Source organism: Gambusia affinis, linkage group LG24, assembly GCF_019740435.1.
Source record: "Gambusia affinis linkage group LG24, SWU_Gaff_1.0, whole genome shotgun sequence".
NCBI lineage: Eukaryota > Metazoa > Chordata > Actinopteri > Cyprinodontiformes > Poeciliidae > Gambusia > Gambusia affinis.
The window spans coordinates 9629313-9773491 of NC_057891.1; the positions used below are offsets into that span (position 1 = coordinate 9629313).

The window sequence follows — 144179 nt, forward strand, 5'->3', positions numbered from 1 at the left end:
CAAATCTATCTGAATAATCATCAGTATAAGTGCATAAAAAGTGACTTGGCGGTTGATTTGATCTATTATCGTCTACGTTGACCAAACCAGATGAATGGAGTAGATCCAGCTGATAGATTCAAACTCTCCCACAAGCCAAATGTTCACTTTAAAAAATGTCATTTTTTTACCCCAACAACTAATTAGGAAACCTATCTCCTCCTTACATGGCTGAGGTAGAAAGCCTACTTCATTCTGGGAGATCTCTCTACATCCCAGAGCAAAAACTAAAGTGCTACAGACCTCAGTAGCTGTGTTTCCATTAACCATAGGATTTCACAATTTGAAATTACAAAAATAAATGTCCTTAATGGAAATGCCAATTTTGAAAAAAAAAGAAAGTGTTTTTCAATGTAGGTTTTGTGGTAAGATGGGGTTGTTTTTCTATGATATCAACATATTTTGTAAAACTACAATGGAGACACTGTTTTCACGTCACAAAAGTCACAAGATTAACTGCCAGAAACAACAAACAAGACAACAGGAAGTAGTAGGAGTTTGATGGTTGGTCTTGTGAAAGCTCCACCAGAACACTCACAGCATCGCAAAGTTTATAAAAAGTTGAGTCATTTGAACATGTTGAATTTTGAGCTCTTGTGTAAAATGGCTGATTACAATTTCCCCAAAACACAGCAAACATAATGCTCCAACGTACAACGCACTTGTTGCTCCAATGTCTGAAAAAAATGCTGACTCCTCCGTTGATAGCTGATAGCTATATGAATATATCTCATGAAACTGTGTACATCCGTCTCTGCCATGATTTTTCATAACTTATTCACATGTGATTTTAATTTCTTGTTTAAAGGAAACATCGCAATTTAAAAGTTCAGATTTTTTTTCTACATTAGTGCAATATAGACAAATATTTCCACACATTTTTAATGGAAATGCAGGTAGTGACTTTGTCATGGATAAGTAAATTTGTCATTTATTGGTCATGTAATGAAAAATAATAAGAATTTGCCCCACCTATTGCCTAGTTTAGATGTAACAGCTGTAATACACACATTTATTGTCAGAAATTGTATTACGGTAACCAAAACAAGTTTAACACAGGAGACTGTAAGCAGGAGCAAGTCGGTAGGGACGGAAGAGTTTGTGAAAGATATGTTGTTGAAATAAATACTGTTGTTTGATTTTATTCATCTCAACCTTTCACTGGCCTGTATTAAAGTAGTTTTTCTCTATCACTACAGAACACTGTTAATATATTCCATCTGTTTGGGTTGCTTAAATCAGTCTGAAATGCATGAGGCTCTGTGAGAGTTTTTTTGTGTGTTTACTTGAATTTTCTGCCCAGCAATTTCTTCAGGAGTATTTTCACACCCATTCACTGTCAAGCTTATTATGGAGTCTCATACAATGGTAGTGCCAGCATTACTTTTTGAAAAGCTATTGTTTTAAACTTTGATATCATAGCTGTTGTTTTGTTTTCTTACAATCAGATAAAAACAGTGTTTTGAGTGGAGTGCCTCTCAAAACACTGCACTGTTTCATTTCAATAAAAGAAAACTCAATAAATAATTAAGCAATTACAGATATTTTCTGTGTCTGCTGAGTGGAGCACCTTACTGTTGTCAGGGAAACAAAAAAGTGGGAGTATGAAAACAAAAAGCTGTGGATACTTGCAGGTGCAGGCAAAGACAGAGACAGTTATGGACTCTTGACACTCTAACACCTCTAGACACAAGCTCTTCTGAAATAACATTAGCTGTTGGGGAGATTATATTAGCCACCTGTTGCTGTCTGGCATTTTGACAGTGCCTCCTAATAAAACGTCCTCTAATATAAAAACCGTAGTTGTGCTTCCTGCCTAATGAAAGAGAATAATAGAAATAGAAAATGAATTTTATTTGTTTACGGTAATTTCTTTTTGTATTTGATTAAAATTTCTATGTTGGTGTAGTTGGTGTTAAAGGCAATGTTAAGCAATAGGCTTCTGCATAACACTGATGTATGGCAACAACTCAGTGATTCTTAAAAAGTTGGACAAAATTTGTTTAAATTTTCCTCAAACAATTTTTAAATTATTCCTCAAGCTTATGTATACAAATATGACAAATAATGTTTCAGAAATGTAAAGATGGAAAAAATACATTTTTAACGGACCTGACCCAGAACTTTGTTATCACCATCTGACAAAAATAAATATAAACCCTCTCGACATTAAAAGTGACTGTTGTCGAGAGATTACCTGCGCGGAAGATAACATGGGAAGTTATTTCCAATCTTTTCCTAGAATCCCAGTTGTGTTCGTATTATTCCTGAAAAGGAAAAACAAGGCCCACTCTGCCGTCGTCCCGCTAGAACTAATTTTCTAATTCGACGTTTAAAAGCTTGGCTCCCTCAAGACTCCACTGTGGCAGCCAGCTGTTACCCTCTCATGGTGATGGTGTCAATGCTAGGTAAGCTGGAACGCTGATTGATTGGCAGACTGCTTGATTGTAATTTATGGGTTAGCCTGCTGTTTTTCAGGTCCAGAGTCTGCATTGGCTGATGCCTCATTTGTAAAAATTACAGCCGGTGTCAGGTAAAATTATGTTGCATTTCAGCTGAGCAACTGTTGCCAGCTTATATCATTTATGGCTGACCACACTCCACTGCTTCGTACGCTGCAGTGGTCCAACAGCGTGCCTGTTTGCATCCAACCGATTTTAAGATCTGCTTGATGAACTTCAATAGGATGTTGAAGTTCATCAATGCAGTTCAGTAATGCAGTTCATTGACAAAAGACCTAGTGAAGCAAAAAGGTAAAACTTTGGGAAGGTAGTCAAAGATTTTAGTGTCATATCATTTCCTACATTTTCAAATATTTACTGTAAAGGGTTGTATTATGGAAAATTGACATTTGTGAACTTCGCGTAATGTTCTAATTTTATTTCATCAAAATTCACCTGAAGTGTTGCATCCATTTTTTTATGCATGTTTGAGAAATCTTCCACTCTCTCATGGCTGCCTTCCCCACTCTGAGTTTTTAAAGAGACAATTTCAAGCTCTTAAATTACTCAGTCAAATTTATTTTAAGTCATATTTAATATATATATATATATAGATAGAATTAAAATAATAACCTATATAAATACTAATCATTATATTTGAGGACTATTAGAATCTATGTCTGTTTTGTGAGAGATGTCTGCAGGAAACTGAGAAGCAGTCTGCTGAGGAGTGAAGAGGAGGGTACCATGAACAAGACGTTTCAGCGGTGATGGCCTAGAGAAACTGCAAACTTTTATCTTTTGAAATATGCTTTTGAAGATTGTATGAATGAGTTGTGTTCATGTGAGTGTGCAGCTGTGTTTTGTTGCTCCTCCTTCAGGGCTGCCCACTGTCTGTAACTAGGGTGTTCCCAATTCTAATAAATCAGGATAAGACTCAGTTGAAGCTTCAGAGCATATAGGCCGAAATCTGTAACTGGGTTTCAACTGTGTTCTCCCTGCAGGTAAAACTTAAGTTCTGACTCTTGTCTCTTCTTTGTGTCTGTGTTCAGGTAATTTAAACCTAACAAATATTTTTATAACAACTGAACATAGCATAGTTACTTGATCATATTGTCATGGCATGGCTGCAAATGGCCTGGAAAATACATAATAGGCTACTGACTCTTTAAATTTCAATCCAAATTCCGCAAAAATTAAAAAAAGGGTTAAAAATTAATAATCATGCAGAAGCTACCAAAGACTACTTAAAAATGTTTATATTTAGTCATGTTGTCCACAATGTGTCTATCCAATGAACATGACAGACTGTTCTGCCTGTCAGTTAAGGGGTTAAATAATTGCTCACAGTATGTTTACAGACTCTAAAGAATATTTGTTTCAAATAAAATATGTCTAAAAGTTTTGGAGACAAATTACATCTCAAGTCAAAGAGTTAGGCCAAGTGTTGGCTGAATCTTTCAGGTCCAATCCTGATGTTTCTGGACTCTGAGTGGGTCAAATCCACAATTAGTTTTACTGAAGTTTTTACACAATTGTGCTGCTTCAAGACAGCTGGGAAATGCAGACAAATCCCATTTCAAAGGGAGAGAAAAATGTCACACAAGTTCTTTGCAACAGCTTCATATTTTAAGTGATGCTCTTCAACAACCACAGTGCCTTCAGATCGTGAATCATTTATTCACCATTGGACAATTTCTGGACTTACTCTGAACTATTCATCAAAAATGGTGTGGATTGTTTTGGTTTGTTTGAAGTAGGCCATGTTGCTGTTTTGCTCAGGTCTAAGAAGAATCTGAGGACATGAAAAAGTTCATAATGTGAACAATTACGGTAGTTAATACGCATTTTTTTCTTTCTCTTGCTGAAAGAGACTGGGTTGATAATTAGCTTTTCACAGCAAATGATAAAATAAAACAGATTTTTTTCTGGACAGGTTGGTAGTGGCTTCACATTTCTTGCTTCTTTTACCATTCCAGACTGCTGGTCTGCTATCACTATCTCCTAATTTAGGTATAATCTAACATGCAAACAGTACATTGCTTAGCCATACTCCTCTTGAATTTTCACATAGAAATGGACACTTCTTACCTGCTCTGTTTGCCTGCACCTTTGAGAAATATTTCTACTGATGATCAGGAACCCACACCTTCATGATTACAGGATCATCCATAGCAGCAGTGGATGCAACAGCTGATCACCAGATCAGCCTGACAGCTGTTGCTCAAAAACACAATTGATAAAAATCACAGGAACAGGGACAAAGGCTTTTTATATGTTTTTTAATCTCTAGAGTATTTTTACTGTATTAATTATTTTACTGTAGGTGTCCACTCTGAATTAATGTCTTAATAACCACAGGGATATTAAAACATATAATGCAGAAAGTAAGAGGTTTATCCCAAAGAACTTACCAAGAAGCTGCATCAGAGACCATGGATACCAAGATGCCTCTATTCTTTTGGAGACCGTAACCAGGAATCATAATCTTCAGCTTCATATTTCATTCATGCAGTATTTAGTGTGGGAGCATGGTGCACAGCAGCTGTAAAAATGCACACAAATTTCTTGATTTGGTTTGTTGGGGTTTGCCCATGGGGGCTTGTCAGGTAGTTAATGGAGTGCCGGTTTGAACCCCTGCTCCGTAAATCACTTCACCGTTGTGTCTTTTGGCAGGACAGTTCACCTGCTTTGCATTCTGGTGGTGGTCTGAGGACCTGGTGGTGACAAGTCTACTGCTGCACCTGAATTACTGTCACCTGTATCCTATTGTTTTTCTTCCTACTTAAGTTCCATTTTCCCTGTAGCAGTTGCTATTTTGTTTCAACTGATGTGAATATCTCAGCATATTGATAATCTAGTGGTCTGCCTTGTTTGGTCCTCCTTTGCTTATCTGATTCCTGGTTTGACCCTGGCCTGTCTCGGATTGCTTCTACTGTTTTTGGACAGTAGATTTTGGACCCCATCCAGCTTTGCATTGACTTCACTAGTAGAGAATATTTCTCATAATTAATTGTGTAAAACTGTTTTCTGAGTCTGAGTTGTGTGTTTGGATTGAAAGTCTGACTATCCTGTCAGGTGACACAGACTGAACGAAGCTTACCACTCTCAGAATGTACATATGTGGATCGGTGGATGAATGACTCTTTGTAGTGTTAAGCACTTTGAAGTCCTCAGTCCCTTTACCATATGTTCCAGCCATATTCTATTTGGACTTCTTTCACACTGACTTTGACATAGAGTAGAGGTAGGCATCATTACAATTTTGAATTTGAATTTGCATTTGGGGGAAGAGTCAGACTTGGAGTGATCTCAATGAAGAGGCAAGAAGAAGCAAACTTTGATTAGATAATGGAGACCAATGACAAGGCTAGTCTTCTGAAGCCAGGTCTGAAGGGTAGAGCTTTGGTTTTATATTTTGAAGGAACTGGACATAGCAGGGTAGTGGTTTACCCAAATTTTTATTGTCTTAAGGAGGACTAGGACAGCACCTCTGGAGGAGGAGATCCGGGTGGTCGGCCCAGATTTTATCAAACAGAAAAGGAGTCTGTTCCAACCTTAACAGGGTCACATTGCTCTGTTGCCCTGGCTAAAGCTTACCCTAGGGCATTGCAATAAAAGCTCTGACCTACTGCCAAGCCCCAGACTCAGGAGGAGCAGTAGGGCTTTCATCGTGGCTAGGGAAAAGTCAAGCTTATCTTTTAATTTGCAGAATTGCTGAGTGGTCATGGGAATACACTTATCCTGTCCACCTGGATTTTATGGATCTAGAGAAGGCTTACAGCCATGTCTTCTGAGGATTGTTTTTTTCTGCAAAACACATTACCTTTGAGCCTTTTAACATGTATCTCTCCATGCTGGGCCAAGGCATAAACAGTTTCTCTGCACAAAATTAAACTTGTTTTCCAAAGGGGATTGAACTGACCAGGACTGCCACTTTTCACCAATCCTGTCTTTGGGGTACATGATCTCAATACCAGAGAAGAAAGTAATAGTTTGAGCCCCCAAAGTCTCATCTTAATGATTTCCAGATAGTATAAATCTGTTGGTGTTTGTTGACTTTTAGTGAGCACTTAAATGAACATTCCTACACATATAGTCAGTCATAGTCAATGGTTAACATGATGATCATAATCATAATTACATCAACTTATTTTCTACCTAATAACAAATAAAATACATGTAAGGTTTCACCTTTACTCTAAAGAATGCCAACACCTGGCTGAGGCAATATACCTTAACTTCCAATTCTTTACCTCATCTTAACACTGTGAAAGCTGCTGCTCAGAAAATACCATTTGTATTGATTTTAGCTGCTGGTCCTTTTACAGTTTACATCTCATGGTATTGTTGTCACTGTGTTCAGGCATCTTCATGTTTCTCTGCCCCTTTATGTCGCCCCTGTGGGCATTGTTGAATACAGAGCTGAGAAGATTCATCCTGTAAACAGAGCATCAAGGTCACAGTCAGCTGAGGGAAATGTGTCCCAATAAAGCTGCTACAGCTCAAACTAAGGTAGTAATGCAGACCGCATGAGAATGTTTTCTTATGACATTAGAAAACTGTAAAGCTATCCCTGCAACAAAGGAAATCATAAATTTCAAATTACATAATTACTGAGAACTGAGAAAGGTAAAAACAATAAAATCACATATAGGCACATCTTAAACAATTTTATCTTTGTCCCTCATTTCAGAAGGTGGGACTCATATACCATGTAGATTCATTATACATGGAGTGAAATATGTCATGCCTTTTAATTTGATGATTTTGGCTTACAGTGTCTTAGAAAATTACAATATTAGATAAGATAAATAAAACAACTAGATATTTTTAACATAAATGTCAGGATATTTATTTCTATGTTACTTACTTCACTCTTGACAATACTCCATGATAAGGGCAATTTGTTGGCTAGTCACAGAACCAACCATGGCCACTGAACCAGCCTTTGGTAGCTTTGGCTTTGGCAGTTTGGGTCAGCACTAAGTCCTGGTGGTAAATGAAATCAGTCTCTATAAGGGTTGTCAGCAGAAGAAAATACTCTAAAGCTTCCTGTAGCTAGTGGTGTTGACGGTGAACTTCCAAACAGATGACAGACTTTAAGCAAAATGAACTCTGTAGTTCTCCACTCTTCCCTCAGACTGTGGCACACTGCTTTCCACATGAAATGCAAACCTTACATTCATCTGAAAGGGAGTCTTTAAAGCACCAAGCAATGAATACTTCTTTTCCTCCTTAGTAAAGGGTAAGATGTTCTCTGATTCCATATTAGCTTGACTTAATGCAACTTTTGTAGAATTTGAACTTTTTGGAAGCTATAAAGCTTTGAAGATGTAACTTTACACGGTAATATAATTTGCTCTGAAATGATTTGTGTTTTGGAGTCAAGGAGAAAATGTTCTTCTCACCATCTTGTGCTTTAAGTAAAGTCAATACTAACATTGCTGCTGCCTGTTTACCATCTGTGGTACTACTCTAATCTCTCCTTGGAGCTGAAAAATCCATATGCATTTGCATTTTAGTCATTTCCTGCTGCCATTTCATTTTGACAGCCAAGACAGTGATTAAGATATTTATGCTGATGCTCTGCAGCAATTAGTACATGACCTGTTCTGTTAAATATTTTAGGAAGTGGTAGGAGGATGATAGCCACACCATCTTCTTTATTACATGAACAAACATATTCACTTGTGTAGCACTTCTTATTTAAAGACAACAGCAGAACTGAAAAATTGTTTCTTCAACATTAGTGACAAATTGACAAAGTTTTGCACACATTTGTAATGGAACCACAGCTATTGACTGTAAAACACAAATATATGTACAAAGATAATAGCTAACAGGTTGATGTTACTGCAGACAGTGAAATTAAACCATCTGTTGGTCACAAGCTCCTCTAATCTTTTGCTTTTTCCACTTCTCTTCAATTCTCTTCTTCCGTTTAGACAAAAAGCTGGGAAGCAAGAATAAAAGTCTTCCAAAAGAATAAATCACTATCAAAGCTACTCCAACATATTGCTGCCTTGTGTGGTGTAATTCTAGAGGTAACACAGCATGAAGACCAAGGCAAAGCTGAAATTTAATCAGTAGATTTTTTAAAAAGTGTCTTTGATTGAAATGAAAGTTTAATTTCCTGTTTGGTTTTACTGGCAGAACATTACTTCTCATTTAGGCCCAGCAGTGAAACAGTAGCGATTATAATACGCACCGTGACAAACCCTTACATCTATTTCCTATAATAGCCTGTGTGGAGAAAGAGAGAAAGGGAGAGTTTCTCTCTGATGGAAACCATAGCATGTAGGACACAGAGGTCAGAGTCAGATGATATTTTGCCCTGCTGTACTGTCGCCAGATGAAACAGCAAGGATGATTTATGGAGGCTGCTGTACGGCAGGCAGAGCAGAGAACAATGTTTTCACTGGCCCCAGCAGACATGGGCAAAATTGGGTTACTTGCAAAATGTAAAGACTCTGTCTAAGACTAACAAATTTAATCATGGTCATCCTCCCCTGCATGTTGTTTTTCATCTGGTTGGATTACAGAGGTTTCTCCTCTCTCATTGTATCTCTTTGGAAACACGTCGTCCTGGTTAAATCGCTGCAGCACAGCACTGGGGTATCTGTAGGAAGTTGGAAAAACTGATTACATATTAGAGCAAACACCACACTAGGTTTTAACAATCCTTTTCAGATTTGAAGAAAATATTTCTTTGCACATACTATTGCAGGAATGCAAACATTATGACTGACATGTCAGTCATTATGTTAAGGTTTGAGTTTTGTGGATAATCCAACTTGGCAGTTCTGCAAAAGAGAAAACTTCAGTCTTCAGTGATGTCACTGAAGACTGAAGCTGCTATAACCTCTGTTAGGATGTTTCTGACTGATTACAGGAGCAGCCAAAAGAAAGAAAGAGGAATGTTAAGAGCATCTTATTTCTTCTCAAATTCAGATTTGAAACCATATAACTTGGATCAAATGTTTAGGTTTTTCCTCCACAAGATTCTTGCAATAGTTTGAGGGAACCTTTTCCTCCTGACAGAACTGGGTCAGGTTTGTATGTCTACTTGCACACGCACACCTTTTCAGGTCTGACCACAAATTTTCTTTAGGACTGAGATCAAGATTGTATGACGTCATTCCAAAGCATGACTTTGTTTTCTGTTTACTACTAATCTTCGTTTAGAAAACCAACACTTCCCCATATCTACAAATTTTCCCTCAATGTTCTTTCCTTGCAATTTCTGGAGCAGCTCTTCAGTTCATGTTGATACAGCTGTATTCCACTGACCATGTAATTGCATAATTTGACATTCTGAAAATAAATTTGCCTCATGGAGACAATCCAATTAAGGAAAACCTTGTCTTTTGATAAAAAGGGATTTCCTCCCATTCAGCCACAAGAGTATTAAAAGAGCTACAACATGATATTGGTAGATAAAGCCACACTGCAAACCTGATAACCATTGCTGCCATTTCATTACTTTAGCTGAGCCAATTTATGTCTTGCTGAAGGTTGGAAGGTTTGGCTGGATGTAAGTACACTCGGTGGGGTCCCAGAAATTCAACCACACACATGAGTTAGAGAAGGAAAAAACAGGTTTAATTAAATTTTCAGATTCTGGTTGCTGCTCAGGATGTGGTCGTCCAACACAGCACTGAGAAAGGACGGGAGAAGACTGGTGATGCACTGATAAAGGAGGGGTAACTTAGAAATGTTCAGCTTAAACGACTTGTAGTGCAATGGACAGGTGGAGCAGGTAGAACAGGCTGCTGTGGAACCAATGAAACTCTCCACGAGGAGATCCAAGAGGCAACACCCAGGGACTAAGACGATAATCAGGCAGAGGTCATACACAGGAAGGCAGAGAGAGCAAACTTAACGTGAGGGACAGGCAATACTCAGTGGTCGTGAGGCAAAGCTTGGGTCAGAGTCCAGAAATCCAGAATAGTTGGGATCCATGAAGGGCTTGGCAGGGGGGTCAAGCCATGGACAGAAAAGGCTCAAAGAAACACTGAAGGTTTGAAAGGAAATGCTGGATCTCTACTGGCTCATGGCTGTCAATAATCTGGCAAGGAGCCAGAGCCTGAGAGGTGTATATGTAGAGCAGGGACCAGGTGATTGCCTGGTAAGCAATCAGGCGTAGCAGGTGAACTGAATGAGTGGTTAAGTACAGCATGGAAAAGGCAGAACATGAATCAAGACAGCTGGAAACCACAGCTGGAATACATTTGCTTCAATGGATTCTGATCAATTAGTATCCTGACCAAATGTAACTACCCTACCTAACTCCTCTGGATGTGGGTGGGTCTACTTTAAGTGATGACTGAAGCTCATTCCAGGATCTTGTCCTTCCATCAGTGATACATGGCTTTATTTTGATGCCGTTTTTTTTCAACTATGGCAAATTCCATTTTCAGTTTTTGTTCAGTAAATAGTGCTGCTGTTGTCATTTTCCAGTTGCCTGGCAGATTGATATTTAAGCAGTATATTTAATATGAAAAGCCATAAAAATGGCTTACTGGTTTTTATTTTTGCTAAGGCACAGTTTTCCAGCCCAGGATAAATATGGATAAATAAACAATTTCATTGTTTTCTTTTTAATCAGTTACAGAATTGTTAAACGTCTATGCCTGTCACTGGAAGCCCAACACACATTCATACACTTTGGATTCATTCATGGCAAAGCAATAATTTTGAGAAAATGTGTGGAGGCAGATGCAATGATGGGGAATTTAGAATTTGAGCTAGAATAAATCCTTTGCTGCCAACACCTCTTAACTCCTCATTTACATGGACAAGAAGTCATAAAAAAAGGCCAAAAATCCTTAGGTCACTGCAGGCCTGCAGCTGATAAGGAAAAACTATCAAGGAAGTTACACTGAAGACAATATTTTCCAGATGAAAATAGGTTGAGGGGGATTTCTACAGGTCATTATTACCTCCTCACTACTTACCTGCTCATATATTGACTGTGGAGATTTCATATTCATCTGTTCAGGGTTCAGCTACCCAGGGAAGGAAATGCAATCAACTGACTTTGCTGCTGAGGTTTCTGCTTGCATTTTAATTTGTGTTTCAGCTCCTCTGTGGCGCTTCCCTCTGCAACGCTGTCACTGTGGGCCTTTGTGCTGCATTTGAGATGCAAAGAAACAAGCAAACACTTCTATTTTAAACCAAAGTCCACGCACAACCTTTATCTCTGCCCCCTCCAATTTGGCATGTTACCTTGTCATCGTGGCGATCGATATGCCTGGGTAATGGCTGCCTGGAGAGCAGCACCTCCTGAATGACAGTTCTGGGAGCTGGGCTGAGTGATGGAGCATTGTTGCCAGCTTAATTAACTTCCAGTTGAGTCTTCAGCGAATGCATTCAGCACCCCACCAACATCTTCCTCACTGCATCATTCCTCTTTCCATCCCCACCTCTACCCTGTCACCCTGAGCATAAACAACATGCCAATTAAAAAGGATGCTTGCATTTTCAAGCTGTTGTTGTTTACACACAAGTTTCGTAATACATATTCATTCTGTTGTTATAAGAATTTGTGCAGGATAATGTATTATAGACCAAACAATGTTTGTCCGCTGAAAGAAAGTTTCCCTTGTGTCCTAAAGAGATTTTTTACACACACACACACACACTGTTTATACAGAAGCCCAGCGATGCCAGAAGAGACTGTATAGAGACATCCATTGCGCTTCAGTAGCTGCAAATTACCATTAAAGATTTCAATTTTCCCCCTGTCACTTCAGTTTTAAGTCAAAAGCTAATTTGCTTGCCTCGTGCAAAGGAGATCAATAGATTGATTCGAGAGAATGAAGGTAAGGTCGGGGTATTGTTGAAGAGAGGGTTTTCAGGACCGTTTCATGGAATAAAAGATAAACCATGGAAAAGATACTCTTCACAGTTCAGCTGTTTAAAGTGGATTAGAGAGCACAGAGCCCAAAAGATGGACTGAGCTCATAGAGTGGTTTGTTAGTCATACTGACCATTTATCCAGTGGTACTCATTATAACTCTTTACATCATTCAGATTAATTTTTTTTGTAGATGTTTATATAGAAATATAAGATATTTACACACATTTTAAGATAGTGTGCATCACTAATGACCATCCTGTGGTCCACAGTTTTGCTTTTTACATTATCAGTCAGTATGAGTGGAAGTGATTCACATGTTCCATCCTCCTCATGTTTCACACAGGAAGATCAACAATGGTGCACTTCCTCCAACATTCATTAGGAAATCATTGTTGGCTTCTCAGTACATAAACTTTCAATGCTTCAGTTTAATGGATCATAAAACAATGTTTGTATAAACCATTAGGACATGGTGAAAAGTGAAGTTATAACAAGGTGAAAGTCTGTTATGATTGACACATTTTGAATTAACCAGTAGCTTTAGCCTAAGACCAACCATACGCCGTGTCAGCAAATAAAGTCCAAATTAAAAACTCATTAAATGGATGAAAATTATTTTAAGCATGGATAGTCATTCAGCAACAGTAATTTTAGACCTATTGATATTATTCTGTTCACAGTTTTTAGCCTGAATTTAATGTCAATTTAATTAGCATTTTATTCAGGAATGATTGAATAGGAACAATGTTAAATTTTCTTGTTTGTTTTGCTTTTTTACAATTCAAAATTTCAGGAAAACAGATAAAAAAACTATATATATATATAGTTTTTTTATTATTATTTTAAGACAAGTCTCAAATGAGTCATCAAAGGTATAAATATACCAGTCATCTTTTTGGGATATTAAAAGTATACTGATTTTTTAACTTTGGAGATGCTGCTAGTAATATAAACCAAGCTCGTTGGTGAGCTAACATTACGTTTTGTGGGATGCTTTTCCACCTGACTTAAAAGTTTGAAGACTCATCTGAGGAGATTCACAAAAATTACAAAATCCTTTTATTTTCCTCTGATTTTATCACCATCCTCACAACAATTCATTTTTGATTTCCGACTCGGGTGGCTAGTGGTTGTGGTAGCAGAGGAACTGATCTTAATCAAATTTTTTTGATCTGATAATATCTCTGCAGTTTTAAAGGCAGGCTTTACCTGTTACACACCAAAAACAAAAGTCATTTGGTTTTTCCAGGTTCTCTAAACATAAGTCAACCATAAGTCCCTTTATGGATATCATCCATCCTTTGCTTTCTGCTTGTCCAAGATCACAACTTGATGTGCATCAGTGAGGCAAATGCAGGTATTCCACTCCTCCTGCTATTTCTGACTGATCCTCAGGAATTCCAGGGGCCAATAGGATGATAAAGTTCCTTGGAATGTTCCCAGAAAACCCAAACAATGCAGATGAGAAACAGTTTGACCTCAACCTCTCACCCACTCCATATTTTAGCCATTATCCATGTATTATCCAAAGGTGAGAGTTGGAACCTAAAAATACCAGCAAACTGGGAGGGGTACATTTTAAGTAAAACTGCTACCTCCACAACCTAAATGGAAGACAATGGACGATAGAGTTAGGTTCAATTGTAAGTCTTTTTGTGCAGAGGCTTTAATTAAAGATATTTCTCTTTCTTACAATTAAGCACTTTTATACTCTGTTGCAGGTCATGTACGCAGCAGTCAAAGGGGAATCCATCTTGCCAAGATCCACATGATGTGTGGGAGAGGCAAATTGGCACAGTTTGCAGTTATCCCTCTGAGTAGTGAGACCTTTTTTCACAGTAGTAGATAGAGAAGTCAAACCATAAATACAAGTAAAGACATTTTGCTCTCATGTGATCAGAGCTCCTTCCTACTCATTTTTCATTTCCTTTAAAAGACTTGAACCAAACTGAACTCCTTAAAGATTCTTTTCCACACTAATGTTGTTTTGAGAAAGAAAACCACCCAGTCAGTCCCAATAAGCAATCCATTCCTTTCTTTCTTTAGTTTATTTATTTAATTTTTTTAGAAAATACTGTGATATTTTATTAAAAATGTTGCAGAAAAACTTTATACAGGGGTCCAGCCAGAAATAGGTCTATTATCACTTAAGGCAAAACTGCAAAGAAATGAGACAAACTGAGGATTTTAATACTACAATAAAAACCCTTGTTAGCTTGACTGGATTGGGGACCAACTGACAAGAATATACCTTTTTATACAATTTATAAATGCAGCGTAAAATTTTGTGGATGTAATTCTTTTTCTCCTGATATAGGATGCAAAATGGAAAGGGCATTAATGGGTACTTATTTTGTTTTCATAGTAATTAATATTAATATTTACACTCATTCACTTGCTTGTGTAAACCAAAATATCACAAGTCTGGCACAATATTTTACATATTGCTAGCATATGACAATTGGAAATATCTAACATAGATGTCTTTACAAACATATCCAACTAATATTATTACAAAAATGCACTGCCATTTTTTATTCCTAAAGAATACATTGCTGGTCACATTGTAAGCTCAGGCAGAGCTGAGATTGCAAGACAAAAATAAGCAGGAAAAAAAATCCACAAAGTAAAGCAATAGAAGCAGAACAGGATGAGATCCAGTCAAACTGAAAATACTGAGTTAATCTCCTTTCCGGAACTCGAGTGTCTTAAAAAGTGAACATCAACCAACACACAAGACAGTACTGCATATGATGAACCGAAGAAATCTTCTCTGATGGGATTGTGTTCGCATTTTGGTAATTCTGACAAAACTAATGAAACACAAGCTGTAGCCAGAAAAAAAAAGATTATTTTTTGGGATATATTTACACACACAAAATTGAAAGCACAAGCCAAAAAAAAAAAAAAAAAAAGAACCATCCCAGCAAAAAAATAAAACCAAAAACAAATCAAATATAGAAATAGCTCTTTGTATTTTTTAAAATCTTCTTAAAAACATCTTATATGTGCACGCATAATTATATTCCCTTTTAGTTTTCTCCTTTTTTGAATTTATTTATTTATTTTTTTGCAAAGTTTTTATAAATACATATCAGGCTGGGGTGTAGAGTTGTGTGCCCAGGTCAGGTGTCCAATGCAGAAATTATTCTGAAAAGATGAAGCTTCTTTGTTGCTGTCTTGTTGTCTTGTGTATTTCTGGCTCAAAAACCTCCATAAAGGCTTTTTTGCCCCTTCTAAGGATATTAACAGTCAGTCCTGGTTGCTTTCTTTTAAGTAAAATCTTCTATGAAGCTTTGCTTCAAGAAGAGTTACTAATGTAACATTCATTCTGAATTTCTTGAGAAGTTTATGAGCAATGCACCCTTTTAATACTTTTCAAGAAGGCGTGATAACAAAATATCATCTGCTTAGACTCGGAGTCTGTGCTTTTCACAGTCAATTTCACATATTTGCTTTGTGTTGGAAACTGGATTGGTCCCAGCCCAGTTCAGCTATACTCGTGTTGTTGAGTGGCCGTGGGGCAAATTGGTACTGTTCTGGCTCCCACCAAACGTGTTGAAGTTGTGCAGAGGCTGCATGCCAGCCAGCGAGTTGGGGATCATTGTGATAGTGCTGGGCGTCATCAGCGGGATGTCGTCAGGCGACCGGCGTAGCGTGAGGGTGTAGTCAGGGGGACAGGTGAGCCGCAGTGTGTCATGGCTCTGCAGGGACTCACACTCGTGGTGATGTTCATGCTCAAGCTGCTGCTGCTTCATCTGTAAAGACATCAGCTCTTCGCTCTGCATGTGTGCCACATCGTTGGCTGTAGTAGAAGCGTTCGCTGGGGCGGAGTTGCGCTGCGGGGTTGGAACTCGGCGGTTGGACTCGTGTCGCCGCTTGTCTTTCTTGTAGTAGAGCGCCGCAAAGGCGAGGATGTTCAGAAAAAGCAGCGACGCCCCTACAGCGATGGTGACACTGAGCTCAGTGGAGTAGTCTCTCTTGGTCTCAATCATGACGGTTGATTCCTCAGTTAGGTCTCCGCTCTTGCGCTGGTCTGTGGTTTGCTTGGTGTTGGCAGAAGGGACTCCTGGGTGTCGTGTGGTGGACGGCCAGTTGTTTTTCCCTGGAAAGCGTTTGGTGTAAGGGTACGGGGTGGTGTCCTGCGGCGGTATCTTGGTGGTGGTGGACACGTACTGGAAAAACTCATTTATATTGTGAAGATGTGGAACAAGTTCCAGCCAGAACGCAACCTTCGTAGCCCGATAGTGATCCCGAACTCTTGGCTTTAGGCCAATGTGAAGGTAGAGCTGGTCTTTGGGGTTGTACTTAGTCCAGGCTACTTCTTCAAACCGGTTAGGCTTTGTGTGGATGAATTTTGTGTCTTGTGGAACTGGCTGATTCGGATCTCTGAAAGAGAGAAAAACAAAAACAATATTCTTAGTAAAGGTTTTAATTCAAAACCCATTCAGTAAAGTCTTTTCCTATCAATCACATGGCAACAAAGAGTTGCTCTGTTGCAGTTTTTCATGTATTCACAACACAATTCGTTGTGTTTTGACAAGGTAATGGATTATTATGTAGGGATTGAATTTTTAAAGGTTTCTTACATCACCCTTAACAAACCAACCGCAGTGTGAAACAAGGTTGCATCAGCCTCATGCTGTGAGAATGCTCAGCAGAGACTAAGAAGCTGGTAGAAGGTGGATGGAGTTAAATCCAGGACTATCTGGGAAGAAAAGCTGTTTGCAGAATTCTTGAGACTCGGGGGAAGGTTCACCTTCCAACATGACAATCACCCTAAAAATACGGCCAGAGCTACAATTAAAACGTTTATATCAGTGATATCGACTATCAATACTCAATGACCGGTATTCTCAATGTCTTAGATCTTTTCCTGGATGGTGTGAATACTTTTGTTAAGTATCAGTGTTTAAACCAAAGCAAGTATCTGTTGTTTCACTAAGGACTAATGTATGTCATGTACAGCTGAGTTATTGCCACATCGCTTCAAAAAAAAAGCATTTCCAAGTGACTCCAGGTTTAAATGAAAGTTCTGTTAAGTTATACAACACTTGAAACATTTTTTTCTTAGATTGTGTTCAGTGAATGGCAGGTGTTGTTGACAATATTCATGTTGTAAGAATGTTGCATACATAACAAGAAAGATTTTATGAGTTGGTTGTCATATTTAGTTATATTTACCTTTACATACTTCTGTGATATGTGCTTTCCCTGCATCCATTTTCTGTGCATGAATCAAATGATTGATGGCGGCTGGAACTAATGTAAAGCAGCCACTGGGTAAGACTGAGGAATGGAATCTTGTCATTCCCTCTTACTGATCCCAACTTATAAGTGGGCTCTGCTGGTTTATTTTCAGCACATTTTATTACAAAAATCATAGGACTTTTTTAGTTCTTTTCTTCTTAGTATGAGGTTTTCTTCCTATATGTTATGATGTATGATGTATATATGATAAAACTGCTGTTTTATCATGGATTTTTGAATCCATGATAAATCTAATCCTTAGATTGCCCTCTCACTGCTCTAGTGATGCAAAAAGCAAAAGGTATTTATTTGTAAGCTAATTTAAGGGATATAGACATATTTCTTCACTAAGCAATAATACCACAGTCTCCTGTGTTCTCTCAGCTTTGCTGTGTATGAGGTCGATGCCAGCAGTCATTTGGCAAAACATGGGGAACCCAAAGGACAGGTGGCCTGTTCATTGTCCTTTAGATAATCTTGGATCACATAAAAAGACATAAATAAAATGAAAGAAAAATAAAAGTTATAACAAAAAACATCATGAGTGATTGAAGAAAAATCTTCACACGATGCCAGAAATCCACTGCTTAAAGGAAGGACTCATAGATCCCACTGGCAGCAGAGTTGCTAATTCTTTCACCTCTCTGATCAATCAGGTAATAACTTTTTTTTTTTTTTTTTTTGCTAAATGCAGACTCCGCTGTTAAATAAAATATATTTTAAATATTTTATTAGAATCAGACTACTTTTATTTGTATTGTACCAAAATCTGTTTTTGAAAGAGATTCAGATATTTTTAGGTGCATTGCTGTCTGTCGATGTTGATTCTGCTCAGATTGGACATTGGCCTCTTTTATCTGAAAGTCAGAAATCACTTATTCATGCAGATCTACATCCATTACCTATCTGTGAGTATATTCACTTGTGAATAGGTAAATATGCAATAGAAAAGTTCCACTTTCCTATTGTATCAAATGCTTACTTTATGCAATAAAATACAAATTAATTATTTAAAATCATACGGTATATTTGTTGTTGTTTTTTGTTTTTTTTATCTTGATAGGGCAATGTGATTCTGTAATGTTTTTAGGTGATGTCTCTTAGGGTTGATGTGCACCAACAATGAAAATTCTCGACCTCCATTATTTGTAAGAAAACATTAAAATAAATAAATCCACAGTGTGTAAAATACTTATGTTCCCTGACTGTGTTTTCTGAAAGGGGCCAAACAGCAGGTGTGGTTGAAATCATGTAGTGATGACAATCTGTGTGACGAGCTGGTTGGTAGATTAAAGCCAAAAAACAAAACAAATCACCCGGACTGCATTTGGATAGAGGTCATACTAATCCTTTCTTGCCAATAACACACACTGATTGGGTCATGGGAAGATACTGGAACTTTTGCTTTTCTCCCTTGCAATCATACGGTATATTACATCATGTTGTATATAATTCACCAAAAAAATCACAAAAAAATAAATAAATTTTAAATGCTAACTTTTTAGCATTTTCAAATATTATAATATCTGAAAATGCTAAAAAGTTAGTGGGGCATAAATAATTTTCAAAAAAAAAAATTACTTGCCTGTGTCCTTTTCTACTTGTTTTTATTTGTGCCATTCAAAAAAAAAAAGGTTATCAAAAAAAAGAAAAAAGTGCCTCCCTCATTACTTCTGGCAGTCACAACTTCCTCATTGGAACCAGGAACAAAGCTGCTCAGCTCAAGCATCCCTGAAAGCTTCCCATGTTTCAGATGGATTCTGTTTTGGCAAACATTGGTCCATTTTTCTGAACACACTGAGCCAGAAGCAGAGTATTTTCTAGGATAATAAACTGGACCAGAACACTACTGTGCTCCTCGCTCAGTCAGAGGAATTTTGCCCAGGAATCCATCCTAAATCTCCTGCAGAGTCATCACTGCTGAACTCTGCAGCCCATTAGGATGTTGGTGTCAGTTTATTGAGGGTCCTAACAAGGAACTGTAGAAAAGTGGGTCCAAGTAATTGAGGCCCTTTGGGAGACAAAGCTGAGCAAAGACTTCTGAAACTAAGTACTTACAAATTTTAGATGGTCTACTGATTTTTTTACACTAAAGGAGTGAAAGTCAATTTATATCTGCAAACACTAGAGCAGATTTCCAGTCAGTAGTTACAATCATACAGCCCACTGGAGCCTCTTTATAAGACTCTTCACTATTTCATAAGAGTTTGTTTGCTTTGTGTTGAAGGCCATGAACATTCCTACTTCTAAAAATCATTGACAAACTTATTATTTTTCTATTTCAAAATTTTCTTCTTCACAGGATTTAAAAGGCAGCCATTTTACCAGAGTCAAGAAAAATCTAATTTGATTGTTGACCATGACTGAAGAAGTAGCACTATTCTCTACCTCCTACATGTTAATAATTAAGTTAACTGTAGAAAAAGGGAAGCTTCAGTCAGATTTAACATCAAATAAAATAAATATAATTTTCTTATAACTTAAGTATGCAGTTATTTGGTTTCAACAATGCCACTGGTAGATGATAAAAGCGGCACCTCTGCCTGATTAAACTGCCTCCTTAGGAAGGGTCAAAGACAGTCATCCAGTAAGGTTTGCCCTCCAGCTGGTAGCTGCATATGGAGCCACACAAAAACGATTGCTGGCATGTGGTAAGAGGTCCCTCAAGGCCTGTCATTGCTGTACAAACATATGTTAGAACAGACATCACCCCTCCCACTGAATGCATTAGAGATAGATAAAACAGAACACTTTAAACCTTCCTCGCCTATAGAACCGCCAATCGCTCATTTATTTACATCCAGATTTTTGTAATGATTGAGATCTCTTTTCTCTCTAATTTTACCAAACACTCCCTTCATTTCTGCTGGCAAGTAAATTAAAAGTTAAATAAACATCACCAGTGTGATGCAACAGATGCTTTAATGGACTTGGAGAAGCTGGAATGAGTTCAGTGTTGCCTCCCTCTGATAGCTTTTAGATGTCTAGGAACAATATTTGCATTGTTACACTGCAAGGAGACATTTTCCCAATCAATAAAATGTAACTGAAAATGTAAATGAGACTGAAATGTATTTGAACTCATCTGACCGGGATGCCTCCTGGGGTCCTCCAAAAAATGGGAACATGGTCTATACTTACTTTCTTAGGAGGAATGTTCTACTCCAAGAGTTTACGATAGCTTCCCAACAAGTTGTTTCCAAGTTTGGTGGAGTCCATGTAAACCTTTGGAGGGTAGTGTTCAAGAAGTTCTCTTCTACCAAATGTCAGAGTTTTTTATCTGACCAGTGCACTTTCTCCAAAGCCTCCTTTAAGTCATGTAGTTGTTCAAAAGAAAACTGAAGACATGGCTGTGTGTGCAGTTTCAAGAGGTCTGCCTGTTATGGGTCTATCTAATTAATGTCCCATTTGGATTCAGATACTTAAAAAGCTCATCTGTAGTTGTATGCTGGTCCCTCACCTTTTTATCATCAGCATCGCCTCACAAGGTGGACTCCAGAAAGATGGTGATTAATGGTGATTTTATCACTTATGTTTCTTCCATTTAATAGCTCTTTGGTTTTACCTTTTCAGCTTCAAATGAAAATCAATTGCAGTTAAAGATTTCTGGGTTCAAATCTTTCCTAAAGACGTCTGGATGGAGTCTTTAGGTTCTGCTGGTGTATGTGTTGGTTCTCTCTGGGTAAAGTGTCTTCTTCACACAGTTCAAAACACTCATGGGTAAGTAGACAGTCAAAATGCGCATGTATGCTCAATTGCATGTCTTGTTGGGTTCTGTGTTGCCCCGGAGATGAATTGGTGACCTGTCAGTAGGTCTCCCAACCATCACTAGAGCCAGTGTATGTGTGCCACTGCAAGGAAAAAGTGGGTATAAAAAATGAATAAATTGTATGTTTCACACACACAACATGATGGCTCCAACGTTTCTGATTGATTGAAGTGTTGGTGCCATATGGAGACTAAGATAAAGTGCCAGAATCCAAGTTAAAACATAAGGGGATTAAGTGTCACCTTCACTCAATGGGATACAAATCAAGTGACGATTTACAGTAGAAAAAAGGTCTTTACCTACACTGTAAAAAATCTAAAACATTTTATTTTGCTTCATTTGGTATTAATCAGACAATTTTCTACAAATTACAAAATGTACTTTTATCTGAAGAAAGTACATTTTCTTCAGATATGTACTTTCTTCATTTTTTTACTCTGCTAAGACAATGTATCTTAGCAGAGTAAGATACATTTTCAATTTTAAACTCGGAAATGTTTTTCTAATTTCTTAGTATTTGGTCAAACTTTTAAACTAACTTGGGTCAAATGATTTGGTTTGGTGTAATTTTCACCAATTCCTCTGAACAGAACCGTAGTCACTGGGTTCAGATTTAGACCAACAATCCTCTTAAACAGGATGATTGGTGGATATTACTATGCTGTTCATAAAATAGTTTGAACAAAGGAAGGAGGAAACTTCAGATATCATAAAAGTCCACATTTCTCTTTCACATATTTGGACAGATCTCCTTTTGATTTTGTACAAGAAGCCAAAGTGTTTTACATGCTGCCTTAACTTATATCTACAGTTTCAGCTGTTTATGTGATTCAGAGTTTTTTTTAACTGACCCATCAGGAAGAGTAAATTTGCATATTGTGTTTCATCATTCTGGCTTCCAGCTAAAACAAATTGTCAGACCTGACAAACATGAACAGATTAGTTTAATTTATTGCCAGATAGAGTGTTAATCTGACAAGACAAGATATCTGATTTCACTTTGTATACTATGGGCTTTTTATGGAATTTTTGTAAGTTATTTTTTTCTATTAAAAACAAGCAATCAAGAAAAATGGAAACTGTATTTTTTTCCCCAAAGTGAACACACTTACATATCGTCACCTTCCTACGTCATTTTTTGCCAAAAAATGATTGAGGTGTTATTTTAGGAAGGTGACGATATGCAACAGAAGATCAAATATTTATCACGTCCAGTTCTTCTATATTTCTAATTACGTCTACCATCTTCTATCAAATCAGAACTGACAAATTTTTGTAGCGAAAAGCAATCTGGCGTGATCACAACTGGAGACTTTGCAGCGAGGTGGGGAGACTTGCTGAGAAACAGCAACTCTCCAAGTGATAAATTTGCTTTCAGTAAACGCCGTCTTGGAAGTGCATAAAAAAAGCAGCAAGAGAAAAGAGCCTGCCCAAAATGTGTGTGAGGAGACCAATCCCCCCGCTGATCAGGCATCAATTGAATTGGAGCCAAACAGCAAGCGGTGAAATGCTGCAGACTATCATGCTGATCAAGACTTTATTTATTCGCCTTAAAGTGAATTTTCAGTGTGACTGGGCCGCAAACAACCTGATGCCTAATCTCAAGGTGTGTGTGAAGCAAAGAAACGTGATCCAAATATAAATAGCAAGCAAATCCAGCACTGCAGCAGCACCAGGGCAGGATTTAATGTGTTTTATTAACCCCCACTTGATCTCTGTGACTCACCGACTAATCATTAAACAGCTAATCATAGCAACAATGTTTGTTGATACCCTGTCCCCGAATCCAGGTTTGGAGCATTAATTTTAAATGTTATTTTAGAAAACATTTAGCTGGTAATCTGATTCATCAAGAGGTGTCTAGAGCTTTATATGTATATCTTTGGTTATGAGAGTGCAATGTGAAATGGTGATTATCTTGTACTAAGAAAGACTTCAGAATATCTTATGTGCATAGAGTGTGTTGAAAAAGTCAGACACAGAAAACTTTGAGTGCATGTAACCTTGTACAAGTTGCACAAGAACCTTTGTGAACCAGTAAAGAAAAATTAAAATCAGCTTTTACAAGGATTTAAATCTAACTCCAAACCATGCTTGAGAAAAAAAATTGTTCACTTAATGATTCAATAGCTTGTAAAGCTATATTTAGCAACTTATAGTAATTGCTTTCTGTATCGCTCTATCATATTACATTCCTTGCATAGATAGATCAAGAGAGATATAGTTCCTCACAGCCGACTCTTGGCACATTGCATGTTAATATTTACATCCAAAGATTTTGCCCATGCGTACGACGCTGGAGGGCAAAAAGACTATTATTTTACTTGCTATCCATTTTTCTGCCACGGAAGAAAAGTTCAGTTAACAAAATGAAACCTGGAGATGTAGGTATTATTAATTTAGTTCACTGCAAATGGAAAAATCCAGCAAAAAAAATCCAGAAGAACAGTTCAAAAACACCGGTATTCTTTTTCTTACTCTCTATGTCAGCTGTGCTTCACACTGAGCCATTGCCATAGTGACTGACTGACAACAGCTCCAGTAGTGTATCAGGATTTAACACCAAACACCAAGCAAACATTTCTGACACAAATAACACAACATTCAGTCGTTACAGATTTAGGTGTTAAGATTGTCAAAGTAAAACTAGCATAGCTCACCTACTATGCTACACTTTACTTTACTATGCTATTCTTTACTTTTAATAAAAACGTTTTCCTGATCTGGTGATACTCTTGGACCTTATTATTGTTGTGGTAGTGTTGACCATTAATAGCAAAGTGTCCCTTTTTCTTTCATATATCAAGCATACATTTAAGATTTACCGTGTTATGTTGACAACTTGACAGCTAAAACCAATGGTAGTCATCGTTGAGAAGTAGTTTGTTGCCCTCCAGCAGGGAGATGGGGGCAGGATCTGTCATGCGTCATGTCAAGTTGCAATTTGTCTATAATATTGTAGCACACAGAGGAGTTCTTGGTCTACTCATCGACTCTAATCAAATCCAGATCTTGTGGATTCAAATCTAGGTCAAATCATCCTGAGGACTTCACCACTGTGCCGGCCGGTTGGTGTGAACTTATGGGGCCAAACATCTCTACTTTGGTTTCATCTGTTCACAAGTTCCAGAAGATTTGTCTTTTTTCAAGATGCAGCTTTGTAAACCTATGTCATACTGCCATGTTTTTTCTAGCAAGAAGACACTTTCCTCTTTAAGCTGTTTTTCAAAAACCTTGCTTGTTCAGTCTTTTTCTAATCATCTTGTCATTGTGTTTAGCATTTTAAATTAGACCTGTAGAGGTTAGGATGAAGCCTTTACACCTAAAGGCTTTTGTAGTTACTCAGAGAGCATTTTGACCAATAGCCAGATGGTCAATAGCTACTGACAGTAAATTATTGTAATTCTTCATTTTCACACTTTCACACTCATGCACTCATGCATTTTTATAAATATTAACTGAACAAAGTATGTATTTATTCATTTTCATCTATTTGTTTGTATTTTGCATTTATATTTAAATGAGCCTATGTAAAAAAAATATTTATTTGATGAATATTTATTTATTCATCATGGTAAGCAACTTCTTTTAGTTGCTGACCATGTCACTGAATGAAGGAAGAATTGAAAAATGTCCTTGAACATGCTTGACAAAAATCTGCAGATGAAATCCAAGTGGATATTTTAGCAAGACATTTATACAACACACTTTGTGTTGGAAGAAAGTATAGCCTTTACAATAAAATGCTGCTCTGAATCAATTTAAATACTTGTGAAAACCTGAAGTGGCCTCCAGAACCAGTTCGTGTGAAAAAATGACTCAAAATCTGCTGTAGTTTCTTGATACAGAAGACATTTCTATGCTTTCATTACCAAAACCGTATTTTCTAATAAATATTAAATAAGTTCAAGACAACTTTTTCAATAATTATTTCATATGTCAATGGAGCAAATATATATGAGAACAACAAGGTGAATATTATGTCTCCAGGTGTCCTTTACAAATAACTAATATGAATTGAAGTGAAAATAAGCCTTTTTAATAGCCATCTATAGTAAATCACAGTGAGAAAAGACAGGGTTAAGAAAGAAAATATTTTAGAAAAACTTGAACCTTACCCTGTTTTAGCAAAATTAGTCCAGTAGGTCATGACGACTGCACTCAGCATCACGTCGTTCTTTGAGAAATTGCAGTTAAAAAGATCTGTTGGGCCGATCATAGGGATCCCAAACACATATGGTACCTCGTCACCGTGGGCCGAATCGGCCCAGCTGGGCTTCATGTCACTTTGACAGTGGTGGTAAAACGCATAAAAGTAGGTGGGGGAGCCATACTGGGCGTGAAGGTCAGCTGTGGCCACAGCTGGTGCCACCCACTGGTGGTCGGTGAAGAGCGCCACAAGGGTCTTGCGACGAGTTTCTGGATTTTCCTTGTCTGCCCAGTCGGTGTACATGAATTTGATGGTTTCCCGCAGAGTGTCCTTTCCCTCTGGGTATCCATAGAGATGATCCACAAAGTCTGACACTGCAAAGTCAAAGTCATTGGCAGACACGCCATCCTCACTGTCCACAATGCCGTCAACAAATTTGAACCCCTCACCCTGGTTGACGCCCAGCATAATGTCATAGTTCAGGAACTCCCCTTGTTCCATGAGAATCTGTGGGTCGTCTGGGATTACGTCGCCGTCAATGACAGGTCCAAAAGCAATGTGATACTTCGCAGGAGTGACATACTGCTCAATCAGCTCCTTGTAGTTTTTCTTTTGCAGGCATTCCACCAAGTCGATGGTGTCCAGCATGTTGCAGCCCACCTTCTCAGCGAGGGATCGGGTGTACTTTGCAGGCTGGTAATTGACGGCCCAGCTGGACAGTGCTGTTCCACTCTGTATGATGGCTTTCTGGAACAGATCTGAGATACACACTGATATTAGTAAAACACTTCAAAGAACGCCACTTCTCTTTTATTGGCTACGCACATTATCCAAAAAGATGAGAATGTGTAAAAATTAAACATTAAGAATAATTAGAAATTTTGATTTAACTGGTATTCACAGTGTGGTGATAAAGTGTTTTCCCCCTTCTACATTCTGTTTTGGCTTCTGTCTCATTAACCTGTCCATGTGTGAGAAAGTAATTGACCCCTACGTGGGAGGACCAACCTAGTTCACAATAACTTCCATCTATATATAACTGGTAATGACTCTCTAACATCACGGTCGAGGACCTTTAGAAAATGTTATATATACTTTTTCTCATTCAGGACGTTCCTGAACCATCGCTTTGGTTTTGTGAGTCCAAAGTACACCTGAACGTCCTGGTGTGCTTTGGATCATTGTTCTCCTGAACAACTCAAGTGTCCTGGAGTTCAAAATCACAAAGTGATGCCAGGACTTTCTTCTGCAGGATTTTCAGCTAGGGAGCAGAATTTATGACTCCATCAATTATAACATCAATTCAAGTCCTGAAGCAGCAAAGCAGCCCTACATCATCACTGTCACTACCCTGACTATAGGTATGATTATCTTTCTCTGAAATGCTGTTGGTTTCACAGAGCAGGAGGCACACTATGATTTCCCTAATTGTCTTGTGGATCATCAAGATGTTATTTAATAAATTTGCATGGACCTTTGCAAAGATGGACATTTGCATTATTTTTGCTCAGCAGTGGTTCTGCCCTTGTTTCTCTTTCTTATTTTTCAGTAATTAATTCTGACTCTAATTGCATCAGGATCTAGATGGTTATAAATGTTTTTTGGGGATTTTCTGTGATAAATAAGGGCTACCTTTGAGTTGGATGAAAGTGCTTGTCATTTCTAGAACATTCATTCAACACATGAAGCCGACTTACCCCAACAGAAGTTAGCTAAGAGAAGCAGGTTGACATCTACCAGCCTCAAGAAAACACAGGGAGATGTAAGGATCTTGATCTGTCCCCAAAATGTTTGGGAAAGTGGCTAATGTCTTTCCTTCCATCTGTTCTTTGGTTATTTTTACATGGACAATATTTATTGCCTACATTTGAAAACCTCAAAACAACAAAATGAGGGTTTTGAAGTGCCTTTGTCAAAGTGTAGGGTTAGGATTAGCTGACATCAAAAAGTCTGTTTGTGTTAAACCATTAACAGTCATTCAAGTCTTTAAATACTTGTGTGCATATGACAACGGGTTTCTCAGGCCGTACTTTTCTTAGCACAGCTTTTCCAGCGTCCAATCAACAAATAGGCCACAATACATTTTCCCCCCAATTTTTGTTTTAGACAGTTCTATTTATGCTCATGCAAACGCAGAGTAGTGACTCAACCAGGCCGATGTGGAAAGTATGTTTTGAGCTCAGAGCCAACATTTCCCAGAAGGCCTGTTTAGCTCCGTGCGAGCTTTTACTGCCGCCGCTCTCAAGCTGATGGCGAGCTTCAGCTCAACCTCGACTTAGATATTCACTTTGAAACAGCGCTCAGAGTGGTGGTGAGGTTTTATGAGCCTGGCATGTTGATCCACAAGGCTGATGATGCTGCTTTTTTCATGGCAGATTTACAGCACGGCAAATGCAACAAGCTGCATTACATTTCTCAGTGATGTATTGTACAGAAAATAAAGGATTCTTGGCAAGGCATGGGGCGTTTGTTTATGACCACAGCCCTGAGTGCTGCCCCTTCAGAAACATCCAGACTTTTATCTAAATGTAAAGTAAGCCATTCCTGCTACAGCAATTACACAACACAGAAAAATGAAACAGATCTGCACACTGCAACAAAAACATATATTGTTTTCTTTGATCTTCTTTAACAAGCTCTTGCTCTTTTGGATTACCTCTTAAATTAAGCAAATGCACTTGTTATTTCAATTTTTAAACTTGTACAAAAGGGAGTTTTTTCCCCCCAAAGACTGTGTTGTCAACATTTAGGTGGAGATATTTAAGTAAAACATGGTTTTAAAGTCAAAACAGAAGAAATATTTATGAATAAAACATGAATATACAGCTGAAACAATATACTTAAACCTACTGTACCAAAAATTTAAAGGTTTTTCTCATAATGTCTGACACTGAATGAAACTAAACTTCATGTTTTTACCAACATCATTTGCATTTGCTTATATCAAAAATAATGAGGTTATTATAAGACATTGTTCTTCTTATTCTCCCATTTTTCACGTTACACAGTTTTCATGTATAGTGTCCTATCTCGGTATACTGCTGACCTACTGATACATGTGCAGTTGAAACAAAAAATGTACATACACCAAAAAAAAACCAAGTTAACTTTTTTTTCTTAACACCCCTCATTAAATCAGACCAAACTTCTCCTGTTTAGGTCAGTTAGAATTACAAAAAAATATATGATTAATGCAATAATAATAAGAGGAAGAATATGTCAGATTAATCAACTTGCAGATTTTTCTCTAGAAACTAATTCCATATTATAAACTAAAAATCCACCGTTTTATAGATTTTTTTTCTAAATAGTGTATTTCTAGATTCAAAAGAAAATCGTTTGCAAAGTGGCCAATCCAGGAGAGCTATTAATTTTCTTTCCCTTATTGGCTTTACCCTCAAGAGCATATACAATGAAAATGGTAGATATTAGGTTCTGCTGCAGTGCTAAGGCTCTTTCCATTATGCTTATAAAGACAATATCCAGTATATTGGTATCTGAATTGTTAAAATAATTAGTTTCAAGTGTTTTTAGAGAGGTTCTCAAGCAATGTAAATATCTGGTTTCAATTTTACCTCTTGCCACCTACTGGAAAGCAAGAACAACTTTTTCACAGTGCAGAAAATTAATTCCCAACAAATCTCAAAACATGGTGGACCAAATGTTACCTTTACTTTCCACTTTTATTATTATTATTATTATTATTATTATTATTATTATTATTATTATTATTATTATTATTATTATTATTATTATTATTATTATTATTATTATTATTATATATTTTAAATGTAGAAGGTTTTTGTATCCCAAGGCAATATTTTTGATAGTTATATCAATTGTGTGAGTTGACAGTTTGTGTCATTTACTCTTATAGGAAAGTAGACATAAAAAATAACTTCAAAAATTAAATAATCTTTTGGCTTTATATTGTTTAGATGAAGAGATGATGAAAAGTGTTGTTAGGTTAGTTTATGCAAGAACATGTTAAAAGCTCTTTAAAGCTGTTTTGCATCCACAAAGGTGCCCTCTGGCATTATGATAATATTATCATCATGTTAATACAATATAATTATCCTATTGACTAAGTAGCTGCCACAAATGCTTGGTTGTTTATTGTGGCTGTCTTTGTTCATGTGATGAAGCTGTTTTCTTTCCAGGGTTATCCAAATGTTGCAATTTTCTAAAGTCTGCAGCATAAAATCATTTGAAAAGTCTCAGGCTTTGATGCCCTGAGGCAGCAGCTGTGGCAAATAGAAGTCCACACTGCCAAGCAAAACTTTTCTGCTTTTCATGGATGTTTCTGCTCAACAACTTTAAATAAGTTGTAAGAGCAGAAGTAAATGCAGATTCAAAAGTCAGCTCTGGTTTTAGAAGTAAATGTTGCTGTGCTTTGAGATGGAAATTCAACTTCTGTTCATGACTCAGTGGAGGAGCTCATACCTTCTGAGTAATGCGAAAGGCAGAGCAGGCTGACGCACGACGCTCCAGCCCCTGAGCCGAAAATGGTCACTCTTTTCGGGTCTCCTTTGAAGGCATGGATGTTTTCTTTGATCCACCTGAGTGCCTGAATCTGATCCAGAAGACCGTAGTTCCCCTTGGCTGCCTGGTCACCTGTGCTAAGAAAACCTGCAGCAATAAAAATGGGGAAAAACACATAGCTTTTATTTTTTTCAGCACTCATAAGTGTTTGTGGTGTCTGCAACAATGACTTGCTATTTGTGTTCATTCATGAGAAAAAGGTATTCATGACCTCTAATCTAATAATACGAAACTTATTTAAACTTTTGCCGTTACTGTCTTTTAGCAGACGCTAATAATTAAATGGATGTGAGGAGTTGGAGCTCAGCAGTGTGTTCTCACAATGCATTGAAGGAAAGACAGTAATCACCTCAGAGAACCATTTTGTCTGCCCATTGATCTGTGAAGGCTTACAAAGTAATTTCCAAAGAACTTGAAGTCATTCTTAGTACACCGAGAAACATTCTTCACATGCAGAATATTTCTTACTTTTCAACTGCCTGTAGTCATCATTAAACACCTTTAAGTGAAAACCTTGACACTTTCTGCTTTTCAGCCCCAGTTTAATCGTATTTAGATGGAAGTCAAAGGCGTTTTCTACTCAGGGTTTCGGTAAAGATGTACAATACTAGAGTTCACTGCAGTACAGTTAAAAAAAATTCTGAACAAGCATAATTTGTCTGAAATGGGTTATAAACAGGACAGCAGGTTGCTTTGGTTTCACAGTTATTTATAATATCACTAGACAGAACATTGTTCTGTAGATCTCACAGAGATCTACCGGCTTTGGAGTCTGGGATTAGATTGTAGACACAAACACAACAGACAATCTAAAGTAAAACTAAAGAGTTTGATTCTAACTTCAACAAAAAACATGAAAAAGCATACTTTAATTAAAAATAAATATTAACTTCTTTATATAAATTTTATAAACATTGACAAGTTTTTCAAAAAAAAAATTATGAAATAAAGTAGGTCTGGATAAAAAAACAACAGTTTTTTTCAATTTATCCAATCTTTTCCAGACTGATAGTTGTCAGTGAATTTGTTTCTCTTCTTTAGACAGAGCGAGACATCAAGAAATCCTGTAGCGTAGCTACATCAGGTTGCTCCTCTCTTTGTTTGTCTTGGTTGCATCCTTTGTTAAGGGGACTTTCACAAAACAGGTAAATGTGACCCAAATACACTTATTTTGCTCAAATGCAACTTATTTCTGTCTTTTTCATGGCAGTCTGAATGACCCAATATTAATCTTTTCAACCCCCAAAAATCCAAATGGTGCTACTTCGACATGTGTGACTAAATGGGAAAGCATTTATGTTGCATTTTATGTTATTTATGCGAGATGTGTCACAATTTTGCACCAGCAGAAGTTAGACAAACAATGGCTGAAAGTTATAAATCATAAAAATTCTAATGCTAAGAGAGAATTCCGTTATTAGCTGTGTTTCCATTACAAACATGCACAAAACTTTGTCAATATTCCATTAAAGTTGAAAACAAAATTTTGCAATTGTGGCGTTTCCATTAAATAAGAAATAAAAGTATTAAAAATCTCACTTGAATACATTTGTTTGTGTGATAGGTCGCTAAAAACACATGCCACACCGTGATCCTCCAACTACTTCCTGTCGTCTTCTTCGTGGTTTGCACCAGTTGTAGCATCTGCATGTTGATCATGTGACTATTTTGATGTGAAAAAAGTGTTTCTATAGCAGTTTAGCAAAATACACCAATTTAGATATGTCCAAAAATTGTATTTCATTCTAGCAGTAAAATATTTTTGAAATAGGTGTGTTTGCATTAAGCAAATTTATTTTCAAAATTCCAAATTAATGTAATTACACAGTCAGTGGAAATGCAGCTGAAACATCATAACTCCACCACTCTGACTCCGACTACACATCCAAACAGATTCTCTACAGGTTTGGAGTCAATATAGCACAAAAGTTCATTACTATTAATTGAGCTTTCTTTTTAATAGCTGTTGATAGAAAAATATCAACAAGCAGATAATTTCACTTACAACAATAGAAAAATGTCTTATTATAAATGAAATAATCTGCCAGTAGAACATGTATTGATTCAACATTATTAAGAAATTAGTGACTTAAAACAAACTCCTACATCTTGTTAAAAGTGTGCTAAGATATTTGTAAATTGGTTTTGTCTTAATTCAAGTGTGCTAAGATATTTACATTAGCAAATAAACCAAAACTACCTGGTGAGATTTTGTGTTTTTGCAGTGTGGGAGCTACTGGTGGTCAGAGGGTTCGGTGGCTCACTTTGGTCAGTCTACTCCAGGAAAGCAGAGTGTTGAATGGACGAATGTCTGAATGTAGTGTAAAACATTTTGGAATCCTCTGGACTTGAGAAAGTGCTATTCAAGTACAGGCCAGCTATAATCTGCATGGGGTGAAATATAAAATATACTCCACTCTGTGTAAACCTCAAAACCACCTTTGTGTATCTATAATGAACTGGAATACAATGAAAGGTGGTAGTACACATGCTGCTCTGCTGTTCAAAGTATCCACAGCCAAGTAGTGAAGTATGCAAATTAGATTGTACCCATTGCAGCAGAAAAGGTTGCCCAAAAGGCATCCCATCCAGACTGACCGGCCAGACAGCAGCCTCTGACTTCCAAAAACTTGTTGACAAATTAGCAAATACCACTAAACCCATTAAGTGGCTTTCTAAATTGTGCCACTGGGGTTCCTGGCTGCAGCATCCTGCCAAGCCTGGCAGCAGCCACGGTTGCTGTGAGCTAACCAAGACTGAGGAAGTATAAATGACAAATGGAATGAAAACCACTTGGTAAGAGTGAAGGGGTGAGGGAGGATATGTAGCCTGTGGCTCTTTGATACACCACAGATCCAGTTTGTCATGGTGAGATGGAGGGAATGATGGGAATAGGAGGGTGAGGATGGGGGCGGGATTGAAGGCCAACAGCAGCCTAGACCCTGCAGGAAGGGGAGAGCAGCCCTGATGCTGCTCTTCCCTTCAGCCCCTTTTCAGCCCCCAGATTCTCATTTCTCTGCTCTCTTTTCCTCTTCCCTCACATCCCTCACCTCAAAGCAGCCAAAAAGAGAAGCATGCTAACAGGCACTCCTCAGGAGGTGTGAAGATTAGTCAAAGATTCATTTCAAAGCACCCGGTTTCCAAAATAGACTTCCATAACTGTCTGCTGCCTGAGACTTTACAAGAAAAAATGTTTCAAATAAGTAACAGGAATCAAATAAACAACACAGACTCTACAGACATGTTCACACATGAATAGCATGGTCATTCTGAACTGTTCTTTTTTTGGTGTTAAATGTACCCTTTCACCTAAATGTCGTAATGAGTGGTTTTAGAAATTATAGAATGCATTTTAAACTTTTACTAGTTAAATTCACAGACAATTAGTTGAAAAATAATTTAAGAAATTGTGTTTTTGTCATCCTGCAGATGCTAAATTTAGTAGAGATGATTCATTTGAATTTTGCACATATGACAGGTTCACATTTTGGTATTTAATATGTAGATTATATGAATAAGAGATAATTTACTAGATGACATCAAAGTTGTTGCAAAATGATTCTTGATAGGAAGAAGTCTGAGGCTAATTTGCGACAGCAGACAATGACTGAATTTCATGTGATGAGTGTAGATTAAACCAGATGGTTTAATATAACATAATCTTTCTGTTCGCTGAATAATTTCACATTTTCACATTTTGAAAATAAATTTGCATAATGGAAACTCGATTTTTGAGAAAAGGTTCTTAGAAGTTCCTTCAACATTTCTTCAAAATTTGCAAAAACCTTTGAAATCTATGTTTATAAACAATTTCTTCCTTTTTCTAAAGCTGTGATTTTTAGTAAATTTCTCAGCTTGATCTGCCACATAAATACTCTGACCTTTGGTATTGGAATGTGACCAAATGTAATAAAGTTCATACTTTTTCCAAATGTTGTACATAGTGATTTTTTTCTATGCTATTTTTATGAGAAAAATACCCTTTGAGCATCTTTAACAAATGACAAACATAAAGGATCATTTACTCTCCAGTAGTTAGAAGCTCTAAGGAAATAGTGAAATAGTTGAATAGGAAACTCAGTAAATCTGAGTTCATTCAAATATCCAAACAACTAAAATCAACTCCCAGATCTTCATTTGTTTTGCTGGTCAGTTCATCATTCTATAAACTATTGGCTGATTGCAATGTGTGCAGCTGAGATTTACCAAATTAAAGTATTTAAAATGTGAAGAAAATGAAACATTCCATGGAGGTCAACTGCCTGTGGCTGTAGTTGACATTTCAGTCCTGCTGTTTTTATCAGAGCACCACCACGGCAATTAAACCAGCTGTCAATACTCACATGGATGAAAACACTAATGGCACACATTTAAAAATACCACTCAGGGTGAATCACATAAAGAAATCACTGTACAGCCTTTTAACCTGACCACTGACAGGCAATTTTCATTTTCAGTTTCACCTGACAGGGACACTTAGTGAGTTCTTGGATAATGTCGTGTAATAAAATGTGTCTCAAGATGGACTGATTTTTGCAAAAAAAAAAAAAAAGAAAAAAAGAAAGAAAGAAAAGAAGGTATTGCTTATCAGAAAGCAAAAATACAGAGCTTGTCATCATAGACTTTAGAAATTCCATCCACCTGACATCAATGATTTAATTAAAGATTCTTTGAGTTTTGCTTCTCATTAGCACCACTCTGTTATATAATGTCAACTTTTACCAAAAGCCACTGGAGCCCCGTCATGTTGAGCTTTACTGCTGTTTTGGAAATGGATTAATATTATGTACCAGCTTTCCTTTATTTTTTTTAATTGAATGACTTTACTCATTCCTGACTTTGCATTACAAACTTACAATGTGTTGGATTTAAACATCCAACATTCAGCCTTTGGTGAAAAATGTATCTCTTCCCTCTCCAATAAAAATAAGTATGCAAAGTGTATGTTTCAAAAATAGTACACACTGAAATAGATAAAAATCGAACTGCAGTGGTAAATGCCTGTTTCCAAGAAATAAAATTTTAAAAATGTAAATGAAACAAAGATTTGGCCGTATAGTTTAAAAAGACTTAGGGGGAAACCATGAAATTTCATGCTAAATGTATTAATAAAATCCAAAATGTCACACAGACTGTGGCATGTTTTGTTGGGTGGATGTGCTATAAAAATAAACTTGAATTAACTTGACCTGTATTTTATTCAGCAAAACGTCCCGCAGAGACAATAAGCTGCTACTACTAAATGTTTGCACTCATAGCTAATTACATAATACAATACTGGAGTCTAATTTATGTTTAAGTGTGTTGATAGTAAAACTCTAGAAGTGAAGGAGGGTGTGTTTTCTTTTCATCATGGCAGTAAGGAAGGTTTCAGCAGTCTGTCAATGACAACCCAACTGAGCAGCACCATTCTGCTCTGGCCTAAAGCATTAAAACCCTCCCAGCTCTATCTGTAGAAATGCTGCTTTCACAGGCCACAGCTTAATGTAGGTCAGTCTGATAAAGTGCACAGAGCTCTGAGGTTTAAAAAGTGCCAGGCTGGGCAGCCAATGGAAGGCCTTACTGATTGATTTCAGGCTCTAAATGTAGCAGAGGAAAAACATGTCTGGGTTGTCAAACTTTTCACATTCATTGGAAATTACAGACAATTCCGTAAAAAATTATACAATTGTTGAACCAAGTAGTGAGATGGGGGGGTAATTTCACAGTTAGAACCAGACAAAATCTGCTTCTCTCTGACTGACATTAAATCAGGCTAAACTTTTTCAGCTTCAGGTCAGTTAAGAAAATTACTTCTCTTTCCTAAATGTCAGAAGTTTGCATCCACTAAAATTATTATGAATTGAAACAAATTGGGAATACAGAGATTATGATGTCACGACTATAACAACTGAGCTAGGAAAGAAATACTGGAAGCATTTCACATCTTCATCTTAAGCACACAGAGTCAAGAACGCTCAGAAAAAAGAAGCAACTGCTACAAAAAATGAGACGGCAGTTGAAGTGCTGGGACATAATGAGCATCATTAAATATGAAGGAAAAAAAGGAAATATGTGAAAACTTTTGAATTTGAAAAATGTAACAAAATTCTCACCATTCTGATATTTAACACATTAATCCTCATCACAAACATAAACATAAAAGGTTTTCTTTTCAGACTGAGAGAAAGAGGATTATATTTTTCCTTTTAATATTCAGTTCAGTTCATTTGGGGTCTTTTTTTTCTGCTAGTTGGTTTGTTTTACCAGAAATGTTTTTTCTGCTTCCCGTCAAAAAGATGGATTTAGAGGGGAAAATATTCAGGAGACAGAATGGACCTGCTCTGTATTCTGCGGCAGCTGTGAGATATGGCCTGTTTCCAAAGAGCAAACAATCAAGTTTCAAATTATTCAAACCCTAAATTTAGACTCCTTATGCTCTTCAGTGCAATCAGAACTTTATTCGTCTGCTTTCTGTCCCGTATGAAATGATTGTTCTGTAGTTGTTGTTCATCGACTCCAGCTCTGATGGAAACACACCTGATAACTGTAAATGAATCATCTGAACTACTTGCTGTGAGGCAGGGAAAGCTGACTTTTAACTAACAGAAATGTCTTTGCTGAAAGCAACATGTCCCATCAAGGCTTTGACAGTACCAACTCATGCTGCATGGGTAAAGATTTGGATCTTTGTGGTCTGAATTACAGCTGCTTTACTCTCAATCCCATTGTGTGAACAAGAAAGTCAAGATTCCCAGGAACAGTTTACTGACTGCAAATTGGGGAACAATTTGCAGTCAGTAAAAAAAAAAAAAATCAGTATGCTGTTCCTTCATAATCAGCCCAGTATCTTTAGTATGACCACAAACCGGATAGCTCCAGCTCAAACCTGCATAGAACATTTTGTCTACATTTCAGTTGAATCTGACCAGTGAGAACATTTTCATACTTATAACCAAGTAGCTCAAATGTGTTAAAATTTGACATTAGGTCTAAATTCATTTTGCAGTCTGGTTTAATCTTGCATAAACTAACCCAGACATGTTATTGAACCAATAGGTAAATGTAGCAGCTGAACTAACTATGCTAACTAATCATGAACGTAGTGAAACATAATTGTTTTATTCTATCAAATTGAAGGGCATATATAAAATAACTAACAATTTAGTTGTTTTTAATGAATTTTATTAGGTTTACAACAAATACATAGAGTCTGAATCAGTGCTTTTCCTATTAAGAAATGACAAATTGAATGATGTAATCAATACAAAAATCCAGACTAAATTGTGAAAATTAGCATGATTAGCCAGCTGGTGCTAGTTCACAGATATACCAAAGATCATATTTAAAGGAAAATGTTGTAGTGTTTCAAAATTATACCTGATTCAGATAAATTTTATAAATTTGCCTCTTAAGTACTGAAATTTATTGAATGTGCCATATATAGGTAAAAAGAAAAGTAATTTTTCCAGAATCTGTCAGCTAGGAATTAGGTCCTAAAAGACAACACCTGGATAGCATGATGCTAACTCCACAGCTTTAGCATGAACACTACTTCCAATGTTTGACCAACCCAGTGTTGGGTTGGTCAAACCCAACACTGATACCACAACATTGGTTTTGTAGAGTGCCTTTAAAAAAGTATGTTCTTCACCTACAGCTAGAAAAAACACCCTGACAACTATAATGAGGTTTAATAGCAGTGAGTCACATGAATGTACAAACCAAACCCCAGGGCGTTGATATCTAAAGATGAGAACAGAAATGTTCTTGTCGGGGTAAACATGAACAAAGCCGCTTCACAGGTGGTCTTTTAGAGAAGCTGAACCGACTTAATCCTCACAGAGCATCTGAGCTTAAATTGAAAACGCATCTCATCAAATTCTGAAAAGACCAGGGGAGTCTTATCAAAATGTCATGGCATGTTTTTTTGGGCTCAGTTTAATGTTTAAAAAGTAGCAGCAGCAGCAGAAAGCAGAGTGGCATTAGTGACACGTATGAAGAAATGAAATGGCACTGCAGCTCTCTGAACAAACTGTGACCCCGGCTGAATGCCAAGAGTCTGAGCTCGGAGCACACAACATTCAGAGGGCAGAAATCTGTGAGTCACTGCAAGTTGTTGATTTGATTAAAAGACTCACACTGGAAATGGCAAAATATTTTTTAATATATAAAATATTATCAGAGCACCACCACGGCAATTAAACCAGCTGTCAATACTCACATGGATGAAAACACTAATGGCACACATTTAAAAATACCACTCAGGGTGAATCACATAAAGAAATCACTGTACAGCCTTTTAACCTGACCACTGACAGGCAATTTTCATTTTCAGTTTCACCTGACAGGGACACTTAGTGAGTTCTTGGATAATGTCGTGTAATAAAATGTGTCTCAAGATGGACTGATTTTTGAAAAAAAAAAAAAAAAGAAAAAAAGAAAGAAAGAAAAGAAGGTATTGCTTATCAGAAAGCAAAAATACAGAGCTTGTCATCATAGACTTTAGAAATTCCATCCACCTGACATCAATGATTTAATTAAAGATTCTTTGAGTTTTGCTTCTCATTAGCACCACTCTGTTATATAATGTCAACTTTTACCAAAAGCCACTGGAGCCCCGTCATGTTGAGCTTTACTGCTGTTTTGGAAATGGATTAATATTATGTACCAGCTTTCCTTTATTTTTTTTAATTGAATGACTTTACTCATTCCTGACTTTGCATTACAAACTTACAATGTGTTGGATTTAAACATCCAACATTCAGCCTTTGGTGAAAAATGTATCTCTTCCCTCTCCAATAAAAATAAGTATGCAAAGTGTATGTTTCAAAAATAGTACACACTGAAATAGATAAAAATCGAACTGCAGTGGTAAATGCCTGTTTCCAAGAAATAAAATTTTAAAAATGTAAATGAAACAAAGATTTGGCCGTATAGTTTAAAAAGACTTAGGGGGAAACCATGAAATTTCATGCTAAATGTATTAATAAAATCCAAAATGTCACACAGACTGTGGCATGTTTTGTTGGGTGGATGTGCTATAAAAATAAACTTGAATTAACTTGACCTGTATTTTATTCAGCAAAACGTCCCGCAGAGACAATAAGCTGCTACTACTAAATGTTTGCACTCATAGCTAATTACATAATACAATACTGGAGTCTAATTTATGTTTAAGTGTGTTGATAGTAAAACTCTAGAAGTGAAGGAGGGTGTGTTTTCTTTTCATCATGGCAGTAAGGAAGGTTTCAGCAGTCTGTCAATGACAACCCAACTGAGCAGCACCATTCTGCTCTGGCCTAAAGCATTAAAACCCTCCCAGCTCTATCTGTAGAAATGCTGCTTTCACAGGCCACAGCTTAATGTAGGTCAGTCTGATAAAGTGCACAGAGCTCTGAGGTTTAAAAAGTGCCAGGCTGGGCAGCCAATGGAAGGCCTTACTGATTGATTTCAGGCTCTAAATGTAGCAGAGGAAAAACATGTCTGGGTTGTCAAACTTTTCACATTCATTGGAAATTACAGACAATTCCGTAAAAAATTATACAATTGTTGAACCAAGTAGTGAGATGGGGGGGTAATTTCACAGTTAGAACCAGACAAAATCTGCTTCTCTCTGACTGACATTAAATCAGGCTAAACTTTTTCAGCTTCAGGTCAGTTAAGAAAATTACTTCTCTTTCCTAAATGTCAGAAGTTTGCATCCACTAAAATTATTATGAATTGAAACAAATTGGGAATACAGAGATTATGATGTCACGACTATAACAACTGAGCTAGGAAAGAAATACTGGAAGCATTTCACATCTTCATCTTAAGCACACAGAGTCAAGAACGCTCAGAAAAAAGAAGCAACTGCTACAAAAATGAGACGGCAGTTGAAGTGCTGGGACATAATGAGCATCATTAAATATGAAGGAAAAAAAGGAAATATGTGAAAACTTTTGAATTTGAAAAATGTAACAAAATTCTCACCATTCTGATATTTAACACATTAATCCTCATCACAAACATAAACATAAAAGGTTTTCTTTTCAGACTGAGAGAAAGAGGATTATATTTTCCTTTAATATTCAAGTTCAGTTCATTTGGGGTCTTTTTTTCTGCTAGTTGGTTTGTTTTACCAGAAATGTTTTTTCTGCTTCCCGTCAAAAAGATGGATTTAGAGGGGAAAATATTCAGGAGACAGAATGGACCTGCTCTGTATTCTGCGGCAGCTGTGAGATATGGCCTGTTTCCAAAGAGCAAACAATCAAGTTTCAAATTATTCAAACCCTAAATTTAGACTCCTTATGCTCTTCAGTGCAATCAGAACTTTATTCGTCTGCTTTCTGTCCCGTATGAAATGATTGTTCTGTAGTTGTTGTTCATCGACTCCAGCTCTGATGGAAACACACCTGATAACTGTAAATGAATCATCTGAACTACTTGCTGTGAGGCAGGGAAAGCTGACTTTTAACTAACAGAAATGTCTTTGCTGAAAGCAACATGTCCCATCAAGGCTTTGACAGTACCAACTCATGCTGCATGGGTAAAGATTTGGATCTTTGTGGTCTGAATTACAGCTGCTTTACTCTCAATCCCATTGTGTGAACAAGAAAGTCAAGATTCCCAGGAACAGTTTACTGACTGCAAATTGGGGAACAATTTGCAGTCAGTAAAAAAAAAAAAAATCAGTATGCTGTTCCTTCATAATCAGCCCAGTATCAATAGTTTGACCACAAACCGGATAGCTCCAGCTCAAACCTGCAGAGCACATTATGTCTACAATTCAGTTGAATCTGACCAGTGAGAACATTTTCATATACTTATAACCAAGTAGCTCAAATGTGTTAAAATTTGACATTAGGTCTAAATTCATTTTGCAGTCTGGTTTAATCTTGCATAAACTAACCCAGACATGTTATTGAACCAATAGGTAAATGTAGCAGCTGAACTAACTATGCTAACTAATCATGAACGTAGTGAAACATAATTGTTTTATTCTATCAAATTGAAGGGCATATATAAAATAACTAACAATTTAGTTGTTTTTAATGAATTTTATTAGGTTTACAACAAATACATAGAGTCTGAATCAGTGCTTTTCCTATTAAGAAATGACAAATTGAATGATGTAATCAATACAAAAATCCAGACTAAATTGTGAAAATTAGCATGATTAGCCAGCTGGTGCTAGTTCACAGATATACCAAAGATCATATTTAAAGGAAAATGTTGTAGTGTTTCAAAATTATACCTGATTCAGATAAATTTTATAAATTTGCCTCTTAAGTACTGAAATTTATTGAATGTGCCATATATAGGTAAAAAGAAAAGTAATTTTTCCAGAATCTGTCAGCTAGGAATTAGGTCCTAAAAGACAACACCTGGATAGCATGATGCTAACTCCACAGCTTTAGCATGAACACTACTTCCAATGTTTGACCAACCCAGTGTTGGGTTGGTCAAACCCAACACTGATACCACAACATTGGTTTTGTAGAGTGCCTTTAAAAAAGTATGTTCTTCACCTACAGCTAGAAAAAACACCCTGACAACTATAATGAGGTTTAATAGCAGTGAGTCACATGAATGTACAAACCAAACCCCAGGGCGTTGATATCTAAAGATGAGAACAGAAATGTTCTTGTCGGGGTAAACATGAACAAAGCCGCTTCACAGGTGGTCTTTTAGAGAAGCTGAACCGACTTAATCCTCACAGAGCATCTGAGCTTAAATTGAAAACGCATCTCATCAAATTCTGAAAAGACCAGGGGAGTCTTATCAAAATGTCATGGCATGTTTTTTTGGGCTCAGTTTAATGTTTAAAAAGTAGCAGCAGCAGCAGAAAGCAGAGTGGCATTAGTGACACGTATGAAGAAATGAAATGGCACTGCAGCTCTCTGAACAAACTGTGACCCCGGCTGAATGCCAAGAGTCTGAGCTCGGAGCACACAACATTCAGAGGGCAGAAATCTGTGAGTCACTGCAAGTTGTTGATTTGATTAAAAGACTCACACTGGAAATGGCAAAATATTCTGTAAAGGTTTAACCATGTGAAGACATACAGACAGGCTGGTCAAATAGGTCGGGTGAGAACCCGCTATCACCCACGCTTGTAGATGACTGTGATTTATTGTGTGAAAAGAGAAGAGATAGAAGAGATTTAGAAAAAGTTGTGGAATGTCTTGCAGAGAAAGTAATGGCATGGTGAAAGAATTCATATGTGAATCAGGGGAAAACAAGGAAACCGCAGAAATAAGAGGTTTTGAAAATGGATTGGATTGAGTTCCTTCAACAAAAACAGCTAATGCCAAAGAGAGTGGAAGGAAAAAGCAGAGATAAGGTGGAGTGGAAGGAGATGAGTATCAACGATGATGTGTGATAATAGATAATAGAACCAGGTGTTATGTACGATTTGGAGACGGTGGCGCCAACTAACAGGTCATCTGAGATGTTTAGACAGTGATTAGTGGGGACCAAAATGGACAGGATCAGAAATGAGTATTTAAGCTAATACTGAAGATTGTAAACACAAAGTAAGGCTGTGTTTATACAAGACTGCTGCCTGGAAACTGACAGTATTCTCAGATGTTGATTAGGGAAGAAGTTCCACGTTTAGACGGCGCCATGACAGCTTGGGTCAGCTGTAGTTGTCATGCTATGCCACTAGGTGGCGACAGGATTTTAACATGTGGTCAAACATATCCTTAGTGCAGGGGTCTCAAACTCCAGGCCTCGAGGGCCGCTGTCCTGCAGTTTTTAGATGTGCCACAGGTACAAAACACTGGAATGAAATGGCTTAATTACCTCCACCTTGTGTAGATCAGTTCTCCAGAACCTTAATTATTCTATTCAGGTGGTGCAGCAGAGGCACATCTAAAAGTTGCACGACTGCGGTCCTTGAGGACTGGAGTTTGAGACCCCTCTTTTAAACAGTAATGTGTCCCCTTCTCCCATGAACCAAATGCTCATCTAACACATATACACCTTATCAGAAACTGTTTGAAACTTAATTAAAATTCTATTCAAATTCCATTAAAAAAATGGGCAAAAATGTGTCTTTAAAAACTTTTCTTTTTAAAAACACAATTTCGTAATTATGGTGTTTCCATTAAGTAAAAACAAATTTGCACAATTATATGATCAAAGGAAACAAAATTATTGTTCATCCTCAAAACCCCCATTTAACAGGTTAGCAACCTATTAGTCGGGTTACAGCTAACTATTGGATGGCTTATAACTAATCAGCTAAATGTACAAAGGTTATTGAAATAAGATGAAATATCTTAAACGTGTATATGACAGACCTGTCCAGGGTGTACCCCGCCTCTCGCCCGGGACGCAGCTGGAGATAGCCACCAGCAACCCTCCCGACCCCATTTAGGGAAGAAGGGTGTAAAGAAAATGGATGGATGGATGGATGGGTGTATATGACAAAAAAAAAAAAAAAAACAAAAAAAAAAACAAGGTCAAATCCTTTTCTACAGCACACTATTTGTTTACATATTGTGACCTGCAGTGTGCAAACAAACCCTGGGTTATCAAATGGACTGATGCTAGAAGCATGTCGTGCTCAGCTGTGTCCATGTTCAGAGCTACTGGGCAGGTCAAAGTGGCAGCAGTGAAATTAGGTGAGAAGAGCTCCATCAAAGTTTCCAACTGGGCTGCGTAATTAGAAGGGTGTGTGAAAGCCCACATGGGGCTAGCTGAATGTTGATGATGGAGCGGCAGCTCAGCAGTGAAACAAACACACCATCACTGTCAGAGCACATCAGCCACTGCATCACTGGGCCAAATCATGAGGTTGATCTCAGTCGACAGCTGGGTGAGTCAAACTTTGAACAGCTTTATGATGCCTGCAACATATATTTTTTTTACTAAAGCTGCCAATCAAGGTTAGAGTTAGATTACAACACAGAATGTAATCTACCTCACTTCCCATTAAGAAACAAAAAGAGTTTTTGTGTGTGTGTGGGGGGGTTACACCACAGATATCATGATCTTCACTTGTGGAAGTCATTTGAATCCATGGAAACCACAGACAAAATGTGCCTTTTAAAAATGCTAAACAACATGTGAAACATTAATGTTCTGTGCTTTGATGTGATATATTTAATAAAGCAGTCTACCTTTAGCAGCTACTGTGACATTTCATTCTACTAATAATGTAATTATTCAAGGTGCCTTGCAAAAGGTGCTGTATTTTTTATTTTTTGGCACAAACTGTTCTTTTAAGATTTCCCTTGCATAAAAAACACAATTATGGTGTTTCAAAATTTCTCTCTTTTTGAAAACTGCAACCAAAAACATTCCTCCTAAATTAAAATTTTCATGCGGATGCAAGATTAAATGTTAAAAAAGGTTTCACTGACAGACCCGCCCACCAGGTCATGTCTGTATGCCTGTATAAATTGCCCATTGGCAAATTGGCAAAATTGGCAACATTCTTACTATATTTAGCAACATTTCATACAAAACAATCATCCATCCATCCATTTTCTGTACATCCTTGTCCCTTGGAGGGGTTGAGAGGGTTGCTGTTGCCTATCTCCAGCTAACGTTCCGGGCGAGTGGCGGGATACACCCTGGACAGGTCACCAGTCTGTCGCAGACAAAACAATCAATAATGGCCAAAATTGGAATTGGCCCTAATCTGCAATTGGCCAGTAAAATGTTATCGATGCACAAAAAGAATAATTGTCCACTTCATTAATCTATTCCCTCTTCAGCAAAATCTAAGTTTGCTTCTTTGAATTTGAGACCTGAGAGCAAAAAGGAAAATAAGATATCTCTTTTTGTATGCCAAAGCTGCAATTAAAAAAGTGTAAATTCTCGAGGCATTGTGGCACCATGCTCACTTGTTTCTAATGTATTTAATCCCTTACGTAATCAGGAGGTTGAGTCTTCAGTAAGATCAAGAAGGATTCCAGAACTTGGCTCAGTTTCTGTAACATAACACGATTACAGGGAATGTGAGCCTATGTGGCGTAATGTTGTATCACTGATGCTCTTTGAGGGAAATCATCAGAGGGAAATCAGACAAGACAGAACAAAAGTCAACAAATACATGTCATTAATTCCATAAAGGAAACAACTTAGACATGTTTTTGTTCTGCAAAATGCTTCATGGAAACATGCAGAGTCCTGAGCACAACTAAAACCAGGGAGCATTAGAGTCAGACTGGTCTTATATCCATGTCAGATCCTTTGGGATACATTTAATACACCGCAGGTTTTAACTAGGAAAAAGAAGCTGCTGCAACATGCAAGGTTCTGCACAATATGGAAATAATGCAAGTGAAAATGCAAACGCCCCAATACATTTTTCCAAGGAAAACTTTTGTACGATTCCATATTTGAGCAATTTTTCTAGTTTTTTGGGATTTTTCTGTCTATTTTCAAAACATAAACACCAAAATTTCCTGAATTTTACACAGATAAAATGATGGATGGATAGACAGACAGGTAGCTAAATGAATGCAGTGATGTGCACATATACACACTTGGTGGTGATATGGGGCCTAGGTGAAAATTCAAGCTGGGAGACAACACACAGTTGATTCATATCATCTACTCACCACGCCCCCGCCGCAGCCAATCAGGACCGGTGCACCACTCCAGCCAATCGTCGTTCACGGATCCCTTCAAAAGGACAAGCTACCTTGGATCTACCTGTTCATCAGCTGCGCTTCAACCTGCCTCCTCCCCATCTCCACCTTCATCCCGACAGACACCTTTCTGGCTCCCTCTGCATTCCTTCATCTCAAGGCTTTGCTCCACCACCAGTATCGGACCCGGGGGAAGACTACCCTGAGCTTCGCCGGAACCGATCACCTGCCCTTGCTGATCCTCAGCTCACAGGTTTTTTGCTGCGTTCGAGCGCCAAAGACTTTGTACCATTAAATCTTCTCTCTGTATTGTTGAATTAAGCTATCAAATAGTCACTGGTGAAATATCTTCAATTAAAACATGTTTAATTGAAGATATTTTTACTTTTTATGTAGCACTTCTGATCATTTCTATCGCAGTAACTATGAGTGACGTAAATGATATTGGTAAATATATATTTTTTTCTATGCTTAGACTAGATTGAAATGTACATTTAACTTCATTCTAACGTTGAGCTTCGACATCTGGAACAAATCAATAATAAATAAAACACAATCCTAGATATCAAAACTATCTGCAGTCGAAGGTGAATCTCATGGCAGCTGCATACAAACCCTTCAACCTCAAGCACTTCATCAACCATAGTTTTGCAAATACTGAAAGCCATGGTTGCCATTATATATTTTTGAACAGAACAAAAAGCAGCAGCTTATATTCTCTAACCTAAGGAATATGAGGACGCTAAATTTGAAATTCCTATTAAAGTTATTTAGTCTATAAAGTCAATACAAAATAGATTTTTTTTTCTTTCTTTCGAGACATAAAACAATCGTGAAACATGAAAGTTAAAACAGTCATTTTACTCATCTGTACATGTGAAACTATTAGCATTGTCTGAGCGCCTTGGGTCTCCACTGACTCTACAGGAGGATTTTGAGGGCAGTGACGCATTTTACAAAGTAAAGATGCAATTAAACCAATGACTGCAAAGCAGCTGACATGCAACCATTGTGGAGTCTTAAGGGTCTGGGGCCCCAGGGCCATCTTCTGAAAGATGCACTGTAAATAACAACCTAATAACCTAACACAAAATGACTCAGATGGGAGTTCAAAGGGTCACAGAATCAGCAGTCAGCAGTGAGAAGAGTTGATGAGCGTAGCAGACAGTAGAGGAACAACAGAGTCAGCCAATCAGCCAATAACCCTGATTCAATATGCTCCCACTAACTCAGGTCATAACAGAAATAATATTAGCTACCATAACTATGCAGAGGACACCCAGCTCTACATTACGATGTCACCAGGTGACTCAGAACCCATCCAATCACTGAACAGATAAATGCGTGGATGTGCCAAAATTTTCTCCAGCTGAACAGAAACAAAACTGAAGTTATTATTTTTGGACCTAAAAAGGAACGATCTACAGTCAGTGCACAGATTCAGTTATTACAACTAAAAACCAGCGATCAGGCCCGAAACCTGGGAGTAGTGATAACCTCTGACCAGAACTTCCACAGCCACATAAAGACAGTTGCTAAGTCGGCCTTCTATCACTTGAAGAACATTTCCAGGATTAAAGGACTAATGTTTCAGCCAGATCTACCGAAACTCATCCATGCGTTTATCTTCAGTCATATTGATTATTGCAACAGCGTCTTCACAGGTCTGTCCAACAAATCAATCAAACAGCTGCTGCTCGCGTTCTCACTAAAACCAGGAAGATAGAGCACATAACACCAGTCCCTACACTGGCTACCTGTAATTCAAAGAATAGACTTTAAAATACTGTTGCTAGTTTAAAAATCACTGAATGGTTTAGCACCACAATACATTAAAGATCTGTTGTATCAACCTTCCAGACCTCTCAGGTTCTGGTTCTGGGGATGCAGAGCAGAACCAGAACCAGAACCAAAATAGGAGAAGCAGCATTCAGCATCTATGCACCACAAATCTGGAACAAACTTCCAGAAAACTGTAAAACAGCTGAAACACTGACTTCTTTTAAATCTCGACTAAAAACCCAGCTGTTTAGGATTGTATTTGAAATGTAATCAATTACAAATGTAATGATGGAACTTGACTTAATGTTGTGTTTTGATTGTTGATTCTGTGTTGCAATTGTGTTTTTGTGTCTGATATGATGTAAAGCAGTGGTCCCCAACCATTGGGCCGCGGACCGGTACCGGTCCGTGGACCAATTGGTACCGGGCCGCGCAAGAAATAATTAAATATGTCCGTTCTATGTATTGAGTCTGGAGGAGCTTTTATTTTGAAAATCCCAAACCGGATGCTGTCTGTTATGTCTTGCATGCCAACATGCAGCAGAATGAGCAAGAAATATCGGTGCAACTCCCCTCCCCACCTCCCGACGTAAGAAAGAACAGCATCGGTCTCGATCCTTATAACGCGCGCAACCTCCCCCCACCCACCCTCCGGTCCGCAGAAAATTTTAGAAGGGTTGACCGGTCTGGTATACTAAAAAGGTTGGGGACCACTAATGTAAAGCACTTTGAAATGCCTTGCTGCTAAAATGTGCTATACAAATAAAAATTGATTGATTGATAGATATTAATTATTATTTCTAACTTCTTATCATCAGCAGAGATGACCACATTGAAAATAACATGGAGGGCAAGGACAGCATCAATTAGAGTGGGCAAAAAATGCTAAACATTCAGCCAGACTGCAATGAAGTGGTTTAGATCAGGGGTGTCCAAAGTGTGACCTGCGGGCCATTTGTGGCCCTTTTACTGAGTATTTGCAGCTCCCAACAGCAGTTCAAAAATGATGCCAGTTTGTCCCATCCAGCACAGGGACATAATGCAGATAGGAAGACTTTTTTTGTAATAATGCTAAAGTTACTAATGACATGATTTCCTTACAATGCAATATGCTACGTACAACACAAACTGCTGTTCTTTTTATAACCAAGTTCTTATTATAATTAGAATCAAGTTTATCCAGAGACTTTTACTGAAAAACCAACTTTGCTGCACACAAGTCAGCTTCTATTCGAGAAAAAAAAAGTGATTGTGGTTCCAGACAAAGTGTTTTAACCTGTACAGGAAGTAGTTGTGACCACATCCTGTTGAATAGTGAGGCTTTGTGCTCTCTACTCTCCAGTGTTTCATGCTGTTTGGTAAAAGCACCTCAGTAGGCTGTGCTGGAACAGCAGGGGTTGCATAAGAAAATACACACTCTAGTTTTTCATCATATTCCAGCAACAGAATGTGACACATGGCAGTGCCTGAGCATTTGTCCCTTCATTAATCTCAGCATAGTTTTCTCACTCTAAGTCAGGGCTACTTTCTTATTTCCTCCTCCTCTCCTGAACTTCCATCTGTGACGGCGGGCTCTTGGCAGGGACGCTCCAGCTCTGACACCCACATCATCAAAGCCTCGTCTTCCTGAAGCAGCCAAGTGAAGGAAAAACACATCCATAAGCTGTGTGAGACTGACAGGACTGATGGAGGATCTCTGCGCTCATGCTCAAACGCTAGCAAAGATGAAAAACAAAAACAAGTGTTCAGGTTAAGTTCTTCCTCTCTGTGCCTTCGCCTGGCACCTCACCATCTCATTTCCCTGCTGTTGGACGGCTGAGCTAAGTGACGACGGCGGTTTCCTCTTAGCATACCAAATTCAGTTAAAAGCCATCGTAGAGCTGCATTTGACAGGGCATATGGAGAGATATGCTTCTAAAATTGATATGAAAGATTTTGAGTTAAATTAATTGGACCTCCACTTTTTAGTACAAATATGTAAATAAGAATTCACATTTTATGTGAATGTGTAAAAGAATTTTTGTGTTTTGGCCTTAAATGCAGAAAGAAACAATTGCTGTGTTTCCATTACAAATGTGCGCAAAACTTTGTCGATATTCCGTTAATGGTGTTTGCAATAAATAACAAACTCAATTGAAATCATCACTTGAATAGGGTTGTCCATGCAATAAGTTATTAAAAAGCCTGCCTAGCCATCTTCCTCTAAATTTTTTCATCAAAAAAATGTATTTATTAAAAATTTGATGTGTTACCATTAAGCAAATTTATACTCAAATTGTCAAATTGAACAGAACAGTATAGGAAATCCCCACAACACCATTTGTCAATAAATGTTTGAATGCAAAAAGAATATGCATGTGTCTAGAAATTTCAAAATTTGCAAAGCCGTCATGATCTGGGTTTTCCTAAAATGTTTAAAGGAATAATAATGTTAGTATGCGATCTTTTAAAAAAATAAAACTGTCTTTCTTTCTATTTTCACATTTATCAAATAGAAATCATGTGGAACAAAAACATTGTCTTTTTATACAGTCAATGAAAATATCTCCTTTTTACTGTACCTGTTTTGAACTCTGTTTTTTTATTAAGGTTCAAGAACAAAATGTACCATAGGAAAAAGGAAAAACAGAGTGGAAATGAACACAGAAAAGAGAAGGAGATTAGTCTTTTTCCAGGTTCATCAATTGAGAAGTGGAAAGATGCATTAATTAAGTAAAGTACAACAACATGTATCTGTAAAAAAACACAAAGTCAAGAAATCCAAGGACAAAAACTATAAAACTTTTACTGCAGAAGACAGATGCCTCTATTCTTAACATCCACAGAAATATTGAGGCTGACACTGAAGAAAACACAATACATTTTAAAGCTTGTCAAAGCTTTATGTCAAGCCTGTTCCAAGCATTTGTTTGTCCATGATTGTAAGAAATCAGCTGAGTTTGAAAAATTATGGATGAAACAGTTAACAGTGTAGATGCTGTGGTCTGATGTAACAATATGAATGTTTTTATCATTAGTTTCTAAATAAATCATCAATGAAATCGAGGCTTTGTTAAAAAGTGCAGAACATAGAGGCAAAGTAATTAATATGAATTTTGCTACATATTTACATTAAAGGCATTCATCCAGGAAGTCAGACTGGCATCTTCTAAAACAAAAAACAACATAAAAAGAATATCTGACTGTTCAAAAGGACAAAGGTTTATTAAAGAGACACCTATATAATATCACCATCAGTATTGGGCCCCAGTATTTATCCCAATCAATACCAAAGTATGGAGCATCAGAAACCAGTAGACTGCTGCAAAGTCACTAGCTGTGTTTCCACTACAAATGTGTGCAAAACTTTGTAGAAGATCCTCTAATGTCATATTGATTATTGCAACAGTGTCTTCACAGTAAATTTGGTATCTTAATTAAATAAGAAATGCAATCAATTTCACAGGAATAACTTTATTTGCATGATGCAGCAGCATCATCATCCATCCTATCGTTTTCTTGGTGGTTTGCACCAGTAGTAACATCCGGTTATTGATCATGTGACTCGTCTGATATAAAAGAGGTGTTTCCATGGCAGTTTGAGAAATAAATCAACTTCAATACAAACAAAAAAAAATTGATCTATGGTAATCCTAGTAACAAACGTTTTTCTTGAAAAACACCTTTTATTTTTAATTGTTGTGTTTCCAAGTTTAATCACTTGGAAACACAAGTGATTAAACTTATCTATGAAATGCCAAATTGCATATTTACTGTATATGTTCTATAGAAACGACATCCTGTCTCCTAAGTTTCCTTAGGTAGAAAAGCTTTTGTGCACAGAAATGCGTGCTGTTCTTATTAATTGGCTGAATCCGCTGGATTGAATTATCTGTATATTTCTGTATAGAAATGTAATGTTTCTGCATTAAAGTGCTTTGATATGACACCTGCTGTTTATCATTGATGTGACACTAAAATGTTAGTATGGGAAACAATAGGTAAGTGATTCTTAAACTGCTCCATTTACAATGAATGTAAATATTACTGACATCAAGCTTATCTTCACTTGTGGAAATGTGAGATTTGTTTTTGAAACTTATCATTTGGGGGAAACGGGAAAGGAGAAAATAAAATCAGCAGGAATCCGAGGTTGCGGATATGGCAGTGAGGCGTAACAAACTCTCCCGTTCTGACCGCAGCGGTGCTCAGCCCCTCCCCGGAGCTTCCAGCCCAGGACACCGTACACATTTCAGGGGTGTATAATGTGTGACAGAGCTGTCACAGGTATCAAGCCTGTCTGTGGCAAATCCATAGCGTGTGGCAAGGTGTGTGGGGGGGACGGGCAGGACAAAGATGAGGGACTGGAAAGGAGACTGACAGATTGTCCAGGCGGAGGACAGCTGGGAGATGGCGATATGTGTTTTTTCATACATACCTTTCAACACCACCAAGTAATGGTGAATTTGAGGAGTGAAAGTAAACACAGAGTACATGGAAATCTGCAGTGCAACATGTGGAATAACACACAAATACTACATCCCGAAACACACATCACCGCTTGGGCTCAATCTGGGTCACAAGGCATTAAATCCCCTTGTTCATCAGCTGCTCTTACACACACACCCACCAACACACACTGAAAACTACAACCATCACCTCACCACACACCATCTGTCCTCCAGAATCCTGGCTATTAAATCCACCAGGGTCTAACCGGACTAACCCCCACAGAGCTGCCAGACGCACGTGAACCAGCCGGCTGAAAACGCTACAGCTCCTGCTAACATAATGTGTCCAAAACAGACTTCAGACACAGACATTTCCTGTTACATTCATATTCAGAGCCCATTCAGAACTTCATTTCCACTCATCATAGGATGGAATGCAATGGTTATTCTGGATCTCTTTCCATGTTGAAATAAGCAAATGGGATGCAACTGCAATCATTATGAAAAAACAAGATTAAAGACAAGTTTGAATTTACAGGGAATTTTTTTTTTTCTTCTTACAAATTTCTTCAGTTTTAACTTTTCTCTCACACTTTAATGTTTCAAATCATCAAACAAGTCGTGTTATCACAGTAGTATTACTAGAGTGAATAAAAACAGAAGTTTTCAATGACAGCTTCATTCTCACTGTAATTAATGGAAGGTTATTAGTAACCTTCCATTAATTAGTAAGGTTAGTAAAAGTATTTTTCAAAGGGTTAACTGCTGTAATATAAGTTTGACATACTGAAATATAAGTTTTATTAAGTCATAATCAACTAAACTAATTCCATAGTTTTGTTGATTAATAAGTTAAATTTTACTGTAGACATTTAGGATTCAGTGTCAAACAAAGTCAGTGAGACAAGAATAGGAAAACAACAAATAAAAACCTAAACCTCCTTTTTCAACTGGAGAAAATCAGTTATATCTTATATCTTCAAACTGTCCTGCAGGACTGAAGCACAGTTAAGGTTAAAAACTCTAAAGAAACTTGATTGTTATCAGCATCTTAGTGGAAGGAGATACAAGATTCACGCCGCCTTGATGTTTGATTTTATACATCAATCATTGACAACAAATTTACACCTTTTAGAAGAGAAGAATTACAAAAAAATCCTTTAATGTCAAAACAACAATGGATTTCTATTAAATATCCATTTATTTATCTATTATCTTCTGTCTCCTGTGGGGGAAATTCCAAGCCAGCAGAGCCTCTCAGCTCCTTCAGACTAGCCAGCAATTAGCAAACACCTGGTAGAACTGTAGTATTCCAATTTTAAGAGAAAATCTAGTTTGGGTTTATGTTAAGCCATAATTATCAAAATTGCCAGGCACTAATTCGTCAATAGACCATCTTGAGTGCATGAATGTCAAATATTTGTTTTTTATTACTAAAAGAAATACATTTTTGATATTCTAATTTATTGAGATAAGATTGTAAATGTCAACCTTCCAGAGTTCATTAGCATACAAAACAACTTTAGCATGAAAGGCAGTTGTTGCATTTTTACTCTCGCTTTGAAAATAAAAATGATTAAGGGAAAGGGCAAATCAGACCTCTACAAAAATAAATTAATAAAATCTAAAATAGAAGACCAGGAAACAGTTTGTTCAACAGTGTGCTTCATGGATCCATGTAAATGGAGCCCCAGAGCTGTTTTACTGTCTCCTGAACAGATCTGGGGCCACAAAGTTAATAGCAGGCATGAAGTGTTCCAGATCCAAAGGCTTTATGGGAACCTAAGATGGACAAATTCCAAGTAGTAAACAATCAACACTAACATCAGACTCTTGGGGCATCAATGAGATGATGACACTCAAATTCCATCTGATGTCACACAAGGAGACAAAATGTTTGAGAAGTTGCTTCAAAATACATGGTGTGTCTGAATTTTAGGCAAATTGCTATAATGTTGGTAATCCTACCTGATTGAAAACAGGAAAAAATTTCTGTCCTTCTCTTTTCATAGAATGTGAAGAAATATCAGGTTTTACCTGGAAGTGGAGATAAGTGTCACAAGTGCTTCTCCATAGAAGTGAAGGTACTTTTGCAAAGTGTAGAGAAGAACATGTGATGGAGATGCAAGACTTTACCTTGCATGTGAGAGGAAGCTCATACTGATGCACATTCGTTAAGATTCACACAAGGTAATTAGGAGAGAAGCAGAAGGCGCCGCCTCCACACTTGTGTCTCCAGAACATCAAAGCAGCCTTGGCCCACTTGGTGGTCGGCCATCTCATTCTTCTCTTTCTGTGCCCTCAAGTTGTTAAGCGACATTACTCTTTAATCAGCTCGGCATCTGGGGAGTATTCTGCCCCACAGATATCATGCAAATCAGCACAGCTCTTCTTTGTTGGTGGCTGTGTGCATGCCACCAACAGACCATTGTTACAAAAAGTTGGATTTCTGAAGGCCTGAATAAAAGCAGCTTGAAATTTCCTGCAATCTCACAGGAAGAAAAAAAAAAAGAACCTCTTAACTGTGCGTGACTTTCAGTAAATGCCTGGATGTTTTCCTATGTTTGTTTTTCTTTTTTTTCTTGACTCATGAGGTGTCTGGGGACGTTCATTCGGGCCGCTGAACATGTTCGGTTCTGGTTGGAGTCTCTCTGAAACTCTTGGAGGCTGGTGTCGGCTTTTGGTAAAGATTCCATTAAATAACTGTAACCTACACTGCTAATGTGTATAAACTTGAAATCTGCAGACATCAGCTTATGCAGAGGATCAGAGAGTACACTGCTGGTGCAAAGATAAAATCAGAAATTTCTCTTTTAAGGTGAAAGTTGGTGTCAGCTTCAGAGCGGTCACTTGTTACGCAGGAGTTGATTGGAAAGGAAAACCTTGCCATGCCCTTTATTATTTTCCTGTTTATTTAAATGCCCCTTTAATTTTCATGGAAATTGTTCCATCTGTATCATTCAAAAACAGAAATATTCTCCTTTAAAGTTCAGTTTTAAAGTTTTTGTTAATGCAATCATCTATTTTCCTCTATATGTGATTAACAAATAATTTTCTGCATTTTAACCCTTCTGTGTAACTATTATAGTCTTCCTCTCTCTCTTTTCTTGCCAACTTAAGGTGATATTTTCCACCACATCCATGTCTCAGCTTGAATGTTGTCAACAATTGTTTAAAAGTTTTGCTTTTTTGTTTAAATTGTTTCTAATGTTCCATACATGTAAATTGGTGGATGGACAAACACCAGAAAATCAATTAAGCTCTTCAAAAGAAAAGTAAGAAACTTTGCAATTTTCAGAACAAGAAAATGGCAAATTTACTGGAACAAAAAGTTTTTGTTTACAGCTCATCATGTTTCAGCATTAAGATTCATTATTAAAGAAAAATCTTATTATTACTGATTAAAAACCAGGATGAAAGGTTCAGTACTAATTCTGCCACAGCTGAAAGTCCTGAAAAACAAACCAAAAAAAATGCCTGAGTTACATTTTAGTGTCAACAGCCTCAGTTTAATTTACTGTGAAAAAAGAACAATGAAGCCTTTGCCCATTAACTTGAAGGGATCCTTTTTCCCATTCCTGACTGACTTTTGACCTGCAGAAATGGCCAGTGTCCCAACAGGTCTAGCAGACTGTTGGAACTGAAAGCTCGGTTAGATAGCAGTGATTGTTTTTCTCCCACAACTTGGCTGCAGAATAAAAGCTTTCTCTGTCTGCTACAGCAGCTAAAAATCCCCGGCCCACGTTCGAATGCAACACAACATTTAACTGTGCACAAAAAGAAAATAAATAAAAAAATTTTAAAAATGCAGTCAGATCTCAGCAGGCTGTCTGGTGGAGAGAAAACTGGAGACAGATCACTCAAGATACCAGTCAGTGTTTTCAAAATCTGACAAAATCAAATCTCAATCAGCTGTTTGAATTTTTAAGCACCAATTTGAAAACTGCAGAACACAGAAATGAGATTTTAATTCAATTCATGCCAACTTGTTGAATTTGACTAACATTTACATTTTAATGCCCTCTCTCTTTTTATAATTCTTTCTTCCTCTTTCTTTGCTCAAATAAACTGTAATATGAATGAAGACATTAAAATATGTCTTCATTCAGACATATTTTTTATTCAATTAGCAAATTTCATCTGAAGTCATTCATTCAAAGTCAGAAAAAAGATGTCTTCTCCAAACAGTGTGTTTATTCTCTTAAAACTAACAATTTTACCTGAGAAGCATAATTGTTGTTTCTTGTCTCAGTTTTCCATTACTAAAAACATTTATCTTCATTTCATAAGATGCCAGCAACAGCTCCAGTAGGAAAAGCGTTATAAAACCAGAAAATAGGCCAACAAAGCCGCACTTTGTAAATAACAATATTTTAAAGTATTTCTTCCGCCGGTTGCTGATAATAATCCCCCCGCAGCTGCCTAGCAGAGGAAAATACATCTTTATTCATGCAGCTCTCATTTCCATAGCTCTTCCATCCTAATGCAGAACAGAACAGCTTGCAGATAAGAAAAGTAATATTGTCTGACAGCAGCTTTTGCCATTTTGCAGGAATAAAGATGTGCTGTCTTTGATGTACTGTCTGCAGGAACTGAATAAAGGTGTATCAAGCTTTTGTGCACATAACTTCCTCTTCAGCCTTGACAAAGAGCAACGTGATTAAACATAGCTCAGTGGCTGCTGTAGAGTCACACCTTTGAGTCACAAGGCTCTGTGACGTCTAAGCTGTCTGGATGAATGTTGTTTCAAACAGAATAATAGAGCAGAGAACTGCTTCTCCTGTTCTTCATTAACCACATATAAAGTCTTATAAAATTGTTCATTCAAAGGGAATTTCATTTTATGTCTAACAAACAGAAAGTTTCGAACTGTTGAACTTGTTCACATTTTGTCAACCAGTGGCAGCATCATGTTGATTATGTGACTTGTTTGATGCAAAAAAAAGTGTTTCTATCACAGTTCTGAGAAATCAACCAAAAAATCCTAAATGTTTAATCAAGTACTAAAGTTTTTTGGAATTGTTATGTTTCCTGTTTAGCAAATTTATTTTCAAAATGTGCGGGAATTTATTTCATGGTCAATGGAAACGTAGCTACAACATCCCTGTTTTACAATTACATTGGCTGAGTTTTTGTAATATAAATAGAAAATAATAAAGACCCATCCATTAAATTAGAACTTTATTGAAAAGCTTGTTTATTTTAGGAACTTCATCGCTCGGTTAAACACATTATATAACTTCACTATACATATGAAAGTTTGAACGCCTTTATTTCTGTTAATTATGATTTTCTGGGGCATGCTGTGGTGGTGCAGGGGTTAGCACACCCCACGTTTGGAGGCCCTAGTCCTCAATGTGGCGTTGTGGGTTCGACTCCCGGTCCTGACGACCTTTGCCGCATGTTTTCTGTCTGTATACTGTTGCAAAAATACAAGCCACTAGCGCCGGAGAAATTATTATTATTTTTTTAAATTACGATTTTCCACTTACTACTAATGAAAATATGACATTTAAAATGAAATGTGAAAATAATGAAGAGTATTTTTAGTATGTGCTTAAAAGTTTTTATTTTCACAAGGTTCTTTTCATCTGACAAAAGCATCTAATGTTCTAATTTAGAGTGAAGGCCTGAGCGCAGTGATTTTGGTTCAGTTTGAGTGTCCACCCTTATGCAGCAGTTACTACAGCTTTTTATCTCCAGGTTATTTTGGAGCTGGATGAGAATGAGTGCAGTTTTCTAAAGCTCTGAACTGGACTACAAACTGCAGGTTACTCATGCACCTCAGGGAGACATTAGAGGTAAATTGATTCTGCAGGATGACTCTAACTGCTCAATCAATGAAGCCACCAGAATAAAATAATCACCCGGCTGACACATGACTGTCAAATTAGAGAGTAATGTGAGTTCAATAGCTATCACTATCTTTCAAAGATGTTTTTTTATGCTTTTATGACTTTTTATGATCCTTCAAACCAAATGAACTTTCATCTCTCCAAACAAGAAAAAAAAAAAAGAAAAGAAAAAACTTCATTTGAACCATCCAGCTATTTAATGATATTCTATTTGCAGTGGCGTTCACTCTGGGAAAAGCAAATCACACTCATCTAACACATTCATGTATGAGGCTGGAAGGGGCAGAGGCTAGCGGAGAGGCTGCTGGTACTGCAGCGATGGGGAGCCAGCCAAAGAGGCTGGAATCCACACAGCATCAAGTTCTTTAACCAACCCCCAAAAAATACATCAATCATTCAATCAATCAAATTTTATTTGTATAGCACATTTCAGCAGCAAGGCATTTCAAAGTGTTTTCATCAAATCAAACACAAAAACACAATGCAACATAAAATCAATAATCAAAACACAACATTAAGTCAAGTTCCATCATTAAATTTGCAATTGATTACGTTTCAAATAAAATCTTAAACAGGTGGGTTTTTAGTCGAGTCTGAATCCATAAAAGGTTTACCGCTTACACTCCTACTGTGTTATATGAAACGAAATACCTGTTAGTATTTTTACTCCCACTCATGCTCAAAATCACGCAGATTAAAATGATGTAAACAGCCTTTCAACGGGCTTCTGTACACCTCTTCCATGGAATTTCGAGCAGGGACTCCATCGTCCCTCACGGATTTTTGGTCAATTGCAACAGAATCAACAATCAAAACATGACATTAAGTCAAGTTCCATCATTAAATTTGTAATTGATTATGTTTCAAATACAACTCTAAACAAGTGGGTTTTTAATTGAGATTTAAAGGAAGTCAGTGTTTTAGCTGTTTTGCAGTTTTTTGGAAGTTTGTTCCAGATTTGTGGTGCATAGATGCTGCTTCTCCTTGTTTGGTTCTGGTTCTGGGGATGAAGAGCAGAACCAGAACCAGAACCTGAGAGGTCTGGAAGGTTGATACAATAACAGTAGATCTTTAATGTATTGTGGTGCTAAACCATTCAGTGATTTATAAACTAACAACAGTATTTTAAAGTCTATACTTTGAGCTACAGGGAGCCAGTGGAGGGACATTAAAACTAATGCTATGTGCTCTATCTTCCTGGTTTTAGTGAGAACGCGAGCAGCAGCATTCTGGATCAGCTGCAGCTGTTTGACTGATTTGTTGGACAGACCTGTGAAGACACTGTTACAATAATCAATACGACTGAAGATAAACGCATGGATGAGTTTTGGTAGATATGGCTGAGACATTTTTAGCAACTGTCTTTATGTGGCTCTGGAGGTTCAGGTCAAAGTCCATCACTACTTGTGATGGACTTCGGGCCTGATCGCTGGTTTTTAGTTACAATAACTGAAGCTGTGCACTGACTCTAGATCTATAACTCTAGATCGTTCCTCTTTAGGTCCAAAAATAATAACTTCAGTTTTGTTTCTGTTCAGTTGGAGAAAGTGTTGGCACATCCACACATTTATCTGTTCTAAGTATTTCTTCAGTCATTGAACACTTTGACTAGGCCAGTTTCTGTGCTGTGGTGAGACCGGAAACCAGACTGGAAGGAGTCAAAGCAGTTGGTTATTGTTAGGAAGCTATTTAACTGTTTACACTCAGCTTCTTCAATAACTTTGCTGATCAATGGGAGGTCAGAGGTCGGCCTGTAATTCTGCAGTAGTGATTTGTCTAGATTGTTCTTTTTTATCAGTGGTTTGATTGCTGCTGTTTTCAAAGCCTGGGGGAAAACGCCTGATGAAAGTGATGAGTTTACAATTTGGATCAGATCAGTAGCAACAACAGGCACAATTTTCTTAAAGAAATGTGAGGGTAGGACATCCAGACAGCAGGAACTGGAGCTGAGTTGACTTATAATTTCCTGTAGGGTTTTATAATTAAGTAGTTGAAAATGGGTCATTTTCCCTGTATTTTTTTTGTTTGGGCACGGCGTTGGTACTGACTTTATAGTGGATGTGCAGATTAATCCTCTGATTTTTTAATTTTTTTTCTGAAAAGAAGATGGAAAACTGGTTGCAGGCGGCAGGAGGCTCAGGCTGGAGTGCAAAAAATCTGTTTTTCAGTGGGATTCCCACAGAGTCAGAATGTTTTGAGGTTTGGGCTGGTCATTTCTCCTTTGGAGCGGAGTCGGTGGAGCTGTTTTGGTTGCAGCTGCTTGTTTGTTTTTCTTTGGTGGAGCAGGTGTTGAAGTTGAGGGTGGGTTTCAGCTCAAACGGATCAGCGTGGGTTTCACGCTGATCCGTCCATGTGAGGGGTTCTCCTTGTCAGTCGCCTCATTGGATCTGCAGTGTGAGACTTTTGCTTTGGCTTGGCACCCAGAGTGTACGATGGCTCCAGAAAATATTCACAGCTGATCACTTTTATGACTTTGGAATACATTTTTCCCTTAAAGTTCTGCAATTGCAAAATGACAAAAAGTTGATATTTATGCAAACGTTTGAGGAACCAGAGCGTTCCAGAGCAACCAGAGCACCCTGGGACCAGAGCGTTCCAGGGTGGGCTGCATAGTGCTGGGTGTACGACCTCTCCGTTGATTTGCGAAAGAGTTGTCTCATTTCCACAGGTAGCCTTGATCTCAAAGTTCACTTCCAGAAATTTAATCTTCATTTCTATAGACTGAAGTCATTGTATACTGCTAATGTCCCTGGGGTCAGCTGGAGGCATTTTGCCCTGGTTCAAAGGCAAAGTTATCAGTAAGAACAAGAGAGAGCAGGATAAACTGTCCCTCCTTCAGCTGCCACAGAGTATGTATTTAAATCAAACACAGCAACTTAAACAGGAGCATTTTTAACTTTAGGCATTGCAGCAAGCGTTTAGAGTTCTGCTCTGTGAATGGTGCCAGTTTGGACTGACAGAGGCATCCATCTCCTCTCAGGAAATCTGGGCTCGCTTCTAGCCTCTCAAATCCCCGCAGTACATCTGTTGCATTTTTCAGCTAGCAGCCTGTGTGGAGCAGACTACCATTTCCTCAGCTAACAATGACTTTGTTGCAAACCGGCCTTGCTTACTCCGCCTTCTAGCCGTTTCAGACAACAGAGTTGGGAGAAAATGCACAACTTCAACATGAATATCAATACAGGCTGGGTTCCATATTGAATCACAACAGCGGTGAGCAGGAGGCTGTGATGCAGTTGACCTTTAAAAGCCATGTTTGATTCTAAACATGCACACTTGATACATATATTACACTTCCCTATAGCCTAAGGTAAGACACTGCCAGCACTGCAGTCTGTTTACATCCCTACAGAAGGAGAACAGAAAGTTGAATCTTTGCACAACATTTCACTTTTATAACAATTTGTTATATTATTTCAACATCCATCCATCCATCCATCCATCCATCTTCTTCCGCTTATCCAGGGTCGGGTCGCGGGGGTAGCAGCTTTAGCCACGTCCCCAGCCACGTCTTCCAGCTTTTCCGGGGGAATCCCAAGGCGTTCCCAGGCCAGCCGAGAGACATCGTCCCTCCAGCGTGTCCTGGGTCTTCCCCGGGGCCTCCTCCCGGTGGGACGTCCCCGGAACACCTCACCAGGGAGGCATCCAGGAGGCATCCTGACCAGATGCCCGAGCCACCTCAACTGGCCCCTCTCAACGTGAAGGAGTAGCAGCTCTACTCTGAGTCCCTGCCGGATGACTGAGCTTCTCACCCTATCTCTAAGAGAGAGCCCAGCCACCCTCTGGAGAAAACCCATTTTGGCCGCTTGTATCCGACATTCAACATAATTCTACAAATTATAACTCACAAGGACAAAATAAAAATAGCAATAAGAAGCATTAAAATGAATTGTCAGGGTCATATTTTTTCTAAATATGTTATATATATATATATATATATATATATATATATATATATATATATATATATATCTTCTTGACGATGCTGCTCCATTAAAGAGGCAGTATTCTGAGTTTTCCAGGCACTTAATACCATTTAATAGAGCATTTATATATAGCAAGTAAATATGTCACAACCTCACCAACTTCTTTGTTTAGTTAGTTGAAATAATAAAAAACAAATAAAGAATAAAAACAACCCTTTCAGCATGTTTGATGCTGCTGCTTTTTCATCTTAAAACAATCTTTAATATTTCATTGCATAGTTTCTGCTCAGATATGAATTGTCAGCTGTGAGAGCTTGTACTGCAGAGTTTACCAAAGCATGACTCAAATCAAGCTGTAGAAACATCTGAAAGGCGTTCAGAGGAAATCAGATGGACCTGTAAGTGATTCTGTTTCCTCAAACGTTTGCAGAAATATCAACTTTTTGTCATTTTGCAATTGCAGAACTGTAAGGGAAAAATGTTTTCCAAAGCCATAAAAGTGATCAGCTGTGAATATTTTCTGGAGCCATCGTACATTGATGACAGATTTTTTTGACTTCTCTGTCTTCCAGAGTGTTCACTTTATGTCACAATAGCAAACAAGACGTCCTCATCTGTTGGTGATGGTGATATCCATCAGCATCACCAAAATCCCAATTTCATCTTGGACAAATTTTTACTTTTGAAACAATTGTAATATTACTGAGTTACAGAAATATATGGAAAGAAGATTTATAGCTCCAGTAAACTTTAAAATTGGTCCAGGCTTTTAGAATAATTACTATAAGCCTCTTTTTCACAGGATTATCCAAATAATCGGCAGGACAGCGTCAACTCATGAAGAATGAAGCAGGCAGCATCTTTACACCAACATAGATGTCGGAACATTCCCCATTTCTGACGTATTCTCATTGTCTTCATGTTTAATATAGAGCATATCTCAGGTGACAAGTTTTACTTCTTAGAATTTATTTTTGTCATTTGGACTGAGACAATTAAAGTACAGTGGACTGTAGGTATTTGTGTGAATTAGAAACATCTGTAAACACTTGAAATCCCTAAAAATAGATAAAAATACATAAAACTGTATAATAATAATATTTTAACAGTTCACACACATATTACAAGTTAAGATACATAATACATGGAGTAAAAACTGTTTTTGCACTACCACAAAAGCTAATGTCTACAGCCTCCTTTAGCTACCGGGGTTCAGCCAATCAGTGGGAAGGAAAATGCATGCAGCTCCTTGATTGGCTGCTTTGCAAATGTCAGCCAATGGGCTCTTTGCACCTCAGCTTCCGCGTTTGGGAAAAGCGGCTCAATTGTTTCCGATCTATTGAAAATGGCACTTTACCCTGGGTATTTGCAGGGCTTGTCCAAGGTAACAATTAATGATGTACATCGATCCGAAGCCCCAACAAGTAAGCTGGATAAAGGTTTTAAGATGCACACCTCATTATACGTTCACAGGTATGAAGGTAAGTTTTACTTTCTTTAAACTAAGGTCTCCGTGTTATTTCGCTTTATTAGTTTTGCATGCTTCTTGTGAAGCAGGACGGTGTTTACAGCAATGTGTTCAGGGGGATCAGTTGCTCGGCTGTCTGGCTCTGGTCTCCTCTCTGGTTCCCATACACTCGCTCTTTCAGGCTGAATACAGAAGTTGTTCATGGAAATAAAACAGGACGGCTCCTTTGCCTTCCTCTTTAGGCTGAAGAAGCTGATCCGGAGTGAAGTGAAGGCTGTAAACTTTGCTGTGCAGCATTAGCTTTAACTGGTAGCAACAAATATTTACAAGCCACCATCTTCTTAATTCAGGATCGCTGGAAATCCATGAAAACATAAAAGCCCATTATATTAGGAAGTCAACAAAGTGCATAGTATTGTTTTATTTGCGTCCTAAATACAACTTTATCTTTTCTAGCTGTCATAGTAACTCAAAGCGAAAAAAAAGAGCCTCATTTGCGCATGTGGTTGTGACGTCAGCGCGGCCCATAGTGTGTCAAGCTGCACTGCATGGCAGTATTGTTTGTTTTTCAAATTTTTCAGATTTATGTAATATAAGAAAACTGAGAATACTAACGTATTAAAATATGACTGTAAAATCTCCATTCATGGAACTGAAAAAAAAGCTTTATCAAAGCAGTTCTGATGATTAGTCTTTTTGGAGCTTGTTTAACCTTTTTTGCAGCTGCATGAAACCGACTGAATAATAAATGACTTCTGATTATTAACTGGTCTGTTTGCTGGCAACTCTGCACTTATTTTTATTGCTGTTGATAATTGGTTTGGGTCATTACTGAAATGAGTTGGTTGTGCTGGTATTTGCAGACATAAGTGTTTCTGAAATAAGAAAATAAGCTCCGTTGTGCAGAGTGATGAATTGTGTCTTGATTAATTGATTCACCTTCTTTACTGTTTGGTCTGTTGGTAGTTTCGCTTCTTCTTTACTCACAGGTACACACACTGCCAACCCATCACAGTTCTGACAAACTATCTCTTTTGAATTCATAAGGAGTGATTGATTTCTGGTCCTACTGAGCAAAGGTGAACTGTGTGTTTGAAGAACGCTGAAATATATTTTTAAGAATACTTTCCCAGCTATCGAACAGGTGTGTATCTGGACTGGGCTTTGGGTTTGTATTATAGCCAGAAGCAATTCAAAGAATAGAGTTATAGTAATGGTGTGGCATGCTGTGGTGGCCTTTGGCTGTGAACTCTCCAACCATTTCTTACCTGACAGCAAGTTAGAACTGACTTCACTTTTATTACAACACAGTGCAGGAAGACAATGAAATGACTGAATAAAACAGATTTCTACAAAAACAGATGTTTTGTTGTTGCTTTTTTTCACACTTAAACACTTTTGTTCATCTAACAAAGTCTAATATTATTCAGAAATAATCTGAGTACATACAAGAGGAAAGTTTTTCTTTAAAAAAAAACAAAAAACAATTTCCCCGTGAAGTTAACTGTTTTTTTTTTTTGTTTTTTTTTCCAACCTTGAAAGTAAAAATAACAGTTAACTATTTAACTATAAAAAAATCTTTTCTATTACTGTGAAAACCAACTATGCTTTGGAGAAATCTTTTAACTGAGTCATTTGACAACATCAATCACTTGATGTCATTCTACACTATTTATGTCAGATCAATGTCTGGACTTTGACTAGGTCAGAGACTGGAATTGATGTTTTGCTTCAGATTACTTTCTGCTTCATAACACTGGTACGCTAGCTCTAAAGGTCATGAACTCAATTCTCTTTCAGGAGTTTCTGCAACACAGCAGCTGAGACCATCACACTCCCACCACCATGTCTGACTGTTTGACTTCTTAACTCTGAGTATTATGTAACAGGGTCCAGTTTTGTCTCATCAGTCAACAAATGTTTTCCCAAAAGGGAATCTTCCAAATCTTATTGGCAATCATGACACTGGCCTCTGTGTTCTTTCTTGGTGAAAAGGGATTTTGGCTTTGCTCCATGTTTTCTTTATTTGTAAATAATAGTTCTCATTGTGCTTAAGGCAGTTCTAGTGACTTAGAAATGTCTTTTTTACTCTTTCCAATCAGTAGATTTTGACTTCTTAATGTCTTGGTATTATGTGTTGCTTTATGAGATTGTTTAGCCTATTGCATGTTGTCAGATGGGTTCTATTTATGTGGTTTATAGACTCCACAGATCTGGCCATTGACTTAAAATGAATAGCTGGGCCAGCCTAAGCTATCAGCTAATTATTGCTACATATATATCTAAATATTCCTGCAAGCTAGTGAGAGAAGCATGATAAGGAGGAACACCAAAACAAAATTGTCCAGTTTAAAGGGCTACTGTCCCAAATGCTTCAGAAGTTGATGGACATTTCAGAATTTAAAGAAAGTCATATGGAAATATAAAAAAAACATCCATTATTCAGGCATTTAGGAAGTGTCTGACTTCAGCAGATTATTGAAAATATTTTTTCTAGCTCTGAGTCAATCCAGCGAGAGAATCAGCTGTGCTTCGCAGCAGTTAACAAAGTTACAATTAACATTTCACAGTCTTCATGGGGGCTGGAACAACACCGTTCCATAATTATATGATGTGTCAACTAGATATTAAGGTAATTAGCTTTTTGCCTTTTCAGCGTTAAAGCATATCAAATGTGTACAAGGACTGGAATATATTTGACTTTCTTTATGATTTGCCTGTAAAAGTTAAAATTTTTTCTAGGGCTGTCAACATTAACATGTGATCAATCTAAAAAAAAAAAATCAATGAGTTAATATTACAAAATGCAGAATAATCACATCACCTATTTTGACCTAAAAGCGTTGTGTGGCTCACAGCAGCACAGTCCTGTACTGTGGTCAGCAATGCAGAGTTGCAAACACAAGTGAAAAGATGAGACTGCTGCACTCAGCGACAAATTTCACTTTAAAAGGAACAAGTGATGGATTTTTGGATACAATCAATATAGCATGTATTTACTGAAATTGTGAAATTCAGTAAATACAACCAGTTTATAATTGAACATCTAGTGTTGAACATTTTGTGTTTAATATGTGATGATCTTCATCTTATGTTCAGTGTGGGGTAGGAAGGATAGGACGATCTTTGTGTTATGTAGAAGATGTTTAACATAAGAATATCCCATAAGTTCAACACCTTCTGTTGAGCAGAATATGTTCTTCATCTTGTGTTGAGGATGCTCAGTATAAGAACATCTTCACGAGATGAACATCATCTCATGAAGATGTTCTTCATCTTACGTTTAACATCTTATGTTGAGCAGATGTCCTTGTGTTGAACATCTCATATAATTATGAAACAACATCAGAGCTGACGTTAAATTGTTCACAAAATCAAGCTACGTTTTGTTTTGTTTTGTTACGAGAGGATTTCTATAATTCACTTCCTAAAAAAAATTAATGGAATGAACTGCTGACAAAAACGTTTTTAATTATTGGCGTTTTTTCAGTAAAATTAACTCAGAAGTAATAACTTCACATTTATATAATTACAATAATAAACTTTTACTGTGTAAAAAAACTGTTACAACACAAAAATACATCATAAAAAATATTAAATTGAGTTGAATTGATAAATTATAATAGTTTGTTTCATCATGCAAAATAGATTTTGGATTTAAAAGGCAATTAATCTGCTTTATTTTAGGGCTTTTGTTAGGGCGGGTCATTTTTGACACACAGGACAAGAGGAGTAAACAGAATGTTAGGATCTCACAAGGGTTGAAGTTTGCATTTTTATAAAACAAGCTTCCAAAGGTAAGCATGGTGATTAATTGTGATTAATCACAGTGCTAGAGTCTGATTAATCTGATTCCATTTTTTAATCGATTGACGGTACTAATGTTTTCTGACATGATTGATGTTAATGTTTTGTACTGCTATTAAATCCATATTTTATTAAATCTTCTGACAAAATCCACCTTGTGTCTGAGTCCTCCCTATCGGCAAGGACTGAAGGAGGCCGTCACCAATCGGATATTCCTTCCCTGCAGAGGGTCATGTATGGCAGTGTTTGAAGATAAAGATAGAGAAATGCTGTGTGACTCCGGCCAGTGGTCAGTTATTCAGTCCAACTGTGAGTCAGACCATGAGACAATGTCTTCTGACGTGACACCGAAAGGCAGAGGGCTGCAGCTGCAGCTCACATTGTGCCGCCAGAAAGATTGAGAAGGAGAAAAAAAAGACCCAGTGGAACACGCATTTTGTCTTGGCCAGAAACATGACGAGGGCACAGGGAGGAGGGCGCACACAGTCATCTGTCGCTTTGGCAAAACAGTCATTTGCATGACAAATGTTGCTCTGTGTGTGTTTTAGTCAATGTGTCCTGCTGTGTCAGTGCTAATCAGCAGTGCCTTTTCTTCCTTTTCAAATCTGCCTTTTTCCTCTGCCTTTTATAGAGATGTTTTGATAAATTCAGGGTTTTTTTTTCTTGACATGAAAATAAAAAAAAACGTTTAAAAATGTTTCCTATGTCTCTAAATGGGCTCACAAGAAAGAACATCCTTGCTGCCTATCTGTGAGTTTTATGCAATTTAGTTTGATGTTGTCAAAGTCTTGAATTAGGACAAAAGTATGTCATTCTTTAGTAGGTGGAAAACAACAAGGTTCCATTCACACAAGTTGTGGATTTCTAGAAATGTTCATACAAAAATGAAACACCAAGAATGGCCCAATGATGTTTTTACACCCCGAGACTTTAAGAGGCGCTAAGCATCAAGTATGGGACACGAAGCCTCCACACAAGGCTAACAGTAGGCTACAGGGGAAGAAGAATGGCGAAAGTCCGAGTGGACTCTTCTGTCTGGAGTGTGAACAAAGTTGAGCTTATCTGTTTCATATTGAACTATAAAAATAATAAACTATTTATTGGCAAATTTTGTGCAGTTGCATCATATTTAACCTTGTTATGTATGCTCTTTGTTTTCAGTGAGACAATCACTGTCCAGGGACAACAGATGAAAAACTGCTTTTTGGTTAATTCTGGCGCATTTACAGAAATATGCCAGAATTGTCCCTGTTCTCTCTTCTGTTCTCAGCTCCCACACACAGAGCTGTCGGTCACTTGCTCAGCCTCTCCCTCCCGTTTCAAACTCTTCTAATTAACAAGAAGTTAAAGACCTAAATATGAATGAGATGTTTGCTACTGTCATGGAAAAATTACTATAAGGTCACATTTGCTGGTCATGTCATATGAAATGCTTATGAACTATCACCAAAAGAACTATTTGGGTTTCATGTAGAAGATTAGAAGTTGTTTTTCCACTACTGCGTCAGAACCAGACTATCTCTCCCTTTGTTTAATTCTTTATCGTTGGTATAAAACTCATGTGTTGTCTCTGCCTGGCAGAGCTTAGCGAGCTTTTCATCCAGACCTGCTTCATTACTGATTGTCCTACAAGCTCTCTGTATTGTGCACAATATATGAATAAACCTGACTGAGTGATTTCACCTGAACAGTGCTTGGAAATAGAATTTTTTCCACGACACTACCTTTGACAAAAAAGCTCAAGTCTATGAAAGCAGAGTAGCAGTTTTGCTAATGAGGCAGCTTATCAAGATTCAGCCAAAGTAAGAAAATAACGAACTGCACTCTGATCTTTATTGTTAATGTGTTTATTCTTATTGAGCAGTGAATGTAAATAAAAGGTGTTACATATTTTTTGTTTTAAGTATTTACTTACTGGAGGGTTTTATGTTTGTGCTGCAGAGCCACAGCTAACAGTTGGCTCCTCATTTCCGTGGCTCTCAAGGAGTCTGTGGTTCAGCAATGTTGTTGCTCTTCCTTCAAGTTGGACTGAACCATTGTTCTAACAATAGTAGGGGGACCTAAAAATGAATTCTTATCTTTTTCTGAGATAAATGGCAGATTTGGTTCATTCTTTTGCCTATTCATATTGATATTATTTAAATGCAAACTTTGCTTTGGGGGGGACAATTCTAGACTTTTCCAAGATTGGGGGGGTTTCCGGGACCCCCGAACCCCCTGGCATTTACGCCTATGTGTGTGATCACACGAAACTCCAGAAACAGACCATATGTTTCACACACAGACGCTCTACTAGTGCAGTTTAGAAAGAGAGTGAGATCAGTGTTTGCCCAGCTTTGCATGAAGCCTGCAAGCTTCTTACTGTTCTAGGAAAAATAAACAAAAACAAATAAGCACAAACTTTATGTCTGATTTAGAAAGTTGTCTAATAAAAAAATTTTATAAAAAATAAATCAATCTGTAAAAGTAAAAAAGCAAGTGAACCAAAATAACACTGGTTACCTCCTGAAGACCATCTCTCTATGATCAAATCCAAACTTTTAACACAGAGCTGCTACTTCAGTGCAATATAACCGGAGGGCAACCATGCAAGACCCGACTGTCTCTTCCTTAATATTGCCAGTCACAACAGCTTAGATGCTATTGTTTTTACCTTGTGAATCTGTCTTCCTGTGTTTGTCTGATACAGGAAAATGGTTCCCCAGACTACATCAGAAGCAGGTTTAGCTTTTAAAACACCCTCAGCTGATGTTGACACGTCTCTCTTCACAACACATTTTGTAAACATGAGAATGCCGAAGACCCTCTGCGTCACTGTGGGGTAAAAAGGAAGTAAAAAACTTGGATTGCACATGTTCTGTTTTTGGTCTCAGAAAATGTTTACCAAATATTAGAGATCAACTAGAATCATGAAGGCCAGGAACACAACAGACAAGAAGACATGGAGCAGCTTAAAGCAGAGTTAGGGTGTTTCAGGTCAGGGTGAGTCCGGTGGACTTGGTTAGATTGGGAACCAAACCTGAAACATTTGCTCCATTTTCAGCTGGTGCAGTTTTCTTCCACACTGCACTGTTAAACAAACCAAACCCTTTGAAAAATCTGTTCCCAGGTTATGGGGGAGAATCCGTTAACAAGTAATTATTACATTACTCTTTATCTTATTGAAATATGACAAGAAGAAATACATTGTAAGGACGCATCAACTTAAGAACTGAATGCACTATCATCTAAAATCCCACTAAATTCTATTGAACTATGTGGCTAGAACATGATACTATGTGAATAAGTTTTCTAAGTATGAAGGCATTTGCAAGCCCCCTCGCCTTTGCTTGTACTGCAGTATCACAGTTGCATCATTGGTTCCACCACAGATTCTGTATGTGATATAAAGGAAAAGGGTGGAAGTGATAGAGCCACTGACAGCCATCTGGCTCTATGTGTGAGGCCAAAGTAGAGAAGGCCAAAGAGTGTCCCATGATTTCCTGCAGTCCTCTTCTCCCTCCCAGCGCTGACACAGTTACAAGCTGATTGTCCTGCAGAACTCACTTGCCCTTAACGTGTGATGCCTGTTTTGGTCCGGCGACATGCTGTTCACACATTTAGCGTGCCAGGCCTTGTTGAAAACTACAATCACCCCAGCAGCAGCTGGAGATGTCCATTTGAATCATCTGGATCATAGCAACAGCCACACATTTTTATTGGGTCAGAAAACTGCTGTGTTTGCTGATGTTCATAAGAACTTATGCTGAGGAGCCGTCCAGCTCATTTTGTTTATGCTGGATCCACCAGTTCAGTTGAGGAATCAGACTGCTAACAGAATGACTTTGGACACATCCAGAGCACTGACTGTCAACTTTTATCTTGACTCAAGCTACTTCTGTCAAAGGCAGATTGCAAGATTCCAGCTCTTCAAGTCCTTATTTCCTACTTACTTGAAGAAATAACTTGTATTTGACAACATGTTTAACCACAGTAAGGCTTCAAAGCTCAAAAAACCTCAAAAGAGACACACTAGCTGTGTTTCCATTACAGATGTGTGCAAAAGTTTGTCTATATTCTGCTACTGTTGAAAAAACACAGTTTTGTGTTGTTTCCATTAAATAAGAAATTGAATTAAAATAACATGCACACTTGTTTACACAATAAGTCATTAAAAGTCATGGCAGCGATTCATGTAAACAGTCACATGAGACATATTCTTAATTCAGCCAATGACGTGACTTTTATGAACACTGAGAGCTCTGAAAACAAAAACACACCATCATCCTCTAACTACTTCCTGTTTTCTTTGTCGACATTTTCACCAGAAGTAACATCTGGCTGTTGATTTTTTGTAATGTGAAAAACATGTTTCCAACGCAGTTTTGCAAACTAAATCTATTTCAATATGACTGACAAACCACCTCATTCTTGCTCAAAAACATTTTTTTTTAAAAAACAAGTTTCTTCAAACTTGATTTGTTCCCATTAAGCAATATTTTTATTTTTTTTTTGCAATTTCAAATTGCGCATTTCTGTGGTAAATGGAGACACAGCTACTGTGAGTAGATAGGTTCTCTGGTTTTTCTCCTTAGGTGAAGGTTTGAATTTGAGAGGGCCACTTCACTTTTTTCATTGCATTGTAGAAACTACAGCAGGTTAGCGGCCAATATATCTGCCCATCTCTCAAGGTTGCAGGGAGCCATTTACCTTTTTCATGTCACGTCTCCGGTTTTGGGAAATCATCTCTACCTCCAGTGACTTAGTCTTTGGCTGCCAAAGCTTAAAGATTCCAACAGAACCATATGGTATCATCTGCAAAGCCTGTCATCCTCCTTTTCATAACTAAACTTTGACATTCTGTTCATAAAATCACAAACGTGAACTGAGACAAGGGACTGCTCAGACTGATTTGTTTTAGACCAGTTTGGTTAAAAATTTTCCTAATTGGCTTCTGCTTCATCAACCAGAAAAAAGAAGTGAATTATCTACTTCAGGTAAGATATTAAACCTTAAACAAGACCTCTAACATGTAGTGACATGCTTGACTAGTACAGAAGGACACTGGGACCAATCTGAGCCAACACCCCTCATCACTTTGTCTTTTCCTCCGAAGTATTGTGCTGGATGTCTTTGTGAACCACTCTGCCACACCAACGGAAAAACAGAGTGAGGAGACCAAATGGGTTTCATAATGGAATTGAGGTCCAAGGAGTTCTGATTGATTTGGGTTATTACCAAATCTTACCAGCACAACAAAAGAACCTCATTACAGCTGAGGTTGTGTGTGTGAAATCCATCATTTCAGCAAACACAATTAAGATGCTCTGTAAATGATTTGGCAAAACTCAACAGTATTGCTCATCTAATATAGATACAAGGTTTGCCACACTTCTGACACTAGAACAATAACTTCAGAGAGAACCACATGACAGATGTTGGATCAAAACTCATGAGTCCAGTTGATTCCTCTCCATTTTGTCTGTCTTGGCTCCCATCCCCCTCTATTGTTTTGATGTAAGATACTCATCTGCATTTCCTCTCTCTCTTTCTCTTCTTCCTCATGTCTTTTTCTCCCTCTCTGCATTGCACACTTTTCCAGCACACCTTTCCCCCCTGGCTCTCCTGCAACTAAATATAGTGACTGGTGCAGACAGCTCAGCCTTATAACAAATGGTAAGCAGAGCACAAGCGCTGCAGAGGCATGTGCATTTGGATGAGCTGCAGCTTGACTTGAAGAGACAATGAAGTGCATTCATACAGTGAAGGAATCACAGATACATCATTTCAAGAAGGAAACAATGCAGATAAACAGAATGTATGTGTGCTACTGTTATGGTTGAAGGGAAGAAAAGCATTCATTCCTGCAGAGGACCTGTTGCTTTGGCACTGAATGCAAAGATACATTTGTCTTCTATTAAGGATACACTTTTACTTTTATCTTTGCATGAGGGGCTTCTGAGTGGTTTCCTTACTATGGAAATAAACACATGGCTTCTCCCTGTTACACTCACAAAATTTATATCAAGTGGAGCCAGAGTAGACTGACTCTCACAGAGATAGACTGGAGCAGCACCCACGTATAAGTGGAATAGCAAGAGCAAAACAGATTTTGCATGCACATATTGTGTGGGAGTCTCCAGAGCATCAGCTGCTCCTGTTTATGTGAGGCAGCAGCATGAAGTGCAGAAAGGCAACATGGGAAACATTTACAGAGGAGAAATTATTAATAACTGCTTTTCTGTCACCAGCACCTTCACAGGATTATTGTTGTTCTGGGGTCACATGTCACACCAGGAGCTTTTTGAGCAATACGATGACTGGACATTCTCATCATGTTTATATGTGCATATAATGGTTTCAACAAATGTGGCCTCATTGCATTTTATTTTTGAATTTGAAACCATTTGAGGCCTCTTGAAATTGGACCCAAATTTGAAAAATATTTGAATAGGGTCACCAGAAATCTGGAAGAAATATATTCAAAATATCTTGAGGTATTTAAGTATTACACAAAACAAAAACACAACCAAAGGTTGCCATATACCTCACATTGTTTTTGTCCATGAATCACATACTGATGGCAGCACATTGCGCAAAGATATAGTGTATACAGGCAAATAGGAAAAATAAAGCTCTTAGATTATGATGAATCAACAATCCACTGTTCAGTAACTAACAGACCTGCATTTCAATATTCAGTTAATTATGAAACTATTATAATAATCCACTGACTAATATTTGTTTTCTCACTGTATCTACAGGCTGTTAGAAATCCAGAAATATCAGAATGAACTTAAGAATAAAAGAACAAAAAAAAATAAAAAAACTGAAAACAAATATAAAATAAAGATCTGAGGTACAGATGTGAGCAGTTCACATTCTTTGCTAAAGTAATAGAATATTTTATTATTTATGAACAAAGACTTTTGATATGAGCAGTTCAATTTATACGGAGATAACATTGTTTAAAGGTAAAATGAAATGAATGATGATCAGGTAGATCATGGAGAGTGTTTGTTGTTTTAAATTTTGGCTTTGAGGTGAGTATATTTGAATCTTTTAATCAAAATAAACTGAAATATGTCATTGGCTGTAGAGAAACAAAAAGCCTGTGAAAATTCCCATAAAACATAAAGTATTCCACTTTAAATGAACCTGAATGGTTCTTATTTAGCTCCTCTTTAAAGACAATGTCACTATGGTTTAGGTAGGATCGAACATCGACTCGTTGTTGAACATATCTGAATCGGTGCAGTTAAAGTCTAACTGGTGGACTCACCCAGTACTCCAAGCCGGTAGTTGATTGTGATGACGATTACGTTCCCGTAGCTCGCCAGGATGCTGCCATCGATCATGTTGCCGGTTCCCTCCACATACGAGCCTCCATGTATGTAAACCATGACGGGCTTTAATCCATTCTCATCATGAATATCTGAGGAGAAGAAATCACAGATCAGAAAAAGACTTAAAAAAAACAAAAAAAAACAAGGCTTCTACATTTGGAAGTTAATTGGCCAAGATTGTGTTCACAATTTATTTAAAGTGACGTCTATTCAAAGTTTGTAAAAATAAACTATTATTATAACTATATATTTTGGGTTGCTGTTAGTTTTTTTCTTAGTTTTATTTTTTGCTTTATTTACATATTAATATAACAACATCTACAACATATTTAGACAAATGCAGATTGTAAGAAATGCAATTTTTCTGATGAGGAATAAATTAAAACAAAAATGGATAGGATCACACACAATGGTGTATCAGAACCACATGATTAAAATAGCACTACTCAGCATTTGAAGGAAGTATCCGTTTTGAGTCCGACACATTTAATTTGATGCTCTTGACTGTTAAAGTGAGAGTGAAGCACTTGGTTTGAGGCTTTGTTGCTGCAGGGGGACTGGTACACTTCATGGAGAAACAATAGATAAAGTTGTAACAAAAAATTCAACCAAAACACAACTCAACATGAAATAAATAGAAAGGGAGTTTTTCCTTCATCTTATATTATGGAAATACTGAAGCAACATGTCAAGAAATCAGCAGGAAGTTACAATTTAGAGAGATACAACAATTCCAATTGAACAATGTCACAAAGCATCATAAAATACAGAGGGGTTTAAGGACGGAAATCTTAATGCTCTGGAGTATCCATCACAACGACATGATCTCAGTCCCAGTTAAAAAGGTGCATTCGACTCCAGTCCCTCCAGGTCTCTCAGGAGGAACTGGCCAAATTTCCAGCAAACTATTGTGAAAAACTTATGAAATGAAACATTTGCAGTTTAAAAGACAATTCTACCAAGTAGTAATAAACAGAGGAGAAATTCTGAATTTTAAGAATAAATTATCTAAATAATCTTCCAATCATTTAATCCATAGAAATGATTTTAATAGCTTTAAATGACCTCAAGCAAGAAAAGCTAGTCAGTAACACAAAGGGTTTTATAGAGTGTCCATAAATCAAACTTTCAGTTCAACATCATGTAATTAATGTTCAGTATTGCTAATATCAGATGTCCTGGTAGTCAGTGATAAATAAACCAGTCCATTGAAAATATAGGACAAATCTGATGATTAATTATTTTTGACATTTTGTTGAATCTAACAGGAATTTTAGTATCCTGTACCTTAAAGGACAGATGGTGTTAGAAATATGCTTTGATTTCCTCCAACAAATCCTGATGAGCACGTCATGGTTTAAACCCTGTAATCCTTACATCAGTCTGTTCTCTCCGCTCCATTTGGTATTTGTGTAATGCACTGGGAATATGGCAATTATGGCAGATGAAAACCTTGTTTATGAAACTCTCTGGTTGTGATTAAGCAGGATGATTAGCAAATATGTATCTGGTATCTACAAAACATGAGAGAATCCCTTTTATCAAAGAGTATGGAAAGAAAAAAACTTCTAAGTGAAAAGTGTTTGTACCAAATCTGAGAGCAAAGAAGGCAAAAGCATTTTACCAAGAAATCACTCAAAATTTGGCATTTGTTGTAACTTTTTTTACCTCACTCCTTTGAACCGCAGGGTTGAAAGGGAAGGAACATCAGAGCAGTCCTTCTGATGCCTGGTCTCACTGCACTACAGCTGGTTTTGGTTTTACCTGAAACCAACTCCTGAACAAATTCATTCACTATGGCCCTGCCAGCTCAGAAATTTCTCAAATGTCATTTAGGATGGAAGTCTCTGCCGGTGAAAATTGTAAATCGAAAGCAGAGGTTGGGAGTTGTTAGTATGAAATATCCAAAATGAGGAAACCAAGCTTTAATATTTGCTGGATATAATTTGCAATTTCACCGGAAAGAAACAGGTGTTTATTTCTAAAACAATCTTTCTTCTAGATTTCAGTGGTTGATGATAAACAAGAGAACAATTTCCATTTAGTCTGAGACTGAATCACCAGTTGAGGTTCACCAATTCAGCCAAGTGATGAAGACACCATGCTGAAGTTTCCCTCTTTGACTTCCAAATGTAAAAATGGTCATTTTGACACCTCACCTTTTGTTTCATCAGACTACAGGACATTTCTCCAAAAAATAAAGTCTTTGTCCCTGAGGACATCCGCACAATATAAAATATTGCTTTTGGAGAAATTTTGTTTTCCTCTCTTTTAGAGATTTTCCTCACCATCTTGAATTTATTTTTCTGTGGACACGGCAGATCTAGCAGTCAGACTGTGTCAAGCAAATATTTTTTTTACAGTGGATGGAATTATCTGGTTCTCCACTGTGTAGAAAAGAGAAATTGCCATACACAGTACATGAAACATCAGTAATCACAATTAGAGCACCACAAATAGCTAAAAGGTTAGCCACTAATGATGTCAAAGCTAACATCTGCTTTGTGTTTGTTCAGATTCAATTTGTGAAATTAGTCTTTGCTGCATTTGATCATCTCTTGCTTTCAAACTGAATTATACCAACATATTAAAGTTGAACTTGATAATTGTACGCTGGAAATAAATTATTTCAAACACAGATTGGATTTATGAAAACTAAAATGAACCAATTGTTTTCAACACTTTCTCATTCAGAAAGTACTACAAAATTCAACAAGAAAAAAAAGAATAATTTCCTTGGACTGTGTCCATTGGTCTTAAATTAGATCTTCTATGTGCATACAAAATATTAATCCCTCTTCCTGTTGGTGATGGTGCAAAATGATTTGTTTGCTGTGATACACATGATGCACCTCAGCTGGTCTGGCATAAATCAACAAAGGTAGGTAGCCAAAAAGCAGGAAGAGTGCATAATTCTTCTTTTCTACAGAATAAAAACTAAGACCAAGAAGTCCTGAGAAACCCACAGAGAGGTTATGAATGTCTACTGTACTCTGAGTTGTTGCCCTCGGCTTAGTAAAGCCCTGCATCTATTCCTCAACTCCTCACCTGTAACCAAAATGGCAGAGTCAGAGGTTGGGGTGTAAGTGGTAGGGGGATGGGTTGATGGGTACTAATGGTAAGCCCTGGGAGGATCTGAGGTCAGAGCCCCAGGCCGATATACCCCGCTTTAACAAATGCCTGCTAATTACAGAGGCTGGCCAGCACAGTGGTGTCAATAACTTCCTGTTTGTCATTCAGTTCCACATTAGAACAAGCCCCCGTGGAACAGGGTGGGCGGCAGGAACAACCTTGAAAAGGCAGATGCACATAAAACACGAGCAGTGCCATTAAATTGTCATAGCCTCTAACAGATCGGCATCTGATGGTTGCTGCAGGCATCTGTGGGCTCAAGCAAAACTATTCTCTAGCTTTCCATCAAACAAACAGGCAAACTGACTGCTTGTGCCTATCTCTTTGGTTGGAGTGCATCAGCAGAGTCACATGCTAAGAGAGGCGGAGAGGATAAGGAAGTCTACTCAGCCTAATTCAGTCCAACAAAGAAGAAATAAACACCAGGCACAGTTAGCTCTCTTTTACTAAAACGTCAGACATTTAATTTCACCAACATGTTGCTCGTAAATGAAAATAATAGACATGGTTTAAGTTTATTTGTATAGTACAAGGCAGTTCAAAGTGCTTTACATCATAAAAACACAAAAATGCAAAGTCATAAAATCCACATACCAATAAAGATAACATTTTGTTGAATGTTGTCATCAAAATCATAAATACACGTCAAATATTACATTCAAAGTTCCATTCATGATCTTGCAAAAGCGACTCTCAACAGGTGGGTTTTTGATCCTCGGTGTTTTTACTGGTTTGTGGTTTCCTGGGATATTATTCCAGATTTGTGGTGCATAGAAGCTGAATGCTGCTTCTCCACAGTTGGTTCTGGTTCTGAGGATGCAGAGCAGACCAGAACCAGAAGAACTAACAACAGTCTTTTAAAGTCCATTTAAATCCACCCTGAATATCACTAAATTGCATCCTTATTACATTATTTTTTGAGTGCTACATAAAAACCTGAATCTTTTGAAAATGTCCATTTATACATCAGTGTTTGTATTTTCATTACTTTCTTAGATTTAGGCATTCAATTGATTCTAAATCTCTTTAGTCAGAATCTGCACTTTCTACCTTCGTTTTTTAACTCCTGAGCTAAAGCTGGACATGATTCACCGTGAATATTGTTCAAACCAGTTTCATATTTGTGCCAATTATACAGCCTTACATGAGCTGCATTTATTTGGATCAAAAGGACCAACTTTGGGTAATTGTGCATTGTCTACCAAAGGAATATTGGTCTGAATGCAATTAGAGTAAATTAGAGCCTCTTTCAGAGGAGTAGTTTGGATTTGACCTCAATAAATCAAGTTCTTCCATCCCTGGAACGATGAGGTTCAAAACCAGAGAAGCTGAACGCAAACCTGCCGACTGACATTAATGTACAGATGTTTGCTACAGGCTGGTTTGGTGTTTTATTATGAGTCCTGGGTGGGCTCAGGTTGCCAAGCTCCAGTCCTGTCATTGAGGAGTCCATTTAAAGGAAAATAAAACTGTGTGCTTTAAATGCTTTTGTTGTTGTCTCTCCCACACTGTCTCTGTGCCTCTCGCTCTCTGAACTCTCTCAGCTCTGCAGAGCTGCCTCAGTGACTGTGCACTGAGTTTGTCTTGGACATTTATCACTGCCACCCGGGCCGGGGGGATAATATATTCCTCCAGTGGCTGCGTATGTTGCACACATTACTCATCTTTATATGGGAGAGAGGGTGGAGAGAGGGAGTGGATGGTGTTTGAGGTGGGCTGGGAGCTTGTTCAAGGGGAACCAACTGAGTTTTCTATTGCTTTCAGCATTTTCTGCTGTTAGCAGGACAAATAAAACTGGCTGTTAATGGAATCTATGTAAAGTGCATCGCTGCAGGCTTGTCTGCCCTCACCACTACCACTGCTGTCACAGCAGACACTGACCTTCTTCCTGCTCAATATGGTTTTACTGACAGCTGACAGTACAAGTACAGATAGCCATCATTTGGCTAAGAGCTAAAACTTCATATCTTAAGAAGAGAAGAAAGAAAAATAGAGAACATCTTCATAAATCTATAAAGAACTAAGTGGAAATCTGTGGATGTGAGTAATTCCACCATTACAGTTTTAATTGTGCCTGCCTTGAGAAGGTATAAATCCAAACTGAATTGTTGGTAAATCCAGGACAGAAGATGTAGGGCTTGTCTGCAGTACTGTGTGGTTTCTCTGCAGAGGTATAGGTGGGACAACAGGGGAGCTACACGAGTAATTCATTGCCACTGCAGATGTAAAAACAGTCATGATGCATTGATCTGCCGTGCTTTCCTGAAAACACAGCCAAGGCCTGCTGGTGTCTAAGTCTGTGATTTAAGTAGGCCAACATGAAACAGGTAATTATAAATATGTATGTCTAACACTGAAAGGGAATAATAAGTACAGCAAATAGACCCTCACAGGAAAAACTAAAAATCAAGAACAGTGCTTCCTAACATGTTTCTAAAAAACAATAACTCAAAATGGAATCTTAACTGTGTGATTGACTTTATTAAACCAAGACTCTAGTGTCAGTCTTTTAGATTATACTGTGTGTGTGTGTGTGTGTTCTCTAATTATTGTGTTTGTGTTGAGTGGTTGTATGTGAGCTAGTTTGTCACCTGGAGGTGCACAGTTGTTAGAGTGGTGTAAAAGGTGAAAGGCCTGTAACACACAGGACGGGTGGGCTCGACCCAGGAAGGACACAGCAGCCCCAGGCAGACAGACACAAGGCAACACCCAGGGCAGCCATCAGCCGGTTGCTAAGCAGCAGCATCCAGCAAGGCAAAGGGATGCAGAGGGGAGACGTAAGGCGCCTGGCCTGCCTGGCCCCCCTGACCCATGTCAGGACTCAGCCACCATAGCAACCCAGAGCCTCCACTAATCCCTGGCAGCAAGACCAACCAATGTCTATGCTGATGTGAAATGTTGCAATGAATGCAGTGTATTTCTAGGGTGCGTTGATATTAGGGTTATTGTTGAGGTGAGTGAGACTTCACTGATTGATGACAGAAAAGTCTCCCCACCCCAATACTCTAAGAGACAGGTGTTCACTGAATGGTGCTACAATCATCAACTGTTAAGGCTACACATAAAGACCCAATTGCAGTGCAGTATTGGATACGTTAGGGAGGATGTGGTGGTTCAATCCACTGAGACCAGTCACTCCTCAGAAATCCCCAAAGATGCCAGGTAGTCCACAAAGACCATATTGAGATTACAAAACTCAAAACTGCAACTCTTGTACAAGGCAATGACTTCCTGAACATTAAAATTAGCAAATGCCTGGTAGAACTGCTCACCTGCTGACCTCATTACAGGAGCAATGTTTCAGTGAAACACTGCTAGAAAAAAAAAGAAAAAAAAAAACATTGTTAAATGGTTAACAGAGGAGCCATGTTGTGATTAGATCCTGAAAGAGGAGTTTCAGAAAGAGCAGAAGGCTTAAAGAGACAGAGGTCCAATTTTAGTTATGAACTCCAAATTCTTTTAAGTCATATTTGATATATATAGCATTTTTAACAACTAAAGGTAGCATAGTTAATTGATTGTGCTATACAATGGCACACAGGCTGACATAGTGGTTATATTTACAAAGTCATATGTACAAAATATTAACTACTCATCAGCTCTCGATATAAGTCTCCTCTGAACATCTCTAACATGATTTTACTTCTTAAATGCTGTAAAGATTTTATCTTTATAGCTCATGCTTAGACTCAGCAACATGTGAAGATTCTCTCTTAAAGCAACATCTATAAAAGATGATTGAATGCTCATAATGATGGGACTCAGAAATGTCATTGCATTTCCAGGAACTTCCATCTTCCCCCTGGAAAACAAATGATGGCCTTTAACTAAGACATGTCCGTGTTTTTTTCCCTCCTCCAGTCATCTGTCAGTCCCCACTGATTACCCAGCGCAGCGCGGAAAAATGCTGCACTGTTTGGTTATTATCAAGCAGGCATAAGAGGTGTTAATAGAAGGGAAAAGACATGGCAGACATTTGTCGGAGTGACTGATGAACAAATTGCTTCTGTCAAAACAGCATGGGTTGGTCTTCATGCTGTGGCAACGGGGGGAGCGAAAATGTCAAAGAAAAAAAAGGGAATCTAAAATTTAAAAAATGTAATTCATCAGGGGACAAAAATGTTTTTAAATTCAAATCAGGTGGTGATAACTGATTAAAAAGGAAAGGCTGGGATCAATTTGGTTTAAATGTACTGTGGTGTTTTAAAAACATCTAACCAGATATTTAGATTTACTGTAGAAAAAGGGACAGAACTCTATTTTTTCAACTATTTGTGGGCTAAATTTCCAGTAAACAAACAAACAAACAAGGAAGAAACGATCAAACAAATGAACAATCGTCTGTATGAACAAACTTACATATGTACAAAACAACTGACAAAAGAAGGAATAAAGCAACGAATGAAAGAAGTCAACCAATGAATAAATTGTGGAATTAATTAAATTAATTAAACATTGAGGGGTGAAGGACACAAAAAAGGAATAAAGAATAAGACAGTTTAAAAAGAAAGCAAGATGATAGGAAACAAGGGAGATTAAAGACAAAGAAGGCAAGAAATAAAGGGCAGAAGGAAAGACATTGAAAAAAGAAGAAATGACAAGGAAAGAAGGACAAAAGCAAAGATACATTTCAGGAAAATACATTTCGGTTTTATCTCAATTTTTATTTTTGAACCAATGTTCTTTCAGCATAGGAAATAAAAATAGGAGTTCTCTCTAGTCTAATTGTTGGCACAGATACTGAAATATTAAAAATGCATGAAGCACATCTCACACACAACACTGATCCCAGAAAACACTAAACATAAAAAATACCAAATTTCAAAAATAAACAAATCATTTAGGTCAATATACAGTGAAGCCAGATGACTATGGAGTGGAATGTATAAAGAAAATAATTTTTATTAAAACCTGTTGAGTTAAAGCCATCTAACTGTGGAAACAGCTCTTCCTCTGCAGTGCTAATTAGCTAATATGTCAATAGAAGCTTTAAAAAAGTTCCTTTGTGTTTTATCGCCTCTAAGTCGTCTGACATCCAGCCCAACTGTTGGCTGAACTCTAGCTTATTTTCTGTACATGAGCTCTGGCAACAAAATGCTTATTAGTGAACCTTAGCACCCAATCACATCGAATACCTGAAAAGTCAAAATGAGCAAGACAATTAATGGCCGCCAGTAATAAGGCTTCCCATTAGACATGACTAAGTAAGTACGAGAGCTGTCATTTATTTTCAGTATACAAAAACATGTCATTGTGAGGTCCATCCATCCATCCATCCATCAAAGCATCCATCATCTTCTCCTTATGTATACATATATATATAATTTGGTTGTAGAGGCAACATTTCCAACAAGATTCTGCGAGATCCTAAGGATTTCCCAGGCCCAAATGGATGTCAGTTCCCTTAAACATGTTCCTATGTCTGTCATAATGTGCCATCATATAAGAGTTCATCTTCTGTTCAATTGTCCCACTGGTGGGAGACAAGAGAAAGTGCTGAAAAATCTGTTTTCCATTGTCTTGTTGCCTCCTAATAGGATGTGTCAAAAAATGGAGGCATTGTGATTGGCCTTACCCAACTTAATGGACTCTTCTTCAAGACTCATCTTCCTGATTCCATCAACAATAAAGCTCATTTTTCTACCTCATAATTTCGGTCATAATTCATATCAATTGACTATAGGTGATAGTTGGAATGTTGGCAGACAGGAAAGTCGAGTTTATTGAGTTATGTGTTCACCATAACAGACTGGAGTAAAGTATGGCTTGTGGCAGATGAAGATTCAATATTCTTCACATTTCATCAAGACACTCACACTCTAGAAGTCTATGGCCTCTTCGCAACATCTTACTCCAGGAGTACTCCAATATACATTTTGAAGGTCCACTAAGACATTTTAAAATAGTCAAAGGTCCGTTTAAACTGTCAACCCACAGGCCAGAAACTCTCATATTCAATGTTCCTTTTCACTCAAAACAATAAACATATGGAAAACAGGAAACTTTTTAAGTTATATATAAATTCACATACTTGAACAAGAAACTCATGCAAATTAATATAAAAGGGCAAATAAGGCGAAAAAGTATAATTGTAAGATGATTCCAGGAATTCAGGAGTTTAAAATTTAAAATACTTTCTAAATAAAAAACTCAGCCCCTCCATAGAGTAATTTTGTAAACAAATACTCCTGAATGACAGAAATGTCCAGTTATTCCTGTTAACATGACTGAGTTCTGGCACAAATCATGGCCAGGCTGACACTTTGGTCAAGTTGGAAATCTTTACCTAGGCGACAGTTTCTTACCCAAACTACGCTGACCGCCGACAACAGTTTTCACCAAATCGTTCAACAGTCTGACCCTATCAACAGATTGTTGTCACTTCTTTACCACAAAGTCACTGAGCAGTTGCTTTTCAGACCTGAAAAATCCAGAACAAATCAATATCCATTGTGTTTTCCGGATCAAGATCCAGACTGAGAACAAACTGCACATGTTGCAGCTGAGACAGAGGGCTCACCAGTCGCATGTGGACTGCTGTCCTACAGGAAACTTTGCTTTGATTTGAATGGTGGCCGGCATGCACCTACATGTCTTGGTGCATCCACTGGCTATATTAATCTGGTCCTGATTCTCTTCATGCTTCTATCACAGTGTCAATACTCCAAGTAACTTTTTGTAACATTTGCACATCCCATTGCTGCATGTTTTGCTCTCATCAGCATTGACCAATCCACACTTCCAAATATTATCAATAAGTATCACACATTGCTCATATAAGAACTATATATCACCGCATCTCTGTTGGAGTAGGGCTGCCAGCTGTGGGGAAAGGTCTGCACTTCTAACTGTGGGCTGGTTACTAAGAGACAGAAGGGAGTTTGTAAGTTGCACCAATCATTGGTGGTCAAAAAACATGTAATTTAATTTTCTAAAAAAGTGCTGAAAATGTTATATATGTAGTGATCAATGGTAATTTTATTATTATTATTATTATTATTATTATTATTATTATTATTATTATTATTATTATTATTTTAAGATTTTATTGGCTCTAGTGGCTTTTATTTGATAGTGGGTAATGAGAGAAGTGGGAAGACATGCGGCAAAGGTCGCCAGGCCAGGAATCGAACCTGCGACGGCCGCGTCGAGGACTAACGCCTCCTTATGTGGGTTGTGCTTAACCCCTGCGCCACCACAGCACATCCCATTATTATTATTTTTGTATAAAAGGCTGAAAATATCAGATTTTTTTTTGTTTTGCTTTTTTTTTTTTCTTCTGAGTTCAGGTTTCATTGTGAATGTAACAGGTAATAATTCTAACTACCAATAAATGTATCAGTCCTGATATTGATCCATGAGGCCAGATCTATTTGGTCTAGTTCTATGCTTTGTGCATTTATTATTTATTTTACATTACATGCAGAATTCCTAATTACACCTTCTGAACAATTTGAAAGGTTTATTGCAGTTTAATTTTTAACTTGTTTTTCCAAGACAGTCAACCTATTGTTTTAGTCAGTTGAGTTTCTTTATTATTCATTTTACATTGGCTGTTATAATCCTTATCTGGGGAGCTGGCAGGAGTGCTGACGGACATCTTCAACCTGTCCCTGGCCCGCGCTGTGGTACCGACCTGCTTCGCTGTGCGTTCCAATCCCCAAGAATCCCAACCCAACCAGACTCAATGAGTACCGCCCGGTAGCCCTTACCCCCATCATTACCAAGTGCTTGGAGAGGCTGGTCCTAGCGCACTTCAGATCCTGTCTCCCTCCCACACCAGACCCCCACCAATTTGCATACAGGCAGAACAGGAGCACAGAGAATGCATTCTCCATAACGCTGCACTCTGTCCTTTCTCACCTGGACAGCAAGAACACTTATGCCAGACTGCTGTTCTTAGATTTTAGTTCAGCATTCGACCCTGTCATCCCTTCACAACTCATTACCAAATTCACAGACCTCGGCATCAGTTCACTCATGTGCAATTGGCTGCTCGGCTTCCTGACCAGTCGACCTCAACATGTCCGGCTGGACAACCACTTCTCATCCACCATCATCATAAACACCGGAGTGCCACAAGGCTGTGTGATGAGTCCCTTCCTCTACTCCCTCTTCACCTACGACTGCAGAGCTGTCCATGGCACTAACGCCATCATCAAGTTTGCAGACGACGCCACAGTGATCTGCCTCATCAGAGATAATGATGAGGCCGCTTACAGGGAGGAGGTAGACCGTCTGGCTGAGTGGTGCGACAAAAACAACCTGCAGCTGAACCCCAAGAAGACCAAGGAGCTTATTGTGGACTTCAGGAGGAACGCTGGCCTACATCCACTCATCCACATTAAGGGGACAGTGGTGGAGCGTGTGGACACCTTTAAGTTCCTGGGAGTCCACATCTCTGAGGACCTGACTTGGACGACCAGCTGCTCCAAACTCATCAAGAAGGTGCATCAGCACCTCTTCTTTATGAGGACCCTGAGGAAGAACCACCTGTCCTCAGAGATCCTCATGAACTTCTGCCGCTGCACCATTGAGAGCATCCTCACCAACTGTATTACAGCTTGGTACGGGAATTGCTCTGTCTGTGACCGGAAGGCGCTGCAGAGGGTGGTGAAAACTGCCCAGTATCACCAGGGCACCGCTCCCTGCCATCAAGGATGTCTACAGGAAGCGTGTTTGAAAAGGGCCGGGAAAATCACAAAGGACTTCAGTCACCCAGCACACACACTCTTTTCCCTCCTGCCCTCTGGGAAACGTTACAGAAGCCTACGGACCAGAACCACCAGGTACCGGAACAGCTTCTTTCCCACGGCTGTCATGCTTTTGAACGCCTCCTGACATAAAAAATAAAATATAAGGACTGTACTCCCCTATCCTCTCATACAACAATAACACATGGACTATCCTCACAGACACACACACCCATACCCACACACCACGGACTGTTTTCCTCACACACATATGCAATCTGTAAATCTTATCTGCCATTATTTATCTTCTATTATAAACCTACTAATACATATATAATCCATTTTCTAACATTATTGTACATTCTGTATAATCTTTATAATCTGTGCATATAGCTCCCATATTTATATTTATATTTAGTCTTGTACACCTGTAAATAAATATTTATATCCTGTATAGCACTTCTGGATAGATGCAAACTACATTTCGTTGCTTGTACTTGGGACAGTGCAACGACAATTAAGTTGAATTCTATTCTATTCTATTCTATTACATCTTAATAAACATTTATAAACAAATAAACATCTAATTGCACTGACAGTTGTGTTTTTACATTTGTTAGCTTGTGAACAGGCTAACAAACCTTAGCTTGTGAACGTTTGTGCTGTAGTGTGCTGCTGTAGTGGCACAGAGTCATCAAATAAATTTCTAATTCAGCACATTTCTGTCTGAAAGAAACATTTTAACTCAGTTCAGTTTTGGTTTTTTGTTTCGGCCGATGCTATCCCTCAGACATCTGTTTTGGTATCGGAAGCCAAAAAAATGGATTTGTGGATTCTTAATTTTAACCAGAAATAATTGCCATCTCTTCAGAATATATCATGTGTCTTTTTGCTCCTGCCTTCATGATGCATGTTGCTGTATTCGATAAAAGGCAAACAGGAAAGAGCTTGTTTCAACAATGTGTCAATCTATGGTTGGGATTGTGGGCTGTTTGCATATTAAAGCTGCTCACTGTGAGAGCAAGCTGCACAAACATAGGTCAGTGTCACATAAACCAACTGAGCATAAACACTCGGGCTGGTCACACTGCAGGTCTCCTGCACGCAAATTAAACATGCAAACCTAAATGAATTAGACCATTAGCCCACAGAGTTAAATATGCATAACTCCAGTCATATCAAGTCAAATGTTTTATGCATGCTACCTACACACCCTGAAGTGGTGGAGCTCCTCATAGCCTCTGAAGCTTCATTTACACTAAAGGAATGGCTGTCTCATGCTAGAACGAATGAAATTTGCATTGGACTGCTGCAGTTTCTGAAGCTGCATGTTCCACATGACAGGCTGTTAATGCAGGCCTCTGAAAAATAAAAATAAACCTGCATATTGTTATGCAGGTTTTCTAATTCAGCACATTTCTGTCTGAAAGAAACATTTTAACTCATATTGTCATTTAACAACTATTTCATTTAATAGTTGTTAAATGAAAATTAACAACTATTATGCCTCGAACAAGTATGAAGATAGAATATCAATGTGATTGAAGAAAAGCATACATGATGAACATGTCTGTCGTCTGCTTGCTTTGTGTAACTTTGGGCTTTTATTTCTCAGGGTGGAATGTTTATACACATGTAGCTGAATTTCTATTGATCATATAATTGCACAAGTTGACATTTCAAGAATAGGTTTGCTTGGAAACACACCAATTACATTTTTTGATAAAAAGTTTTGGCACTGTGGTTGTTTCTTTTGGACATATTGAATTTGGTTTACTTCAGAAAAATTGCAATGGAAACACTTCTTTTGAATCACACGAGTCACATGATGAACAACTGTATCGAAGAAGAAAACAGAAAGTGGTTGGTGGATTGTTTTTTAATGACTTTTCATGTCAACATGCTTATTCATATCATTATTTCCATTACATTTCTTATTAAATGGAAACTATTGACAAAGATTTGCAAACATTTGTACTGGAAATAAAGTTATAAAAAGAGAACTTGACCCTTTTTAATGAGACAGCATGTCTCATAACATACCGGTAACCCATTAAGGATTGGCTGACAATTGAGAAAATCAAAGTTTTCGTCCAGTCAAAACCCAGACCACAAATGTTTAGTGTTTTAGTAAAATTGTAATGCTGGTGCAAGAGCAGCAGCTGCAAGGAAATAGTTGATTTCAGTTTGAAACAAAATGTATTTTTTTTAAGTTATTGGTCAGTAGCTTATTTAATTTTCTTCTCTCTTGTCTGTTCTGAAGGTTGAACATGTCCAAACCTTCTTAATTGTTTCAGTATTTCCTGCAAAACCTCAAATAAGATTAATTTTACACTGCACAGTACATGTTGATGACATATTATTCACATATTAATTAATTTGCTGATTTTCCTGTGGAACATCACTTCATTATTTGTGTAAACACACATACACTGCAAAAACTCAAAAACCTACTAGGTATTTTTGGTCTAGTTTGAAATATCTTAGAAAACTCAAAATTAGACAAAACTAATATTAACTTGTAAGCAAGATATAGGAGCTCTATAGGAGGAGTCAGTAATTTCTTAACATTGATTTTAAAAAAAGGATTACTTAGAAGAGAAATAATCTGCCAGTGCAACTAACGGAGCATAGAAAATCCAGGTCATTACAAAATACATAAAATTTTTTCCTCCATTATTTGTCCATAACAGTTGAGTTGATGAGGCAGATGAACCCGAGACCTGGTTTCTACGTCCTCCTACTAATCTTTGAAAGATGAGGTACTGATCTGATAATTTGATAGATAATAGCTAATGTTCCTGCATGCTTTTTAAAATCCACATATGGTCTCTAACAGATTGTTTATTTGTGGTAAAATGTCAGAATATATAAAAGTGAACTGCTTTTATATATTGTTGAACCCTTATTGAAACAGCTCATCAATAATTCTGAAACCACAAAAAATGACTTCAGGTTTTCAATGCTAATCATAATCTGTACAATATGTCATCAAATAAACAAATCAGTTAGAAGAAAAACATTCACAAAAACACAGAAAGGTCCATCATTCTCCTTCTAATTCAATATAAAAATACTTTAATAATCCCAAAGGGAAAAGGACTAAAACTATGGTGACTCATATTATCCAAGTTTCTTCAAAAAGATGAAAGTGTTGGTTACTACAGGCCAGAAGGATCTCCTTTAACAGTCTGTGTTGCATTATTCTCAGGAAGCTCTTGAATGAAGACATGCTATTATTTTATAACAATTTAATGACAATGATTTTCAGAGTTGTCCATAATGTTTTTAATTTTATGAAGAATCTATTGTTCACTAAAATTTTTAAATATTTAATCATATGGTTAAAATCCTCCTTCTTCACAATAGGTTTTGGGCCAAAGCTGGCAAACATTTGTAACTGTTCAAAATTTACAGGCTAAAGCAGATTTTTTTTAACTTTTTGTATTAATACATTCATTTGTTTTTATTTCAGTTGTACAGGATTAATATGAAAAATAAGTATTTTTACATCACAGAAACTTGTACTTTGGTGTACCATACACCACATATTTATTTAACATATCTAATTAGAGTGAATCAAAGAAAATTCCTAAATTTCATCATTAAACAAATAAAAGTTTGTACAACAGCATCTACAACGTTCCTGAGCTGCTCCTTTGTTCCCCCTGACTCTCTGTGTTCTTCCAGGACTAAGTTGAAAACAGCATGATTGCATCAAAGTGCTCCAAGTACCAGATCACACACTTCAAATGGTGCATCCTTCATGTTCTTTTTTTCCCCTTCTGCGTCCCTGTGAAAGACCGAGTCAGAGATGGCAACATTCCACTTCACTGTTTCTCTGCCTCGTTTTGACCCCAGCCTGAAAAAATTTCCTCCTGCTTCTCCCTGAGTAAGACTCTCTGTCACAAAGCTGCCTTTCAGAGGCTCTCTGAGCGCCGCAGATCCTTAAAATGATGACAGGACTGCAAGATCATAGTTCTGCTGCTTTCAACAATTTCAGCAGGCAGAGATACAATTGTACAAAGAGCTGCTTGAGGAAATTGGAGCATTTTCCATTAAGCTATTTATTCTGTATTAAGTATTCACACACACTGCGACAGACTGGTGACCTGTCCAGGGTGTACCCCGCCTCTCGCCCGGAACGTAGCTGGAGAGGAACCAGCAACGCTCCCGACCCCACGAAGGGGCAAGGATGAACAGAAAATGGATGGATGGATGGAAGTATTCACACACACACAAAAAAAACTGAAGGCAAATTAATCCTGTATTTTGATAATGATTCTTCATGGTCAGCCTTAAAACTCCATGTTTCTGTCCTGAATATTGAAACGTCTTCTGTTTTTGTTATGTTTCCAGCCGGATAACACAACTCTAAAAATAACCTTAACAATGTTCTGTCTTAATGGATCACATTAAATGTCCATTACTCAGACCTGCTTCAGACATATGATGTTGCACTTAGACATTTACAAGTAGCTGGAAATGGTTTACTCAAATGAGTGGTTACCCTGCCTGTAAAAATACACAGAACTAAGATTTTGATGCATTAACAAAAGTAATTACATAGATATTATGTAGGTATTGGAGCCACAAGGCTCTCCAGAAATAGTTACAACAGCTAGATGAAAGGTCAAAATAAATACACCAATGATAATAAATTATTTTGGTAATGCACTGACCAGTATGACTGTTGTTCCAGATGAATGCTGCCTTCATCCAGATGGTGTATAACAAGTATCCTTTATGATACCATCCACTAGCTATGCCATGTCACCCAACACACTGAAATGATCTGCTATTACTAAGAAATGTTGGGGACAGGAGTTTTTTGTTTTCAGTTGTCTGCTGATGCATCTTTTTCATCCTTTTTCATTCTTTTGCTAATTCTGGTGGGGGCGTGCCGACGGTTCTGCTCACCTGAGTTCTATCATCTCATCATTCCTGGAGTTTAAAAGGAACAGTCTGCCAGCACTTCATCGCTGGAGTGTTAGCCTGTTACGGTATTCTAAACTCCCCCGCGAACCTATTCTCTGAGGTTTTTTCTAGAAGTTATGCTTATAGTTTCTTTTTGCTGCATTTGTCTTCAGGTGACACCTGAAGTGAGGATTTCGCTCAAACGTTCTGGACAACTTCCCCACAAGACGCCGTGAATAAATACCCATTGGATGCCTGAGTTCCACCACCACCTCCTCCGACTGATCACAAGTTTTCCCCGGACCCATCAGCTGGCAGAGAACTATCTACCCTATTCCTGTCCATGTCAGAACTTACCTGTCCACCCTCCACCGCAGCATCCTCTACCTGGAACCTTAGAAACCAACAAGGATTCACTCAAACACCGTAGCACGAACCCACCGTCAACCCCTCTCCTGCAGCATCTCAAGTAAGACCGGTCAGATTTATCTCTACGCTATTTCCGATTTACATGAACTCACCATCTCGCTTTACTGTATTGCAAAAAGGTCCAGGGTTCGATACCCGGCCCGGGGTCTTCCTGCACGGAGTTTGCATGTTCTCCCTGTGCATAGTGGATTCTCTCCGGGTTCTCCGGCTTCCTCCCACAGTCCAAAAACATGAGTGTCAGGTTAACTGGTCTCTCTAAATTCTCCCTAGGTGTGAGTATGTGTGTGAATGGTTGTGTGTCCTGCAGGGTGACCCCGCCTCTCGTCCAGAACATAGCTGGAGATAGACACCAGCAACCCTCCCGACCCAACTAGGGACAAGGGTGAACAGAAAACGGATGGATGGATGGAGTTTAAATGAAACAGAAGAACTTATAAATAACTTTCCATCAAGATACAGGAGCTTGTTTTTAGTAAATAATTCCTTATTGATGAAAAAGTATTAGTTCCATTGGCAGATTATTGCACTTTTGACATGGGAAAAGATTATTATTATTATAAGTGAAATAATCTGCCAGAGGAAGTAGAACTGTATTTTTCTGTGCATTGGGATAAGAGCAACTTGGAAAATTATATATATATTTATTCTTTTATTGTATTATATATTCATGCTAAGAAGTAAAGCTAGCACCGTTTTAGCTCAGTTGCATTGATCTCAGCGGCCCAGCTTCTTCCTTTCATATTTATAGAGCTCGGAAGTTGCAGAAGGGGAGCATTTCAGGGACGCTTTAAATCTTTTATGGCTGATGTGGCTCTGAATGGAAGCACATCTGCTACACAGCTATGTTAAGACGAGATTGTCCATTTGTGTAAATGCATTTTGAACACCACATATGTATCAGAACAACTGCAGAGTCTGGTTATTCTTATCGAGCTGGAGGAAATCTGAGATACTCTGAGATCTCCACTGAAAAGCTACAATGCTTTAACAGCTGCAGAGGAAAAAAAAAATCATTGATGCAGAGCAAGTTCCTACTAACTTCTCTCTGAAACAACGTGTACAGTAGAATGATGGATGAACAATAGATTATTGCTGCTGGTTATTATGTGAAAGCAACAATTGGATAAAATATGTATTGTGCTTTAGTGAACTTATGTGACTTTAAAGTCATGTAAACGGAGTTTAGTTTAGAAAAATACAGAATGAGGAGGATAAGTGAGGCAATCTGCCAATTTTACAGTTTAAAATGTTGATGACATATGAGAATATACATAAAAACTAGATTTGTTGGTATAATATGTATCAATACACTTTTCTCCAATACATCAGAGATGTAGCTGAAACCAAAATATACCCATACTCTAAAAAAGACATAGCCATATTCAGACAATCATATGTTAGCATAACTAGCAACTGTCATAATGCAGTTCTGATGCACTTTTTGTCCCAGAGATGAACGACATTTAACGAAAATGTGTGAATCAACCTCAAAATAAGGACTGATACTGCCACTCAGTGGGGAAGAGGCCAAATCAGTAAGGTGTTTTCAGGTCAAAACAGATTAGAAGTGGCTGAGAAGCCCTGGAACTGACTATTACTCTAAGGAGTAATAGAGAAATGCTCAACTGCTTGTGTCAGAAAGAAATGTGCAATTTATTGGAGCAACAGATTAAGACTAAATAAATCCTTTTATCTTCTTAGTTCAATCTGGGGTTTTTTAACTGTGAAAATGTTAAATAAAATGAGAATGGTATCACAATGTCAGTTTATACCTTAGTTGATATTCATCAAGCTAAGTAAACACTCATTTACATTCTTCTGGAATAAAAAGAAGATTTCAATGGAGGATTCTTCATTACAACAGACAACACTGAAGTAGAGCTTTATGCCTGAGACGTTTTACGTTGCCATTGTGTCCCAAAAGACAAAGTCCTGTCAATCACAACACCTCCAAAGAGCATTACGACACTGCTTTGTTTTTACAGTTAGTCACATTACTTTCTGAAGAATAGCTGCGTTTCTATTGACCATAATTGAATTCCGAAAATACATTTTCTTAATGGAAACACGATATCTTTGAAACGACTCCTATTTTTCAATAAAGTTTTTGCACTAAGATGAGGTGAGGTGAGTTTTTGTTTGCAAAACTGCAATGGAAACTTTTTTTTTTTGCATCACACAAGTGATGTGATCAACAACAGAATATTACTACTGGTGGAAAAGATGGCAAAGACAACAGGAAGTGGCAGGAGGAAGATGGCATGGCAGGTTTTTGAATGACTTATGTGAATAAACATATTCATGTGAGGTTTTGATTGTTTCTTATTTAATGGGAACACTGTAATTGCAAAAGTGCATTTGTAATGGAAAAACAGCTACTGCTACCAACTGAACCATCCTTCACTACAGATATACCTGCAAAGTAGCTACTTAGCTCAAGCTGAGTATTTTCAGCCTCAACAGCGTTTCTTCCAGGAATGCTACAGATCCACTTCTCTACATGAAATGTGAATGTTTATTTAGGAGTTTGAGAATGTTGGAGCTAAAACAAAGATGCAGTCCACACTTTTCAGATTTTCATTTGAAAAATGAGAAAGATTTAAATAAATAAATGAAAACATGTTTATACTCCTCTTTACTATTTTTTGTAACTGTTCCACATTGTATCAGTCTATAAAATAAAATCTCAATAACATACACTAAACAGAGATGCTGATCAGGGGTTCTGGTGGTACTGTGGAGTTTTTCTGTTCTTTTTTCATTTTCCCAACAAGCTGGAATTAAACAGGCCTCATCCTAAACCTGCTTGCTGCCAGAAATGGACTTCCCTCTGCTTGTTGTCTCAGTGCCAAAAACATGGAGCTTCGCCATTAAAGATGCAAATAAACAGGACTGTAATCTTTATTTGAACAGCAGAGCACTGAGGAGTAAAATGGAAACAATGTGAGGACTCTCTTTAATTTTAAAAATGGTGATAAGATGGCTGAGATATTGTCTTTTTCTTGAAGAAAAGAAACATTTTCAATCTGATTAATTCACCCTGAAGCTGATTTATCAACATTATTGCATTAACATGACAGGTTCTCACAAACTCTCCATATTAGCCTTTGTTTCATACTTTGTCTCCACAATTTGTAAGCACTCAACTAATTAATCAGCAGAAAACATGGACACCACGGCAAGGAACTTAAAATATGACAAGAGAGCATGCTCATTACGGACTATGGAGGATTTTCTCTTGAAGTTCAACCAGATGACAAAAGTAGGCATCACTTAATCTGTCAGCAACACAGGTGTGGAAAAACAGGAAACCTCTCCCTGATCCTCAGCCGGATGGATATTTTGACATTACACTGGATTTCTGAAAAGGCCAACTCAGGAGATATTAAGTTGATAGGCAGTGAGGAGAGCTTTAAGCAGACCAGACATGTCGCTCCCTACTGAGCTCACACTGCAGACACGCATTATTAGGACTCTTTCATATGGCTGTCTGCAGAGACGAAGACTAAAAGATGGAGTAAAATATAAAGTGGTCAGTTATAGTTAGAACCAGATATTTACATACAATGTGTAACAGAAACGTAATCTTTTCTTTCTCATTCTCTGATAATACTGCAGATTATAGTTTTAGTAAACTCTGTACTACAAACATAATGTTTGTTTCTTTCCTCATGATGTCATCTTTTAGTGAAGAGTCCTATTCCTGCAGCCAAACAGCCCCACAGCACTCCTGGCTTTACAGTTAGCATGGTTTTCTCAGGCTAACTAGCTTCTTCCTTTAACCTCCACTTGTGATAACGGTCATCATTGCCAAACACTTCACGTCTTATATTTTCAAACTGTGATTTTTATGTTGATTTTGATGAAATGTCTTCTTCCTCTCTGCTTGGCTTTTCAGCCCATGTTGGTGCAGCATTTGTTTTACCAGGGAAACCAAATCTTGACAGGATCTATGATTATTTGTATAGTACATTTACTTGACTTGTTCTTTGGTTGATTCACACATTTTTGAAACCCATCCATCTCTGGGACACAGATTCTGTCTCCTTTTGGAGCATTATGATGACTGGACATTCATAGGCTTTTTTACTTTCATATTGAACAAATGACAGTGGAACTTTCAGATATCTAAAATTTCTATCTGAGAATAAACCAGACTTTTGGAGGCCCACAGTCTCCTCACAATATATTGACTGATTTTGATTTTTTTATGACACAAGAAAACACAGCAGAGCAAATATGTCTGTTTTACCAAATGGCTTAAAAGTATAGTAATCTTTAACTCTCTCGTTTCTCTCATTATTCTGGCAGCAACAACAAAGTTTAGTCTAATGAATTTGTAATAAATAATGTTACATTTCTACATGTCCATATCTAGTTTCAACTTTATTTACCAATCTAAAGAGATGACAGAGCCATCCATTAGGGCCCTATGAGAACAGGAAGCCATTACAGTTAGACTCTACAGGTACACTTCACCTCCAAGCAAGCAGACTCTCTGTGTTCTCCATTCCATTAAAAACAGCTCAGAGACACTGAGCTTTCTGGACTAATGTACTGTGTCATATGTCACAATATCTGCAGTGTCTCTGCTGATGAAAACCTTTTTAAACCCTGCTGGATTAATGGGTTGAGTCATAGCGGATGTCTTCTAGAGCAGTCTGCAGTAGAAGTAGAACCAGAACTATTCTGACTTGGAAACAAATAAGAAATCCTATAATAAAGCAAAAACAAAATGAAAAACATGTCAAAGGAGGCATTACTTAATTGGAAATATAGCAACTGGACACCTTTATCCAGTTTTTTTAAGTCAATAACTCTTCCTACATGGGTTTAAAGATGAGAAATTTTGTTGCATTTTTATTAATAATTTTCACAGGATTCTTCATTAACTCATTATATAGTCAATAATTAGGTGGCGAGGCTTTGGTAGTTCACTATTAAATATGTATAGTCCATGGTGATAGTAGATTGGAAAAAAACAACTGGGGAAAGCTATCACAATTCAATGGTCTCATCAGTCACTGCCAACGTCCGTCATGGCACCTCAATAGTTGCAAGTGACATAGTTGCAAAGTTGAGGCAATCTATAAACACTTTGAATTTTTCCCAGAGAATATTATTCACTGAAGTGTTGGCAATGAGTTCACATATCATACCTATCATAATATGATGGCATATCAAAGCTGGGCCTGGGCACTTTCCAGTCGCTACGTTTTTTTTAGCGCCCATCTCTTCACCAACCACCGCTTGGCTGAAAGTGGGTCATAGAAAGCTGTGCAGCACAAGGCAGCTCAGAATGAGAAGAAAAAGAAGGCACCTTGACTGAAGGTGTATCTCACCTTCAGTCAAGTTCAGACTGAAGAGACATCCAGAGCCTTAGAGTTCTGCAAAAATAAATTAAAAAACTAACAAAAACCTGAAAACTGAGGAAATCTTTATTTAGTAGGAAACAAGCTACATATAATTTTACATTTGTCACAGGGAGCTCATACAGACAGAAATTGTTTAATGCTAAATAAATAATGAGACTGTAATGTGTTATGTTTAGCTTCCTTTATGAATGTGGTTGTATTTAGTAGTTTTTCCACATTTTAAGAGTTGTTAAGAAACATTTTTATTAAAGCTCAATGTATTAAATCTTTTAATTAAAAAAGAGGTTGTGTTTACTCTTTGGAGTCACTCTGCTTGCAGGGCGCACTGATTTGTTGTATTAAGTCTCTACTTGAGCAAACAACTTTAATTCCTTTTTTTACTTTGTGTTTATTTCAGAAATACAGTCATTTGAGAAAAGCTCCCTGCTGTGCACCAGTGTGGGATTGTGAGATTATCCTTTTCCTGCACTTATTAATCTGCCATGTACTGAAGAGCTTAGAATAAATTTAGCACAGAGCTGTCAACGATCTCGGCCAGAAACGCACGTTAATACGACTTTCTGCGTGTCCACTTGCCATCCATAGCTTCAGTCCATTTCCTAAAAATGCTCTGCAAACTTCTCCATCCTGACCCAAGCAGTTCAAGGATCAACAGGCCGTGTTTTTTTTTTTCTAATACTCATACTGAGTCCAATTAGTGGAGCATAATGGAGGCAGATAAGAAACCTGAAATAGTAAAGGGTCTGCCAGTGTACTTTACGTCAGTGTTAACAAGAGGGAGTAGAAAATAGAAATCCTCCTACATCACTCATATGGTTAAAGTACTCTTAATATTCCCAATGAAAATAAACATTAACTATCATTGTGAGTTTTGTTTCTGTGCCTCTGTTAGCTCAGTTAGACAACAATAGTGTTCAACCTCGTCTCACTGAAATAAAACAGAACAGGTTTTTTTCAGTAAAGATATATTTCTAAAGCAGTTATAGACAAACTCTGCAACTAAGTAAGTAATACAAATATATAAACAGATGAACAGAACTAAGCCAATAGATTAAATCTTGTGTAATATAGTGAAATGTCAAAGCAAATCTATGTTTAATACTAAAAACATTGCAATAATCTCTCAATATTTAGAAAACAATTTCTTATTGCGATTCATTGGAAATGTAAAACACTTACTGCATTATTCAAGATGATGCTGGTTAGTGTTAATTTACTTTCACATGAGTGGCACCAGTATCAACTGGAATGAAAGAAAGTATTTGAACTGAACATAATTTAGATTTAATCTGTTCCCTGGAGAATGTTCCAATGAAATCTAATCCAGAACCTCCTTTCATCAAAAACCAGCAGTGACCAGTTGTACTTCACAGGATTTCTGACAGATGTGTGAAAAGACTAATCAGAAGAGGTTTCCAAGAGCTAATAACCTCCCAGAGAGCTACAGGCTCCATGTACACTAACTCCACAACACTCCACTGATGAAGAAAAAAAAGAATGTTAAAGTTAATAAAATTATGAAAATCCAATAAATAACTAGAAGAATACTGCAAGATCTTCACAGTAACAGTGAAGTTTGATGGTGAGACAATGATGATGTGAGGTCATTAAAGATCGGATGAATGGAAGGTTTTAGTGATAAATCTGAAAAATACCATCACTGTGAATTGTTCATAGTCAGAATGATCCCAAACACTTTCTGCACAAAGGAAATGCCTCGAGCTGTCATAGCCAACAAAGACTTCAGTATTGAAGTATTAAATTAATTTCAGCAACTTTGCTTAATGCATATCCCTTGTGCCATTCCACTTTCATAAACATAATTAATGAACCCATTTCTTAGTGTTTCTTCACAGAAAGAAACACTGGGGTGTTACTGAAATTCTGTGAATTGTAAATCAAATTAGAACGCTTGTTATGGTGAAACTGGTTTGGTGCCTTTTTTTTCTACCAGAAACACAATAATCTAAATGTCACAGCAAGCACACAAAATATTTTGGGGTGGCTCCATAGAACAAAACTGCAATCAAAAATTTACTATTGTCCACATAACTGAAAAGAATTATGACCTAAAACAATTAGATTTTTCTATTTGAGGCAGAATAGCATTGTCTAAGACTTGGATATGCCAATCCTCCAACTGGCTGCCTTACACTCAGCTGCAAACTGCTCCATATGTGCTGGCAAGCCATTAAATTTAACATCAAGCTACTAAACATAGGACACCAATAGAGAAAATGTTTGAACAGCACTTTCATTGATTTGTTTATTGGTACAATCTATTGGATTTTTCTAAACGGCTAATCAGAAGCCAACTTAACTCACCTTTGGTCTTCTCTCTAGAGACCTGCTGATAATGAGACTGCAGTTGTGTACACTTTGACTCTGACCAAATCAGATTTTCATCTTTTGGTAAATAAAGACAAGATAAACCAAGATCAGTTGACACAAAAGTGTTTGAAATGGATTTTTTCCTAATGCTTAAATGAACATTATTTACCAGTAACGTCACTGTCCAGAGTAAAGCTGGTTTTACATGACCAATAACTGGGAAGATTTTGTTACTCCAAATTTCACATCTATGTTCAACTGAATGCTACAGGTAACACAAGGAAGCCAAATCGGCTCATCTATTTTAATGAGTGTAGTATATTTGGAGGTATTGGGGTCAAGGCTTTGAAAATAATCTACGTCTTACAACCTGTGACCCATGATGGTGCTCCATCATGGAGCTAATTTGCCACCAGTGTTAGTCGTGGCTGAACTAATAAAGAAGAAGAGCTACATCCAACTATTTACTTATCATCCCAAATGAAAAGTAAAACAGAAAAAATGTTTTCCAACAGGGAAATGAAATCAAACACACATCCAGGCTGGTTTTGGAACAAATAAAGCAGACTAAAATTAAGCTTTTTGAATTTCTCCGACCTTAACCTTGTCTTTGATCTTGTTAAAAGGTTGTTGATAACTACAGATAGCTGCATGTAGCTTGCTGTGGAACAGCAAATCAAATACTACTGGGCATGTATTCTTAGATATAAGCCTGTAAGTATAATGTATAATTAGGCCTGATAAATGATAAATCAATGAATCGTACATAAATTAAAACTATCAATGTCATTTTAATTATCGGCTTTATCGTGTCTTCCAGCCTTTTTCTCTTTCTGTTGATGACACTGAATGAAAAAAAGGCTCAACTCTGGTGCTCTCCACTGACCCTCCCTTCCTCATTTTCTTAGTGTAATACCCTGTGCACACACTAAGATGTGCACACTACACCATCTTAGAGCTGTCAGCCGATTGTCTGCCGATTTTCAAAACCTGAGAGATCACACATTAGCCGACAGAAATCCTAGGTATAATGGTTGGATCGGGTTTGATCGTGCCGTGTGGTGTCCAACAATGGGCACAAAATAATGGCTACAAGTCCTGTTACCTCATTTAAAAACCAGGCATTAATCGATGCTTTACTACAATCTACCTATAGTGCATGTGACTCTAGTGTCAGCGTAACGTCCTGACTGAATGAAAATCATTATAACCTATTTATGTCACTTTAACGAAGAACAGCTGCAAAGTTACCGCGTTCATCAACTGCAATTGCGCTCCAACTCCTCCCCTCGTCATTTCTATATTCTCTGCACGAAATGTTTTATAAACATTAATATTGTTCCCACATATCATCTCCAATGTCCGCTGGACTTCGGGTTGCGCCGTGTCAGCTGTTTGGGATTCCTCTCTGTAATTTCCCCTTAGAAAGCACGGAGGAGAATCCGTGCTTTCTGATTGGCTACCTGTCACATTCAACAGGCTGCGTTAACACTCCCAGTCGGGGAAAACCCCTGATTTAGATCGGAGCGGCCACGACCATAACACACCACACACTACAGGATGATCGGTTACAGAATCGCAAGTGACAATCTTAGAACGACAAACGTTCTAAGATTGTCGTAAGGGGAAAATGTAGGTGTGAACTAACGTGTAGTGTGAACTATTGCATCAGGTAGTCCACATATGTCAGAGTCAAGGCCCGCGGGCCACATCCGGCCAGCGAGAAGATTTTCTACGGCCCCTGGGATGATCTTGATTTATTATTAGAACCGGCCCGGAGCAAGCCGGCACCCCGTCTGAAAAAATGCGACGGGGTTCCCCCCCCGTTCGATCCTCATGACGCGCGCACCCCCCCCGGTCCGCAGGAAATTTACGAAGGCTTGGGCCGGTCCGCTGCACTAGACCAAATGCGTCATTTAAAAAAATCTCAATGAACATTCGATCAGTCCGGCCCTCGGCTTGTAGCTAAATTTTTTATTTGGCCCTCCGTCCATTTGACTTTGACACCCCTGAGGTAGTCGATGTTCCATCTTCTCTATTTAAATCTAATGATTACTGAAGGGCAATATAGTATACAGACTTCATAATCTGCACTCTTTTGGTTGAATGCTGTATTTATTTACACTTTGGTGTTTTTATTCAAGTACATTTTTGTTAATGGAGACTGAGAATCTATTTTATTTTTGTTTTCGGTTGTTCTGTTTATTTTATCAGTTCCAGTGTTAAGTGTTCTTTTGAAAATAGTGTATCTATCTTTGGCAGGAAATCGCATGCATTATTATGTAATTTCCATTAAATCAGTGTAAAAAGGTCTTCAAACAATATTATCATTTATCGCAATAATTTCTGAGACAATTAATTGCTCAGTAAAATTTGTTATTGTGACAGGCCTATGTATATTTTTTTCTGGGTTGTGAAAATGTACATTTGACTTCTGCCACAGATTGTTTTATATAATTTTTTGGTTAGTAATATCTTCTAATTATATTCCACAGAATCTGACTCAACCAATGAGAGTTAAATGACACATTGGCAGCAGAAGGAATACACATTCCTCTGAAGCTTAAATGGTGCTTTTCCAGTCACATTTACAGTGTTAGTTGCACTTACAAACACAAACACCAACTGGTAGGCAACGAAGGGTTAAGAGCCTTGCCAAGGGGCACATCAACAAGTTACAGGAGGAAGATAGAATCAAATCTACAACCTTCTAAATGCAAGACAACCACTCTATCCATCAAGCCACAGTCAGGCTATACCTGTAGCTAAGCAAAGGTAAATACAGGTAAGACATGAGGTAGTGGGCCCAGACAGGAAGGCAAGTTGATTTTTTTTTCATGAACTATCACACTGATAGTTTGAGAAACCTTTACTGAAAACATCCTTGAAAAATATTAGTTCTTCTCAATAGCAAAAAGTAAAAATAGTTCACCATGAACATTATATGTGGTGGTAACAAAGAATGTTTTTTTTAAGTTTGTCAAAAATAAGACATCAAAATAAACACTGTCAACAATCTGAGAACATAAACAGAAAGAGATGACCTACCATCCTCTGTTGGGACGTAGATGTTCAAGTAGAGGCAGTCCTCACTCTGCTCCTGCACGTAGCTTACTACTGTATCCAGGTTGGCAGTGAACCACACAGGGAGCATATCGTTGAGTAAAAAGCGGTCCTCCAAGAACTGAGGACAAGCTGGAGCAAAGTGAGTTGCATTTCTAATTCCTGGCCAAGACATGGGCGGTTCTGGTGGCTGGAACCTCCGCTCCCCTGTTGGAGCCAGTGCGTAGGGGATCCCCAAGTACTGCTCCACCGGTCCCAGAATCTCGTTAGGTAACGTAACCTTCACTCCTCGCAATTTTCCGTAATTGGTTGTGGCTACAGGATGCTGCTGAGCTTGAGTAGCAGCTACACAGATGGACACCAGCCCCATCCAGAGCAAAAGGCTGGTCTTGGCCTTGGAGCAACACATCCATGAAGGGCCTATGAGAACTGACATGCTCTCACTGTGTGGAGCCGGAATCTGGCAGGTTGTGCTACTGGATCCTCAACAACTCCCCCTGCCCACCTCCGATTGACTTTGTGCTGCTCTTCAGATTGCGAGCTGAGTGGAGGAGCACCAGCTAATCACTGTCGCTATCTCAGAGGTCCCCATCTTGAGAGCTTGCATTGAGATCAGTAGTTGTTGTTTTACTCCTGTCTGGGGAATGACTAGAACACTCCCACCACCTGAAGTCCAACGTGATCGAATGTTCTAGAAGGAAAAAAATAATAATAATAATTTTAGTTCTTCCAAACTATTGATAATGAGCTAGTACATATTTTCAGTTACATATTGCACATGTACATTAGCTTAACACCAACAAGGCAACATAAAACTTTTTGAACCAGTAGTAGTACAATTGGCTCAGAGTAGGATAATTAATCGATTGAGTTCCCCTCCTGGACTGGTCATCATGGACACAAAATGAGATGATATGCAAACGATTCGTTCTGCTACTGTTGACCTTATCCCTCTGTTGAAGGTCTTAAAGCATTTTTAAGCATGCATTTTGCATATTTTAAAAGGCTAGAATGGAGAAAGTGATATGCCTGCCTACTCCAATCCAAAAGTGTTGATTAATTACATCCCACTCCAGTAACACTGTGTGCCACTGAAAGTCAGACCAAATTAATTATTAAATCTCATACTGACCAGGACGCACTCCCATCTAATATCAAATATAAATGAAAAGACTTCATGATTTGATGAGTGGTCCTCTGCCAGAAGGGCAGAAGCGGACACATATTTTAGCAAGTTAGATTTTTAAAGTGAACAGTCTTCCATGATGTTACACTGAGAAGAGAACATAGACAGGAGAGCAGTGCAGATAAGCCTGTATGATTTGGGGACAAAATGCTCAGAGACAAGAAAATGGCTGCAGGCACACTGATAAGAACTCACTCAATAATTTGGAAGGTAACTATACCTGAATTGACATATATAGCCAACATCTAAGAAGAGATAATTATAAATTAAAGAGAGGATGTATGTTTAGTGTAAACCATGGAGTGTATAATATGAACCCAATTTATTGTCTAATGTTCTCTTGCTGCTTGGTTGCTAGCCAAGCATCCTGTACAGTCGCCTCAGCTTTCACTATGATCTTGAACAGTTTAATTTCTGGTTCAGGTTTCACTTCCACACACAAACACATGATCTCTACTTCATGTCTGTCTGAAATATGAACCCTATAAGCCTAAATGTAAACAAACAGTAGTGGTATGCAGTCGTGTGGACAAAAATATTTCCTTGATTGTGATTGCAGTAGAGGAGAAAAAGCCTCATGTTTTAGCTAGTCTAAGCCTGGGTGTCATAAAATCATTTCATCAAGCATGAACTCTCATGTATATCAAAGCATTCCACAGTCAAATGTGAGGCCATCTGTCTAATGGTTAAAGTTTTGTCCAAAGATTGCCAACAATGATCTGGACATAATCCAACACAGAAAACTGCAACAGAATGGCTGACACATTGATCAAGTATACAGAAAATGATTAGCTATTGGTTAACAATTTTGTTTGTAGAAATAAATGCATTGACAAGCATAAAAATGTAAACTTTTTTGTTTTTGTGACCTTGAATAACTCAGATTAAGTTTGATCAAAAGCTAATAACTTTTCTTCAAGATGACAATGTTCCTCAATGTTATTTTCATTAATAGCATTTTGTCATCAGTGATTAATTTGTGCGTGGATTATTATATCATATGCTGCTGCTGAAAATCAAGACTGTTGAGTTGTCAAAACTCAGACAAACAGTAAGACTTCATCAAGTCACAGTCAAACACATTGCTAATGGAGTGGCACCGCAGAGCGCCCGCAGCTCAATATCGATTGAATTGACTCTGACGTATCAAACTACTGAATTTTTCCATAGACACACAAACTGGCAACTTTTTCAAAGAGAAGGGTTCTTATATGTTGTTTTACACAGTCTTCCCCTGGATTATTAATTCTAATCTCAATGAATACTAGAACAATTTCCAAAATTCTACATTATCTTTCTCTATTTTTGAAGAACAGTCTCTGTTAGAGCCTGGATGCTGGTAGAGAGTGACACTCAGCATGTTTCTTTAGAACTCTCTGTATCGCTCCATTAGGTTCAGATCAGGAAAAACATTTATCCATGCAATCATCTTCACGCTCTTTTTTTGTTTTACAAAAATACAATAGTAGCTTTTGATGTGTTTTTTGTCATGTTGTAAAAGTGAACAAAGTTTGGCTTTTCTCCTAAAACTTGAACTGTGGTGGATCTTACCAACATGGGCTTGAATGAATTTGTTACAAAAATTACCTTTTACATGTGCAAATGAGCAAATTTTGTTCACAATCACTGGCCCACATTCAAAGTGTTTCGTTGTATGGTACAACACAAGACATGTTGAGTTTAAACAGGGTTTTCTAACAATAGTGTTCAGCATAAAGGGTGTATTCCTTTATGTTGAACACTGTACCTTGTTAGAAATATGAAACATGTATGTCCACACCTCAAGTGTTTTTGTACTTTCATTTCAGCCTTAGAATAAGAACCACGCAACAGCAAACCAAATGTGCTTGACCCAACATCAAAAACAAAGATATTTTGTTCTATAACTCGGTGACAAGAAACATCATTTAAAATTTTATGACTGCAAGGGAAAACAAAACTAAATATGTCCATCAATATAGTTTTAGGGGGCACAGAATGAAACAGCAAAGTGCTGCTAATCTGATAGAGTTCATTATTACCAAATATAAAGTTTGTATTTTTGTTAACACATTGTCAATAAGGAAAACCAACACCAAAGACTTCAGTGAAATAATTGCTACTGTCCATCAATCTAGAAAGTAAAGGACAATAAGTTCCAAAACAATTGAATTTTACCATTTTACACTGAGAAAGACTATTGCCAACATTTAGGATAGTTTCTAGGCAAATTTTACCAAGACTGGATGTCTTGGCAAAGGTCAGATGCTCTGATAAAATGCAAAACATCAAAGAACTTCATCTCAGACTCTAAAGCAGGAATGTCTTGCAGGTTGTAGATGAATTCCTGCTCCAACACAGCTGAAAAATGATTCAAGATCCCATCAGGTTTGGAAAAAGTCTCGTAACGACTTATTCCTTTGATGTAGGTGTGAACAGGCTGCAGGACAGTAGACCTCCAGGACAAGGCTTAGAGTCCATTGGACTTCAGGCCAGAATTATGTTATGATGGGAAAATTAGAGGAAGTCTGAAAATATGGCTGAATGAGAGGGTTGAGCTAGAAAGTTCTGGGTATGAAAGTTTTCTACAGCAACATGTGAAAATATCATTCCAGTAGCTGAAACCTGGCTAAGACAAGAGGACAAGTAAGATTCATCAGAATCAGCAGCAGGTGACCATGATTATAAATTCATCCCAATTAGATTGAATTAAGTAAATAAGACCAATGAAATTCCAGTAGGTCAATCCTCATGCTCTGAGAATAGTTTAAGAGACGAGAGCCAGGTTTAACAAAATCTCTTAACAGCTCATTGAAGTGGTGTACTGGTTTGAAACTACCTGAAATGTGAAGAAACTTCTCTTTACTGCAACGTTCCAGCCTTCAGTTCCAGGCGGCCTTGCCAGCTAGACCTCCCTCCCCTCTCCACCACTCCTCTTATAGGGGGTAGTATTTGATGTACAGTAGCCAGCCCCAAGCTGTTCATCATTTACAATCACCCTCTGCTATAAAGACTACTCGGTGAAACCCACACTGCGCCAGATCAAAGACTGCCTTATCCTGTCAGCACTATTCAAGCTAAAGAGTTGTCAAAATGATCCTAACCCAACATGTATTTTCAGATGTCAGAGCCCAAATATCTTCCTTCGCAGAGTCATCGTGTTTCTTCTGATTCAGTTAGCAGACAGCTTTACCCTTAGCCTCTACTTGTCCCTGGCTTTAACTTTCCGAGATGCTACCTAAATATTCCCACATAATATTCTTCCGTCATGATTCCAAATAGTTGTTTTGTGAACTTCCTGCAGCAAATTATTCCCTCGCCAGAAACAAGCTCATAGACTTGTTTCTGCCTATGAGAAGAAACAAGCTTTTTCCTCCAGGTGTACCATCAATTTGCCTTGTGATGCTTTTGCTGCAGTGGCTTCTTCCTCTCTGAATGGCCTTTAACTGTGGATAGTGACTCCTGAGTAGATAACTTAAAAGTCTTAACTGACTTAAACAGGAAATGTTTAGTCTGATTTAATATCACTGTGGACATTAATATTGTATTGTAAAAAAAACAAAAAACAAAGGGAGTTTCAGGGAGCAAAATATGAGAAAGCATATGCATTGAAAGATCATAGACCCTCTTTACCTTCATATATTTATACATGCAGGTATAGATAAAAAACAAAAAAAAACAAATGGATATTCAGCAGGTACAATAGGTTACTATTAGGTCACAGACTGTTGATCATTGGTTATTGCCCACAATAAATAAAAAGGATTCCATTGAATACTGGGAGAGCTGCTGCTGCCCATGGCTGCACAACAGTCTCCAACCAGTAGAAGCAGTGAATGCAACAAAATGAAGCCAAACAGTTTCTTATTGTTACCTCAGGTTATGTGCTTGTAAATGTTTCTATAATAAATTGATACAGGCAGCTGCATTTGTAATAACTCGTTGTGTTATGACAAACCGTCCTTCACACGGCTCGGCCTGCATACAGATCTTGCACTGCGACTCTCCTTTGCAGACAAAGAACAATGTACTCACTCTTAATAATTATACAAGATAAGTCTTATGAATATCAATGAAGGCACTCTCTGTCATTTGCATTTCAATCATTACAAAATGATTCTGTCGGAGACGCACTGTCCTCCTAACTATAGGATGTCACAGACTGTTTGAGCCGCAGCAGCTGATTATTAACCACAGAGTATGTAGAATGTATTTGAAAGCTTTAGGATATAACTGCACTGTTTGTCTTCGTTTTCTGCTTTGACATTAAAATCTACAGGGTGTCACATTAGGGAACCCTAATGCAAGCAGAACGAGGGAGAAAAGAATGCCCACTGTGTTTGAAAACTGGCTGTGAAAAACACTAAATTACTATCAACAGTTTCTTGCAAACAAACCTATGTTCTATTAACCTTTTTTCACAGAACTAAATGCATTTCAGTTGGATATTGAGTTGAATTTAAATCTGGGCTTTGACTAAGCCATTCTACTGGCTCTCTGTTCTTTCTTTCTTTCAGGTGTACAAGCACATTCCTATGTTTTCCTATGAGGTGCACCAGTTCCACCAGCAGCAAATATACACATTATGATGCTGCCACTACCGTACCTTACAGGCTTGCAAGCTTCCCTCTTTTTCCTCCAAATGTAACAGATAAGGTGTTTGTTTGTTATGGATATTAATGAAAACTACCATAACACCTTCATGCTAAATGAAGGTACACCTTAATAAAATTGAAAGATTTTATACTTTAGAAACTAAAGTTGATGCGTCTGTTGATAAAAGCTTCTTTGATATTATACACAAATCATTCCAAACATGCCACAATACCACAAAACTAAATATCTGTATCTCTTTACAAACTGTCCATGCATCCATAATTGGGCTATGGAGATGCCTGAGGCAACAAGCCTGCAATTCATTTGCTGCATTCTGTTTGTCCACTAGGAGACAAAGGAGAAAACAGTTATGTCATAATAAAATAGACATTTTGATCCCAGAATGCACAGTGTGATGTCTAGTCAAAGCCTGTGGCGTCTCTGACCTACAAGGAAGATGTTATGTTTTTTTGGGGGGGTTTAGCAATCGAGCTGTTGAATCCAAAGTGTGAATGCCATGAACTTAGTTAGGAATAAACATTAAATAATTAGTAAATAGTCTTTCTAGAGTGTAGATCTATATTGTTTGGTAGATAAAAAGACACATGTATAAGAGTATCACACTGTTACACTCACTCCGAATGAAGCCTTGGAGATAAAAACTTCCAAGTTAAAAAAAGATATTTCAATTAGCAAAGTTTCTTTTGCTACCTGGAGGAGATTAAACAAAAAAAAGAGGCATAGTCAATGAATTATAAATATGACAAAATTTGTCTATATTTGACAAAAACTAAGACAACATACAGGGGAATATGTAGCAGTCAGGGTTTGCTAACCAACTGTTTAAGAAAAAAATGAGTCCTCATATCTGTGACTTTAGGAAGGGCTCTTAAACTGGACATAACTCAGTGAGTTTATGAACAACCAAATACCAAAGTAAAGTCCTGCGAAACAAAGGTTCACTCCTTTTCAACAGCAAAGTTTCAAGAATAATATGATTATTAGGAATTATTATGTGATCACTTACAAGAAGGGAAGAAGATTTACTCAAACTGGGACCTGAAAACACAGCAGCATATCTACAACACACTCAGCAAAGAAAGACTTGCCATGCCATGTCCAGACCTACAGTAACTCTGTCTAAATGCTGTGGTGAATCTTTTAACAACCCTATATGTTGCTCAATTTGTTTTTGCTGTATGAAATATGAGATTTTATGTATTATAAAAAAAAACAATTGAAACGCAGCTAAATGGACATGTTTTGCCCTTTTAAGCAAAATAGATGGAAGAGAGATTTTATGGGAAATTGTAAGCAGTTCAATATAACTTAATATCAGTTTTGCCTCAGCAAGAGAGCTAAAGCTAAAAATGTATTTTGTTTCTCAGCATCATAGTAAGTGCAGGCATGCATTCAGATCAAGAGAAAATTTACTTCATGGGAGGCCAAAGTCCAGAGCTACATTTTACAAGGCATGTTCTCACAATCAGAAAGCATTTGGAGAACTTTGGCAAGTAAAGTAAACAAATATAAGAAAATAAAGATGTGTGAGGCTGATAAACACCAAGCAAAGAAAAATGAATGCTCAAATTAACTGACAAGGTCCTTTAGCAAATTTTATGCACACATATGCAACCAGATAGTTGTACTTTGCCATTATAGTTTATTTTTCACCTGACATTAAAAGTACAGACATGTAAACTCTTCACACTCCATTTAATGAGTCAAAAGGGAAGAAAAATGAAAAACAAGAATAAATTTGGTTGTGACCTTCAAACTTTGTCATAATCCTATGTAGAACCTGATTGGCCACTTTCAGACAGTGAATGCTTCTTTTTGCAGCTGGTCAGTCAGTCTGGTTCTGCTGGAGGTTTCTCTGTTCAAAGACAGTTGTTTCTTTTCACTGCCACCACAAGCATTACTCAGGAAGGAAGGCTTCCTCAAAGTCACTGAAAAAACACTTACTCCCAGGGTCAACTTTTTATCACTTGCGCTTGACAGGTTTATTTTAGAAACTAGGAGGGAAATAAACTGTTGATAACTGAAGTAGAATTGTTGGTTTTGGTGTCTTTAATGTGACTCTTTAAGATACTCCACAGACTCTCTGTGGGGTTTTGATGAGGCGTGATGCTAGCAGGTATCTGTACTTTTAACAGTGCTAAAGTGCTAAAGAAAAAGGCTTAAACTGAACTTTGCATCACCATAAGGCTTTTCAGCAGACAGAAACATGAAGTGCTTTGAAATATCATGTTAGATGGTAGCAGTAACTTTGGACTTGTGAACAGTCACTGGACCACTAGCCTTCTGAAACTCCTTCAATCACCTAAAGGCTGAAGCTTTCTCTTTTTCTACTTTTCTCCTTCCACTCAGTGAAACAACTAACTTCTTTTACATGACTTTTGTCTTTCTTATGGAGAGTATCAAAGACTCCTGGACAACTGTAAAGTTGACAAGCTACTGCAGTTAGCAAGCCTGGAAAACACTGACAAAAACTAAGTTCACAAACCTCATCGGCCCGTTTCAGGGTGGAGAATTAAGGTTAAGTTCAGCCGCCCCACCAAGGATCCAAAACTCATCTGAATGGCTTAAATCCAAGGCCAACAGGGCAATGTCTTCCAAAAAGGAAGGTTTTTGTCCCTGATGCCGTCTGCAAACTGTAAAATGTCTTTTTATGATGCTTAAGGAGGAATTGTGTTTTCCTCTCTGAGTGGCCTTCAGGCTCATGCTGGTAAAAGACTCATTTTAGTGCTAAAGACACTTTGTTCACCACTTCCTCAGATTTGGTTGTGGTTCACTTAAAACACACTCATGATGTTTAGATGTATTCATATCACACAAAGATGCAGATTGCCTTAAAATAAATCCCCAGGTGTGTCGTTATTTGACTCAGATGTTGTGAATGAGGCAGTGGCCGACAAAACCATGACACCATCATCTGAGCTCTGTTAAACAGCAGTAATCTCAGCATACATGGACTTCCTTTCTAATTATTCTGGCATTTATCAAACACTGAACAGGATAAATGTGTGTTTTCAAGTGTTTGTCTCATTTGTGCAGAATAAAGGTTTTAGCTGGCTGAACAGGTGTCTCTCTCCGATAAAACCAATGTAAACTTCTAGTTTGAGTTCTATCTTTTGATTTTTCAGACAAACAGCAGCCTGTTTGATCTCCTCTTATCTGTGAATTTATGCTTTTTTCCGTTTCTTCAGAAGCCACATCCAGATCTCCACACCACCATCTTGTGGCGGCCGAGCTGCGCATAGAGCTGTGCTGATGGAGGACGTCAGTCTGCGTTGCAGCTCTCACGCACACACACGCACGCACACGCACTTGGATAGGTAAGGGAAAAAAAAGAGTTATTGACAAACGCATAATGTGTTGAATGTGTTTAAAAGCAGGTTGCTGCTGCTTCTAGTCTCTGTTCCTCACTGTTTGCTTTGGCTCTGACTTTGCTTTAAGCGCAGTCTGGTTGCACATAAATGACGCCTGAAACGTGAAAAAAGCGCAGTCATTTGCACGATGAGGAATTCGTGGTGATTTTCATCCCAGCTGCTCCTTCTTGCATCACTCACACCGTCCGCACCGCAGACATTTTCCTCTAAACCAACTCGAATCAAAGTGAAGCTCATGCACCTGCAGCTTCCTCACACACGGACTGCTGTTGTGTCACTCACCTCAGTCCGGATCCCTAACGTACGAGTCCTGACTCCTCGCGGTTATGCAGCCAACATGCGCAAAAAAACTGCTTTTCAGTCCACATCCAAGCTCCTGCTCTGCAAATCCAAAGTAACACAGCGTGCACCATGTGTTCCGGAGGGAGCGCAGCAGCACGTCCTGGGTTATGTTTTCCCCGTGCGTGTGTGAGGTGAGGAGAACGGAGATGCGGCTTTATCAACACTGAAGATGTTTCAATGAGTCATTGGAGAGGCGCTGGGAACGCTGCTAAATCTAATTGCTCTCATAGCAAGAGTGAATTGCGCGTAGAAGATTAGTGATAGAGAAACCAGGTCTCTCTCTCTCTCTCTCTCTCTCTCTCCCTCTCTCTCTCTCCCTCTCTCTCTCTCCCTCTCTCTCTCTCCCTCTCTCTCCCTCTTTCCCTCTCTCCCTGGCTTTCTATTGGACTAAACAGACTGAAATTTACTAAGCCTGCAGCCAATAGATTGCTGCACTCTCCGCATCATCCTTAACAGTTGGCTCGGTGTTGTGGCACCGAACCAACTGTGGCAGGTCTCCACCAAAACACCTGGAACACGGGGACGCCTGCAACTTACAATAACGCAAAAGTCGGGACATTCATCAATGTCCCGACTTTTGCGATCATGTAAAATTTCTTGTAAATGAAGTTTGCATCGGAAGAGATTATTAACCAAATTTTTAGGTATGTTTCTGAATTTTAAAAAATTAATTAAAAGCTCCACATTGAATGTTTTAGAAATAAATTTGCAAAAACTGTTTGTACATAAAATATGAAGATTAGGGCCACCGGGAAAAAAATTCTGAGTTTAATTGTACAATTCCTACTTTAATCTGACTTTTGATCTTAGATATTTAACGGCACTATGTCATTAAACTATTTCTCTTTTAGTAAATTCCTGGTTCCTAAAACAGCATTTTATGTCATTTTTTGTAAAGTTGTAGACTGACCAAAATAAATGTAATAATCTGATTCTTTTTTTTAAAAGACATTTAAAATATTCAAACTGTGATTTAAAAGCTTTTACAGTCCTGTATAGAAAATCATTTATTTCCAGTGTTTTGTCTAAGTGAAATCCTCACACTAATTTTAATAAGGGACAAAAAAGCAAGCTTTTGTTAATTTGATTTTTTTCTTTGTTGTGGAAATGATAAAGCAAAGATCTAAAGCAACAAAAAGTTCCCTTCTGTTTATGAACGGTATAAAGAATCCATAAATCCCCAGTTTTTTTTTAATTAATTTATAGTATATTCCAAGTGAAGTTTAGATATTTTAGAGCTGATCACCTGTCGCTGTTTCACCTTGATTGTGAATTTATATGCTTTTATGTGTCATTGTGAAATACTTTGAAACCAGAGGTTTACATGCTAAAAGGGAAAAAAAATAAAACCGAGGAACTAAGTGACTGTTTTTTTTTGTAGCATTCCTGCCACCCTCTGAAAGAGTTGTGCCCTTGGCAGAGAACCTTATTGCCAATATCAAAAACCGCTGCTGCATAGGAAGCAATATGAAGATCTAAGTATATATTTTTTGCACACAGTGTTCCTGCAGGCTAAACCAACTGCAGGGAAAAATGTTGTCAGAATGTTGTCAACCTGTCCCGGATCCCCAGGTCCTCATCACACTATGCTTCAGAGAAACAAATGAAGGGGGAAAAAAAAGAAGAAATGAAAGAAAAACTTTTTATGTACAACAAATCAGTGATCAACCAAACTGTATTTGCCCACTTATAGCTGCTAATATGAGATACAGAAACTAGTTTGGCAGAAAACACAGTCTGTGTGTTTGCTCTATGTTTTGGCAAAATGCCAGCTATACAAGGTAGCGTTCAGATAGTAAAGTAACACACATTTTATTTGCTACATGAAACTGTCTTTATATCTTCATTTGAATGAAATATTTGAATTTGTTTCTTGCTGCTACGGCTAGATAGCACTTTGTCCACAGACTGATGTTCCTAAAATAATTTTGCGATGACCTGTTAATCCTTTTCAGATTGATATACTGTAAGAATTGTTTCCTTATTTCTTATAAAATATCATTAACAAGTAAGGAGAAGCATATTTATCAATGGGAAATGTTCAGATTTTTTTGTTCCACCACATAGATAAAACACAGAAGCCTGGAAAGTGATAACCTTCAACATCAAGGTCAGGCTCTTTTCTAACCAGTGTGAGTGTGAGCAGAGCTTCTCATCAAGTTACATAAAACAAGCCAAAAGGAGGTCTGAACAGTTGAGTCAGAGCTGGGAGATGAGGCAGGCCTCCCTTTGATATTGTCATCATTTATTCCCTCTCCCCACATCATAAGCCTCAGCAGTCGGGGGTGTCCTCGTTGCTTCTGAAGTTTATATCAGCTAGTTGGCGGATCGGCCAAGATTGACTGGGTGACTTTCATGAGACTGATGAAGGGACGTTGGCGCTCCCTGAGTGGAGCCAAATTAAATGTTGAGTAGGATTACAACTTCACCTGCAACCTTCAGTGGAGGACCACTGAAAAAAGTCCAAGTGGCCTCTCTGTCCTTGTATTAGCATGCATGCGGCGTGATGAAACCACTACTGGTCATTTTCTCATACAGCACAAGTGGAAATTTTAGATAAGGAGTATAATTCTGCACACTTTGTATTTTAGGTAATTGGAAAAGAGAGTGAATATAGCACCCTAATAATGGCTTTTTTTCTTCACTACAGTACCATTAGATATAGTGTATGTTAAATTGAGGATAATGAAAAATAGTAATTCTCTGCATGTGCTGCGATTTTAAGATTTTCTGAAATAGATAAGGTGATGTGAAGAAATATTTTATCCTCCTTGTTTTCTTTAGTTTTTGCTTCTTTGTCACACTGAAATGTCTACAATCTTAAATTAACTTTAGAAATCAAACATAGCCAAAGTAAATCAGTACAATACACACCAGCATATCTCTCAGCCTAATAAATAACTAGTTGTTCTACTTTTAGCAGCAGAAGCTTCCAAACAACTTTATTATTGTTATCTGCAATAATAAAAACTGAAAATAAAAAGAAATTTTGCTAACTGAAACAAATTAAAATAGTAACTGATGGGGCAAAACAATAACTGGAAATTAGACATATAGTATGCTTCTTTTTTGTGTTTATGAATCCATTTATTTACATTTATTTACTACTATTTATTATTATGTATCATATTGATTTATTTTAAATTTATCCACCCCAAAATGTGGTTTCAAAAATGATCATTTCTAGTTTCCCAAGACTTGGAGTCAGTGTGGATGCACAACCTAACCGAGAAAAAATGTGTGGATAAGTCTAGAATGACCTGGATGGGCCTCATTCTGACCTAAGCTGAGATTGTGAAGCCAACAGAGCTGGAGATTTTCTGGATTCTATGGTGATCTTCTTTGGTAGTTTTCCAAAGGAAGGTTTTCCAATGTTTTCTCAGTTTGAGAATAATAGATTCTCTGGGGTCCATAAACCTTAGAAATTACTGTATAACCTTTTCTAGATTGGTAGATGTCATTGATGTTGTTATCTGTTTTTCAGTTTCTTCAGGTTGTTTTATTTTCTGAGATCTCTTGGCCTACTTCATGTTGTCACACAGGTCCTTTTGAAGTGATATCTTGCCTCTACTAATTTGGCATTGATCATTCCTAGATCTAATTTTGAAATGTACTTTTTTAACATTTGAAAACTTTGCTGACACAACGTTCAGCTTCACTTCATCATCATTAGGATTAGTTAGTCCTGACAACATTTGAATCTCATTTCTCAGTCTGCAGCGTGCAGCTACATTAAATACGCCGCATGAAAACTGGAGCCGTCAGAGGTTTGCATGTGTGTGGATGAGAGGTCTGTGCAGTCGTGTTCGCTCTTCCAGAATGAAGAGACTGTCAGACCTGTGGACTTAATGGTAGCAGCAGTAGATGAGGGCAAGAAGTGTAGTGTTTAATACTTCACAGAGGACAAGCTGGCCTCAGATGATTTAGACAAGCCGTGGCAGTAATCACATGCAGAGAGACAGAGGCTGTGGGAGTGGGTTTATGAAAGTGCCAGGACATGTCTCCTCCTCTGTGTTTAAATACAAACGATTCCTGTCGCCTCAGGCTGGCAAACAGATACATAAAGTCTATAAAGTGGTTGGTGAGGCATGACGCCGGGACTCTTCAGGAGCACTCACTCCTTTGGTGGAGATGCATGAGCATGAGGATGTGGCCCTCTTTGCTGACTGCTTCAGAGCAAGTGCGGTTTTATCTTTGTTGGTGTTTTGATCGATTGCAGTCTCGGTGTTGATGCAATAAGGCAACATGATATTTGACAGTCTCTTACAGCTACAAAATTAGTGATCAATGCCTGTCAGAGCTTTGTTGCTGAGGCAAACACTCTTCAAAAGGCTAGGCCTCAATGTTTTCTCTCACTCTCAAACCCTTTAAAGCAGTGGTCCGGGCTCGTGTTGTGAGGATCGATGCAATTGTTTCTTACTCATTCGGCTGCATGTTGGCACGCAAAACGTAACTGACAGCATCCGGTTTAGGATTTTCAAAATAGAAAGCTCCTCCACACTCAATACATAGAACGGACATATTTCATTATTTCTTGCGCGGTCCGGTACCAATTGGTCCACAGACCGGTACCGGTCCACGGCCCGCTGGTTGGGGACCATTGCTTTAAAGGATCGAAAGAAGTACACAGAGGAAAAAAATGTTCTACACAATGTATTGTCAAGTTTATGAGAACGTCGAAGAGTAATTATTACTGTGTTGGGGATTTTTGTGGGTGTGTCTGTGTGGGGGCTTTCCCTTTAAGAGGTGCAGCCCAGCTGCATGTCATGTGGGTTGGCCTGGAAGGCAAGCTGAGTTAGAGTTCACATCACCCATGTGTTCGTCAATTCAGTTCCATTTGCATATATCTTTGTCCTGACAAAGCTTTGCGGGTAGATTATGTTTAATATATTATTGGACATCATTATTTTTGACTTAATTTCTACTTTGTTGAGGTTGATGTTAAATATTTTTGAATGTTTATTTAAGTTTGCACTACTTCGCTAATTCATTTGGGGCAGTATTTAATTTAGTTACACTAAACCTATATGTACATGTTTATAAAAAAGAATGTAAAAGTGATCTATCCTCTTTTGTGTGTTTTAGTTTCACACTTCCTTGGCGTCAATAAACCTGTAGACAAAAGGTCAACTTTCTTCAGAGTCTTTGTGTCAGGGAAGAGTTTAGCTGTACAGTCTAGTTACATTTCATATGGCTTAAGCAGTATAATTACCATCCATTTAGTACTCATAAAAATGTCTAAGGTTGGATTGTGGTGGAAACAGGAGGGAAACTGAAACATTCTTCTCAAGGATGAGCATATCAAACCACATACACACTGTTCAGTGGACCCCTGATATTTGTGGTAGTTAGGGAAGACAGTAGCCCAGAAGATCTGCCAATAGTTGAGAACCCCTGCAAAAACACTTGGAACTGTTTAGTTCAAACAGCAGATATTCCTTAATAAGCATTAAAACACAGTGGAACTCATGTTGGCATTGCAGCAGAGCTAACACCCATAGTCTTCTTTATCTCTGGTCTTAGAGTGAACCGTCAATCAACACAAGGCATAATGAATGGCACTTCTGGATTGGCTGCTTTGCAAACACTAGAGACTTCAAGGTTTGCATTTCTGACGTCAATGTATTTTGTAAAGTGCACCAGTCCCTCTTGCATCAAGACATGTACGGTGGATTTCTATCTCTGAACATTTTTATATCTCCTAACATCGGTTCTCACCCCTGTGGCTGGCTGGTTCAGATTAAAGTATTCCTTCACCCTTCACTACATTCCTAGCGTATAAAGGAATATTCTTTTGACCAACTAAGCTGCACTGCAGGGTTAATGAAGCCATTTCCCTTTGACTTTAACATTTAGGTTTGCTTGTGAGACGATGTTTCTGTCCTCTGGGCAGAACTTCTGCCTCACTTACAGACGGAACAAAAACCAAACTTTCCCCAAGAGCAAATGCTGAGGGTGATGCTGTTTTATCTGCTGCGCTCCCTTGTGCTGCCATTTGAAGTTTCAGATTTCCATTGTGACTTTGATGCTTCCACCTCTCCAGCTGCATCTGAGCAGTGTATCTCTTAGAATAGATGTAAAGTTTTTTTTTCACACCCAGAACTTCACAACACACAACACAACAAAAACAAGAATACTTCTGCTCTTTTTTTGACATTTCTGTACGTGAAAGGACTGAATGTTTTGCTGCCCTGATGAAAAGATCAACAATCCAACTTGAGGTTTTCTACTCGTGTCTGTATCTCTGAGCCCAGCTCTGTTCTCTGTAAAGGCAACCAACATCTTCCAACGATCTCTGCTAATTCCAATGGAAGAAGTGATGAAATTCCTTTAAATAGAGTAGTTAATATCTTGTTTTTATCTTGGTGTTATAAAGTATCTGGTTCAATCTGTTCATCTAAAAACAATTGGATATAGTTATTAGCATAACATGTTGAAACTGTGTGTCCTCTCCTTTGTGTTTCAGACAATAATACTGATTTGTGTTGGTCTGTCAGATAAAACATTATCTTCTTGATCTTAATTATATATTGTTTGTTCTTCTGTAGGATGTGATTGGATTACATCAATATCTCCTGAATCTATTAAAAGCTAGTTGTAATATTAAGAGCATCTCCTTCATGTATATGAGCGCCTTTGAAGTTTCCAGTTTTATTGAAAAGCCGTTTGAAACAACGCTCTGAGTTCTGTAAAGCTCTCTCCTCACAGAACGGATGAAGCAGAAATGTGTTCTCTTCATATTAAATAATACATTACAAGCTGCTTGGAGGTGGCCAGATGAGCAACCATTTTTTTAAACATTCTTCCCTTTTTTTCCCTTTCCATCTTTATTTAGAGGTATTTCTACTGTCTGTCTGACAGCAACATTTCCAGTTTTCATTCTCCTTGACCTGACAGTGATCTTTGCTTTTCAAATAAAGATGTGCACCTTGCAGATATCCCATGTCAGCTATGAGTCTCATGAATTTGGACTGATATTGCCTGCAGTGTGTCCCTGACCTTAAACCGTGAAAATTTACTAAGCCATCCTCTGACCAATTTGGCTTTTGATCCAAATCATAAATGGCAGTTTCCTTAGCGAGCAGGCAGGAAGACAGATATGGAAAGCATGAAGAGTTATCATTAAGTCTCAGGTGAGACTCATATCTGGTGCTGGAACTTGGAGAAACAGAAGTGAATTTGGTTCAACCTGGACAAGGTTCAGTCTTGATTATGGGATTTCAGAAAGCAGCACTATGGCAACCTTCCTCTCACTGTCAGCTGCGTCTTCTTATATAAGCATAGATGTCAATCAGTCCATGATTCTGCTTTTTTTCTCTGCACTACTGTAAAAATATTTGATGCTTTACTAGTTTCTTCTGTTTTTATTTTTTGCTTTTGTCACTTAAATATTTTGTATCAAACTAATTGGGATGCAGCAGATTGGACGTTCATCAGGCCTCAGTGTGACTTGAAACATAACTGTTGTTAAGATCAGATCATTTATGATTTAACAAGGAAGGCATTAGCGGAGTTTCCAATATATATGTGAGCAAACTTTGTCGATATTGCACTAAAGTAAGAAAAAAAACCATTAAATTGTAGACGCAATAAAAAAATTTTTCACAAATAAAAGTCCCAAGCTGGAACCTATGGATTGCGTTTCTGGTACACCCATAAATCTAACACATGAGCAGCAAAAGACAACAAAACAGCATTTCTTTTCCCACTGGGAGTTAATTTTGGCTCCAAAAAGTTAAATGCCAGTCAGATTATTCATTTTGCACCAAATCATAACAGCTATAATTTGTAGTAATTTCAATTCAATCTCATTTGAAAGTGAGTTATCAAACAGGGCATTCCTCTCAGTTTATTAATCAAAATAAAGTGTTCTGTCTAAGGAAACACAGACGATTGCATCAAGTCACTGACTTGCAGCATTCCTTCTTCCTTGATGAGAGTACACAGTGACATTAGACAACCACTTGAATTGTGTGGTTGACTTCAGAGCCATCCCTCAAAATGAGGGATGGCTCTGAAGTCAGCACATTTCAGCAGCAAGGCATTTCAAAGTGCTTTACATCAAATCAAACACAGAAAAACAATGCAACATAGAATCAACAATTAAAACATGATAATAAGTCAAGTTCCATCAATAAATTTGTAATTGATTACGTTTTAAATACAATCCTAAATAAGTTGGTTTTTAGTCGCGATTGCATCCATAAAAGGTTTACCGGCTACACTCCTACTGTGTTATATGGAACAAAATACGTATTACTATTTTTATTAGTGACAGTAGGGTGAAAAACTCCCCTTTTACAAGAAGAAACCTCAAGCAGAACCAGAACGTGGCTCTGGGGGTTTGAGAAGCCACAGACTCAAAAAAGACAAAGAAGCGCTGTTGTAGGATTTTCATTGGTCAATTCTTAGTAATTTTTTTTTTACTTTTACTTCTGTCAGTTTCAAGTTATTTCAGTAACCGTTCAATAGCCGATGTACAAGCTATTTTGTAAAGTTGTTTGTAAATCATCCTCTTGCATATATTATATAAATGAACAAAAAACAGGCACACAAAATTAAAGGTCCAAAAGCAAGACAGACTGCTGTTCTGTTGTGTGCAATTGGAGATTTCAGATAAAACAGTCAGCTTGACTTTTTAAAGGTTTTTAAGTCTGTAGAACTTTTCAGATTTGATCCGTTTCACCTCCAGTCAGGAATTATCCAAACATGGTGTTCAAAAGCAGCCTTGATGTTCAGTATCCTGACCATACCTGGGTGGTAATGGCTAGTTTGACTATGTGCTTTCAAAGCATGGAGACCACTGAAGAAAGCTTTAAAATACCTGTCTCTGACTGAAGCCTTCTGGTACCAAAACACAAAATATAAAAAAGAATTAAGAAAAAAACTGACAGAGCAATTTTTATCCGTCAGCATGGAGTGTAAGTTCACTATAATGTGGAAAAAAAGAAGTAAAAAAAAAAAAAAGAAGAGGTAAAGTAAAATGAAATGTTCAGAAACTCCCGGTTATCTGAAATTGTCTGCTTCAGGCTATAAAACAAAACTGAATGCATTTTTTCTGTCATGACTTGCAGATATGTGAGCAGATCCATTGGCTGCAAATATAGGAGCAAATATAGCAAAGATAGGTTTGTCCCCCTGAACAGAACACAATATGTGAAAGTTACTATAACTTTCAGTGACTATGACATGCAGCCATGCTATGAATAAATATGTAAGGTTATTATCTCCACACAGTTTAGCATGAACCAGATCATCTGTCACGCTTAAGTGGATATGAGAAAGAACTGCAGTCAATCATTGAGAGAAGTTGAAAACATTTATTTCACTGTAAAAAAATATGAGCATTATTATTTTAATATATCGAAAATTATATCTATTTAAATATAAATTTCCACTTACATTAAATTACACTGTTAAAAGTCAGTTAGATTCAGCAGAATTATTGAATTAGTATCTTTTATTACTTACTAGAATTTTTTTATCACTTTCTTCAAATTTCTGTTGACAAGTGCATCCTTAAAAAATCTAAAATGTATGTATCTGAACCTAATGCCTTAAAACATCTAAAATTTGTTTGAAAAAATCAAGTTGGCTGGCATTTTGTGCAACAAAACGATGCACTATAGGGTAAATACAAACACCAGTAATTTCAGCTTTTCTAGCTAAAGCTGAAATTACTCATGCTAATTCAATGGAGCTAAAGCTCCATTGAAATGTTTTCTTGTGATGCAGTAGTTAAATTTCATCAATGATGGTTGTAAAAAAATATTCTAAAATGTCATAAACTTGAGTTGGTGATCTTGGAGGTTTGTAGGTCGCCTTCATCACTTTGGCCATTCGAAAGTTTCTTTTGTCCAAGCTTTTACTTCATGGCCGATGTCTTCAGGTGTTGCTTCTATATTCCCGCATACAATTTGCATTGTGGCTTTATGTGCAAGTTCTTTTCCCCCAAATGTAACAATTAGCAACAACTGTCCACCAAAATTACTTGGAATTAATGTCAGACAGTTGGAGTTTTTGTAGTGAATGGAAATATCTGATTTGAACTGTACACTCATATCAAAGACAGTTGTGATATGATTAGAATAGACTAATTCATCTTTAATGGGTGGGAAACTGCTGTGTGCTGATCCTTAAGTGAGAGATAGCTTAATGCCTCTGGGTGCAAAAAACATTGTGGATGAAGAACTTTTCAGTTAGACAATATTATTAACAGGGTTGCTGGTTCAGGACAATTTCTATAAATAACAGCTGAAGCATAAATGTCACATTTACTAAGTCAAGCCGCTTGAGATGTAAAGCCAGTCTTTGACAGTAAATTTTAGCCCGTACTTACTTAAAATTAAATTGTAGTAACAAGTTTTACAGGTGTACTATATATGTAGCCCAGTGTTAAACCTAGGTTACTGTAATGACTATGTTGAGGTTAATAGAAATTTTACATAGGTCAAAACAAGATTCAAATATAGTAAAAGTAAATGTTTATTTACTAATGCATAACATTGGTGATAACTATGGATTTCATATTCTTGTCTCTGAAAGAAATACACCAGTATTTTCCTTTATACAATAATATAAAGGGTAAATGGAGCTATTAAGTACTTTGCTTACTTAGTAATTAAAACAGTATTATTTATAAATCAACTAAGAGCATTATTTTATGCGAGTATTGCAATTGTAAGAAGTCTAAGATGCACTGTTTGCACTTATTTGGCTTTGCTCCTTGATACGGACTGTCAGATCCCTGTATGACCGGTGTCAGAGTCTGGTCCACATTGCTGGCAGTAAGTCGGGCTCGTTTCCAGTGAGAGTTGGACTCCGCCAGGGCTTCCCTTTGTCACCGATTCTGTTCATTACTTTTATGGACAGAATTTCTAGGCGCAGCCAAAGTGTTGAGGGGATCCGTTTTGGTGGCCTTAGGATTGCATCTCTGCTTTTTGCGGATGATGTGATCCTTTTGGCTTCATCGGGACGTGATCTGCAGCTCTTGCTGGAGCGGTTCGCAGCCGAGTGTGAAGCGGCTGGGATGGCGATCAGTGCCTCCAAATCCGAGGCCTTGGTCTTGAGCCGGAAAAGGGTAGAGTGCCTTCTCTGGGTCAGGGGGGTGTCCTGCCCCAAGTTGAGGAGTTCAAGTATCTCAGGATCTTGTTCACGAATGGGGGAAGAAGGGAGCGAGAGATCAACTGGCGGATTGGCGCAGCGTCTGCCGCCAAGCGGGCGCTGTGCTGGTCCGTTGTGGTGAAGAGAGAGCTGAGCCAAAAAGCGAAGCTCTCGATTTACCGGTCGATCTACTTTCCAACCCTCATCTATGGTCATGAGCTTTGGGTCATGACCGAAAGAACGAGATCGCGGATACAAGGGGCCGAAATGGGTTTTCTCTGTAGGGTGGCTGGGCTCTCCCTTAGAGATAGGGTGAGAAGCTCAGTCATCCAGGAGGGATTCAGAGTAGAGCCGCTGCTCCTTCATGTCGAGAGGGGCCAGTTGAGGTGGCTCGGGCATCTGGTTAGGATGCCTCCTGGACGCCTCCCTGGTGAGGTGTTCCGGGCACGTCCCACCGGGAGGGAAGACCCAGGACACGCTGGAAGGTCTATGTCTCTCGGCTGGCCTGGGAACGCCTTGGGATTCCTCCGGAGGAGCTGGAACAAGTGGCTAGGGAGAGGGAAGTCTGGGCCTCCCTTCTGAATCTGCTACCCCCGCGACCCGACCCCGGATAAGCGGAAGAAGATGGATGAATCATTTTGCCTAAAATTCAAATGTTTCTCTGGGTCATATTTGTAATAAGGTAGGTCATTGGTGCCGCACACCAATTGGGGTACCGGACTGATGTCTAACCCAAGCACCCTCCATTTTAGTTTTCTCACATAGAATGGAAAGAGGTGCTACATATACAATTATGGAGAAATGAAAACCACGTCAACTGTCAAAGCAGTTAAGAAAAGAAAACGGTAAAGGACTTTTGTTAACTCAAACATAAAATTCTGGGAGCCATGAGTGAATTTCCAACATTACCAACAATACTTAGACCGCCACTGTTGGTTCAGCTGACTTCATTGCACAAACATCAGAATTCTGCTGACCAGTAAGGAGCAAAACATCACTGAATACTGACCGCTAGCTACCACTCCACATCTTTAGTCACCTCAGTATCCTCAGCCCCCACCCCAATGCTGACATACACTGTAAAAAGTAATAAGTTCACTTTACTTAAAAAAAGTTAGGAAACCGATTGCCTCAAAATCTTCAAGTAAAGTAGCTAATTCATTTTAAGGTGTTATTGCTAAAAATAATTATGTTTAGACCACTCAGATAAAGGCAGTAAACCTGAGTGCCGTTAACTCAAAATCATTAATTGGGTTAACTGTAAAATATTCATTCAGACAACTCATGCAATGGCAGTAAACTTGAGTGCCGTTAACTCAAAATCCATTAGTAAAGTTGACTATAAAATGTCAATTATGACTACTTCAAATTGTGAGTTATGTCAATTAAGCAGTACTCATAAAAATAAGTTATACTTACACGTTTAAGAGTTCACATTACTTGCAAAATATCAGGAAACCAATTGCCTTGATATGTTCAAGTAAGATGAACCAAAAGTGTTAAGTTATTGGAACAAAGAGCCAACAGACCACAGTTTGAATGGAAAAAAATGTTTAATAATTAAACAAGTTTACCTTAAATACAAGGTTCTCAAGTTTGGTTACATACACACTAACCTGGAAACAAAGTTTTCCATAGACTTTTTTAAGGAAAAAAAATGACATGACTTTTTTTCTAGGGTAGCCTTCAATCTAATATTGAATCCTTCAAATGGCCCTCAGTCTTTAAAACTTTGAGAATCCCTGCTTAAATGTCTTTGTTGACTGGTGTGAAACAAAAACTCAATTCTCAATACTAGAGCCCAACATTTATCATAACATTGATAAAGTAAATAGTGAAGTAGTGAAGTGAAGTAATGTTTCTCCTCATTAACATAAAACCATTTAGTAGTCTGCAAATGCAATGATGCTCTCTCCAACAAAAAAAGAATCAAACAAGAAATAAAAATCACTTTTCCAATAAGGGTAAAGGTATCAACGTTGATCCATAATGTCACATCACATTCACTCATTGCATCAGAAGATTTTTGAGTGATTGTATTTTTGGTTTTAGGGATTTATGTCCAAGTAAGAGAAACACCTTTTGGATGAAGTCAAAGGTGTACTTCAGTTGTTGAGGGTACTCCAAATTCAGAGAATAAATAAGTCCAAAGAGCAAACACATGGCATGTGGAAGATTCCCAAGATCATTCATGACAAGACTTCCTTCCAAAATGATGGCAGTACTTGAAGACTGGAGGTGCAGTGAGTCAGTGGAGGCCTGCCTGTCCTCAGGAATGATGGTCAGGATCCCAATGGGGGTGTGAGACACGTCTGGGTCTTCGTAGTCCTAACAACAATAGAAGCAACACCACAATTACATATCAACATAACACTTCTTTAGGGTGACCAGACGTCCTCTTTTTCCCGGACATGTCCTACTTTTCAGACCTAAAGAAATGTCCGGGGGGAATTTAAAAATCGTTAGGGATTTTGGTCAACTGCCTCAAAACACATTACATAGCTTACAGTGCATTGTGATTACATTGCCACTCCGTTCCACTACTCCATTCCAGGTTTCTTTGTATGGCAAAGAAATCGGTAGCACATGTACACACATGTGCTACCGATTTCTTGTGCTACCGCTGGTTCTACCCCCCCACCCCCCATCTCCACCCCCCGTCTCCCCCATCTCCACCCCCCGTTGGCGCATGTGTGTCCGCCGATTCTACCCCCCCCCCCCCGCCAACAAAAAAAGAAGTGTCCTCCTTTTCAGAAACCCAAATCTGGTGACTTCTTCATCACGGCTGCTTCTCCTACAGTTTACAGCTGTCCTACCTATGGCAGTCTACTCATCATAAGCCTTCTATAACAGTACAGCGGCTTTTTTAACCCCCCGACATCTTTATCCTTATCCCTTTTCCTTTTTTTGTTTTGCGCCACGGACAGCTTTTTTGCACTGCCGCTCCATCTTGTTGCCACTAAATAAACATGATATTTTCGACTAACGTTAGTCCCAGGCATCGCTAAATCATTACACATAAAGTTAACCTCAAAACCTGGACTTACGGATGAATTATACACTGTAAAATGTAAAAGTAAAGTGTACTCAAAAAGAAAAGTGACCTGAACTCATTCCAGCTTAGTCTGTTGACTATACTAAATTAAACTTAGCAAAGACAACTTTCTACTGAGGCAAGTAATCAAACTCATCAGCAGCAAGTAACCCGAACTTGGAGTTATGAGTGAGCAAAACGCATCTGCATAACCAGCAAAAAACTCGGCATCATTCGGCAGCTCTGGACGCGCATTGGACACTGACGAGTGACGACGTGTTTGAAAGAAGCTCCAAACTGTCAACAATACGGCGGTTGCTGCAGCTAAGTTTTGTCACGGTAAGTCCCACTGTTTTTTAGCAAACTTATATTCGTTATCTTGGCCGTATAGGTACAAGCCCCAGTTGTGACACTGCACGATGGACAGATGGATGGACAGCTAATGACTACCCACATCCAAATCATAATAGTTCCTCACAAGCGCTTGCTGCCAGGATTTGAGGAATTTAGTTGAGTCACATAAAATCAGAAACTGTGGCCATTAATTTATGTAATCACACATATCTCCAGGCTGTGTGAGCCAGAGAAGAGGGTAACAAACTATGTCACATGTTCATTATAGCTGCATTACAGCGCTGTCATTTGAAGAGAATGTGGCAGAGTGGGAGGCCACAGTCACACAGCTGCCACAGTGGATTAAGATGGATTATTTGTTTGGCAGAAAAGTAATCCTGTGAGATTGGTGATTGGCTCTAGCCTCTCTTTGTTGTAATTCTTGCTTGGAGTGAGAAAGGTAGAATTTTGCCAGACTTCTAGAGAATATATTTTTGCATAAATCATTAAAGTAATTTAGACAGAAACATGATATAAGTGGTGACTAAATTCCGACAATTAGGAACTAACAAACTGGAAACTGAAAATCCTTATTTCATATGCTACAAAGTAAGAAAAAAAGTTTAGGAAAATTTAAAAATTCTGGAAATTAAGATTAACTTAATTCAAACTCTGGGACAGATGATTAAGATATTCATTGAATAAGATTGTTTTTATCTCAATCAAATACATTTAATATGTTGATTGAATTTAGCCAGTTTGTCCTAACTCTTTAAAATAAGGTTAAATCAAGTTTATTAATACGGTACATTTCACCAACAGGGCAGTCCAGAGGGCTTTTTATGATAAAAATAATATTATACCAATAATGAAACAATCATTAAACATTATGTTTTGTCAAATGCATTATCTTGCATCATATTGATTAATGTTCCAGCTATTATTAACCATTAACAGGTGGGGTTTTAGCCTTATTTGACCAATCAATTTACAAAAAAAAAAAAAAAGTCGATCTGCTGAAAGTCCTCCAGGGTTACAACAAAAGAAAGTCACAAGAATCTCATTGATGTAGTCCATAGCATGGTTATTGTAAAGCAATCACAATTTTGAATTTGATTAATCTTTTCCAACCAAATGTTGTACTATAGCAACTGTATAAAGTTAGTTTGCTGTTTTAACTGCTGGCAACTGAAATTCCGAAACTTGGGTTGGAAGTATCGGGCTCATAAATTGTGTTCAGAAACAGTCACAGAACAGTAATAGGGCAACAGAGTTCATTAAAGAGCAACTTGTTATCAGTAATGAGGTCATCGAGGTCACATGAATCTCTGGCCAGTTAACGCCTCATGTCAATGTCACTGACAATCCAAGCAAATCTCCAACAATGCCAACCTGTGTGCCGTTTCGGTCACACGTCTCAAGGTGTGAGTTTTTCTGACTGCAGGTTGATGCTTATTTCATACCTTTCTCAAACCCCCCGTCTAACTTGTTCAGTGTGATATCATTTCCTTCAAATGTGTTCTTTGCCCTTGAGATGTAGATGAACTGCTAAATTCTGACCTGACCTGGCTCTTATTGATTGAGTCATCCTTTGGAAGATGATGTTTTGTTTATGTCTAAACATACCACACTGATGAGCCAGTGTTCAAGTGTTCTGTACTTGGAAAACTAATCTCTAAGAGTGTTACCAGATTTAAATTGCACTGGATATCACAATATTTCTTAATAGTTTTTCACACTTTAGTCACATATGTGATGACTATGTTCTTCCACCACCTCTTCCCTTTACTAGTCCAGCCCAGGTTGACTGTTTCCTTGATGCTCTAACATATTCTTTGTTTGGAGGACTTTCTTGATGTTTTTGTTATTTGTCCTTTTCTTTCCTCTCTATGGGGAGCTGTTAGGTTTTAGTGATCTGATAACTGATCATTTTTGTTCCATTGGGTGGAAAGGAACATAAAACTATACTGTTTTTTGAAATGACATCAGCACTTTTTAGCATCCTCAAAGAAGTTTTACATTGAAATCAGTCATTCCCATTCATGCACACATTCACACACACGCTGATGATGTAACGTTTACACCAAAGCTACCTAATACCAAGATTATGGATTGAAACTTCTGAAATTGAACAGATGAAAATTATTCTTTGTGTCTTACTCTTATGGTAATTAGCAAATAGAAATATTTTCTTTAAAAGGGCCATATTGTGTAAAATTGACAATTTTAGCTTTACATGGGCTGCACAGTGGCGCAGTGTGCAGCACTGTTTCCTTGCAGCAAGCAGGGAAACAGTGCTTGCTGCGTTCGACTCCCAGCCCGGGGGCTTTCTGCATGGACTTTGCATTTTCTCCCTGTGGATGCTTGGGTTCTCTCCGGGTACTCTGGCTTCCTCCCACAGTCCAAAAACCTGGTTGTCACATTAATTGGTCGGGTTAAATTCTCCCTAGGTGTGAGTGTGTTTGTGGTTGTTTGTCATGTCTGTCTTTGTGTTGCCCTGCGACAAACTGCCATCCTGTCCAGGGTGACTCCGCCTCTCGCCTGGAGCGTTAGCTGGAGATAGGCACCAGCACCCCTCCATCCCCCACTAGGGATAAGGGTATACAGAAAATGGATGGATGAGCTTTATATCATGTTATAATTTTATTCCCCAGAGGGTTGCTTTAATTCATGTTTGAGAAATCCTTTAAAATCCCATGGCAACCATTCAGCCATGTGTGGACCTGTGCAAAACAGTGGACCGAATACCGCCTTCTGTAGAGGTGCAGTTCCCCCACAGAACTGAAATCATACAACTTCCACCTCACTTCCTGAAGGCAGAGTTTCAGAATGCGGGGAGAATTTTTTTTAAAGAGTTGCTCAATTTCAAGAAGTTAAATTGCTTTCAAGTTATATTTCATGTGTGAAGTTAGCACAGTTTGTGCTATAAAATAGCACTATGTGGATAAAAAAGACATAATACTGTACATTTAATTTTAAATTAATTTCATCATTGCTTTAGAAGTCCAGATTCAGCACTAAACCTGTGGTTGTGCTTAGCTCCTCTTTCAGCTGTTTTTCACCCACTTTTAAAAAAATGATGCATATCTGCTTTAGTATTGCTGAAAATCAAAACACATCTTACATAAAAGATAAAGAACACATTTTACACAATGCCAACAGGTAAATCACGCCTTAATGATAATGCACAAAAATAATCAAGTAAGAGATTCATTCTATCTGCATAAACCAACAATGCACTAATGTAAATATCACAAACCTACAGAAAATGACTAACGGTTAATAAAATTAATCTAAACCACATAAGCTGTCTGAAATAAAAATCCGGCTCTTTTGAACCAGAACACTTGTTTGCTGTTTCAACTAAATGGCTTCAACAACTCTTTGATGTGAGGCTCTCTGGGATTTCACCTGGTAAACCTTGATGGTGGTTAAGCTTCAAAGCTGTCTGCATCAACCCCATCACTACCTACACATAGACAAACAGACTGTGCATGGATTTTTATTCTTTGGTATTCACTGCAAGTCAAGATGTTTTTCTTTCTATCATGTATTCTTTAAGAGAAACTCTTTTGGGCCTATACTTTTCTTTTTCTTTTATCCTTTATTTATTAGAAAATTCTTTCAAAAACTTGAATTTCTAATGTCTTCCTACTGAAGGTTTTCTATTCACAGTTACACTTCAAAGAGCTCTTCTTAGCAATAAAACCATAATACTGTGTGCATTTTATGATCAGATGAAAATATAGTTTATACTCTTGACTCATGTTCATTTTAAATGTTCAGCTATGTTGTTTATTTGCACCTTGTATTTTTTTTCATTTTTACAACAATGTTTTAAACGAATAAAATAGCCAACTAACCATGTAGACAAAATAATTGGTTCCCCTCTGCTAATAGTCAAACAATAGTCAATAGAAATTTACTGAAAATGAACACATGAAAATCGAACATTACTTTAGAATTGTGATTTAACAGAACCATTTAAAAAAATACACAATTGAAACATGATAGCACCCCCAGAAAAAAGTTTAAAACAATTTCACCATATGGACATGTTAAAGTAAGCATCTCAGGTGTCTTTAAGCTTGTAATCAATCAGTCTATTTAAAAGGTGATGCTTTGCTATGTTCTGGAGTGACTTTGCTACATCTGACACAGGGTATCTTGAATTTTTTTCATTATACATGTATTTTAGCTATTAGCGCTTGGCATTGTCCCCAAAACCCTATGAACACAAAGGGTCCACTGTGATGAAAATTGTGCAGTGGGAAAAGAAATAAATGTTACAGGTACCATGTTTCACAAGTGTTTTCTGCTTTTCACAGTTATTTGTATTTTGATTATTTTAATGTTTATTTATTATTGTCACTGATGGGTTTCCATACGGGTTAATTGCTTTTGCTACTCTTATGTGCTTTTTGTGTTAAATGTTAGCTCAAAAACTGAAATCAAGTCTTTGTTTTAAAAGTCATAATTATTTAGTCTTCTTTCTGAAGTCTTGACTGTGGTAACAGTACTCCCATCCAGGTCAAAGGTCAAAACATCCAAGGTCAAGGTAAGCAAGTCTTGAGTCGAGTCAAACTCCAAAACTTTTTAAAAATTTAGGCTTAAGACAATAATTTGACCATATATGTAATGCAATCTCAATTAAATATAAAAATGTTAAAAATGATACATTCTTTGTAAAAGATGCATTTCTTTGTAGCCAAACTCTGTTATCCAGACTTCACATTTCAGCAGCAGGAACTCAAGCCAAAACCAAACAGACAAACCTGAAGCCTTGGCTCATAAATCTTTCAGAACCAAATAAAATGGACCAATTAGAACTCTGGCAGGATTCTTTCTTTCTGAGATTGTTTCTTATTCCAAGAAGATGGTTTACTCTGAAAATGTGTGGTTGCGTGTGTTAGTATTATTCTTCTTAGAAGGCCAAACTTTCGAACATATACTGCGTTGTGAGGACCCACTGCTCTTTATGGCATCTAAAACCCAAATCAGTGCTGTCATGGGGTTAGGTTAAGGTTGGGCAATATAAATGAATGGAAGTCAAAAGAAAGCCCCTCTGCATAGAGAAAAAGATACCCAATGTCAATGTGTATTTTATTAAATATTTCTTCAAGTTATCGGGGGAAAAAATGGCCCCTACCAGCAGCTACTGAGTTTTCTTTATCTTGATATTCCAGTCTCATAATTCTAGGTCTCAAAGGTGCTAACATCAAACTATTATATAGAGTTAACCCCTTTGAGCTTTTTGGACCGGTAAATCACTTTGCATCCAGTTAGATTATTGATTAATATGGGTTGTTGGTATGTTGTTGTACAGTGTTTTTGTTCAATGTGCCCCTTTTTAAAATGTGAGCCCCTACCCCTCCAAAGGTCTCTGCACGGCCCTGAGATACGTAGTATTTCAAAAGAGCAGAGGAAATCTTATGTTCTTTGAATAATAACAATACTTGTTGTTAAGCTGTTGCTAAGAGATGACAGCGTTGTCTGGTAACCAAGGGCCACAATGTAAACATTAGATATGTTAGTTTTGCAAAGTTTACCAACTCTAAATTTGTTGTGTAAGCATATAAGCAGTATGTAAGAAGAAATTATGTTTTATAAACAATAATATAACTTATTAATTTGATGCTAATAGATTAGGGTTTTTTTCTGGTAACAAACTGCCATGAAGTATAAATTAGATTTTTACTTTTGTGTAGAATTTCTGTTTTTCCCAAAGAAATAAAATAAACTTTTCTGTAAAATTCACCATAGTTACGAATCTTAAGTATTATAAGATATGTAGTATTTCAAAAGAGCAGAGGAAATCTTATGATTTTTGAACAATAACAATTTTTGTTGTTAAGCTGTTGCTAAGCGATGACAGCGTTTTCTGGTAACCAAAGGCCACAATGTAAACATTAGATATTTTAGTTTTGCTAAGATTCCCAACGCTAAGTGTGTTGTCTAAACATATAAGCAGTATTTCAAAAGAACTTATATTTTCTAAACTATGTTATTACTTATTGATTTGATGCTAATAGATGAGCGTTTTTTCTTTTTCTGGTAACAAACTGCCACGAAATATAAATCAGATTTTTACTTTTGTGATTAATGTCTGTGTCCCATAAATGGCAAAAAAAAACAAAAAACAAAAACATTTTCAAATTCTCCAAAATTCACCAACTTGACAATTATTAAGTAGAATAAGATGATTAGTATTTTAAAAGAGCAGAGTAAATCTTATGTTTTTTGAACAATAACAATATTTGTTGTTAAGCTGTTGCTAAGAGATGACAACATTTTCTGGTAACCAAGGGCCACAATGTAAACATTACATATTTTAGTTTTTCAAAGGTTACCAACCCTTAATTTGTTGTCTAGGCATATAAGCAGTATTTCAAAAGAACTTATATTTTATAAACAATAATATAACTTATTAATTTGGGGTTAAGAGATGAGCGTTTTTTTCATTTTCTGGTAACAAACTGGGTCGAAGCATAAATCAGATTTTTACTTTTGTGTTCAATGTCTGTGTACCATTAATGGCAAATAAAACATTTTCACTTTTCTCCAAAATTCACCAACTTGACAATTCTCAAGTAGAATAAGATGAGTAATATTTTAAAAGAGCAGAGGAAATCTTATGTTTTTTGAACAATTACAATATTTGTTGTCAAGCTGTTGCTAAGAGATGACAGTGTTTTCAGGTAACCAAGGGCCACAATGTAAACATTACATATTTTAGTTTTTCAAAGTTTACCAACCCTTAATTTGTTGTCTAAGCATATAAACAGTATTTCAAAAGAACTTATATTTTACGAACAATATTATTCTTCATTAATTTGGTGGTAATAGATGAGCGTTTTTTGGTTTTCTGGTAACAAACTGCCATGAAGTATAAATCGGATTTTTACTTTTGTGTTGAATTTCTGTTTTATAGAATATCTACTATGAATGATGAAAAAAAAAAAAAAAAAATAACTTTTCTGTAAAATTCACCAAAGTGACGAATCTTAAGTATTATTAGATACGTAGTATTTCAAAAGAGCAGAGGAAATCTTATGATTTTTGAACAATAACAATATTTGTTGTTAAGCTGTTGCTAAGCGATGACAGCGTTGTCTGGTAAGCAAAGGCCACAATGTAAACATTAGATAATTTAGTTTTTCAAAATTTACCAACTCTAAATTTGTTGTCTAAGCATATAAGCAATATTTCAAAACAACTCATGTTTTATGAACAATATTATTCCTTATTAATTTGGTGCCAATAGATGAGCGTTTTGTCTTTTTCTTGTAATAAATCGTCATGAAGAATGAATCAAATTTTTACTTTTATGTTCAATTTCTGTTTTATAGTATATCTACCATCAATGATAAAAAAAACAACTAACTTTTCTGTAAAACTCACCAAAGTGACGAATCTTAATTATTATATACGTAGTATTTCAAAAGAGAAGAGGAAATCTTATGATTTTTGAACAATAACAATATTTGTTGTTAAGCTGTTGCTAAGAGATGACAGTGTTTTCAGGTAACCAAGGGCCACAATGTAAACGTTACATATTTTAGTTTTTCAAACTTTACCAACCCTAAATTTGTTGTCTAAGCATATAAGCAGTATTTCAAAAGAACTTACATTTTATGAACAATATTATTCTTTATTAATTTGTTGCTAATAGATGAGCGTTTTTTTGGTTTTCTGGTAACAAATTGCCTTAAAGTATAAATCGGATTTTTACTTTTGTGTTGAATTTCTGTTTTATAGAATATCTACTATCAATGATGAAAAAAAAATAAACAAATTAACTTTTCTGTAAAATTCACCAAAGTTACGAATTTTAAGTATTATTAGATACGTAGTATTTCAAAAGAGCAGAGGAAATCTTATGATCTTTGAACAATAACAATATTTGTTGTTAAGCTGTTGCTAAGCGATAACAGCGTTGTCTGGTAACCAAAGGCCACAATATAAACATTAGATAATTTAGTTTTTCAAAGTTTACCAACTCTAAATTTGTTGTCTAAGCATATAAGCAATAGTTCATAACAACTCATGTTTTATGAACAATATTATTCCTTATTAATTTGGTGCCAATAGATGAGCGTTTTTTCTTTTTCTGGTAACAAACTGTCTCGAAGTATAAATCAGATTTTTACTTTTGTGATCAATGTGAGTACCATTAATGGCAAAAAAAAGCATTTTCAAATTCTCCAAAATTCACTAACTTGGCAATTCTTAGGTAGAATAAGATGAGTAGTATTTTAAAATAGCAGAGGAAATCTTATGTTTTTTGAACAATAACAATATTTGTTGTTAAGCAGCTGCTAAGAGATAACAGAGTTGTCTGGTAACCAAGGGCCGCAATGTAAACATTACATATTTTAGTTTTTCAAAGTTTACCAACTCTAAATTTGTTGTGTAAGCATATAAGCAGTATTTAAAAAGAAATTATGATTTATACACAATAATATTACTTATTAATTTGGTGCTAATAGATGAGCAATTTGTCATTTTCTGGTAACAAACTGCCACGAAGTATAAAGCAGATTTTTACTTTTGTGTTGAATTTCTGTTTTATAATATATCTACCATCAATGATTAAAGATAAAATAAAATTAACTTTTCTGTAAAATTCACCAAAGTGACAATTCTTCAGCATTATAAGATATGTAGTATTGTTATTTTGAACAATAACAATATCTGTTGTTAAGCTGTTGCTAAGAGATAACAGAGTTGTCTGGTAACCAAGGGCCGCAATGTAAACATTACATATTTTAGTTTTTCAAAGTTTACCAACTCTAAATTTGTTGTGTAAGCATATAAGCAGTATTTAAAAAGAAATTATGATTTATACACAATAATATTACTTATTAATTTGGTGCTAATAGATGAGCAATTTGTCATTTTCTGGTAACAAACTGCCATGAAGTCTAAAGCAGATTTTTACTTTTGTGTTGAATTTCTGTTTTATAGTATATCTACCATCAATGATTAAAAATAAAATAAAATTAACTTTTCTGTAAAATTCACCAAAGTGACAATTCTTCAGCATTATAAGATATGTAGTATTGTTATTTTGAACAATAACAATATCTGTTGTTAAGCTGTTGCTAAGAGATAACAGAGTTGTCTGGTAACCAAGGGCCACAATGCAAACATTACATATTTTGGTTTTGCAATGTTTACAAACTCTAACTTTGTTGTCTAAGCATATAAGCAATATTTCATAACAACTCATGTTTTTGAACAATATTATTCCTTATTAATTTGGTACTAATAGATGAGCGTTTTTTCTTTTTCTGGTAAACTGCCACGCAGTATAGATGGGATTTGTACGTTTGTGTTCAATGTCTTTGTACAATTAATGGCAAATAAAACATTTCCAAAATTCACCAACTTGACAAATCTTAAGTAGAATAAGATGAGTAGTATTTTAAAAGAGCAGAGGAAATCTTATGTTTTTTTAACAATAACAATATTTGTTGTTAAGCTGTTGCTAAGAGTTTACAGTGTTTTCTGGTAACCAAGGGCCACAATGTAAACATTAGATATGTTAGTTTTGCAAAGTTTACCAACTCTTATTTTGTTGTCTAAACATATAAGCAGTATTTCAAAACAACTTATGTTTTATAAACAATATTATTCTTTTTTAATTTGTTGCTAATAGATGAGCATTTTTTTCTTTTTCTGGTAACAAACTGCCATGAAGTATAAATCAGATTTTTACTTTTGTGTTGAATTTTTGTTTTATAGCAAATCTACTATCAATGATGAAAAAAAATATAAAATTAACTTTTCTGTAAAATTCGCCAGTGACGAATCTTAGGTATTATTAGATACGTAGTGTTTCAAAAGAGCAGAGGAAATCTTATGATTTTTGAACAATAACAATATTTGTTGTTAAGCTGTTGTTAAGCTGTTGTTAAGCTGTTGCTAAGCGATGACAGCGTTGTCTGGTAACCAAGGGCCACAATGTAAATATTACAAATTTTAGTTTTGCAAAGTTTACAAACTCTAAATTTGTTGTCCAAGCATATAAGCAGTATTTCAAAAGAACTTATATTTTATAAACAATAATATTCCTTATTGATTTGGTGCTAATAGTCGAGCGTTTTTTTCTTTTTCTGGTAACAAACTGTCTCGAAGTATGAATCAAATTTTTACTTTTGTTTTCAATGTCTGTATACCATTAATAGCAAATAAAACATTTTCACTTTTCTCCAAAATTCCCCAAAGTGACGATTCTTAAGTATTATTAGATACGTAGTATTTCAAAAGAGCAGAGGAAATCTTAGGTTTTTTGAACAATAACAATATTTGTTGTCAAGCTGTTGCTAAGAGATGACAGTGTTTTCAGGTAACCAAGGGCCACAATGTAAACATTACATATTTTAGTTTTTCAAAGTTTACCAACCCTAAATTTGTTGTCTAAGCATATAAGCAGTATTTCAAAAGAACTTATATTTTATAAACAATAATATAACTTATTAATTTGGTGTTAAGAGATGAGCGTTTTTTGGCTTTCTGGTAACAAACTGCCATGAAGCATAAACCGGATTTTTACTTTTGTGTTGAATTTCTGTTTTATAGAATATCTACTATCAATGATGAAAAAAAAATTAAATTAATTTTTCTGTAAAATTCACCAAAGTGACGAATCTTAAGTATTATTAGATACGTAGTATTTCAAAAGAGCAGAGGAAATCTTATGATTTTTGAACAATAACAATATTTGTTGTTAAGCTGTTGCTAAGCGATGACAGCATTGTCTGGTAACCAAGGGCCACAATGTAAGCATTAGATAATTTAGTTTTTCAAAGTTTACCAAGTCTAAATTTGTTGTCTAAGCATATAAGCAATAATTTCAAAACAACTAATGTTTTATGAACAATATTATTCCTTATTAATTTGGTGCAATAGATGAGCGTTTTTTCTTTTTCTGGTAATAAATCGTCATGAAGAATGAATCAGATTTTTACTTTTATATTCAATTTCTGTTTTATAGTATATCTACCATCAATGATAAAAAACAACTAACTTTTCTGTAAAACTCACCAAAATGACAAATCCTTATTATTAGATACGTAGTATTTCAAAAGAGCAGAGGAAATTTTATAATTTTTGAACAATAACAATATTTGTTGTTAAGCTGTTGCTAAGCGATGACAGCATTGTCTGGTAACCAAGGGCCACAATGTAAGCATTAGATAATTTAGTTTTTCAAAGTTTACCAAGTCTAAATTTGTTGTCTAAGCATATAAGCAATATAAGCAGTATTTCAAAAAAACTTATATTTTATAAACAATAATATTCCTTATTGATTTGGTGCTAATAGTCGAGCGTTTTTTCTTTTTCTGGTAACAAACTGTCTCGAAGTATGAATCAAATTTTTACTTTTGTTTTCAATGTCTGTATACCATTAATAGCAAATAAAACATTTTCACTTTTCTCCAAAATTCCCCAAAGTGACGATTCTTAAGTATTATTAGATACGTAGTATTTCAAAAGAGCAGAGGAAATCTTAGGTTTTTTGAACAATAACAATATTTGTTGTCAAGCTGTTGCTAAGAGATGACAGTGTTTTCAGGTAACCAAGGGCCACAATGTAAACATTACATATTTTAGTTTTTCAAAGTTTACCAACTCTAAATTTGTTGTCTAAGCATATAAGCAGTATTTCAAAAGAACTTATATTTTATAAACAATAATATAACTTATTAATTTGGTGTTAAGAGATGAGCGTTTTTTGGCTTTCTGGTAACAAACTGCCATGAAGCATAAACCGGATTTTTACTTTTGTGTTGAATTTCTGTTTTATAGAATATCTACTATCAATGATGAAAAAAAAAATTAAATTAATTTTTAATAATTTAATTAGATTTTTACTTTTACATTCAAATTTTTATAGTCTATCTACATCAATGATAAAAACAAAAAAACAAAACAAAACAAACAAAAAAACTAACTTTTCTGTAAAATTCAGCAAAGTGACGATTTTTAAGTATTATAAGATTCGTGAGGCATGTGCAGAGGGGGGGGCCAAGGGGGCTTGAGCCCCTGCTCTTTTTATCCTCGATGCCCTCGTGCTTTTTTAGAGTTTTTTGGAGGTTTCTTTTCAAAAAAAAGGTTTTTTAATTTTTTCTTTTTAATCTGTATGTCAGAAGGCCTGTTTGTGCCCCTCAGCAATAATATTTACCTAATAAAATAATTTAGTAAAAAAAAACAACAAAAAAAAACAACTAGTCTGACTGCCCTCAGTCTAATAATGACTCTCAGAGCCTCCACGTTGTTCAGACATCGGGTCCATGGTGAGGAGGAGGAGGGGGCGGATCTGTGTCTTCTATCAAATTATGGGCAAGAATATTTTTTTTCCATACACTGGTTTGTGAATAAAAGCGTAGGTCTGATGTTGACGTTAGAAAAGCTGTTTCTATTTATATTTTTATAATCGTCCTCGCAATAGCGGGACAAAACCCACCTGACCCCTAAACACAGAAATGCTTCAGCTGGAGAGAAAACTTCTGACTAACTTAATTAGGCTGCTAAATGCCCGGTTCGCTACAGGCAGTCTGAGTCGATCCCACCGACATGTATAAAAATGTCTGTAACACACGGTACCGGCTGTCAACGCGAGTCGCAACGCAGCTAGAAGCCCCGGTACCACCTGGTACCGTGTGGTACCACATATTGACTCTTCGCTCTGCTTATCCTTAATGTACCAGGCGGGTTAAAGCCGCTGCTGACGGGATCTGGGCTGGAGGTTCGCGGCTGTAAATAGAAGTTACTGCAGAACCTCAAGTGTTAAAGGAAGATTCGGCCCAATTAGCATTTAGAGTTCACAAAATAAACATCAGAGAAAATATTGTAGCAATAATTAGAACCGCAGCAAAAAGCCAAACATGCCACAATGAAACGAATCAAAATGTCTCTAAAGCATCAGCGGACTGACAGGGGCCACCGAGGGATTCCAGGCATATTCCAGGTAGATTCCAGGTAGATGCGCGTCGCAGCGGCTGTTCATGCAGGGCCGGCCCAAGGTATTATGGGGCCTTAGACAGAACCCCCCTGCCCCCAGAACCCATCCTATTAAGAACCTCAGCATCACTAACATGTTTAAATATTGATAAGGTGAATCTGTGAGAGGGAGACCAGATTTATTGGCTGAGTTTAAAATCAATCACTGATTATTGGTTATTTGCTGTGATGTATTTGTGAACAAACCAATTGAAACACAAAAATTACACCATATTGTAGCCATGGTAACACAACAATCAACCTATCAAGATGATTCTTTAAACTTTTACAAAGTAAACTTCCTAATTAAATCCTAAATGTACCATTTATTTTTCTCAGCTGAATGCATTAAATAAAATAGGCCTATAACATTGTCATTCTATATAATTAATGCTACAGGTTTAGATCTATGGTCTGTGTTACAATTAAACCATTTCTAGGGGCCCCTGAGTGTCTGGAGGCTCCTGAATGTTTGGAGGCCCCTAAATGGCCCCTACCAGCAGCTGCTGAGTTTTCTTTATCTTGATATTCCAGTCTTAAAATTCTAGGTCTCAAAAGTGCTAACATCAAACTATTATATAGAGTTAACCCCTTTGAGCTCTTTGGATCTATAAATCACTTTGCATCCAGGTTGTTCTAGAAGTTAAATAGATATCATTGGGGCTTAATTAGTAAAATGGCAGCAATTTTGCTTATTTCATAAATTCCTAACCAGATACTTTCTCTCCTCTGATCAGAGGAGCTACAGTCTCAGATCAACTCAGCCCTCCAGGACTGTCAGCAGCAGAAACAGAAACTTTATACCTGCTGGGGAAATTTTAGACTATATTTACTTTGGATTTCCCCATGTGATGGCAATGAGGTAGTAGGATCCAATTAGATTATTGATTAATATGGGTTGTTGGTATGTTGTTGTACAGTGTTTTTGTTCAATGTGCCCCTTTTTTAAATTTGAGCCCCTACCCCTCCAAAGGTCTCTGCACGGCCCTGGGTCCATGGGTGGGTAAACTGCAAGAAATATTAACTCCTCTCAAAAGAAAACACGTGAACACAACACGACTTTGTTTCTAATTTAAGTTCTGAAATTTCCTTATTAAAAGATATTAAAGAGCTGTATCAGACCATGTTAAGTGCACAAGTGAGTTTCACAAAACAGGGACACGTCTTGCTGTTATATTGTTTGGTTTTTGAAATCGACAGAACTTGTTTCAAAAGGTTATTAATCTGCTTCAGGTGAAAATCCTCTCCCTCAAGTTCTTGCTGGAGAATTAAGCCAGTCCAGCAGAGAAACACAAACTCCAGTCATCGGAGTTCAAGTTGGATATACAGTAGTAGTAGTAGTAGTACTAGTACTTTTTTCTTGGCATCACAAAGACAACTACAAGGAAGTATGAAGAGGAGCAATCAGCCATAGTCAGTGAGACTTCAGACTGCCCATCAGCAGCATTCAGCTGCCTTTTACATCCCAGCAGCAGCCTTGGCCCACTTCCTCGCACTGAGCGACCATTTATGGGCTTTGCGACTGGAAGAGGACATGCATAAAACAAGGCTGCGCCCCTGGGGTTAGTTTGTGGACAAGAGGCATGGGTGCAGAAAATTCACTGACACAGAAAGCATCTTACTGAACCAGAGAGAGCAAGACGACAAGCTGGGAGAAGAGACATTACTAGACACATTGAGAGAATCAGTGTGAGGAAGGAACAGTGGAAATCCACCACCACACATGGTGGAATAGTAGTGTTTTCAAATGTTTTCATTTCTCTTGAACCTTTCCCCATTCTGTCAATGAACTGCCACAAGCTTGTCGCCTTTCTATGACAGGACAACACAAACCAGAGCATAGTTGTAAAGTGGAACCAAGATTTTCTAAACTTTACCAAATGACACTAAAACTAATATTTTGTAGAACCACCTTTTATATAACCTGCTGGCCAAACATTTTCTTCATTTCTAAGCAGCTCAGACTGGGTCAGATTTCAGTCAGATTCAGTTCTGAATGTTGACTAGCCCATTCCAACACATAAATCAGCTGTGATCTAAACCATTCCATTGGGTTTCTGGCTGTATGTTTAGAGTTCTTGATGGAAGGTAAACCACCTCAGCCTCTAACAAGTTTTCTCCCAGGATTGACCTGGATTAATCCCCATTCATCTTCCCAATTACTCTGACTAGATTCTATGCCGTTGCATATCCACTGCAGGTTGCTGCTGCTACCATATTTTAGCAACTCACTCCATTTATAATATAGAAGTAGAATTGTTGGAGCTCACCATCATGGACCTTACCACAGGGGCCGCTTTTCAATGGTCCCATTCTACATGGTCACGTGCATGACCGTCTCACAAACACGCGCTTCCCGTTAGCTAAGTACAGCATAATAGCAGTACTGATACAACTTCTACACCTTGAAGCCTGTCTGCTACACAGTCTTACGTTAGCTAAACAGATCAATATGCAATGTGTACTCTGTCTGACATACACTAAAGATTTTATTTTAGCAGAAAAGGCTTTGGACTAAACTGTTACTCATGTTAGACACTCTAGCACCAAGTACAGTGTATCAGACCTAGGCACGCTCAAACATTTGCCAACAAACCACAGAAATCACCCATTGATTTCAAAAGTAACCTACAAAACGATGAATGCCTGACTTACCTAGCCTTGCAAGAACAATTTGAATCAGCTGTTCTGGTATAGAGGCACATCTAAAACATGCAGAGCAGGGGGCCCCGAGGACTGAAATTTGGAAACAGATTATGTCTTATATTATAAGACTTATAATCAACCCTTGACATTTTTCAGCTAAAACTAGACTTCAGTAGATCACCTTTTAAGTTTTAAACACTTTCACATTGTTTAGATCAAGGAAGAGTGTTTTCTTAAGTCAGTTCAGCAGAAACTTGTTCATGGAGTTTTCTGACCTGGATATTTAGCTCAACATGCCATCAAGGAGATTCCAGGCTGATGTCATTCATTACATTCCCTGGAAATGTAATAATCTAGGTTTTGTCTGTGCAACAAAAACAATTGCAGAGTTACAAAAAAACTGTTTCATTGGAAAGCAGGTTTAATGAATGCTCTATTGCAGATAGAATCTTCTATGAAGAACAAAGACGAGGATTAGCCGAGCTCAGTGAATCTTACAAGTAAAGAGAACGCACTTGCTGTTTGCTGTTGATTGCCTAATCAGGCCTGTGAATGGGTGAGTTTTGGGATACAGAAGATTGGGAATGTCAGTATTGCTTTGTCAGTTTCTTGACCTGTGCTGGTCTTTGGTGGATCCCTTGGGAGCAACAAGGAAAATTGTTCTAGCTAAAATCAAACACTTTGTCTTGGTTTTAATAACAAGCTGAGTCTTGAATAAATCACTTATGAGCTGATTGGTATCCAGGTTGGTCAGACTTGCTTAAGTGTATTAAAAATTTCAGGAAACTTAAAGATTTGCTTGAGGTAAGTGTCCATAAGATTTCTAGACAAACCGATACATGGATAATTAGTAACCTCACAAATAGAAAGAATGTTTGATTTGTGCCACCAGCAGAACAGTAAGGCAAACTGTGAACCTTAGAAGAACCCTGATAATAGTTTCATAGTTTTTTAATCATAGTTTAAAAAGCAATTCTACTAATAGTCCAGGGCCCAGACCATTTTTTTGTCCATTTCAGGATGGCAAAGTCTATCAATATTTTTTGAAGAGATACTTGTCTCTAGTTAATTGTTTTGGCATGATAGCCCTTCCAAAAATGGTAGCTGAGTCATAGTTATCAGCTTAAGAAGTACACAACCCCTTTGGACAAATCCAGTTTTTTATGGTATGGGCATTAGTCAAAGGTCTATAATATAATGTTTGGTATCATCTTAAAGGAGATACACTTGGCTTTCATTAAAGCCAGGTTTTGAGTCTCTCTGACCAACACAGAGGTTAGGTAACAGTAACGTCAACAACAACAGTAACATCTCATACAGAAATGTAATTTAGCAAATTAAAAAGATTCTATGAAAAAAAAAAAAAAACAATGAATGGAGAGTGTTACATTCATACTTAATGAGCAAATATTACCAAACAGATGGGAAATCGGATTTTGAAATTTGTGAAAATTGGATCAAAGTTGTTCCTTCCTGAATAGTGACACTGATTGATTTGACTAGTGCAACTTCTGGGAAATAAGATAATGATACAATTTAAATAGATATTTAGGCAAAAAAAACAATCGTCTTACTAAATCCAAGCTCTTCCTGCATAACCGTGAGGGGAACTGCATAATAACACCCCTGGTTTATTATCAATAAATCCACCATTAGGAACTTACTTCATTTACTGCCGCACAAAAGGGGTTTTAATTGTATCATAAATCATAAAGCAGTAAAAGAAATGTCACATTGCCCTGAATGCATCACATAAATAAAGGAAATGAGAGTTGTCCAATTTACCAGATATTTAGGAACAAATTATGTCTTAACGATTTACTAAAACACAAGGTGCATGCTTTTAACTGGTGACTAATCATTGTCTCTTTTATAGTCAACAACTGGTTTTCTGCAGTGTTTTGTGTGCCACATGAGGAAAAGGTGGACCATGAAGGGAATGAAAGGAAGATGACAGTTTCTACAAATAAAATCTGAGTAATTTACTATGAGAATAAATGCAGATGTTCTGTTTCTGGCCTTAGATATTTTTTGGAATTTTGGTCAGTATTGCTAATAATGATGGAATGACCATCATCAAAAATTTTCCCATACTTACTAAACCTAGAAACATGACAAATAATATACTATTTCACACCTAGACATTGTTGTCTGAGAATATTGTGGTAATTTTATAGTAAATATCTTTCCTTGAAATTCATGATAATAGCATCCATTTTAATGCCAAACTTTCATGCAAATGTCCAATATAACAAAACTAACATTGCACATCATCCAAAACATTTTAAATAGATGTTCAGAATGTGGGTCTTTAACATGAGGAATTGATCTATTGTACATGTCGGCTAAAGTTTAGATGAAAAACGACTGCAGATCTGTTATTGGCCTCCCATGACGTA

The 144179-nt window shown here is 37.4% G+C and overlaps 1 protein-coding gene across 1 annotated transcript; it reads right to left on the reverse strand.

The window, feature by feature from the left end:
- Window positions 1-13313: 13313 nt before the first annotated feature.
- On the reverse strand, window positions 13314-111940 carry nlgn4xa (neuroligin 4 X-linked a). Its single transcript, XM_044109321.1, has 6 exons — window positions 111597-111940; window positions 102147-102852; window positions 74158-74310; window positions 29958-30143; window positions 25483-26272; window positions 13314-16734 (listed from the first exon to the last, which is right to left on the reverse strand). Exons 2-6 carry the CDS (start codon window positions 102595-102597, stop codon window positions 15840-15842), a joined length of 2475 nt encoding a protein of 824 aa, XP_043965256.1. The 5' UTR covers window positions 102598-102852; window positions 111597-111940; the 3' UTR covers window positions 13314-15839.
- Between the last annotated feature and the right edge of the window lie 32239 nt (window positions 111941-144179).

Coding starts and splice junctions, on each gene's coding strand:
- nlgn4xa (XM_044109321.1), bottom strand. CDS start 102,597: ATGTCAGTTCTCATAGGCCCTTCATGGATGTGTTGCTCCAAGGCCAAG. Junction 30,144..74,157: donor CTACCGGCTTGGAGTACTGG/GTGAGTCCACCA, acceptor TTATTGCTGCAG/GTTTTCTTAGCACAGGTGAC. Junction 16,735..25,482: donor ACTAATTTTGCTAAAACAGG/GTAAGGTTCAAG, acceptor TCTCTCTTTCAG/AGATCCGAATCAGCCAGTTC.